The 142747-nt window shown below is 38.3% G+C and overlaps 11 protein-coding genes across 18 annotated transcripts; 8 read left to right on the plus strand and 3 right to left on the minus strand.

Annotated features, from left to right (window-relative positions):
• The first annotated feature begins 1708 nt into the window (after window positions 1–1708).
• jak2b (Janus kinase 2b) lies at window positions 1709–40278 on the plus strand. 4 transcript variants are annotated; one of them, XM_017452245.3, is made up of 26 exons: window positions 1709–2322; window positions 9448–9527; window positions 12526–12887; window positions 15849–16089; window positions 25365–25488; window positions 25779–25896; window positions 28089–28234; window positions 28618–28912; window positions 30310–30429; window positions 30738–30895; window positions 31088–31199; window positions 31957–32143; window positions 32353–32477; window positions 32836–32970; window positions 33099–33186; window positions 33367–33494; window positions 33579–33717; window positions 34174–34325; window positions 34482–34632; window positions 35163–35302; window positions 36365–36554; window positions 37555–37679; window positions 37834–38006; window positions 38117–38234; window positions 38574–38687; window positions 39680–40278. In XM_017452245.3, the coding sequence occupies exons 4-26, from the start codon at window positions 15897–15899 to the stop codon at window positions 39812–39814; spliced, it is 3366 nt and encodes a 1121-aa protein (XP_017307734.2). In that variant the 5' UTR covers window positions 1709–2322; window positions 9448–9527; window positions 12526–12887; window positions 15849–15896; the 3' UTR covers window positions 39815–40278. The 4 variants fall into 4 exon arrangements, with proteins under 4 accessions (XP_017307734.2, XP_017307732.2, XP_017307733.2 ...); XM_017452243.3 differs by lacking the exon at window positions 12526–12887 and having other exon boundaries at window positions 1709–1936; window positions 2082–2322; XM_017452244.3 differs by lacking the exon at window positions 12526–12887 and having other exon boundaries at window positions 9448–9536.
• Window positions 40279–40845: 567 nt separating this feature from the next.
• Window positions 40846–42029, plus strand: zgc:114041 (uncharacterized protein LOC574425 homolog; the record flags this gene model as incomplete). Its single annotated transcript, XM_047149763.2, is given in 4 exon segments — window positions 40846–40918; window positions 40921–41021; window positions 41024–41553; window positions 41555–42029. Coding segments are annotated over 4 exon segments (810 nt in total), but the record flags the coding sequence as incomplete, so codon positions are not given.
• A 4401-nt stretch (window positions 42030–46430) lies between these two features.
• mboat4 (membrane bound O-acyltransferase domain containing 4) lies at window positions 46431–49111 on the minus strand. Its single transcript, XM_017451397.3, has 3 exons — window positions 48777–49111; window positions 48459–48683; window positions 46431–48379 (listed from the first exon to the last, which is right to left on the minus strand). Exons 1-3 carry the CDS (start codon window positions 48902–48904, stop codon window positions 47455–47457), a joined length of 1278 nt encoding a protein of 425 aa, XP_017306886.2. The 5' UTR covers window positions 48905–49111; the 3' UTR covers window positions 46431–47454.
• Window positions 49112–52486: 3375 nt separating this feature from the next.
• On the plus strand, window positions 52487–72868 carry gldc (glycine dehydrogenase (decarboxylating)). The gene is made up of 25 exons (XM_017451773.3): window positions 52487–52909; window positions 53075–53153; window positions 55279–55414; window positions 55848–56012; window positions 56112–56189; window positions 56289–56436; window positions 56647–56843; window positions 57458–57554; window positions 58832–58937; window positions 59029–59168; window positions 59924–60004; window positions 60110–60207; window positions 61820–61904; window positions 61994–62035; window positions 62266–62408; window positions 64350–64425; window positions 65561–65686; window positions 70062–70211; window positions 70346–70458; window positions 71178–71316; window positions 71463–71574; window positions 71678–71773; window positions 71878–72050; window positions 72164–72244; window positions 72350–72868. Exons 1-25 carry the CDS (start codon window positions 52619–52621, stop codon window positions 72485–72487), a joined length of 3090 nt encoding a protein of 1029 aa, XP_017307262.2. The 5' UTR covers window positions 52487–52618; the 3' UTR covers window positions 72488–72868.
• coq2 (coenzyme Q2 4-hydroxybenzoate polyprenyltransferase) lies at window positions 72437–77098 on the minus strand. Its single transcript, XM_017451781.3, has 8 exons — window positions 77016–77098; window positions 76043–76394; window positions 75744–75910; window positions 74936–75057; window positions 74578–74663; window positions 73614–73747; window positions 73303–73491; window positions 72437–73155 (listed from the first exon to the last, which is right to left on the minus strand). The coding sequence occupies exons 2-8, from the start codon at window positions 76347–76349 to the stop codon at window positions 73003–73005; spliced, it is 1158 nt and encodes a 385-aa protein (XP_017307270.1). The 5' UTR covers window positions 76350–76394; window positions 77016–77098; the 3' UTR covers window positions 72437–73002.
• Window positions 77099–78586: 1488 nt separating this feature from the next.
• Window positions 78587–86190, plus strand: mfsd10 (major facilitator superfamily domain containing 10). 3 transcript variants are annotated; one of them, XM_017451777.3, is made up of 13 exons: window positions 78587–78740; window positions 79921–80149; window positions 80755–80851; window positions 80957–81060; window positions 81182–81340; window positions 81464–81643; window positions 81786–81894; window positions 82599–82710; window positions 83066–83174; window positions 83643–83733; window positions 83835–83882; window positions 84071–84160; window positions 84404–86190. In XM_017451777.3, exons 2-13 carry the CDS (start codon window positions 80003–80005, stop codon window positions 84505–84507), a joined length of 1350 nt encoding a protein of 449 aa, XP_017307266.1. In that variant the 5' UTR covers window positions 78587–78740; window positions 79921–80002; the 3' UTR covers window positions 84508–86190. The 3 variants fall into 3 exon arrangements, with proteins under 3 accessions (XP_017307266.1, XP_053530505.1, XP_017307267.1); XM_053674530.1 differs by having other exon boundaries at window positions 82599–82726; window positions 84404–84541; XM_017451778.3 differs by having other exon boundaries at window positions 78589–78740; window positions 79918–80149.
• A 250-nt stretch (window positions 86191–86440) lies between these two features.
• inpp5e (inositol polyphosphate-5-phosphatase E) lies at window positions 86441–93272 on the plus strand. Of its 2 annotated transcripts, none has more exons than XM_017451774.3 (11): window positions 86441–86706; window positions 88546–89414; window positions 90123–90246; window positions 90337–90434; window positions 90509–90633; window positions 90761–90880; window positions 90996–91103; window positions 91183–91344; window positions 91500–91615; window positions 91713–91849; window positions 92352–93272. In XM_017451774.3, the coding sequence occupies exons 2-11, from the start codon at window positions 88606–88608 to the stop codon at window positions 92482–92484; spliced, it is 1932 nt and encodes a 643-aa protein (XP_017307263.2). In that variant the 5' UTR covers window positions 86441–86706; window positions 88546–88605; the 3' UTR covers window positions 92485–93272. The 2 variants fall into 2 exon arrangements, with proteins under 2 accessions (XP_017307263.2, XP_017307264.2); XM_017451775.3 differs by lacking the exon at window positions 86441–86706 and adding an exon at window positions 86734–86853.
• A 277-nt stretch (window positions 93273–93549) lies between these two features.
• On the minus strand, window positions 93550–99717 carry pmpca (peptidase, mitochondrial processing subunit alpha). Of its 2 annotated transcripts, XM_017451776.2 has the most exons (13): window positions 99615–99717; window positions 98458–98660; window positions 97721–97800; window positions 97523–97605; window positions 97341–97435; window positions 97157–97257; window positions 96695–96958; window positions 96498–96590; window positions 96290–96408; window positions 95477–95567; window positions 95318–95380; window positions 95093–95237; window positions 93550–94867 (listed from the first exon to the last, which is right to left on the minus strand). In XM_017451776.2, the coding sequence occupies exons 1-13, from the start codon at window positions 99659–99661 to the stop codon at window positions 94698–94700; spliced, it is 1554 nt and encodes a 517-aa protein (XP_017307265.1). In that variant the 5' UTR covers window positions 99662–99717; the 3' UTR covers window positions 93550–94697. The 2 variants fall into 2 exon arrangements, with proteins under 2 accessions (XP_017307265.1, XP_053530504.1); XM_053674529.1 differs by lacking the exons at window positions 97341–97435; window positions 98458–98660; window positions 99615–99717 and having other exon boundaries at window positions 97721–97776.
• Window positions 99718–100450: 733 nt separating this feature from the next.
• Window positions 100451–106765, plus strand: LOC108255660 (arrestin domain-containing protein 3). The gene is made up of 7 exons (XM_017451772.3): window positions 100451–100840; window positions 102915–102953; window positions 103251–103311; window positions 103857–104004; window positions 104998–105094; window positions 105216–105472; window positions 105583–106765. The coding sequence occupies exons 1-7, from the start codon at window positions 100576–100578 to the stop codon at window positions 106054–106056; spliced, it is 1341 nt and encodes a 446-aa protein (XP_017307261.1). The 5' UTR covers window positions 100451–100575; the 3' UTR covers window positions 106057–106765.
• Window positions 106766–108399: 1634 nt separating this feature from the next.
• Window positions 108400–117892, plus strand: LOC108255998 (arrestin domain-containing protein 3). The gene is made up of 7 exons (XM_017452438.3): window positions 108400–108735; window positions 112074–112115; window positions 112785–112845; window positions 114358–114499; window positions 115445–115541; window positions 115647–115903; window positions 116499–117892. The coding sequence occupies exons 1-7, from the start codon at window positions 108477–108479 to the stop codon at window positions 117027–117029; spliced, it is 1389 nt and encodes a 462-aa protein (XP_017307927.1). The 5' UTR covers window positions 108400–108476; the 3' UTR covers window positions 117030–117892.
• Window positions 117893–122014: 4122 nt separating this feature from the next.
• arrdc3a (arrestin domain containing 3a) lies at window positions 122015–130237 on the plus strand. Its single transcript, XM_017452119.3, has 8 exons — window positions 122015–122495; window positions 124471–124552; window positions 124725–124872; window positions 125266–125368; window positions 125484–125740; window positions 126245–126407; window positions 126656–126798; window positions 127415–130237. The coding sequence occupies exons 1-8, from the start codon at window positions 122216–122218 to the stop codon at window positions 127481–127483; spliced, it is 1245 nt and encodes a 414-aa protein (XP_017307608.1). The 5' UTR covers window positions 122015–122215; the 3' UTR covers window positions 127484–130237.
• The last annotated feature ends 12510 nt before the right edge of the window (window positions 130238–142747 follow it).

The following is a 142747-nucleotide window of genomic DNA, read 5'->3' on the forward strand; positions in this document are numbered from 1 at the left end:
GATGACTTTGTCATCAAATTAATTTGTGCATTATGGACATACCGTCCCATCCATCCATCTTCTATACCGCTTATCCTTCAGGGTCACTGGGAACCTGGAGCCTATCCAAGGAGGCATGGAGCACAAGGTGGGGTACACCCTGAACAAGGTGCCAACCACTTTTTGCATATTATATTATATACAAATTATGCATTTCATATTATATAATTATATTATATACAAATTATGCAAAAACAAATTCATCATGGCATAAATTATTGGGTGGAAACTAAAGGAATTTGACTTAAGCCAAGGAATAAGAGGAAAAAATAATGGGCCGCAACATGGGCTGAATATGGGCCAATATACCTTGCACATAAACATAAACGCTTGCACTATAGCATTACCATTAGGCCAATTGCCAATTGGGTTCATCTCGCTTGCCTGTGTTTGGGCACACAATGCTACCTGTTCACCAAGTTTCCTGTCTGTAGGCCTTACAGTTTGGTACTGCACAATTAATTTCAGCTGAGCATCAGAAGAAGAAGAAGAAGAAGAAGAAGAAGAAGAATAACCAAAACAATAGCATTCCAGCATTATGTGCTTTCACAGCAAATTTTGTTTTTGACGTTTTTACATGTGAAAAAGGAAAAAAAAGGAATGTAATTTTGGTTTTAATGTGGCCGTTATATATATATATATATATATATATATATATATATATATATATATATATATATATATATATATATATATTCAAGCACAAGCACAAATGTGTGTGTGTATATATATATATATATATATATATATATATATATATATATATATATATATACACACACACACACATTTGTGCTTGGTTTGTGTTCTCTAAATGACTTTGTAAATGTAAAAATTAGGTAATATAATAATATAATCAAGACACTGTATTTTATTATTATTATTATTATTATTATTATTATTATTATTAGTAGTAGTAGTAGTAGTAGTAGTAGTAGTAGTGTTATAATCAAAAATAATAATAAAACAAATGAATTTATCTTCAGTAATCATTTTTATCCTGATCACGGTTGTGGTGGATCTGAGGGCTTATCCCGGGAATGCTGCGCATGAGGCAGACCAAGGATACACCCTGGATGGGATGCTAGTCCATCGCAGGACATCGTGCACACACACTTATTCACACTTAGGGACAATTTAGCATAGCCAGCATGTTTTTGGACAGAGGGAAGAGACACCGGTGGAAGGTACCCTGAGCTAAAAATTTAACTGGAGGTGTGAGATTGCAATGCTACTTACTGCACCACAATGCTGTCATTATTATTATTATTATTATTATTATTATTATTATTATTGGAGTTGTTGTTATTGTGTAATAATAATAATAATAATAATAATAATAATAATAATAATAATTATTATTATTATTATTATTAGTTGTAGTAGTAGTATACAGCATATTGTAATACAAATTTTCCACCAAAATTTTTGTACCATTCTACAGACTTTTACCTTTACCAAACAACTATACATAAATAATAGTTATATATAATATATGTCATAATATTTGCCTGTGTAAGATGCTCACCGTGGCATTATTTGATAATGTACTGGGTGATTTGGTGTATATTTGACAGGAGGACAGTGTGAGCAGTGTGATGTGCTGTGAGTGTAGTGTACAGCCTACAGGTGGTAGTGCAGTGTGTTATAGAGCCTCCCCCTGCCCCCCTCCCCCCTCTGCTGTTAACCTGCGCAGCTCTGAGGCGGAGACGGAAAACACTCCCGCACACTGCGTGTTGGAAATTAAATACCGGCCACACTTACACTTTTTTTTGTCGTTGAAGACATAATCGAAACTTCTTTGGAAAATTACTGTAGCGCTAAGAGAGTTCTGAAGTGTCGCTCTGAGTCACACAGTTAGCATGTTAGCTGGTTTGACGGACGCGTCTTCTTTTAGGTAGCTGACAGCGTTGAAGTTCATTTTTAGCCTGCTTTTGTGTATCAGTCACGCAGTTTATTTGGTTTTTGCTTCTGTCTTTTTTTTTTTTTTTTTGAATAACGTACAGTTTGGCCTATGTACATTTTGTTGTGGTGTGTTTCAGCGGTGAGATTTGCAGCGCGTAACGTTAAATGTCAAGACTGGCTCGGCTAGTAAGGGACTAGCTGCCGTCGCGTTTAGCAGCTCGGCTAACGGAGAACTTCAGATGTTACGAAAGTGGGAAAGACGAACACATTTGGACTACGACAAACCGACGTTATGGATTAAGTCTGGGATTTGGGGTTAAAGTTGCGCTGGCCAGCAGGTTAACCTTGCTAGCTAGTTTAGCGACAGCAAGCCACCAAGTAAGTTTTGCAGCTCTCCTTTCCTTTTGCCTTTGGTTAGTTTGCTTGCAGTTATTATCTTACTTTAGCATGGTTAGCTCGGTAATTAATAAAAACAAAGCGTGGAAAATGTTAATCCACCTGAGTGACGTGTTTGGCTAGCCAGCTTTTTTTCCTCTTTCCTTTTGTGTGAAAGTAATGCCAATTGATTAGCTGACTCGGTAAGATCATGTTTAAAAAAACAAACAAACAAACTGCCGAGCAAGTAAGATTAATCTATAAGGTTCTTAAAGGTTCTTATACGAGACAGTATATTCGGTAACAAACGTCCGTTATCACGCTGTTAACTCGTTTTACACCTTTTACATATGTTTAGATATGTACCATATAAATAAACCAATGTAACACACAGCTAAGTTTGTGGAAGCCTGCTAGCTGTCCATGTAAACTTCACATGACAAGAAGGCCTGCAGTTCCTGGAAGGTTAGTTCCTCAACAGATGATTCACTCGACCGTTTGATTTTAGAACAAACTTTACATTTGAGTGCAGTTTTAGCAGTAAGACCCGGTTTATACAGCAGAATGAACATGCAGACATGGAGAATTTTATGTGGGTTAGTTTGGTAAACTCCTTCTGCCGGAAGTGAGGCGTTTCCCTCGACTTGGCTACGTCCGAAACAGCACGCATGCCTACTAAAGCGTGTATAAACATATACAGCTCTGCGCCATGTTTATCACACTATAGTATGCTAGTAGGCAGATATGTATAGCGTTGAGCATTCAGTCTTTAGCCCAATTCAGACTGGATTAGTTTTACGTGGGGAGGACTGGTAATGTCATTATTGCTGGACTATCTCAGGTTTACTGGACTATCTCAGGGTGACTGGACTAGATCAGTGTGACTTTACTATCTCAGGATTGCTGGACTAGATCAGTATTGCTGGACTATCTCAAGGTGACTGGACTAGATTAGTATTGCTGAACTATCTTAGGGTGACTGACTATCTCAGGTTTACTGGACTATCTCAGGATTGCTGGACTATCTCAGGGTGACTGGACTATCTCAGGGTGACTGGACTATCTCAGGGTGACTGGACTATCTCAAGGTGACTGGACTATCTCAGGGTGACTGGACTATCTCAGGGTGACTGGACTATCTCAGGATTGCTGGACTATCTCAGGGTGACTGGACTATCTTGGGGACTGTGTGTACACCTGTCTGGAAAGATTACACCGCATTTTAACCTGAAAGTTATACTGTATTTTAAGGGTACTCTTCAGAAGGCATGTTTCCTGGTATATTATATCAGTCCATTCAGCATTTCATTGAGGGTTGTTTTTATATTTTTGGTTGATTGTTGTGGACAACACAACAATCTTCATTTTGCTCACACTTCCTCCACCATGCTTGACTGTAGGTATGATGTTCTTTTTATGGAGATCAGTGTTTGGTTTACGCCAGATGTAACGGGAAACCTGTCTTCCAAACAGTTCCACTTTCAACTCCTCAATCCACAGAACATTCTTCCAAAAGGTTTGAAGATCATCAAGGTGTGTTTTGGCAAAATTAAGATGAGCCTTAATGTTCTTGTGGGTTAGCAGTGGTTTTCGCCTCACCCAAAGACGTCAGCTGAACTGTTAGTCCTCCAGGGCTGAGTCCAGATTCTTCTCTATAAAAAAAAAAAAGTTTTAAAACGCACTTCTAAATAGCCTGCTTGGACAAAAAATTGGATTTATAATTAAAAAAAAACCTGCCTCGAGTGTTATCACTGTTTGCAGGATGAGCAGACAGACAAAATGTAAAACTTTTTTTAGCTGTTTAAAACGAGACCAGGCTAGTTTGGTGTCGCTAGCCAAGGGGAGGCACAACTAAGCTATCGATGTAAGCTTTTTAGCTGCTACATTGCCATGCAGAGTATGTTATCTGTCATTATGCTCTGCTCATACCATGTTCACGTAACTTGTACATATTCATGAACTCATATAGACATTTACAAACCTTGCTTTCCTGCTCAGGATGAGAGGATGTTAGTGTTTCGGTTTCAACCCATTTACTGGTTTAAAAAAAAAAGCCATATATTAATTTTTCTTCACACTAACTGTGAGCTAGCATTTGGCAGAATTGAGAGACTGTCAGCCAATAAGACACGAGTGTTTCCATGTAGTTTCCTGTAAACCCTGTCTGATTGGTCTCGCTTCCGTTCACTGAAGATATAAAATTACAACACCACCATCTTCTTTTACTGACGTTCAGTTACGTAGTGACAAACTGCTCCAAGTTGAGAACTATTTGGGGCTGAAGAAAAAAATCTTCACTTGTACAGCCCCGAATGCCCAGGCCAGGTTACACCCCTAGCCTCACCACTCTTCCATGGATGAGATTTTTTCCCAGTGTCTTTCTGATAGTGGAGTCATGAACAGTGACCTTTATTGATGCAGGAGAGGCTGTAGATCCTTTGATGATGTCCTTGGCTCCTTTGGGAAAAATGTAGTATGAGATATACACAAAAACAGAAGAAATCAGGCAAATACTTTTTCACAGCACTGTAATCAATTAAAACATATACCACAGACAACGTTCAGTACACACTTTTAATACTTTTCTGGCCTCAAGATCCATTGGGCTCTGTCATATATTATATATATATATATATATATATATATATATATATATATATATATATATATATATATATATATATATATATAATAAATGAAGGATACTGAAAATAAATGAAAAATTTAGTACCAAATAAAAATTGGTCAAATTCATTCACATAAAATGTAAAAACATGGCTTTCATTGTAAATTGTAGATTGTTTGTTTTACGTAGATTTATGTTCATCTGTACTCATTTGCAGTTTAACAGAACACAAGCTATTTGTCAATTTCACAGCATGCAAACAATGCATATAGTCGCTTCAGTCAGGATGATTTGCCTTGGCATTTGAGGCACAGCAGCCATTTTTCTATGCTTCGCAGAAGAAAAGTGATTTACTTGTTTTTCTTTTGCGTTCTACAACAATATTGCACAGTGTGCAAAACAGTTTTTCTTCACCTTTGCGTAAGTTTTGCATGGTCTTTCACACTGATGTTTGTTGGTAATTGAGCTGTACTCATGTTCGACGCACATGAATCAAAGAGGGCTTTGGCTGAATGTGCGTTGTGATGACGTCACATGACACGTCCTGGCCAAGATATGCAGAAAATCTGAGGTTATTTTTGAAAAATTGCAAAACTCTCCAGATATTGTGGAGTTTCACGTAATCACAAAATCTTGGCAGGGCTGATTAAGTGATTTTGCTGGAGGATGTCTGTAGTAATTCTAGTTGACTTGCACTGGATAAGTGATCACTGTATTTTATCTTCTATAAAATGACCAGTAGAAATAACTCCAGTTAACATGACCTGATCATCAAACCCATACGTGGTTTTTCCCCAAACTGCCACAAAGTTGGAAGCACAGAATTGTATAGACTGCCTTTTGTATGCTGTAGCATTACAATTTCCCTTCAGTGGGACTAAGACACCCAGATGTGGTCCAGCATGACCGTGCCCCTGTGCACAAAGCGAGCTCCATGAAGACACGGTTTGTCAAGGTTGGAGTGGAAGAACTTGAATGTCCTTCACAGAGCCCTGAACCTCAAACAAACTGAATACCTTTGGGAAGAACTAGAACGCCGACTGCACCCCAGTCCTCTTCACCCAACATCCATCCATGTCTGACATCACTTATGCTCTTGTGGCTAAATGAACACAAATCCCAACAGCCATGTGACAAAATCTAGTGGAAAGCCTTCCCAGAAGAGTGGAGATGGTTATAACAGCAAAGAGAGAATAAATCTCAATTAGGATGTTCAATAAGCACATATGGGTGTGATGGTCAAGTGTCCACATAATTCTGGCCATATAATGTATATACTGTCCACAGGCATGGTAAGGAATGGTAAGGGGGGGGTTGTGTGCTATTTCCTCGGTATAAAGACACTTGCGTGGCCACAAGCCCTACAGCATGTAAGACCTAAACAGTACGTTTGTGTTGAAATGAGTTATATGTAGTTCACATGGGGTTTTTGGTGTGACAATCTTGCACTTTTGCAATTTATACAGAGATCACATATCCTTATCATACTTACTACAGATGTCCTACATAACATCCTACCTAACAGTAAGAAGGACTCTAAATGTCCTGGAATACATGTTCAGAAGTCTAATCTAATCTGAACAGTTAGTACTGAAATAGTTTTTCAGTGATGAAATGGCAGAAACCTTCCTGTTGGTCAGTGTTGCGCAAATACATTATATTTTTTTCATTTAAACCTGGGCTTAGAGTAAGTTTGTGTTCCTTCATTTCACTTCCTCCAGTCTCATCAGTACTCTTGCTGTCTTCTGAAAAACACCTGTGAAGCAGAGGATTGCAGCTTGAGATGCTGTTTTGTAATTGTAGAGTAGTGCTTTACGCATATGCATCACTTGAGTAAATTGCGCTGGTCACAGAGTTACAGCACCCTAATGGACCTCACATTATAACTCGCATGCTCATCTGCGTATGTTTTAGTGGAAGATTCTCCATACTGGCAAACACTTCATGGATCAGTGTGAAGATGAATTATCACAACCCCCCCCCCCCCCCCCCCCCCCTACACACACACACACACACACACGCATAAGTGCAAGGGACAAAAGGATATTTGATAGTAGAAATGAACGCAAAATCATGCAGACTCCACAAGATTTGGAGGAACTTGGAATTTTTCAAAATTACTGCAGATTTTCCACAGATTTGAGCCAAGACGCGTCACGTGACGACATCACAACACACATTCAGCCAAAGCCCTGTTGGAGTCACGTGCATTGAAGATGAGTACAGCTAAAAGGTCTCATTTACTAACAAATATCACTGCTGAAAACACTTCTGCACAGTTTCACCAATTCAAGTAGATTTCCACAAAGAAAAAGCACAAAAAAAAACTCTGCACATTGATTTTTTTTGGTCACCTGAATCACTTGTGAAACTTTGCGAAATGCTGTATGGACCGAGTATAAAATCATGTAACAACAATAATATTATTATTATTTTATTGTTAAGGAGATATGTTGATAATCGACGTCCAAGTTCATCCCCTTTGCAGTCAAAAGATTTTTCAATCATGGAAAAGCAGCTGCCGAATTTCCTCTTGGATTATTTCTCTTGGCATCATTTACGGCAGTGTTCTGTTACTGTTCTTTGGCACTGGGTTCGATCATGTTAGTGTTTCTGAACAGCAGTGGGGTGAGATGAGGGGTGTGTCAATAAAATGACTGACAGGAGGGATGTAAACACAACAAGGAGTCCAGCACCAATCTATGTGTGTGTTTTGTTTTTGTTTTTTCTCTCTCTCTTTTCTCAGGAGTCCAGTACGCTTGCTTTGATTGCATTGTTTCATTGTTTCCCAGATATTTGCATGCCCAGTGCATAATTTCCTCATGCGTTTCCAACATTCTGCAGAGTTATTTTCAGTAAAACATGCAGGACAGTAAAGAGGAAGACCTATAGTGTGGTCTTGTACAAATGAGATAAGTCTGACTTCTTTTTTATTTACGCCAGTTAGCAGATTATCTTATCTAGAGCAACCTACAGAAGTGCTTTGTAGTTTCTATCAAAAAGCCGTCCTCAGGCTAGTTCCATCGGTCAGAGACTAAGAATACCATCTGTCTAGAAACCTGTCTGGGGAGGTTAAGTCTGCCGTGTATACATCTGAATAGACTTGTGCGGGGAGATATATATATATATATATATATATATATATATATATATATATATATATATATATATATATATATATATATATATAAATAAATAAAAAAACGAATAACACACGGCACTGTGCTTTTATACAAAAATAATGCACACCAGGGGGTGTGATGTGGCATGACACACTGTCTAGAGTGTGTTATTGTGCTTATACCATAGTGATTTGCCATCAGTTACAATGTTTAATTTCTGAATGTATGAAACGTTGCACATTCTACTGGTTTATAGCAAGATTTGATGTTTTGGAACATCTGTGAGTTAGTTAGTTCCTGTGTTCACTTATGTTATTGCTGAGATAAATAATCATTCCCTAACTAGCCTTATGTCTCTCTCTTTCTCTCATTCTCTCTCTCTCACTTGATCGGATCTCTCTCTCTTGCTCTTGCTCTCTCTCTCACCATGACTATTACAGAGCACTTACAGCCCAGACTTCTTCCTAAACGTAAAATAAAGCTCTCCTAACAAGTAACATAACAATAATAATAATACATTTTAACTTAAAATAAAAACACGTTTTTAAAAAAAATCCATTTATTATTCATCTTGGATCATGTAGAGCGTCTGAAATACAAATCCCTGTGTGCGAGCTGTTGCTATATAAACCTGTCGTTCACGTTTCACCCGGAACTACTTTCCGAGCCGTGGCGCTGCACAAAAATAATACACACCTTCTGACCAGTTAGATCCGAGCATTCAAACATGCTGCGGCATAAAAAGATTTAATCATCTGCCACAATATCCAGTGATGTTTGCTCAGTTTATATTATACTACCACACCTGCCAGCCTTTATGCATATTGCGTAGGAGCTCTGCAAATCGGTGTACACTAGTATGGGTTATTACTCAGAAATATGCTGAAGTCTTTTTTTTCCCCCTAGAATATAAAACAGGAGATAGTCGACATCAATCTGGAATGATTTGTGTAGGTGTTTTGCACTCTCTGATTTTAACTGAAAACTGGAAATACCCTTTACCCCTGTCTCCCGCGCTCTCGCTTTCTGTTGAAGTTAATAGAGAACGTTTTGAGTTCATTAATGTCAAATAAAATCTATCAATGTATTTTTGACTTAGCTAACATAATATCTACAGATATAATTACTTTATATACTAATTATAACTTCAGTTAGATGCATTTATTAGCGATGGCACCAAAAATATCAGTTGAAATATCTTATAAACAAATTTCAGCAAATAAGAATGAAAATTTTGGTGTAAAAATAAGTTAAATAGGCCTACTGTAACAACATGTCAGATTTAACACTTATGTAAATGTAACACTTAATGCTGTTAACCATGATGATATTTGCAAAGTAATTATTACACTGTTGTTTTTTTTTTTCTTTGCCATTCAGAACTCAGGCATTCAAACACTTTGAGCAGCAGCAGATGAACAGAGAAAATGGCCATGTGGACTGATCTGTAAAAGGATAAGGTAGAAAATGTAATGTCTCTCTCTTTTTTTTTTTTTTTTACTGTTTACTGTGCATTTATTTGTGATTTTTTCAGCCGAATATGCTTGTCTTTGCTGCGGCTGTTTTTCACTCGCAATTCAATTTGCGGAGCTTTTTGTGTTTTTGATTCATGGAAATCTACTTGAATTGGCGAAATTGCAATTTCACGAAGTTGTTTTGCACGGTCTTTTGCAGTGATGTTAGTTGGCAACTCGAGGGCTTTGGCTGAATGTGCTTGTGATGATGTCACATGACTCATTGTACACACACACACACACACACACACAGACAGACATCTATATTTAAAATATATAATATAATAGTATATATGCATTATTTTTTATGGATGCACAAAAAGCACTAAATTAAACTACAGTCCTATATTAATAATATATATTCTGGTGTGTGTCTGTGTGTATTGGGTTCTTTTCAGTCTTCTATAATTGGGCAATCAGTTTATATTTGTAACACTCAGTTTGTGGATTTTATTTTAAATAAACAAAAAAAATGCTTCTGACTGTTTGCCCCGCCCCCATCTGATTAATAAAAAATAATAATCGGCCAACTAATTGATTATGAAAATACTCGTTAGTTGCCGCCCTCTTCTGGACGAATAAATAATTTAACTTGGGTTATTTTTAAGCAGTAAATTGGGAATAGGGGAAAATAAATATCGCACGATTGTACATCTGAACAGTGCATTGTTGTGTGAACGAGCAGTCTGTGTGTTATGCAGGTTTGGCTGTAACCACTAGAAGGTGTTTGTTGTTAATTTGCTGCTAGTAAGTAAGATCTCACTGCAAAGCTAAGGTGAATGTTGAATTTATGTTCACTGGATTATTCTTTAATCTGAGTGGATTGAAGCCACGTCTTCACAAATGAGCTGATTGCTAACGACCTTATTTGATTCAGCTTCTCATTCTCTTGTTGTAATGCGTTTTACAAACCCAGATGATTTCTCACTCTCTCTCTCCCCCCCCCCCCCCCACTTCCTGTCTTTTTTCACTTTTCTGAAGATGACTTTTGTCCCATTTCGTAACTCCATTACGAGCAGTTGCTCAGTGGGAGCTCATGTTAGTCACGCTGTTCATTTTATAAACAGGATTGTTTCATCTTCCTTCCCAAAGGCCAAAGTAAGGTTTCAGTAAGTTTACAGCAGCAATGTAATGAGCTGACAATCCCCTTGGGCAGTGTCATGGGTTTGTGGTAAACAATATTGCCAAACACAGCATTCAAAAAAGCTTGCTCCATATTTATCTGCACTTAAAAGGTTATGATAAGATAATGAACTAGAAATTAGTGATTTAACCGTCTGAGCATTCACCAGATCATCGAGATCGAAGCTCAGTAATACCACAGCAGTTCAGGGCCAGGAGTTCAAAAGAACATAAAGCTGTCTGTCGTTTATTTGCTTACAGTAGCACTCATCTCCAAGCTGTTGATATGACCTTACTGGTTTTGTTTGTGTCTCGGATAAAGAATTTATCCTGTGCTTCTGTGAGCTCATGTACACTGCCTGGCCAAACAAAGGGTCGTGGTTTGGATTTAAATAAACAAATACTTAAGAGCCTATGATTAGATCATTATTGCAGTGATTAATATGTTTCAGCTGGCAACAATTCTTTTAACCCTAACTAATGGAGCAGGTAGCCTCTCATTTTATAACAACCGTGTCGGAAGATGTATCCCATGGTTACCGTGTTTCAGAAGGGGCATCAATCAAAGAAAACAACTAAGGAGATTACTGAAATCCCTGGAATTGGGTTAAGAACTGTCCAACGCATTATTAAAACCTGGAAGGATAGTGCTGAACTGTTAAATTTGCAGAATAAATGTGGTCAGATCATAAAAAAAATCAACAGTAGAATTTGTGGCTATGTTCAATAGTGAAGGTAAGAACATTTCCACACACAATGCAACGAGAACTTGCATGATTGGGACTAAAAATATGTGAGGCCAAAAGAAAGCCACGTCAGTGAGGCTAATCGGGGGAAAATGACTTCAATTTGCTAGGGAGCATAAAGATTGAACTGTGGAGCAATGGAAAAAGGTCATGTGGTCGGATGAATCCAGATTTACCCTGTTCCAAAGTGATTGGCGTGGCAGGGTAAGAAGGGAAGCGCAGGAAGTGGTGCACCTGTCATGCATAGTGCCTACTGTCCAAGCGTCTGGAGGCAGTGTTATGCTATGGAGTTGCTTCAGTTGGTCAGGTCTAGGCTCAGCAACATTATGCAGCAATAAATTGAAGTCCGCTGAGTACCCGAATGTACCGAGTCCTGACCTTAACCCCACTGAATGTCTTCGAGATGTGTGTGTGTGTGTGTGTGTGTGTGTGTGTGTGAGAAGACCTTACAGAGTGGTTCAGCTGTCCCATCCTCAATACAAGATGTCGGCCAAAAATTAATGCAACTCTTAACCGAAATAAATGTTGCTGCATAAGGATATCAAAATAATGCCATGACAAATGTTCGCTGTAATCAAAGCTAAAGGTGGTGCAACGAAATATTAGTGTTTGACTTTTTTTTGGCCAGGCAGTGTATATAAAGAAATGATATATCTTTCAGTGTCATTATACTTCTTTTTGCATCAAAGAACAAGCTGAGTGCTGTAGCAGCTAATAAACTAGGGCAGTGGTGGCTCAGTGGTTAAAGGCTCCGGGTTACTGATCAGAAGGTCAGGATTTCAAGCCCCAGCACTGCCAAGCTAACACTGTTGGGCCCTTGGGCAAGGCCCTTAATCCTCAGTAGCTAAGTTGTATAAATGAGATAAATGTAAGATGCGCTGGATGAGGGCGTCTGCTAAAATGCCATAAAAAACTGCCTACCATACTTTTTGCATTGGCTAGCTAAATATAACCAAAGCAGAGGGAGTCTGTAAAATGTTTCTTTTTTATTTATTTATTTATTTATTTTTTTAAAGATTTGAATAATATCATTTCTTCTTGTACTGCTGATTCCTTCCATGTTCCACAAAACTCAGCACTGACGCCACAGAGTCCTGCTCATTTCCCCGAGAAGACCTGCCAGACCCTGGTGTCCATTACTGCTTTCTCCGATGATGAGGACATTCTGGCAGCTTCCTCTGCTGTCCCAAGTGGACACAGATTTGGCATCTCAGCCGGATCACCTGTTCCTGTGGGTTTGCCCCCTTGGAATGAATTACCATCCAAGGACTGTGGCCCAGCAGCTCAAGAGCCCTTAGTGGACAGGTGCTGAAAGTCCTTGTAAAGGTGGAAGCTGAATGGTGTGCATTCTCAAAGGCCAGATCTGGTGCATTGCCCAAATCCCAAAATACTTTTCTCCAAGAACAGCTAGGCAATGACAAGACTATCTGTTCTAAAGGTTAGAGGTGCTTCAATACCGATATTTACTTGTACTTGTACAGTATTTATAAAAATGCTCTGATACGAACATCCAATATCATGTGGTCCTATGTCAGGGTTTTCCCTACTATAGAAAGGTGTTTTTGTAAAAAAACATCATGTAAAGGTGATGCATATTTCAATGGGTCCACCTATACTTTCATTAAATCTCAAACATGTTACTTGGTGAAGTGAATAGACTTTTACAAGTACAAAAAGTGTTCCTTCGATTAAGTAACCATTACGTAAACCTGTTAAAACGTAAACAGAGCTATGTTCCCTCACGCAATCTGCGATCGGTTAACTATCGACGCTTAGCAGTGCCTACTCAGCATGGCTCAAGGTCCCCTTCCAGAATCTTCAAACTAACAGTCCTTCAGTGGTGGAATGAACTTCCATCCTCAATCCGGACAGCAGAATCTGTCCCTATCTTCAAAAAACAACTAAAGTCCCACCTGTAAACAGCTAAAGAGCACGTAACTAACCCCTAAAATGCCAACCCCCACATTATTTAAAAATATATATATTTAAAAAAACAACGTGCTCTGGCTCTTGCACCTCTTCTCTGCGCACTTTGCTTCTCTACAACCCAATCTTGTATGGTAGCACTACTTGTATTGTTCTCTGCTTGACATATTGCTTTGCTTGTATTTCCTCATTTGTAAGTCGCTTTGGATAAAAGCGTCTGCTAAATGTATAAATGTAAATAACTTGACACCCGTATCGGTGTGGATGAGTACTAAAAAAACATCCCTAATTAAGACAAATACAACAGCTGCCTTTGAATTTTTTTTCACAAATGTGTTAGTCTTTTGTCCCATATAAGCAGTTACGCAATTGATTCCAGATCAACAAACAAAGCAAATGACTACACCGATTGAATTTGACGAATTGAGCACATGCACAACTGCTTGACCTACATCTGCATTCTAAGCTACAACCAAACAACACTTGCTGTTAAATACAGCTATATTATAATAATTGCTATGTTGTCTACTTTGTAACGCTACAATTTGAGACAAGAAGAAGAATCCTGCAAAACCGCTTAAGTAGCAATGCAAGCTTTTCATCAGCCTCCAAGATCTTAAAATCTTTCAGGTCTCTCCAGCTCTAAAAAGTTCAGGAACTTTTCAGGACAGGACTACTTTGGCAGCACTCATTTCCTTATGTGGTTATATTAGTATAAGCTGCTGTTGTTGGCCATGTTGGGAAGCAGAAATCTTGGTTAAACAGCAGCTTTAATGCCATTGCTTCCATAAGATAGGTCAGTAACTTTGCAGCAATCACCCACATATTTATAGCCTACCCTTGCATGAACTGCCTGTATAAACACAAAAATAATTGACAAGCAGGGAGAACCGCTTCCTTGTAGAAAAATATACTTATTGGTTAATATATCCAGATCGTGTTCATTTCTGGTTGCTGATTAGAGACCTTAAAATGATGGTTCTGTCTCAATTCTGTCTATTGAGCCATGAAGTTTTGACCTGCAATTAATGCCAAAGCAAACAAAACTTTTCGATTAGATTTTTATACGTTTGAAATATGTTGTAAAAATCTCACATGTATTCACCGGCATGTATTGTAAATAGCACATTTGTAAAGTAACATAAAAAGAAATCTGATAAAATATTATCATTCTGAGATCTCAGTTTATTGTTTTCCTATCATCTATTTTAGGGATAGCTGTCAGAGTGCCATTAAAAACCCACAGTAGATACAAGTCATCTCAGACAACCTTGGTTTCTGCAGCAGACAGTGTAACAGTGACTGCATGTATGAGCAGACTGGGTCAGACAAGTCGCTCAAGTCACTTGTACTTTGCCTCTTGTGGCGTAGAGCGAGCGCTGCTGTCGTCACCTGTGGGCATGTACCGTCTGTCCAGCTTCAATGAGAATGAGTCATGGCCAAAATGTAGCCTACAGCACACGATTTACCACAGTATACAATATATTTCTATTTAAAATGGTCTTAAAATGAACTGAAATATTTTAATAACTATTTCCCAATACATGATAGTACATCCAAGATAACTACTAAATACAAACACACACCAGAGACACCAATGTTCTTTACTTTTTGTATTTAAAGCTTTATTTTTCTCTGTAATGTCTATACACTTTTTAACGAGAGGATGTATATGACAAGATAAAATGAAACCACAGTTTTATGTTGCTTTGTCACTTTCTAGTGTGAATCACATGTGGATCACGTGTGTATCCCCTGTACTCTACGTGAGCGAATGCAGTGTAGCTAATGAATTTTTTTAAACTGTTGTTCGTTAGAGACGAAACTTAGTTACTTTAGTATTACAAAACTAAGTTGATCGTATTTAAGTAGACCTGAATGGAATTGTATCGGATCAGTGGTGAAGTGAAACACATTAAATCTTTACTTGTTTAATGGTATTGGGGTTTTATTTTGTATAGTATCATCTGAAAAAGGAGATTCACACTAGCTGCACTGCCCTTGCTTTTTGTACTGCTATTATTTGTTCCCCTGTTTACATTATAGAATGTAAAACATTTTCTTTTTAAATGTACCTGGATTGTGGCCCTTGCGAGTTTGATATTGCCCATGCTGATTAAAATAAGTGTCCTTAGTTTTGAAGAGTTCTCTCCAGGGAACAAACATAACAGAGGGCTTCCTGTATGCATTTTCATGTCTTAATTTCCTCGTACAGTTTATCTTCAGTGTATTTCCGTTATATTTATGGCACACCTGGCCAGTGGTGTAAAGTTCTGTACTATTGGGAACAGTCCTATGTTGGCAAGAGAGTTATTGTAAGGCTGTCAACATTTCAGCTGTTTGCTTGGATTGCATTCTGTCTCATGAAGTTGAGTTGCTTAGAGTAAAAAGCTCTGCTTTCATACACCCCTGGATTTATCTCAAATAAATTATCTATTTGATTTACTGTTGTCTCTGTCTCCACTCTTCCCAGGTGAATGTAGCCCCCTGATCCACACCCACGTGTGTGTCTGTAACGGACATGGCTGCTTGCCCCCCAACCCACCAGAATGGTGACGTTCATCGGCAAGAAAGAGTGCCAAAGCCACCTGTCACTGCACTGACACTTCATCTGTACCACAGCAGACGAGGTGAAGAGGACTGCACTCCACTCTGTTACCCACCAGGAGAGTACATCGCTGAACAGCTGGCCATCGAAGCAGCCAAGGAGTGTGGTGAGTCGACAGTAGAAGTGAATAAAGCAGTGATCTTTAGATGAGCTCCGTTGTTGGATCTTAAATTTGAAAAAAGAAAATGTGCTTGTACGTTAGGTGTGATGTTATGCAAGCTGGTGAGTGGTTAAACAGTGGCTGTTTTAAGTATCAGGCGATACTGATCCATTATATATCTTTTTTAACGACTAAGCTTGAGTAATACTCACTGTACATGACGAATGACACTGCTTTTTTTTTTTTAATTCAAATCTACTGTGCAAGGACAAGTAAAAGTTGTTTTAACTAGCCAGAAAACGAATTGCCCACAAAAAAGCAGTAGGTAATGTTCTACAACCCCAATTCCCAAAAAGTCTCTGATACCACATCAGTTTGCAATTCTAAATCTGTTTCAAATAGAAAAGAAAACTGGTTAAAGTGGACAGCAGATCATGCCTCAGCCAATGTGTGTAGTGCAGCAGGTGGTCCTGTTTGCACATAAAAAGGAAATTCGATTACACACTCAAACATTTGCATTAAAACAGTTCTAAAAAGAAGCTTGTACACAAACCAGATAAGTCTGTGAATATTGCTCACAATTGAAAATCCCTCCAGTTATAGAGAGTAAGGTAGAAATGAAGCATCCAGTATAATGTGCTGCCAGTGTTGAAGGGACTCGTCAGTCTACCTCTATTTATTGTTCGTCAATATAAACATGTAGCTTGTTAAACAGCAGCACTCTGATGGCATGTTTATGGGCAATTATGGTGATGAAAACACTACTGCACAACCACAGACACGCAATGCGAAGGGCTTTTATAACTAATGAAAGAGATTAATAATATTAGCTACACAGGAGTTAGCTAGCATTACATACATTTCTATGAAGGGGTTAATCTAAGGCATTACATGGCTCTGTAAGTGATTCATTGTAAAGCAGGCCATTCAAACAATTCAAAGCTATATACAGATTGGATTTGCATACCTGTCCAGGTGTGAAGATCTGTATTGGCTAAGCACTAGGGCTGCTCGATTATGGCAAAAATCATAATCACGATTAGTTTGGTCAATATGGAGATCACGATTACTTGAAATTTAAAAAAAAAAAGTTTAAACTAACTTTTTATTGTATTTTTCACGATGGATTTCCTAAAATATAACTCAACTGTTAAAAACAAACAAACAAACAAAAAAACAATTATTTTCATAATCGACTAGGTGGCCGATCATTTTTTCGATTAGGCGATCAATCAGATGGGGGGCGGGGCGAGCTTTCAGTACCATTTTTTTTGTTTATTTAAAATAAATTCCACAAACTGAGTGTTATAAATATAAACTTCACACTGAAACATTACAGAACTGTTTGTCCAAAACAGAAAAGAACCCAATACACACACACACACACACACACACACACCAGAATATATATTATTAATGTAGGACTGTAGTTTAATTGCTTTTTGTGCATCCATATAAATAATGCGTAAATACTATAAAATAAATTTTATATATATAATATGTGTGTGTGTGTATGTTTTTGCGTGTGTGTTTATTTATATTTGTTAGGGCTGAACAATTAATCGGATATCGATCGCGATTACGATTTTGACTGCCCACTATTAAATGAACATGATCGACTGTGATATTGACGTTTAAAGTTCGTCCTCTGCTCATAGAAAACTCTGCTGCAGATCAAATCAAGCGCTTCCTATATTACAGCCAATCACCATAGAGCGACGCTGGGATGACGTCATTTTGTAATGCCAAAACCTGGAAATGGGATTAGCATTTTAGCGCTCGAGCTGCCAGCTTCGCTGCGAGCTCCAGCACTTGTGTGAGGAGAAATCATGACATTGACATGATGCTAAATGGCACTACAGAGGTTGTCGGGGACATTAAACGTCATCACGCCGAACAAGAAAAAAGTTTGCAGGTAAACTCAGGGCTCTACAGTGTGACCATTTCACTCGCATTTGTGACTGAAAAGTACTTTGTGCGACTGTGAATAAATATTTATTTGCACCGGTGCGAGTGACCTGTTCGGAGTTGTATAATAAAATTGGGATTAAAAACTACAGGAAGTCCAAAATGCATCTACACCGCTCCAGTTACTTTCACACTGTTTTCATCACCTCAGTCAACCGAACAAGTGTGTAAATACTGCAGAGAAGCCATTATGATGAAGCGTAACACTGAACATCATCTGCTTCTCTCAACTTCCCAGTCTCACAAACCGCCATCTTTTATTGATCCCGCAAAATGACCTGAACTTTCACCTGCTTGTGTAGATACAGTGGTGTCAGGTGGAGTAAATTAATAATAATGCTAACGCTGTAAGGTGGGTTTAATTCAAACTTCTTTATTAAATAATTCCTCACCAATCATAATCAAGATTAGCAACTGTTCACAAGGAGTATGCTGCTGCTCTCCTTCACGCTCTTCACTAACTCAAATACATAGCGTATTCACTTCATTTAAACTTAAGGTTGCCAAATATCATCAGAAAAGTCAACTCCAGTTTCCATATTTTGATTTAATCCCCCAAAAAACAATATCAGCAGACATAACAACACTGTACTGGGAAACTGATATAAGAGGAACAACTGATAAACAAACAAACAGAAAACTAATAAAATGTAAAGACAGAAAATGTGCTTAGGTATAAATAAATAATTTAATATAAAAAATAGATATTAACTTCATAAAATGAGAAATGAAATAATGTGTAATTACTATGGGTTGCATTTAATATCAATTTGACATTAAGCTTAGTTCGGTATTTCCATAGAAGGCTATTAGCCTTTTTTTAAATATGGATCATGCTTGTATTAATCTACTTTTAATTAGGACTATTGTTTTTAAGATATTTAAAAATAAATATTTTATGCTTGTTTATTTATAAATTAACCAAGAGTATTTCTCATTGCTATTATTTTAACTCAATTAACAGTGACCATGAGCAGAGAGCTTACATTTAACCGTTTATAACAGACCTCCTGATTAAAGCTTAAACAAAAAAAGATTGGTATCTGGATCGGTTTCGGTCATAAAAATCCTAATCGGTGCATCCCTAATGCACACCATTAAACTAAAGCGCTTTGCATCTGACGGGTAAATGAACTCACCCAATCACATCCTATATGAGATTATTCAGATATGTGCACAATATACACAGAGCGGGTCGAGAACTGACTCCAGCCCAGGACCATGACAGTGGAAAATGTCTAATAGTGTAGCTTTAAATATATTTAAGAGGAGCAGACTTCAAACACTGAACATTGATGTTTATTGTATTTGTTTACAAGGTGGAACAGGTTAACAGTTGTTCTTTTTTGCATACAGCCTGTAAAATGAAATGAAAATATTAAATTTAGTTTATCATTAGGTAAATTAATTTGTCATGGCTCACACTATGTTCCTAACTTCTGTCATAATTGACCAGCACAAGTTTTCTCATGCCTACTTGTGTGTTATATTGTGGCACATTACTGTTACCATCTCTAAAAAAAAAAAATAATAATAATAATAATAAAATAAAATAAAAAACTCAACTTCAACTGTGCTCCTAAATTTTTGTAATTAGATTCACAAGTGCTCCTCAAAGAAACTGTCTAGCGTCTCTCCTCCTGTAAACACTGTTATTGCCTTTTCTACATAACCCTGAATTGTTTTCATTTGGTTGCGTATTGTTATATTCGATGCATATTTTCATTTGGTTGATGGTATTTTTATTTTTACTTATCCTATATTTTGGGTGCAATTTTATTTATATTTTGCTTCTACTAGATGATGCACTTTAAGGATCAGTCTAATTTGATGCAAATATTTGTACATTAGCAGGAATGTAGCACAACATGGAGGTGAAAGCAGTTATCTGTTTATTTAAATGTGAAAGTGCAATAAAAATATGTGGTCACTAAAATCAATGAATAATCGTGATAAATATTCGAGATCTCAATATTGATCAAAATAATCGGGATTATCATTTTGGCCATAATCGTGCAGCCTTAATATTTGTGCTGTCAATCGATTAAGAATTTTAATCGAGTTAATCACAGTCACAGGCAGACTAGCTTGTACACATTTTCAGATGATAGAGCTGACCTCTTCTTCTGCACAATGTGGCCTGCCAAAGAGAACAGTCTCTCACATAGCACTGTTGAGGCAGGTGTAGCCAAGTACCTTTTTGCAATATGGGCCAGCTTACCATATGTACCTGCTTGTGATGACCACCACGGTAGAGGACATGTTTCTATGCTGACACAAGGCTCTGCCTTGTACCTCTCTAGAGACTTATCTGTGGCCAGTACCTCTTCATCAGACAACGACTCTGATCCCATGAGTAGGAGGGCCATCTTCTTCTTTGGTGGCTCTGACTCCACTTTTTCTCCAGAGGTCTGTGGTGCAGGTTCTCTATCCTTCAGCATCTCGCTCAGCTCTTCCCTCTCTGCTCTGGGAAAGCAACTAAGGTTTTTGAACCTAGGATCTAGAGCGGTTGCCACCTTTAACCACCACAGTTTTGAGTTCTCTTTCGCCTGTTGAGGTCCTTTGTGAATGCAGCCTTGAAGCACGATATGTTGGCAGGGTCAACATCAGAGACCTCCATTGGACGCAGGAGATGATGTAGTGCGGGAAGCACCACGGAGCAGGATACATACTTTTCACCACCTAGGAGCTCAGTGATGTACCTCCAGTGCAAACAGACCACCACACAATTGACTTAATGACTACAGTTTTCATTCAGATCGCATCTATTTAGGGTAAAGTCCTTAAACTATGTCTAGATGACTTACAAATGACTTATTTTTATCAGTAAAATTGGAGACGACAGAGAACTCACGTTACCTGCAAGGCTCCAGCACCGTTTCCAGCTTTGCCAACCTGTCATATTCAGCTGAGGTTAGCATGGCGAAGTTGTGCTTCTGCTGTGCCAGCGTTGCTTTCAGTGTATCTTTGTTGTATTGAATCATTTCAAGAGTTGAATTCCAGCGTTTTGGCGAATCGCATCACCAGAAATGAACTTTAAATTTCCTTAGCCAATGAAATTCTGTCTCCTGGTTTCGATCAGCCTGTAGTTTCTGCGTGAGCTCTAGAAAGGAAATGACAGTATTTAAACCAAAGTCATCAGTCTAAGGTCACACAGACATTGTTCAAAATAAAAAAACAAAAACATTTACCATCACATCTGTGGATGCGGCTGCAGAAGTGGATAGTAGCTTTTCCTCAAACTCCACCAGGTCATGTAGTGTTGTTTCCCTCTTTCTTTCCCCTTCTGTGCAATCTGAACCAAGAAGAGTCGTTGAGTGAGTTGAAATATTGAATAGCTATCAGTATCATTGATTTCTTTTTTTTGTTTGAAAGGCCAAAGAGACTTCTGGCCTACCGACATTCACCGAGGCACTTGTAATTGTACTTTTAATAAGTGTACTCGGCATTCATCAATGGTTGCATGCGAGTACGTAGAAAATCAGAGGTACCAATACTTTTGTAAATCACATTTTGTAATGTGGCTTCTTACACAAACAATTACACACAGCTTTACTGAAAGACCGATGAATGAGGTCAAACCGAAAAAAAAAAACACTAAAATTACCGTTTTGTCATCTGTCCTTTTTCATGCACCTTTTCCTGGGGTTCTGCTTCCCTCTTGCTGTTCTGTGCAATCTGAACCGAAAAACGTGACAAGACATTTTAATCAATATCATGTATAAGCATGTCTGATTTGCTACTCCAAGTATTAATTTGCTGTACTCTACACACACAGTAAAGAAATGTTTAAATCTTATGCAGAGGGTTGGCATGTTTTGTTCAGAATAAAGCTGTTTTTTTTTTTCACTTCCGTCTTCATTCATCTTTTTTTCCGCTTCCTCTCTGGCTGTTCAGGCCAGGGCTCTTGACTGGTGTCCAACTTGTAGTAAGGAGCGAAGCTTTTCCGCGTTGGTGTGCTGAATTTTTCAGTATAATGTAACTGCTCATCCTCCATCAAGGAGGGACAGTTGAGCGCCTTCCACAGCCGCTGCTTGATCCTACGGCCCAGCGCCATGGAGTAGCGACGTGGCTTTCCAGTGGACGTCACCAGCATCGGATCCACCACTGAGTGGTAGATTTTTTGGTACTCTGGACTGCTTAGGCCGTGGATCGTAAGGGGTTGGTCCATCAGAGATTCTCTGATGCAGCTCGTCGCTGAGGCAGTGGCAGCAGAGGAGGCTGGTTGTGGATGAAATTCAGGAGGCACAGCAGCGATTACAATGTAACGCTCTTCCAGAGGTACCTCCGGCCCTTGCAGCTCTTCCACTTGTGCTGCTTCCCGTCTTCTCTTCTTTGCAATCTGAACCAAGAAACATAACAAGGAGTTTCGAGCAATATCATGTATAAGCATGTCTGATCTGCTACTCCAAGTGTTCATTTGCTGCGCTCTACACAAAGTAAAGAAAGAGAAATGTTTTGACCTGATGCAGAGGGTTGGTATGTTCTCTCTTACGATGGCTACGGAGGTTACGATCCTGAAATGACATTTCAGAGTCTTGCAGTAAACTTTCTAACGCTATCAAAGAAGGTAAAACAGTTTTGACGAGCAATCTCAGCACGTGTGATCGCTCAGTTTGTCTCCCTTTTAGAATTTTGGAAACGGCAGAGTGAGTGGGCCATCTGTGACCTCATAGAATACAGAATTCAGTCTGTTCATCAGTAGGCCATCGAGAAAAGGACAGGACAGAAAATTTGGAGATGATTTACGTCCATCGTTCACAAATTATCATAAAATAATAATAATAACACACACACACACACAAAAGCCAATCACATTTTATATGCAAGAATGAGCGGAATTAACAATTAATTATCTTGGATGAGGGAAAATATATACATATATATGAAATTTAAACAAAACTGATGAATAAGGTGTTTAAGATTAGTTTTTCCTAAAAACTTCCAAACTCATTTGATTAAAAAACCTTTTCAAAAGTATCAGCTGAATAATACAGTCTCCTCAGATGTGTAGAGGTATGACAGTCCAGTAAAATGTGTTTAACGGATCATGGGTTCTGATTAGATGAGCACTTTGGTGGATTTTCTGCTGATGGTAAACATTGGTGTGTCTTGTATCTGCTATCTGGCATCGTGACTTGATCCCAGCGATTATTAAAAGGGAACACGCATCTTGTCCCAACAATCTTATTTCCCGTCATTTGTTGTTTAGACGTTGATTCCACTCCGACTGCCATTTTTTTTTTATGTATGAATTCAGAGATGGTTTCAGATCTGTGGAAGGTACAGGACATTTTACTGGTTCAGTAGCTAGTGCTTCTCTGGCAGCTCTGTCTGCTTGCTCATTACCAGAGATTCCTGAGTGGCCAGGTACCCAGCAGAAAATAATATTAAAACTCTTTGCTTCAAGAGATGACTGTTAGATTTAAAATCTTCACGATTGTTGGGTGATCAGTTTTAGTAGCTTCCAGTGCTTCAAGACAGGATTTTGAATCAGTAGTTATTAAAAAGTCCAGGGTCCAGTTGCAGACGGAGGTGTTTAAACCAAGCAGGCTCAGCTTTGTTGTCCGTTGTTGTGGGGTAATTGTGTCAAATGCTAAACTGAAGTCTATGAATAGCATCCTTACGTAATTGCCCTTTTTTATCTAGATGGGTCAGAGACCGATGAATGGTAGCAGATATGCTGTCCTCTGTTGAGCGGTTGGGACGATATGCATACCGAAATGGGTTCAGTGTGGTGGGAAGTAGGGCTGCACGATTATGGTCAAAATGATAATCATGATTATTTTGATCAATATTGAGATCACGATTATTTATCACGATTATTCATTGATTTTAGGGACAACATATTTTTACTGCACTTTCACATTTAAATAAACAACTCACTGCTTTCACCTCCATGTTGTGCTACATTCCTGCTAATGTACAAATCTTTGCATGAAATTAGACTGGTCCTTAAAGTGCATCATCTCGTAGAAGCAAAATATAAATAAAATTGTACCCAAAATATAGGATAAGTAAAAATACCATCAACCAAATGAAAATATGCATCAAATATAACAATATGCAACCAAATGAAAACAATTTAGGCGTATGCAGAATAGGAAATAACAGTGTTTACAGGAGGAGAGACGCAGCCAAATCACCCAATAGAGAGGTGCATGTCATTTTGTACCGGAACCCGGACATTTATCATCACACCGGTTCCCTCGAAAAAAAAAAACCCAATAGAATTTTCACATAGACTTTTGGATTATTGTAAAAAATAAGATCTGTGATCAACAAAAGTTTACAACACTAACACGTTTTGTCCATCAAGATAATTTTCACAAATGAACACAACTTTTATGTAGTTTGAAACCTAAATACAATTGCCAGAAATAAACAGCTAACCGTACACTATAAATGAACTACACCACAGTTGCTCGACTTCAACGTCACCATCACCAAACTTCCGACGAACTTTTCCAAACTTGATTTAAAAACATTTTCCATAATACAGATTTACTCTGTGGATGTATCTTCATCCATATTTTTTGGAGGGGAATTGTGCACAGCACACCTGAACTAGTTTATCTGCAAAGACTTTTCCTGTTCGGGGTGGTTAAGTTTAATGTCCCCGACAACCTCTGTGATGCCATTTAGCAACATTTTAGTGTCATGATTTCCCCTCGCACAGAGCACTAGAGCACGACGCGAAGCTGGCAGCGGGATGCTAACTCATTTCCGGGTTTTAGCGTTACAAAATGACGTCATCCCTGCGCCGCTCTATGGTGACTGGCTGTAAGTTTTGGAAGCGCATGATTTGATCTGCAGTGGAGTTTTCTATTAGCAGAGGATGAACTTTAAACTTCAATATCGCAATCGATGTTCGATTAATTGTGCAGCCCTAATAAGCACTACCAGTTTTTAAAATTACTACTCTTAAAAGTATCTGTTTATTTCCAAACAGGGTGAGATAGGGGAGGAATGAAGGCATTCTATAAGTTTCTATAAGAACAGACCGATGTAAACACAACCAAGACCTACGGGCAGTAACGCAGTTTTAGAAATGGGTTTCCTCTACTACATAATACATGTGCTGAGGCCATGACTTAAACTTTTTTTTTTTTTTTTATCATGTTCTACATATTTTCAAATTTAACCTTTGCACTACAAGGTTCTTTGCACTACCTTTGAATGTGAAACGAGAATAACATCTTCACCTTTTAAGCTTGAGTAGGCACAAGGTCTTTTTAGTAATGAAAGTAAAATGGTTGTGTGATTAGCCCTCTGTTTGACCCTTGCTTTCTTTTCTTTTTCCTCTTGCACAGGGGTGTCACCAGTTTACTTCAGCCTATTCGGCCTTTATAGAGAACGTGACAGAGTCTGGTTATCACCCAACCACCTTCTTCACTTGGATGAATCAACTAAAGAGAGTTTGATCTTCAGAATTAGGTAATAGAATTTAGAGCTGGAAACTATTATTTTTGTGAAGGTCAGTTAAACTGATGTTAGGTGCCTAATTTGTCGATAAAACATGATGCTCAACAGTGCATTTTGTTATGGAAATAAATCAAGAATTTTTTTTAGGTAAGGGCAGTGGAATTTTCTCTGTATGTCTTGCTTTAGTGAATAATCTTTGTGAGAAATGAAAGATATGGCTCAGTCAGATACGGTACAGTGTACTTTACCTGCAAAACACACATGCTTTATTTATGTATTCATATATTCATTCATTTTTACAGGTATTACTTTCCTGGGTGGTATAGCTGTGGAGCCTCTCGAGCTTACAGATGTGGCGTTGCCAAGGGATCTGAGAGTCCAATCCTTGATGATCATGTTATGGCTTATCTTTTTGCTCAGGTAGGTTGCTTTGCAGCATAGACTTCTTGTTTTGTCATATTTCTTAACACAATTGCAGCCTCATTTATAGGGCATGTTTCTAGACAGGAAGTCGCAAGACCCCTAACACTAAGCAATGAATAGTTGCATGCTAGAGTGGGGCATCTCTCATCGTCCCCCTGCTGTGTTCAGGAGCTCAGCAATACTATCAATGTATTTGTTTGTGCTACACACCAAAGACATTTGGGCTTGAGATCAAAAGATGGACTGACTTAACATGTTTTGTATCAGACCACCAATTTTTAGGTGAGCAAAAGTATAGTAAGTTAAAGTAAATAACACTTAATATTTGGTTACATATCACTTGCCTGCAATCATCAAGCCTGTGAATCATTGACACAACCAGATTGCTGGTTTGTTCTTTTGTGATGATTTTCCAGGCTTTTACTTCAACCTCTTTCAGTTGTTGTTTGTTTTGGGGGGCTTCTGCTCTTCAGTCTCCTCTTCGGGAGGTGACACGCATGCTCAATTGGGTTAAGTGCTGGTGATTGACTTGGACAGTCACTGTCCCCCTAATAAAGTCCTTTGTTGAGTTTGCAGTGTGTTTTGGATCATTGTCTTGCTGCACGGTGAAGTTCCTCATGATTAATTTGAAGGCATTGCTCTGTGAATTGGCAGACATGTTCCTGTAAATTCCTGAATTCATTCTGCTGCAACCATCATGAGTTACATTATCAATAAAGATTAGTGAGCCTGTTCCAGAAGCAGCCATGCAATCCCAACCCATGACACTACCACCACCATGTTTCACAGATGAGCGTGTATGTTTTGGATCATGAGCAGATTCTTTCTTTCTCCACACTTTGGCCTTTCTTTCACTTTGGTAGAGATTAATTTTGAGATTAATTAATACCTTCACCCCTGTCCTGTGGAGATTGTTGGTGATGTCACTGACTGTTGTTCTTGGGTTTTTCTTCACAGCTCTCACAATGTTTCTCTCATCATCTGTTGTTGTTTTCCTTGGCCAACCCATTCAGTGTCTGTTGCTCAGCACGCCAGTGATTTCTTTCTTTTTTTCAGGACATTCCAAATTGTTGTATTAGCTATGCCCAGTGTTTGTGCAATGATTGATTTTCCCTCTTTTCTCAGCTTCAAAATGGCTTGCTTTTCTCCCATCATTATGTTGGCTTATCCTTTTTAACAATGAATGCAGTCTTCACAGGTGAAACTGAAGCCTAAAACCAAGAGTGGATGTTCAGTGTTATTCATTGTCATATCATAGTGAGAAAAAGTCCTGGCAATGTTTTACATATAGGGCTAAACATTTAATACACTTCCTTTTTTTTTTTTTTTTTAACACAACATTTTTTCTGTTGTATAAATGTTAATTCGTTTTATATTGTGTAGGAATTATTAAAATTATTAGGCTTCTGGCCACAGAGGTAACTCTCTTTTAAATAAATACTTGACAGTTTTGTTTTCAGATTATACAGTGGGTAAAAATAATTCAGGTGTATCATGGATATAAGCCCTTATTTACCAAACAAATGCCAAATATAGGAAACTTGTACTGGGTACTTCCAGCAAGAGGGTTGTCTCCAGTTTTTGCCAATATTTTGGTTTGTTCTGTTTACCATAAGCTGAGGTAGCTTGATATTGAGCTCCCGACATTGACTTTACTGTGGAAATACAGTTTAACCCATTAAAGAGGAAAAACTAGTGTGTACAAATCTTGCAAGGGCTAGTCCATTGGTTAAGGTTCAGTATTGGCTAAACTTTTCTATGTTTTCAATCATTGTTCAGTCAGGTTTAGGCACCAGTTCTTGTATTTATGGTTTATAGTCATTGGTGGAGGCTTAAGTGTTAGAAATAAGCTTCATTGTGCAAGGAGCAGGACTCCATTCATGCGTTAGACAATTCATGCATTAGGTGGACTTGCATACTGGGAAATAGCCAGACATAAATAGCAAAATATTTTTGCCTTGTCAGTCCGGCTTTTCCTGTGTAATGGAGGAAACCTGCAGGTAAAGCACATTTGATGAAAACGTCAGAAAATATAGCACTTATGAGAGTTTATATTCTTCCCAAATCTCTAACTTGTTTCATATACAAGGATGTATACAACCACATACTGTATGTGTGACATCTGCATTTCTGTGACTTTTTTTAAAGCCACATTTGAATAAACCTTTTATTCCCTAATTCAATTTCAGTGGAGGAGTGACTTTGTGAATGGCTGGGTGAAGCTGTCTACCAGCCACGAGACCCAAGAAGAGTGCCTTGGTATGGCTGTCTTAGATATGATGAGGATAGCCAAAGAAAAGCAGTGCTCTCCGCTTGATATTTACAATGCCATAAGGTAAGAATTATTGAGAACCAGGTAAATCATGCAGTGTGCAGCAGGTGCTGATGTCTCTGCCGTTGTGATGACCTAATTTGCTTTTTATATCTGAAATGATTCAGTTCAATTCAATTTTATTTGTGTAGTGCTTTTAACAAATGACATTGTCATAAAGCAGCACCCACAGTGGTGCCTGACCTAATTTCAGTGCTCAATATCCTGTTTGGTTTTGATCTGTGTCTCCTCTTTGCAACCATACATGTCTTAAAGAGTCAGAATAATTTTGCTCTCTTCTTTGCTTTTATCTTGGTTAAGAATATAAGATATGCTAGAAAAAAAAAAACAGGTGTATGTATTGAGACTTGGATTGAGACACCCATCTATATGCTTTCTGTCCACAGCTATAAGTCCTTCCTTCCCAAAGACATGAGGCTGAAGATCCAGGACTACCACTTTGTAACGCGGAAGCGGATCCGCTATCGCTTCCGTAAGGTAGTGCAACAGTTCAGTCAGTGCCGGGCCACACCACGTGATCTCAAGCTCAAATACCTGATCAACCTAGAGGCACTTGACTCTGGCTTCTACACAGAATGCTTCCAGGTCAAAGAGGCCTCAGCAGGACAGGTCACCATAATCGTCTCTGCCGATCAAGGCATTCAGTGGTGCCGTGAAAAGCAAAAGGACACCCAGTTAGAGGTTAGCAAACCAGATTAGTTTCCTGGTACTTATTGTTGGCTGTGTGAAATTATATATTAATCATGGGTTTCAGGACCGTGTGGAAATATGGATTCTCTGTAACTGTGTGTTGCATCTTCGATTTTCTGATTTCTGGTGTGTTGAAATCTTTGCATGACCAGAGCAAAGTCAACTGGAAACTAAGACTAGCTTGCTGCTGATTTCAAATAAAGGTGGTTGTTTGAAATGATGACAGCAAGGGCTATTTTGCCCCCATTAAAAGGCATTTGGAGTGCTTGGTGCCTAATTATTATTACTTCCAACCGCCTTATGCATAGATGCATAAACCATTTCATCGTTAGGAGCCACGAGAAAACACAGAATTTGCATCAGAGTGGGGCGACCAAACTCTCTTGGTCATTTGCTTCATATTTGCTGCGACAAAGTCAGTAGTGAACAAAATATTGAAGGTATTTCAACCAAAGAACTGTTAACTGTTCCTGTGTCCTAAATATTTTTCTATGGGGTCATCATCTGTTTTGTTTGTTGCTGGAACCCTTGTTAAAGATGAGTAAAAAAAAAAAAAAGGTTATGAAAAAAATGCCTGAATGCTTAATTGGCTTGCGCAGGACAGAAATGCACTTCAGCCTTTAATTGAAGTAAATATATTCTAAGGAAAAATAAATACATTTATCACAAATATTTATTAAGAAAACCATGTCACAAATATAGGCACCCCACCATCTACCACATTACCTGTGCAAATTCCCTTTACCAACATAACAGCACTGAGTGCACTGGAACACAGTATTGAATTCTCATTAAATGTGTATGGACTTCACAGACATCAGCACAGAGGAGAAGGGCACAGTGCACTCCATGTTACGAAATGTTCTTCCAGAAGTAGTTTGCAATAGCATTTTTCTAACAGAGAGGGCGAGATTTCAAAATCTTACAACTTTTAGTCATGTGCTTCATGCAGTTGTAGTGGAATTGGACAGCTCGTTGTCATGTTATCTAATGAATAAACAGATAAAGTCTGATGTTTTTCACAGATCTTCAGTATATCATTTTTACTGACTGTATTTTTTTGGTCTAGATTTATTTACATGGCCTACTTGAGTAACAACATAAGTATACTGAACTGCTTTTCAGCTGTCTACTGTCAAAAAAAATCTCCAGTTATGAGTTTCTGTAGATGGAAACATATTATTGCACTGTAATGGATAAGCTGAGTACCTTAGTAATGTTTATCAGGATGAATTAAATTTATAGTGTAAGGCCAGTTGCCAACACTGAAATATTAAGTCATCTAACATGCCGTATTTATCACATTTGTTTTCAAATATTTGAGGACATACAGGGCAAAGCAACATTTTACCTATTCACCCCCCAATGACGCTGTATTTCCTGTGCAGGACCTGCAGCCGTATTGTGATTTCCCTCATGTGGTTGATATCAGTATCAGACAAGCCACCAAAGAGGGAGCCCACAAGAGCCGGGTCGTCTCCATCAACAAGCAGGATGGCAAAACTCTGGTAAGATTATCAATCAACATGATTAGCTCAAAATTACAAACACTGCTAACAATATGTGAAAATTTCTAGTGGCCTATAACCTTACGGACTTGCACTCATGCTATCAGCCAGCAGCTTTTAAACAAAGGTATCTAAAATGATTTCCTGCCTGTTATAAACGGTTAATTTAGCTGCTGATTAGGAAATATAATGCTTTGATTATAAATTATAGTGTTATGTTGGTTGTACATCAAGCTTCTTGCTCAATTGTCGTGACCCTTTATTAAGTGCATGCTCTCTGGTGGAAATGTCTGTGTGTTTTTCAATAGGAGCTGGAGTTCTCCTCTCTAGCCGAGGCTCTGTCCTTCGTGTCTTTGATAGATGGCTACTACAGGTTGACCACCGATGCACATCACTACCTCTGTAAAGATGTTGCACCACCTCGATTACTCGAGGCTATCGAAAACTACTGCCATGGGCCAATATCGTAAGCTTCATAATATTCTATAACAGGGGTCATCCATTCAGATAAACTTCCTTGGTTGTACATGTTAAATTTGTTGGGCAACTCAATGTAAAATAGTATAGTTGGAGATCATTCATTTGTTCGTTTATTCGTTCATTTATGGTCTATAATTGTGCTGTACTGACCATCTTGTGTTGTATGTTTGGAAAACAGAATGGAGTTTGCTATCTGTAAACTGCGCAAGGCTGGAAACCAGCGAGGTCTTTTTGTGCTACGCTGCAGCCCCAAAGATTATAACAAATACTTCCTGACATTTGCTATCGGGGTATGTTTGCGTTTTGATATTGAGAAGCGTCCCACTTCAGAATAGACCTAAGATGCCCAGACACCATATTTTACAACTTGTTCAGCATCATTATTATAATAATAATTGAAATCAAGATTATTTATCACAGTTATTCACCCAGTTAGTTGTATTAAATCAAAATGATATGTCCACTGTGACCTTAATTGATTGTATTTTTAAATAGTGAATATGAACAAAGACGAGACTATATAAGCATGCAGTTGTGGCAGTGATAGGATCCCGGATGTTTGTACCTGAATAAGAATGTCTCAGTCTGTAGTCTCAGTGTGATTGGAAAGCAAATAATTGAAAGTTGTCATTGCGATATGATTCTTCAGACCGTGATGTGATTTGTCAGATTTGGTCAAACCCTATGAATGTGAACCTTGTGATTTAATGCACTTAAGGATCTAATATCCAGCATGAGTCAGTTGTCCTTGCACTGGATTGTGATTACAGTCAAAATGCGATTAATATAGCGTAGGTGTTTTATTTAAATTAAGTGGGGTAGTGTTGCGTGTACATACTGTATCAGTTCTCAATTAATTAATTGTTCTTTATAGTCAGTTCACATCCATTTATGGAGTTGTGATTGCTGTAAACTGCTTAGCTTATGACACACTGTCTACTGATATGAGTACGAACATTTTAAACAATTAAATCTTTGAAAAAAGTAGATTTACGTGCAGTTACGATTGAATGAAGTTAAGATTTTGATCTGATATTTTTCTTTTAGATGGGTACTGAAGTGGAATACAAGCATTGCCTGATCAGTAGGTCAGACGGTGGCGATTATGTTCTGAGTGGGACTAAGAGGACATTCAGAAGCATGCATGAGCTGCTCAAGTGTTACCAAGTAGAGACCGTCAGATCAGATGGCATTGCCTTTCAGTTCAGCAAATGCTGCCCTCCCAAGGCCAAAGGTCAGTAATGCACCAGACGTTTCCAGCTTAATAGACAGATGTACAGTACAAGAATAGATTGCGGGGGGGGGGGGGGTTAGGTACATAGACTTAAATTTGAGTATACATGTTATTTGAATTTGAAAGTAATTTGACATTATGTGACACTATTTATAAATCAAATAATTATGGGCTTTTAATACTCTTGATCTGTCTTTGGTCTGTTGCAGAAAAGTCAAATCTTCTGGTTTGTCGGAGTAACAAAGGCTCAGAGGTTCTCCGCTCACCCTCGCTGCAGAGACAGAACATCAGTCAGATGGTTTTCCACAAAATTCGGAAAGAGGACCTGGAGTTTGTGAGCATGCTTTCTTTCACTCAGTCTCCATAAATAATTTTTTTTTAAAAACATGAAAGTTCAAAAATCTATTTCTGTTATAATTCTGTATCGGCACTTATAGAGAGGCCTGACCCATGTCTTACTGTCATGTCTATTCCTTATTCAAGACTACCAAAAAGGATTGAAACTCTTGGCAAGATAGAAATAGTCAATTATTGGCATTATTCAAACATTTCATAATTAAATGCCCACGTCTGTAAAATAAAATTTGGAGCTAATATATGATGTCTGTGAGCTGTTATTTGCTGCAAGTAATTCAAACTAATGGTGTATATAAAGTGTCTGTGTACTTATCTACCTAATCTCTCTGTCTCAGGGAGAGAACCAAGGCCAGGGTACTTTTACGAAGATCTTTAAGGGGGTTCGGAAAGAGATGGGAGACTATGGAGAAATGCACCAGACAGACGTCATCATTAAAGTCCTCGATAAAGCGCACAGAAGATATTCAGAGGTGTGTAACGTCACATTGGCTACAATTTATGGCTCTTAGTTTTCTTGGTTTGTAATATTTTTGGTACTTTTTCCAACAAAGGCAATATTGAACTGTTGGCACTGTATTTGTATTTTTTGTATCTACAGTCCTTTTTTGAGGCAGCCAGTATGATGAGCCAGCTCTCCCACAAGCATCTGACATTCACCTATGGCATCTGTGTGTGTGGCGAGGAGAGTAAGTGTGTGTCATGTTTCTCCTAAGCCTATTATACTTGAAATTTAAGCTCATGCCCTCTACTCGCCCTTCTTGATTACCCCTTAAGCACCATATGTCTGCTGACAAGCTTTTATTTGTGTTCTTCCTCTCTGGGTCAGTAATGGCAGGAGCTTAACTTGTGTGTAATCGCTGTTACAGACATAATGGTGCAGGAATATGTGAAGTTTGGTTCCTTGGACATCTACTTGAAGAAAAACAAGAACAGTATCAGTATTCTCTGGAAGCTAGAAGTGGCTAAGCAGCTTGCGTGGGCTATGCACTTTCTGGTAAGGAAGTGTAAGAAAGTATGTTTCAAAGTCCTTCAAAGCAAAAGACACAAATTATATATTCATCCCACTTGCTTCTGACAGGAGGAGAAGAACCTAGCTCATGGGAATGTATGTGCCAAAAATGTCCTTCTAATCCGCGAGGAGGACAGGAAGACGGGCAACCCTCCCTTTATCAAACTCAGCGACCCAGGCATCAGCATCACAGTGCTGCCCAGAGAGAGTGAGTGACCATCATGCTATGTAGTGTTATCTCAGTGAAGTGCAGTATACCGCTATGATTTTTAAATTTTATTTTATTAATTAATTATAGTTTACATGACTGTTAAAAACCAGTCTCATGAACCAGTCCCTATTCAGTGATGCGTATCTGTTTGTTTATAGAAAAGCACCTCAACCTTCAGACATAATGTAAATATGACAAATGTAATTTATCCCTAAGTTAGCTAAAATGATCAAGTCACAATGTATTGGAGGGTTTAGTCACCAGTAGAAGACATCCAGTTCAAGTGTAATACAGGGTTTACATGATAAGAATCAAATTGGGAATCAAAATTTTGTTGTGGTTTTTTTTTTGTTTTTTTTTAAATAAAGTTTAGGAGTCTGTTTATTTGTGCCTTTTTATGTTTATCTGTGCTACTTGGATATGGGAGCTCAGTCCAAGCCTCTGTTCTTGCAGTTTTACTGGAGAGAATCCCATGGGTTGCTCCTGAATGTATCGTGGACCCCAAGAATGTAAGCCTTGCTACAGATAAGTGGAGCTTTGGCACGACACTCTGGGAGATTTGCAGCGGAGGCGAGAAGCCACTTGCCAACATGGATAACTCCAAGGTAAGGTAATCTCACCAGACTGTTCATATATCATTCAAGGACTGCAAAACATGTGCGCTGACCATCATGTATTGAAAAATGTTTTTGCATCATAACGAGGACAACATAAAATATTTGTAAACTTACAAATAGTTTGTTTTGAACGTTTCCCTTCAGAAACACTTGTTCTATGAAAAGCACCATCAGCTGCCTGTCCCCAAGTGGACTGAACTGGCCAACCTGATTAACAGCTGCATGGACTATGAGCCAGCATTCAGGTCATCCTTCAGAGCAATTATCCGTGACCTCAACACACTCTCTTGCCCAGGTTTGTGGTTTCCACACACACACACACACACACACACACACACACACACACACACACACACACACACACATACACACATGCGCACTGTTGTGGGAATATGGCTGGTGAGGCAGAAACAGGCCAGATCTGTTTTTTCTACTTTTAGTAGAGAAGGGCAAGTTGTTTTTTATCAGTGCCACAAAGTACCAAAGCACAAAATCGGTAATCTTTGAATTTGTTGTTCATGTTGCAGGCTTCTGTAATATCAGTGTAGCTGATGTTTTGTAAACAGTTAATAGTGCAGCCTAACCAGTGACTGCATTGGGCTGTTAGTTCATGTTCAACCATATCTGGAGTGTTGGATAACACTGACATTGTATCAACATTGTTCTGCCAAATTACAGAGTTGTATAATCTTGACCTGTTCATATGCGCGTATATATATATGTTTTGTTTTGAAGAAAAAGAGCGGATTTGTGTCGATGTTCATTTGTGCAGATCAGCGAAGATCAAGAAAGAATTTTCCCTGAAATATAAAATCTTTTCCACAGACTATGAAACGGTGATGATGGAGAGTGACTTGGTGCCCATTAGAACCGGAGGCCTTGTGCTCGTCACAGGAACGTTTGAGGACCAGGAGCCAGTGCAGTTTGAGGAAAGGCATCTGATTTTCCTACAGCAACTTGGCAAGGTAGTGCACTTCAAATGTTCTTTATCACCTTCCAGTCATTTCAATTTCAAAAGGAAGTCCATGGTGTCCAGGTGTCCACATATCCTATGCATAAGAAGGCCCACTGACCACATCTGTCTGTTCTAATAGGGTAGAGACCACCTTTAGGGTTAACCTGTTCGCAACCTTATAAATGGAAGCCAGTGTAAGGTCATGCATGAAGAAGTGTCCAGATCAAATATAACATTCATTTATGCAGGTATTCAGAAAGCTAGTTTCTGTACGTTCAGTATGCAAATTAGTGAAGCTCTGTGCTCTAATGTATTTTTTTTTTAAAAAAGAATCTGTCTGTAATTGACTTATCAGAAAAATATGTGCCAGTAAATAAATGGTAAAATAGGGCACTGTATCTGAATTAAACAGATAAAGGGTAAACTAAGGGACCATATCTGCACTAGTGCTGTAAGGTTGGTTTATACTTCTTCTGTGCCAAAACAGAAAGAGGGGGTTTATGGGTAAGTGTAGTGGGCAGAGGTACACAGTTGAGCTGACCTCCACACCTCAGTCTGCAATGCTTCATGCTTATTCATAATGCTGTTTGTCAGGCAAGTGCTGATTGGCTGAGTACCGGGCATTCATTTAAAAGAGACATCAAAAAATTTCCCGGTTGTTCTGTACCTGCAAGTAGTGACCCTGAGTGTTATTGCATCTCCGTTCTTTCTGCAGGTGAAGTGAGGCTTTCATTCATTTTTTTGGGGGGGTCCCATAGTGGACACATAGTGGACAGTTTGGTGAGAGAAGGGTGGGCTTAAACTTGTCAGTGGGCATAGCAGAGGAGCATGCACAATGAGCGTGCCTTTTTTTTTTTTTTTTTTTTTTTTTTTTTTAATACCTAATTGCACAAAGCCATAGCCAGTCACCTGTGGCCAACATCATCATCATTACCTTAGGAGGAAAAAGAAAACACATACAAACCACCAAAACAAACTAATGAACAAGTTTGCACTACATTACCTTTTAATAAATTGGTACTTAGTTATTTATGAATTATTGGTGATGATAATGAACTATTTTGTGCTGCAGGGGAACTTTGGCAGTGTAGAGATGTGCCGATATGACCCCCTGCAGGACGGTACAGGCGAGGTGGTGGCAGTGAAAAAGCTCCAACACAGCACAACTGAACACATGCGCGACTTTGAGAGGGAGATTGAGATCCTTAAGTCTCTCCAACATGAGAACATTGTGAAGTACAAAGGAGTGTGCTATGGTGCAGGTGAGATGGCCTGTTGTGTATATTAAAATATCCTCCAACCTTCCTCTAGAATCATATGTTCATATGTAGACTCCTTTGTTTTGAGTCCATATAAATATTGCACTTTTTCCCCTTACCACAGATATAGTTGATAAGACATAATCAAGACATGTTTGTTGTCCAAAGTTTGGTACTTTGCTAATAACTGTGTATAGCTTACAAAAATCCATAAAAGGTCAAACTCACAAAGGGCTGGAAACATGAAATGACAGCTAAACAGTCATGGTTATTTTGACCAACTTCTGTGTTATTAAAAATATTTTGCACCTGAGAAGGTCAAAGTCTAGAGACAAATTACAGAAAACAAGAAAATGGCGTGACGTGAAAATGGGGGAGAGAAAAAAAATACACACTGTACGCAGGTGATCGTGCACCTATTTTTAAAATTGCTGTGTGCCCCGGCCGACGTGCTGAAAGTGTTGCACAGTGCTAAAAGGAGATGTTTCAAATGGAACTGATTTATAAGCCAACTTTCATCCTCTGGGAAAATCAAACTGGTCTTAAAACATCCTTTCTCTCAAAAGCGTGACTCTCATCTGTTAGCTGAGGTATTTGTTTACAGCTTACAGCTGTGCACAGACAGAACAGCCTGTCCTCCTTTTATATGGCAGCATTTAGTTTGTTTTAATAATAATAATAATAATAATAATAATAATAATAATAATAATAATTCCTTAGATTTATATAGGGCTTTTCTAGGTACTTGAAGCGCTTGACATTGTGTAGCATCCGTCTGGATGATGCGATGGCATCCATAGTGCTCCAGAATGCCCACCACACACCAGTTATTGGTGCCTACACAAACATGTCTTGGCTGATTGAACATTTGTACATTTGATTGACAAGGAAGAACTGTTTCTGGAATAATTAACGTTTGTTCCTAATGTTATTCTAAATTTTTGTGTTCATTTGTCTGGATCAAACACATAACCAAACACAATTTGCTGGTCTTTTCTTTCAGGCCGTCGAAACCTTCGGCTTGTAATGGAGTACCTGCCATATGGCAGTCTGAGAGATTATCTCAGCAAGAACCGAGCCAGGATTGATCACAAGAAGCTTGTACATTACGCCTCTCAAATATGCAAGGTATTAGAGTAATGCATGCCGATATCTGTGCCTGCATCATGTGTGTATTATTAAATGGTTGCTACTTTTCTTATAAATATATTCATTGGCCTCTAGGCTAGAGGATTTTTTTGAGTAGAAGCGGTGTATACATTAATGGCTTGTGTTGATCCAGGGCATGGAGTACCTTGCATACAAACGGTACATTCATCGAGATCTGGCTACTCGAAACATCTTGGTGGAGAGTGAGTCTCAGGTAAAAATTGGTGACTTTGGCTTGACTAAGGTTTTGCCTCAGGACAAAGAATACTACAAGGTCAAAGAGCCAGGAGAAAGTCCAATATTCTGGTAAGATTTTGTATTTTGATTTGTTTAGATGTGTTTATTAGTTTTGGATTGATTTTATTCTGTATTTCGTGAAAGACAAAACCCTTAAAACATGGTCCATTTGTTTTCAGGTATGCCCCCGAATCCTTAACAGAAAGCAAGTTTTCCGTGGCATCAGACGTCTGGAGTTACGGTGTTGTTCTGTATGAACTCTTCACACACAGTGACAAGCTCTGTAGCCCCCCTACAGTATGTATAACTCATTCCATTGCGCGGTCGGTGTTTTCTCATTAACGCTTGTTCTCGCTTTTTATTCGTTTTGTCCTAAGAATAATGAACAGCGTGTAAGCAATGGCCTTTCAAAATCTTAGAATCACTGTACTGCTCACACTGTGTCCACAAAGGAGAAACAGAGTTTAAAATGGTTAAGGTTGTGGTTTATAGTGTGCACATACCATAATCGTACCAAGCAAATAGAATTCGTCCACCATCACGCTGTCCAAGTTTGTTGATTTTGCATGACATGTTATGTAAAAAGAGTAAAAGACAACATTATTAGCTAAGCTGCTGCACTCTATTCCTGTTTAGGTGTTTATGAGCATGATGGGAGGAGACAAGCATGGCCAGACAATAGTGTATCATCTCATTGAACTGCTGAAAAAAGGGAACCGCTTACCTCAGCCAGTGGGTTGCCCCTCAGAGGTAAGTGGCCAATAAGTGCAAATAATTCTAAATGAGCAATCCAGACTAAACAAAACCGACTAAACAGAGACAGCAACTGAAGTAGACATCATGTGCTTTCACTGCAATTTCTGCTTATAAATTCTCCTTTTGAAAGACTGACTTTAAGTGACATATAATGGCATTGAATTAATTAATTATATAAAGGACTTTTTAGGGAGGACAAGTCTTGGCCTGTTAGTACTTAGAGTTTTGTTGAATTTTGTTCCTGTTGTGTTTCTTACATTATACATTTAGCAGACGCTTTTATCCAACGTGACTTACAAATGAGGAAATACAAGCAAAGCGATAGGTCAAGCAGAGAACAATACAAGTAGTGTTACAATACAAGATCTTTAATTGAGTTCTAGAAGAAGCAAAGTACGTAGAATAGAGGTGTAAGAGCCAGAGTAATTTATATATAAATATATTTTTTAAATAATGTGGGGTTAGCATTTCAGGGGTTAGTTAAGTGATCACGGAAGAGGTGGGTCTTTAGCTGTTTTTTAAAGATAGAGACAGATTCTGTGGTCCGGATTGAGGAATTTCATCCCACCACTGAGGGACGATTAGTGTGAAGGTTCTGGAAAGGGACCTTGAGCCATGCTGAGTAGGTACTACTGAGCGTCAGTCATGGATCAATCACAGATTGCGTGAGGGAACATAAACCTTCAAGAGAGTGTTGCGGCAGGGGGGTGCTGTTCTAGAAAAGGTCTTGTACTTGAGCATCAAGGCCTTGATTCTTCTTTTAAAAAACAAAACACTGTTTTATTTAAATATGTAATTCCAAATTTCAAGCATAGGTGCTGCACCAGGAAAGAATATAATATTTTATGTTGACATTAAGTATACCTGAAAAGCATCATTTTAATCTGATGATTAGATCAGATTTCCTTAGGGAATATTTTTATACACACAGTACTGTATATCTACATTTAAGATTATTAACTGCCTTATCTTTTTAATTCTAATAGATGTATGAGATAATGCAGGAATGTTGGGATAACGATGCGACCTTTCGTCCAGCCTTTAAGGAGCTTGCTCTGCGCGTCGACTTGTTTCGAGACAGCAGTGATTCAGACCTATACACCCAAGTGCCTCCATTTTAAGAGAGAAACACTTTGCTTTGTTCTAATAACTGCCTTGAAGATCATCAGCACCATGTCGTTAATCAGGACCTCCATCATCACTCTCCTTGCTTTTCAGTGTGCCATCTTGGCAAACCTCATTAAGGACTTGGAACTTCTACCAGCCTTTAAGCAACTATGTTTTGGTTTGCTTTTTCCCCCTCTTAACACCCCGTTGCTAGCAGTGCTAGCATATTTCCTTACCATGAAGAACTGTGAAAGGAAGAATGCACACGCAATTGCGTTCTTTTTATATATGTTTTTATGTACATATAATAAATAAAGATTTTTATAATTTTATAAAAATGAAAGATGAATGCAATTCTGACTATATTTGGACTATTAATTATTAGCAGTGAAATATGAAATGAAGAAAGATATATAATGTTTATAGCTTTCCATCGTCATGCAGGTGGCTGTCTAATTAAAATCATATATTAAATATATGTGTGGACAAAGTCATTATAAAATGTAGTTTTTTTGGTCTCTTTAGTTTTATCTGATACACAACAGCTCTTTAAAAATGTGGTGTTTTTTTTTATTAATTTACTGCACATTGCAGTTTATTTCAAAAGGTCTAAGGTAAGGACTAAGGATCAGAAATGTGAATTTAAGATACACAAAGATAAAAGATGAACAATTCAAGGTTAGGCTCAGGTCTTTTTGATAAATTGTGACAATTACTGATGTATTTAAATGTATTTATGGCACAGTCTCAATCCTGAGAAGTACACAATACTGTAGCACCACCACCGGGATCTGAGACTGGTCACTCTTCGGTATTATGTCTACAGCCACTTTTGGAAGATTCTTCCAGGCTGATAATGACCTTTCAGTTGAGCTGCCATGTTCAACTCCAGTCTCAGCAGTGTCCAAAGAAGGGTGTGGGTCAGGTCATGCTAGCATGTAGGGGCTGCTGACCGGCTCTAAACTTGCCATGGCAACCAGTCTAAAGATGGTCGTAGCCCAAGTAGGGCTGAGTGATGCAATGCAACCCACAAAACAAAACATAACTTGGTGTATCCTACTGCTGGATGCCAGCTAACATCATGGTCAGATATTACTTCAAACACTGCTGTCCTATTGCCTTTCCATCTCAGGCGAGTGCATGTATGTTGTGGCCTTCAGCCCTTTTTTCCAGTGGCTCGTTGAGACATACTCATGGCAAGGAGCTCTGTGTATCATTGGTGCTCAATTCAGCTCAATCTTTTGGTGTGTGGAGCTCTGATGAGACCCCTTAAACCTAAGGCATTTTCCCAAACTGCTTCCCTCTTGGTGGACCCAACATCCAAGAAAGCTCCTTTCCAGTGCTCAATGATCCAGAGGCCTGAGCTGCTGCTATACATTGCCTTTGCCATCTTGGCTGCCTCTGGTTTTTTCATCCCACCTCTATTTCTGGTGCTATATGCCAATCACAAAGGCACAGATCAATACTGGGCTGCCTTCCTCCTCTCCGTTTTGTCCTTGGCTGATCTGCTGGGCAGGCTGGCCTGTGGTTGGCTGGCTAATTTGCGGGTGTTGAGGAACCACCAGGTATCAGCGATGGTGTCCATCTTACTGGGAGTGGTGGTACTGGGAGTGGTGGTGCTGTTCCTGCCCATCACGCATGCCTACTGGCCAGTCATGGCTTTCACAACACTCTATGGCTTCCTGTCTGGCTGCTTTGTGGCTGTCCACATCATAAGTATAGTGGAAATTGTAGAGCTGGCGGACTTTGACAGTGGTACTGCGAACCTCTGGGGCATTCGTCGTGCCACCTGCTGCAGGTCAGTGTGTCCTAATTTGTATCTCCTGTGTTACAACCATCTTTTCCATACATTTACTCTAAATGATTTCTCTACGTGCTTTTTAGTAAATGCAATGCTTCAACCCAGGTCTCCAAAACATTCCCTACTGTGAGAGTAAACATATTGTGATCATAAATGTGTGACAACATAAACAATGAATGCTGTCCGTGCCAGGAGACTTGGGAGTAAGTGAACCTTTCAACAACATAAGTGACGATGGGGTCCCCAGATGGGATCCAGTAATGGTTAGTTCAGTCAGTTCAGTCTCCTGTTTTGAACCCTATTTAACCCGGTGGCCTAAATTGGATTCACCAAATATTAACTATGGAATTATACAAATAATGATGAAACAAGAAACGCACAACATACTATGCTTTAGCTCATCAAACCATTCATTACATGTTATCCATTTTTCATGGTAGTTTCACGAAGGGTGCGGATAAGTCTGGAGTTGACTGTGTATATTGACGTTTGTGGTTGTATTTAGCCTTACTCGGGGTTAATGTACCATAGAATTTCAAAACAAATGCCAGGTTACAACCAGCTGCAAAGCAGGTGTGTACATAGTCTCAGTCTCTGTTGTCTTAGCCCGCTACTGTTGTGGAGCTGAGTTCTTGTAGGTTTGTTTTTTTTTTTGTTTTGTTTTGGTTTTTTTTGGAATCCTTCATCTGTCATTTTCCATGCTGGCTGCCAAGTCAAGTCAAGTGGCTTTTATTGTCATTTCAACCATATACAGCTGGTACAGTATACAGTGAAACGAAACAACGTTCCTCCAGGACCATGGTGCTACATAAAACAAAACACAGACTAAAAAAGACCTACAGTCTACATTAAGTGTATGTGCAAATGTGTACCAACAATACAAGACAGTACAGTGCTATTAAAGCAGGACAAGGGGCACAGTAAGTGTGAAAGTGTCAGATATAACAGGTAGTGCAAAAAGATTCCAATAACATGTTGATAGTTTGTCTTACTGACCTCGTATTATTAATAGCAGCTTAGGATGCAGAAGTGTTTGACAATAATAGTGATGTTTTACAGGTCCTTTTGTGTGTGTCTGAATATGACAGGCTGGCTGGTGGACTGGCCCGGTGAATTCAGTGCTGTATTTTATCTGGCAGGCCCTATTTTTGTAGTGATGGTCAACAGGCTGGTGGAGAAGAAGCATATCGATTTGGTAAAAGTTGCAGATGCTGCAGCTGACACTGAAACTTGCCAAATAAATGGAAAGGATCATTTAGAAGTGGAAAGACACTAACCTCAGTATCATATCATTGTAAACTAGATAATTTTGTGGGGTTTTTTGTGTCATGAATAGTAAAAATGTATGATTTCCAAATGCCATGTAAACTAGGGCCGGGTGATATGACAATATTTTATTTAGTTTTCATAAATTCACAACACACTTTTCAGAAAATTTAAATGTTTGGCGTGGTTGAGCTTCCAAAATGTAAGTGTTGTCCTTCCAAATCAGTTACATTGATTTATTAGAGAGAGAGAGAGAGAGATTTTACATTTAATAATTGGGACACTGTGTCTTTAACATTATTGTTCAGTAATGTCTGGGACCATATGCACATTAACCAGTGTATTCTCTCTCTCACCTCTCAGAAATAGTCACTGCGTTACTTATGAGCTGTAGCAGAGCAGAACATTTGAGTTTCCTAGGGGTTTTTTTTGTTGTTGTTTGGAGTGTGTTATCATATTATTTTAAGGTATTTATACTTTGCTTTATTATTATTGAAATTGAATGATTGTACTCTTGTGCTCCTTACCAATTTAAATGTCTTATCATCTCTCAACTAGCCAGTGACTGTAGACTACATATCAATCGAATGGGATCAGTTTAGCATCTAGTCAAGTTCATCAGTGTAAAGACAAACAGAAATCATACTAATGTGATATCTGCATCATATGCTACACAAGAAAGGTATAGTATAGTAGTTAGTGCTGGAGATATCCATATTCGGACGCATATGGATAAGCAACTGGACTGCAGTGTGGAACTTGAGGATGAGCACCCTGGCATTACCTCAGTAAAATGTTTAAATATGCTGGAGAATACGGAAGCCCCAAGAGGCCCTGTATTTATTATATTTTTTCCTTTCTTGTTTTCTCATGATCTCCACATAACAAACAGTTCCACATTAGTGTCTGACGCTAGGAGAAGGAGGCTGTCAGGTCTACAACTTCATTGTCGAAGACCATACAGTGACCCTGGTTTTCCTCTGGGGCACCTCTCTCTTAATGTGAAGAACGTCCATCTGTACAGCGGGATATTATTAAATTTATGATGGCAATTGTTGAGATGCCAATGTGCATGCAACACCAGTCCCATTCACAAGGTGTGCTTGTCATGTCAAGATCACGAGAAAACAACTTTTGTCGTGCCGAGATTATGCGAAAACAAGTTTTGTTATGTCGAGATCACAAGAAAACAACCTTTTGTTCTGTTAAGATCACAAGAAAAGTCGTGGTCACGAGAAAACAAGAAAGGAAATAAATAATAATGCATGGCCTCTTAGGGCTTCCATTGGAGAAAGCAACAACTTTGCCTCCATAGACAGTATGAACCCCATTTAATTAAAAGTAAAGAAATAAAAAAAGCGTGTTGAGGTTTGTTATTTTGCTAACTGACTATATTAAGGTTAGCACATTCGCCTCACACCTCGATTCCTGATTCGATTCGATTCCCATCCCTGTTCTGTGTGTGGGAAATTTGCATGTTCTCACCGTGCTGCGGGGGTTTCCTCCAGGTACTTCTTCGGTTTCCTCCCCCAGTCCAAAGACATGCATGGTAGGCTGATTGGTATGTCCGGAGTGTATGAATGGGTGTGTGAATGTGTATGTGATTGTGCAATGGATTGGCACCCTGTCCAGGGTGTACTCCGCCTTGTGCCCCATGCGCCATGGGATAGGCTCCAGGTTTCCCATGACCCACTAGGATAAGCGGTATAGAAAATGAATGGATGTATGGACTATATTAACATGAATATATTAGTATTATTTCCAGTAGCTAACATAATTGGCTCAGCAGCAAGTCAAAATCTAGCTGATGGTAAATATTGCAAGGTCAAACATCAAAATGGCATAGTTTATTTAAAATTAAACTCATCTTCTAATGGTTTTAGATGAATAATAAAAGTTAATTTTCAGTTGAAAACATCACATTAAATACATTTAAACATAAATTTCATCAGTTAAAGACATTTAACAGACTTTTTAATACTGTATATTTAAAAGTAGAAACCTTTTCTACTTTCATTTAAGTATTTTCTTTAGCTACTTTTACTTGATTAAGATTCTGAAACATTATCTATACTTCCACTTAAGTGTAATTTCTCAGTATATTGTATTTGATCACCCCTGGTCACAAGCAATACTACCAGCATTCTGAGTTCAGTGTCCCTGAAGTCAAAAACTTTTTTTTTTTTTTTTTTTTTTTTAATGTGGCTTAACTCGCTGGATGGCTGTTTCTGATTATAGCCTACAGATTAGTATTTGGGTCAAACTTGATAATACAATGCCTCTAACTTACCATGCAGGTTCTGTAACAGGTTATGTATTTGCATTATCACACCTACTAGATTTGTTAGGTCTATTTTATAAAGTGACAAGGGTTAGGGAGACAGAGCTCATATGCAACGCAAACTCTTTGAATCAGTTTGTACAGTTTGGTATTGCTACTATTTCAATCTCTTGCTTCAACTGTACTATTTCGTATTCAAAATTGTTTCACATACTTGATGAAATACTGTACAGTGCCTTGCACAAGCATTCCCACCCCAACCTTCAAGTGTTCTGCATTGTGTAGTCTTTCGAGTTGGAATTCAAATATTTTATATTTTTACCTTTTGATTTATGTCTAACATTTGAATGTGCAAAATATTGTATTATGACACAAAGACTAATTAAACATTTTCACTTTTAAAAATGATAGATTTAACACCCACATCAGTATTATGGGCTATTATGTGTAGATTCAGGATTTATCATTCCAAATAAGTCTGTTTCAGGTCCATGTTGTAATGCTATAAAATGTGGAAAAGATATAGATATAGATATAAACACTATCCCACTGTTGCTGTTAATCCCATTCCAGTAATTTAGCATTTAACAATCCAACTATGTGTTATATGTCCAGGGTCACCAGTATGGACTTAGGACCCCTGATAGGTTAATGAACTATAGCCTCCATCCAACACAATTTTCCTTCTCATGGAACCTTCCCTCACTGTGAATGACTTATCATTTACAATTCGGCATATACCATGTCTCAGTATAAAGATACCAGGTTAGGCTAGATACCATCATGTACACTGCAGGGACAAGGACTTCTTACCTACATTAAATATTATCTAGATTGTTCTTTCTGGATTGTTAGATTTTGTTTTTAAGTTGTGTTCTTTAAAGTATTGTTCATAACCACAAGATGGCAGTGTCACGCCAATCGCTGAACAACAAACCCGTGGGGTTGGAGTCATCCTGGAAGAGACCAATTTGATCAGAATAGAAATATCACATTCTGGATTAGGTGATCAGTCAGAATAACTTTGAATTGATTTGCAGTGAAAAATTTGTTTAAAAATATAAAGCCATGATTTTCAGGATAAAAATTGACTCGACAACAGTACAAAAAAAAATAAGATGAAAAGATAACATTTAAATGATTGGCCTATTTGAAAGATTTTTAAAATAAATTAATTGTACATGTGTAATTTCACAAATAGAAGTTACCTTTATACAAGTGATCATTATCGTGCTCACTTGGGAAATAGTGGAATGACACTACTAGCAGGCAAATCGGCCGCCATATGTTAACACACACCAACAGACACACTTATGTAGACATATTCTCATACACACACACACACACACACACACAGACACGAAACATTTCCATAAGTGCATTTGTTTATTTCCTCAAATGATCTCAAATATACACCTACAACAGACACACACACTTACACAGACATATCTGTATATATCTACACATTGCACAAATCACAATTGTTTATTCCCCATCACTTATTAATCATTACTAATTGTCGACTGCCTTGATATTGCTTTTTTTGTGTAATAAAATGGGGAAAAAAGATAATTGAACATCATAAGCTTTTTACACTCACTGGCCACTTTAATTGGAATATCATAAGGGCATAGTAAATCAAATAAGTACTATTTACAACCATGGAGAGCAGAAAAATATCTCAGAATGCACAACATGTTGAACCTTGAGCCAGATGGGCTACAACAGCAGACGACCACATCAGGTTCCAGTTTTATCAGCCATAAATGGGAATCTGAGGGTAAAGTGAGCACAGGCTCACCGAAACTGGACAGGTGAAAATCAGAAAAAGACCAGGCAATGTTTTTTCTGATTGTCAACTGTACAGTTTCAATGTGGTCTTCTGCTGTTGTAGTTCATCCAACTTAAGGATTCAGCTTTTCACCATGGTTGTAAAGAGAGTTTATTTGAGTTATTTGTTAGGAGTTATGAGCTTAAACCAACCATTCCATTCTTCTCTGACCCCTAACATCTGCAAGGTGTTTCTGCCCATAGTGGACTACTGCTCACTGGATGTAAATTCTAGAGACTGTTGAAATAGTAATCTGTAATACTCAAACCAGCCTGTCTGGCACCAGCAACCATGCCACAGTCACTGAGATCACATTTTTCCACAGTCTGATGTTTGATATGAGCATTAATTGAAGCTCTTGACCTGTATCTGCATGATCTTGTGCATTTTGCTGCTGCCTCATGATTGACTGATTGGATAATTGCAGGTGTACAGGGGTTTCTGTTAAAGTGACCGGTGAGTGTATACTGAAGTCTTATAAAATGAACAGTATTAAAATGCTTGCAAGTGGAAATAGAGCAATGTGTGTTGTACAAAACAGCATGAGTGCCTCCAAACTTTGAAGTTCAGTTGTGACCACAACACAAGCGATGACAACCTGAGTGTAGAGCCAGCTTAGACAAGTAAACAAGCCTTTCCTCCAAGCTGTGGTGAGCCTTGGAGAAAGGTGTTTGTGTAGCTTGTGGTCTCCTAACACAGCTACAGCCCATCCAAGGAAACCTGCCACTTGACCTGGGTACAAGCCATGCCACAAAGCCGAGAAGCAGAAAGTCATAAGCACCGGCATCTTGCTGCTCCTATGAAACACTAATCTGCGTAACCAGGCAGCTGTTGTCCTGTTCCAGAGGCGAGCAAAGGCTGAAATATTACTTGAGGTTTCAATCTCAAATGCATCACCATCAGAAAGTCCATTCCACAATGCACCTCCGGTTGTACTGTAGCCACTGAAACCTAATCCTGCTGCATTGTTAACACATTCACTTATTTTCCAGTGAACATAATAAGTCAATCTGAGCACCAGGGAGAAGATCCAGATCCATAATATACTTGGAGAGCTACTTAGGCTGAATATGCTTGATTGTAGAACACCTGTAAGGAGAAATTTGAGAACTAGCAGAAGTAAAACCTGCAACATCTTCCAAGGCAGAATGGTAAGAGGAGAAGGTGGTCTATTGACACTTATCTGCTCCACGAAGTTCACATAAGTGTTGAATGGACAAAGCGGTCCTCCAATAAGGGCAGGAAAATACAAAGTGTAGCTCATGAAAGGAGCGAGGCAAACAACTTGGCTCTGGAAGCTTCCTCGGAAATTCCTGATGACTTTTCCTTCCTGGAGATCCATTGATACTGACGTAACTCTCTGACTGAGAAGCATTAAAGCAGACATGGCCAGGACAAACCTGAGGGGGGAAAAAAACCCAAAATATTAAAAACGTTTAAAATGCTGTAGTCTGTGAAAGTGGATTTTTTTTTTTTTACCTGGAATCTGGAGGTTCCTGCAGCCAGTAGTGTTGGTACTGCATATAGAAGTGCCACAATGTTTGCCAACACATCTGCAGCCCAAAAATCCAGTAGTGAATATGAACTGGTTCCATGAAGCGCACCAGTAACACAAATGTGATAAAGGTGATAAACAGCAGCGTGCTGTATGGACCCATAGTCAGAATGGCAACGATGAATCCTCCCAACGCCAGACAGATATGCCTTACCAAAACAAATTTACTGAAATCATTTTTCTGAATTAATGAAGAATGTTTGGCAGTATAATATTACAATTTTAAAAACATTCCTGCTTACCTGTTAAACAGAGTGAGATATCCTTGTGTAGCCAAGCTGTAAAACAAAAAAGCCAAGGGTATAGTGAACAACTGGTATGCCAGCTGAGGATTTTGATTAAAAATCATCCACAAAAGATCCATTCTCATATGATTAGTATATGTCCTGATTTGTGCTTTGCTCTGTCTGTGGCTTCTTATTGTGAGTGAACATATGAGTTTATTAGTAACACCTTGGAGAGTGTATGATTGCTATGGAGCCTCCAACATTTATATTAAACAAGCAATCTAAATTCCAGACGTACATGGATAGATAGATGTGCAGTGAGTTAGGCCTGTCTACATATTCAGTAAATGAAGCTCTAAAAGGCAGCAACACTGTCATGAGTACACATTTGTTAAGCAGATGCTTCAACGTTGACAAATAATACTCATGCTTTCGCTTTTAGGTATGCTGCTGCTTCAAGTCATAGTTTATTTATTTATTTCATTTAAATATGGCTGTAAGTAAAATAATTTAATATGGATTACTTTTCATAGATGCAACTGAATTTATTACCTCAACTGATTTACAGTATACTGTTTGCAACATTTGAAACTCTTTGGTCTAAAGTAAACATTAAGTGAAGTGACCATACTTAAATAGCTTCTCTTTTTTCTTTTTTTTTCTTTTCTTTTCTTTTTCTTTTTTTTTTTTTTTTACAGCAAATTAACCACCCACACAAGCCATTCCAGAGATATTTCCAACTCAGGCAATTGCTAAACATTGCTTATTTGTCTCTGTGTTTGGGCTGTAACAGAATACAAGTGACTGCTTTATGGAATACAAAACTGAAGTACTTATAATATGTTTAATATTTTTTGAAAGGGTACTATGTATGTTTTTTGTTTTGTTTTGTTTTGGGGGTTTTTTCCTGGAAAATCTTTTTCAGTATTTTCAGTGGAAACATATTTTCCACTGAAAATACTGGAAGGGATTTTCTGGGGGAAAAAAAAAGCCCATACATGTTCTGCCCATTCTAATTAATCATTAAATATTTGAAAGTATTATGTTTCGTTGCTTGTAACATCTACTCAGGTGGCTGAATCTGACGCCACTATTCCTTGGAACGGTTTAAGCAGTAACCAAGAGAACCCAACTCGATGGGACAAAGTATGTGCAAAACCGAAGCTAATCCTGTCATCCACCCCTGGAGTGCCTCAGAGGAAGCCTTGGTCTGTCACATGGGGGAAGAGAAAGGTGAATAAAAAGAACCAACAACTCATTAACAGCCTCTCGTACTTCAAAACTGGTTTGAAGTACTATCAGAATCAGCTATGGAGAAACTATAAGTGGCTTCCTCCACACCACACTCTACCTCACCCAGGGACTGTGCTTCTGCACTGCCGGAATCATCTCAGTCCAGCTGTCAAAACCAGGCTGTTCCGCCAGAGGAAACAACACCACAGCCTTGGGTAAGCACATTGCACCATCATCATCACAACTACAGAGGCTTAACCCCTCTGTGGGTCACTGGCACCGCACTCACCACCATGCCAACTCACCTGTAGGACACTCAGCACTTGATGCTCACTCCATGCAGAAAGAATGCACCAAACCAAAATAATTGTACATGCGGGTTCAAATGACATTTCTAAACAATAGTCAGAAGATTTAAAACAAAATTTTATTCACCTTCTGGACTCTGTGAACTCCTCCTCAGTCAAAATGCATATATCAGGCCCGATACAAACAATTGGGCGGGGGTTCAGCCACTTTAGTAGGCTGCTGGGGCTAAACACCTGGTTGGCCTCTACATGCGCTGCCCAAGGGGTGCATTTCACTAACAACTTTAATCTGTTCTGGGAGCGAAGAACAGATTAAAGATCCTGTTTAAGGCAGACGGATTCCATCTGAACATCACTGGGACTCGAATGCTCACTTCCATCCACTCTTGACAGCCTTCAGGAGCAATAAAAACAACAACAGCAATGCTACCCACAACCCCACAAAGCGGATAGCATTGCCACAGTCACCCCTCAGATTAGTCGTCACCAAACTGAGAAATATGACTGAAGAAATGGATGAAATGCGTGGGCTTCTAACTAAGCTCAGTCAGCATCGCACCCTGTGTTGCTGTCTATACCGTCATACTTTTTGTTGCAAACAGATTTCTGGGGAAATTTGAAGCATTTGAGTACCTTGGAGTGCATCTCAAGGGTGATCAATCCGTTATTTTATTAGTTATCTATCACCCTTCTAGACTTAACAAAGGTTTCTTGATGATTTCGGGGAACTGCTTTCTAGGATATTAACTGACTATGAATATGTGTTAATTACCAGTGATTTCAACATCCATATGGATGTAATCTCTGATCCATCGACTGTCAGCTTCACAGGGTTACTAAACTCTTTTGGCCTTATGCAGCATGTATCTGGACCCACACACAAACATAACCATACACTGGATCTGGTGATCTCATATGTTTTAGCTATTAATGAACCAAAGATAGTAGACATTGTCATTTCTAACCACTCTGGGATAATTAAAGGCTGCCCCTTGGAGAAATAGTATCTCCATTGTAAGACTAAAAAGAGACTGCAGAAGAGCAGAAAGGCAGTGGAAGCACGCAAAGCTATTGGTTCATCAAGCTATCTATAAGTTTTTTTTTTTTTTTTTTTTTTTTTTAATGAATTTAAGAAAAAAAAGTTGACTATGGTCAGTGTGGAATTAAATAAGAGAAGAACAACATATTCTGATATATTCACCTGTAGACTCTGGGGCATATTTAAGCCTTTAAAATAAATTTTTGATATACATAGTGTCGACCATTTGTCTGCGTACACTAGCTAAGCATCACTTCGAATCAATACTAAGTTCTTCTGACTGATCACCTTTATCCTATGATGAAACATTTCTATCCTAAAGGGAGTGGTCACTGCCTGCATGTCCCCGCCCCTATCCACAGGGTACAAGGACTTAATGAATTGTTTGATGAGTAAAGAATGATGGGAAGTATGTGCTTTAGCTTTGGCAGTCATCAGAACTCAACCCAACTGAACAGCTGGAGGTTTCTGGAGCGAGGTGTTAGACAGCACTCTCCACCACAATCGTCAAAATACTAACTGAGAGAATATCTTTTGGAAGAGAATGGCACTTACTGTATCTCCAGTACAGATTCAACAGAGACCTGCTTAGTCTTAGCCAAGGTGAATTGGAGCTATTGTCTTGTGTTGGCACACCTTACCAGCACACTTTATTTCCTTTTACTTGTCACCTGTTTGGATCACCCTCCAAACCAGCAGTAACCAGGCTTACCCAGAAACCGAGAAATATAGCAATAACAGTTTTAAGCTGGTCATTGCTTAAAAAGATTTATATTCAAAACAATAAAACAGTTTTAAGCTGGTCATAGATTAAACAAATATATAATTATATATATATATAGCAATAAAACAGTTTTAAGCTAGTTATAGATTAAAAAGATGTATATTCATAGCAATAAAACAGTTTTAAGCTGGTCACTTTGATTTAACATAAATCCAAAAGTCACATTCTGTATTTATATATTTATATTTATTGATGACCAAATAAGTACTGTCCATCATCAGACCACAACAGTTTAAAGTTAAGTGCACGCGGTCACGTGAGGGGTTTAGGGGGCGGGGCTTTTGCGCGGGGTTTGCCATGCGTTATGGCGCATCTGCTTACTGATTGGCTGCTCGCTGTATAACAAGGAGGCGTACAACCCAGATACTTTTAAATCAGTTCACCAGAAACTTCGCATCAGTAGCTAAATCATCAGTAGATTGCACAGAGTGGCGTGTGACTGAACAATTATCAGGTTTCTCAAATTTTATTTTTTTTTAAAGCTGGAAATAAAATGCAGAGCTGCGTGAGATCCTGGTCGGTTCTGACCCGCAGAGTGGTGAGCACTCGCGTGCAGTACAAAACCTACAAAACCGCCTGTGGGAAGAGGATTGCATTCCTGAAAACACAAGCAAAAACAAAACTTTCAAACGAGTCAACAAATTCACGCGAGCTGAGAACCTGCGCGGTTTTAGGCTCGAGAATGATTGACAGGATTCTGCCGAGACATGATGATTTTGCCGAAAGACACATTGGACCTGGTGACAAAGAGAAGACCGAGATGCTCAGCACTCTGGGACTTGGGGTGAGTTGAGAAAATACCGTCATCCCCTTGTAACAGTCTCGAATTAATTTACTCACTTTCCATCTGTACTAGTTACAGTTTGCAGCTCTGTAAAGTTATGAATTCCAGCCTGATATGTGATGCATGTGTAATGATGCATTTACATTTTTATCCGTTTGGTTTCAGTCCATGTCAGAGCTAATAGAAAACACAATCCCATCATCTATTCGCCTGGAAAGAAATCTGAAAATGGACGACCCAGTGTGTAAGTTTTCCACCGTTACGTGTTTGTACTCCAGCAGTGGCTCGTGCGTGAGGCAGGAACGCACGTGCGGTTTGTTATTGTAATTTAATCACTGAATCCTAGACTTGGTAAGAGATTAAGACTAAACGGGTGTGTGGTGCATGTATTGTTTTGCATGCACATAATAAGTTTGACACGTACGAAGTTTGGAGATGATTTGAAGCTCACACGCACAAAAGAGTAAGAGTTTCTACTCTGGTCAGAGGCGTGAACGTGGGATGTTTCTGACGAACCGGATCTGAACAAACAGCAGTGTCTGTGGTGGAATGTAGGCTGCACGCTCGCTGTGTGCCAATAGCCAGGCTGGCTGTTTACCACTCTGAAGTCTTCCTTTGCACATATTTGGAGTTGGGATTTTTTTATTTTTTATTTGCAAGGAGCACGAACTTGCCAGTAGGATAGCAAGCCAAAGTTCAGCCTGAGTTGCTGGAGCACAAGGCCAGTTTGAGCTGGTTAGAGTCAGCTTTACATTACATCACATACAGCACTGACTGTGGCACTGAATCTCTTTGTTCCTATTCGTTCAACTTTATGGTCTCTTTTCTGTAGAAAATAAAAATAAAGGTTGAATATGTATTGTTCAGCCCACAATTTATATAAATATATATATATTATATATATATATATAATATGTGTGTTACACACACCCTTGGAGAGACCTTCTTGGTATGAACCAGACTGTAAATTCTATCTTGTCGAAGAGAGTGTTTAGGGTTGTTTGGATTAAAAGATAATGGGGGGGAGGGTAAACGTAGATGTTAATCATATTATGCAGGCGACCTTTGTGTCATATCAGTAAAAAATAAATAAAAATCATTTCATGATTTTGGTCTTTGTTAAGTAACTGAGTGAGTTCAGTGAGTACCCAGATGTCAGTTCCGTGAGTGTGTATTGTAGTGATAAAGCAAGCCATGCTGAAGAGCTCCATGGGGGATTTTGAATGCCCCCCATACTGGATTTTGCTGGTTCAACTGCCCAAAGCTTGCTTTCCAATCCAGTAAGAGATTTGCACATGAACAGCAGATGTAACCTTTTGTACAGGAGGGGAACAATTCAAGTTATTTAAAAACGGCTACCCAGATCTCCCAATTTAGAACAAAAAGCACTCCAATTTAGCCAACTGTGGTATCAAATGTATTTATCCCAGGTCAATAAAATAGGGTTAAAATTTTATTATCCTGTTTGATTTATATCTGTAAGAAATCACCTGGCAGAATGTTTGTTGTTTCGGTGTGATTTTTGATGGTAAGACGAGAACATTTCAGCACAGCAGACACGCTGCATGGCGTGATACTGCATAGTTAAAACAAGTGGGAACAAATCTGATGTGCGTGTCAATCCAAACCCTGAGATTAGCAGATTTTGTTGCATGGGTATGTGCGTTCAATGTGTGTGCTTCAGTCTGTACTACCGTATTGTCCACGCTGTGCCAAGTTGCTGTGTTACTAAGCTGCCTCACAATGTGTGGGAATTCCAGCATGCGCCATTGCATCCGAGCAACAAGAATTAAACTAGTTCCAAAAGACTCCAAGAAACAGCCCACATGTGCCCATCATCCTCTCCCTACTTGATCAATAACTGGTTCCACAGCATTACATGTAAATATTGACATGCAAATAAAAAAACAGTAATCCTGCGGAACACTTCACAACATGTTACTGGAAATAAGCTTTGGGCAGTAACCTATTGCATAACCCCATTATACTTATTTTAATAGTTAGACTTAACACATCCAACTAGATCTGAGGCATTATCATGTTAAACAAATGTTATGCATAATTTGTTTCATTCGTGTGCTGCACCTCAAGGGTTTTTCCCCTTTGTGTGAAAGTCTTCTTGTCCCAGAGGCCTTATTCATGCATTTTCCTGAATGTCAAGTTGAGTTATGTTCATGGTTAGCTATTTGTGGCCCCAGTGGAGTCACGTGGAAGAATGGCCCTTGTTCAACAAAGCATGATAACAAACCCTTCCTTGTGTGAATCCACGTTTTATTTTGTTTTGTTTTTTTCAAATGTCCTGCTGAACCAGAAAAAAATGGTTTTATTTAAAACGTTAAGGTTGAAATGATTATGTTGACTCTTCACAGGTGAGAATGAAATTCTCGAGTCCCTCCAAAAGATTGCTTCCAAGAACAAGATTTGGCGGTCCTACATTGGAATGGGTTATTACAACTGCTCAGTGCCCCCGGCCATACAGAGAAATCTTCTGGAAAATTCTGGATGGTGTGTCCTGCTAATCCCTTTTATGCCTGTTATTCAACAGCAAGCCGAAGTGCAGTGAAAGAGATTTTATTAGTAAAGAAATGCAGAGATATGCAGATTGCATGCAGAATCTGGCACACTAGTTGGAGTGATGATTTCCACATGGGTTTTCAGGAGCCAGTCCAAGTACAAGCTAACTCTTATAAAACCTCTGTGTCCTGTGAATAGCATGCTCGAGTTAAATCCTGTGACTCAAACACAAGATCCTGGGTTAAGGCTTTTCTCTCATTAAAATCTCATGATCAAATTATGCAAGTTTTTGCAAAAAACTTTTACACTGTAATGCACATCTACTGTTTTACTCATCTGTTAATTATGCATATTAGGGCCGCAATACAATTTCTAACTGCCATTTTAGGTCATACATTTCTGTTTAAAACTTTTCTCTTCACAGGGTGACCCAGTACACTCCGTACCAGCCGGAAGTCGCGCAGGGTCGTCTGGAGAGTCTGCTCAATTACCAGACCATGGTGTGTGACATCACTGGTATGGCAGTGGCCAATGCGTCTCTGCTGGATGAAGGCACTGCTGCTGCGGAGGCCATGCAGCTCTGCAACAGGTTAGAAGACTTGGAGAATTAACAGCCTCCAAATGTGTCTGGAATACTGCATTTAATTTGGCTTGGCTATGAGGCTCATTGACTGCTTTATATCTGTAGGCAAAACAAGAGAAGGATCTTCTACATTGATCCCCGTTGTCATCCACAGACCATTGCAGTGGTGCAGACCAGAGCCCAGTACATCACCTTGATTGAGCTTCACTATTGAGTTAAACCATATAGTCTGCGCATATAAAAAGCTGCTTATAGTCATTTGTGACCTTTTGTCATTTGTAGCTACATCGGGGTGAAGACTATGCTGAAGTTGCCACATGAGATGGACTTCAGTGGAAAGGATGTTTGTGGGGTGCTCTTCCAGTACCCTGACACTGAAGGCAGGGTGGAAGACTTCTCTGAACTTGTGGATCGGGCCCATAAGGGTGGGGTATGTATTGCACAATAGGACTGTAGAATGTACTGACAGTTTCTATAACTTTGTTAAAAAAAAATAACTAAAAAATTAGGAAACCAGAGGATATGATTATTTTTTGCCATTTTGATACATTTTACACTGATAATTATTTTTTAAATTCCCTCCATTTGACTGTCTGCTATAACAATTGTTCTTTTGCATCATATTCTATTTCAATTCAAGGCTCTGGCTTGCTGCGCTACCGATTTGCTGGCACTTTGTGTCTTGCGTCCGCCTGGTGAATTCGGGGTGGACGTCGCTCTGGGTAGCTCCCAGCGCTTTGGCGTTCCTCTCTGCTATGGCGGACCTCATGCTGCTTTCTTCTCAGTCAAGGAGAACTTGGTCAGAATGATGCCAGGAAGGATGGTTGGAGTCACAAGGTGAACTTTTGTTTGTTTGACTAGAAGACTTTTTTGACTTATGCACTCAAAATTGTGATTTGTAAACACTTCCTGGCTGAATTCACTGATATAATTTGGTAATATTGACAAAGCTTTTAACAGTGCTAAATTTAATTATTCTTCATTTACAACACATGTATAAACAGTGAAGTTAATCAGTACCAATTGTTCATAGCTGTCCTACACATTTGTCACTGTGCATTGAAATGTGGACACGCCCACAATTAACCCTATATAGTACGGTTACCTAAAAAGAACTATATTTTGTTAGTGCCGTTGCCTTCAATTTAACGCAATTGGTTTTCTGATGGCATTCTTTACAAATGACATGGTGTGCAGCTTCCTTCAGTGAAGTCAGATTAGTCAAAATCTTTAATACACTGCCCATTTGTATTTATCAGTCTGTTATTTTCCACAGCTGGGTGCTTTGTGTAAGTGTGGTTAAAGCTGAGTTTAAATGTACTCACAAATCTAAGAAACCGTTTGTTTCAGTAAATCGACCATTTTGTGTTTTAAATATGTGCATACAATTTGCAGACATATCTGTGCGTACATATTGTGTGTGCCTACATCTCTTTCCTTCTCGTTCACAGGGATGCTGCTGGAAAAGATGTATATCGTTTAGCTCTGCAGACCAGAGAGCAGCACATCCGCCGAGACAAAGCCACAAGCAACATTTGCACAGCTCAGGTGCAAAACTGTAACTGTAGTATAAATAATCTGTATAAATACAGATATATACAGTTGCAATCAATATTATTCAACCCCCATTGCAGGTTTATTGTCAAAATTTACAGACTTTCAGCTGTTTGCAATGAACAAATCAAACCAAAGATTTGAAATAGTTCAACACAACAAATGCTTCAAGTGGTTTCCCCAAATTCAACTGAAAATGCAACTTATAATGATTTCTCCAGTTTCAAAATTATTCAACCCCCTGAATAGAATCCTTCAGAACAGCACAAAAATGCAAAACAGGTGTTGTCTCAAACATACCTGATGCAATTAATCAGGGGCTACATCAGTTGCACCAGGTGTGCTTGAGCTGGAACACATGAAATACCTGAACTGGCTAGGGGCAGAAAATAAATGAAATACCTGGACGGGGCAGAAAAGGAAGCTATGAATGGCTACAACCAGATTTCTGAGAAGTCAGGTTGTGAAAAAATGTCGAGTGACTGCAAAAGACCTGCAGCAAGACTTGGTGGCAACAGGGACTGAGATTTCAGTGAGCACAGTATGGCACGTACTAAGTCAGCTCAAAATTGTATAAATAAGCCATTTGGGATTTGTGTTCTGTGGAGCGATGAAACAAAACGGGAACTTTTCGGCACGATGGATCAGCAGTGTGTCTGGAGGAAGAAGAATGAAGAAAAAACACTCTGTCCACAGTCAAGCATGGTGGTGGCTCAGTGATGCTCTGGGGCTGCTTTGCATCCTCTGGCACCGGAAACCTGCAGCATGTGGAAGGTAAGATTGACATCCTGGATATCATGCCGTCTGTGAGGAAGCTGAAGCTTGGGTGTCATTGTACCTTCCAACAGGTCGATGATCCCAAGCATACCTCAAATTCCACCAAGACTTGGTTGCAGAAGAAGTCCTGGAAGTTTCTACAAGGCCATCACAGTAACCTGACTTGAACCCCATCGAAAATCTCTGGTAGGATTTGAAGAAGGTGGTTGCAGCACGCAAACCCAAGAATATTACTGACCTGGAGGCCATTGCTCATGAGGAATGGTATAAGATTCCTCAGGAACGCTGCCAGAAGTTGCATTTTCAGTTGAATTTGGGGCAGCTGTTTGAAGCATTCGTTCTACTGAACTATTTCGATTGCTTTTGTTTGATTTGTTCATTGCAAACGGCTGAAAATCTGTAAATTTGGACATGAAACATGATTTGCAATGGGGGTTGAATCATTTTAATTGCAACTGTAAAGTGAGTGACTCATCTGTTTAATATTTTCGCAGGCTCTCTTGGCAAACATGGCTGCAATGTACGCACTGTATCATGGCCCACAAGGCCTGAGGCACATTGCTGAAAGGACTCACAAAGCAACATTGATTCTTGCTGAGGGTTTGTCATCAGTCATTCGCATTCTTTGATACTCAAATCAAAGTTTGTCATTAATGTCTCTAATTTATCAGTCATGTTCCTCCCATCACAGGACTTATCAGAGCTGGACACAAGCTCCAGAATGAAACCTTTTTTGACACACTGAAGATTCACTGTGGTGTTGCTGCCAAAGACATTCTGGAGAAGGCTGCACAGCGCAAGATCAATCTACGAATCTATGGTGAAGGAATGGTACGTCCTTTCCAGCAGTGTTTATGAGGAGCACTTGCACTGAATTGTTACAGTAATGCTTGAAACTTTGCGAACCCTTTAGAATTTTCTATATATCTGCATAAATATGACCTAAAACATCATCAGATTTTCACACAAGTCCTACTAGTAGACAAAGAGAAACCAATTAAATAGAGACAAAAATATTATTTACTGAGGAAAACGATCCATTATTACATAACTGTGAGTGGCAAAAGTGTATGTGAACCTCTAGGATTAGCAGTTTCATTTTAATGTTAAATTAGTCAGGTGATTTTCAATCAGTGGGATGAAATCAGGTGTGATTGAGCACCCTGTTCTTATTTAAAACAGTCAGTTATTTATTGAGGAAAATTACCCAATATTACATCTGTGAGTATGTGAATGAATGCAAGATGTAAAAAAAATTAACAGGCAGGATGAGGTGTGTGTGTGTGTGTGTGTGTGTGTGTGTGTGTGTGTGTGTGTGTGTGTGTGTGTGCGCCACTCACAGATATGTAATAATGGATCATTATCCTCAATAAATAAATGACCAAGTATAATATTTTTGTCTCATTTGTTTAATTGGGTTCTCTTTGTCTACCTTGAGGACTTCTGAGAGGTCTGATGTTTTAGGACATATTTATTCATTATTATAGAAAATTCACAAACTTTCAAGCATCACTGTATATGACTCCATTCATTCCTATTAAAGGTCTCTTTGAACATTTAAAATATTTTTCTTTGAATGGTTTCAGCTTGGAGTGTCTCTGGATGAAACCATTACAGAGAGAGAGTTAGATGATCTGCTCTGGGTGTTTGGATGTGAATCTTCTGCTGTGAGTACCCAGAGAAGCCTAACATGAGCTACATGATGATAATTTGCATTTGGTACTTGGTAAACAATACCTTCTTACTATTACTTGTGTTGATTTCTGTTTCAGGAACTTATTGCTGAAAAAATGAGTGAGAGAACCAAAGGCCTGCTTGCAAGTCCTTTCAAGAGGACCAGCAAGTTCCTCACCCACCCAGTGTTCAACAGGTCTGTGATGAGGTCTTATATTATTCCTAAAGCGCTAATTTAATATTTACTCATGCAAAGTATTAAGACCTTCTCTTTCAGTGGGGAAGGCTTTACATTCACATTAGGAATTGAATCATGGCAGAATAGCTAATAACTAATAAATCTGAATTATTTGGGATAATACATTAGTGTCAAAGGCACTCTAAATGATGACCTCAGCAGAGAGAATCTGCAAAAATAATTTTACTGTTACTTAATATGTTTTGCAAGTTTTGTACAGCATGGAAATTCAGGATAACATCTGGGATTGCAAAACACAATGGCAAGGCTGTTTGTGATTAGGACAGAATGTGACTGAATAAAACATAGCTATAAACCACACAACCCAATATTACAGTGCATGTTATGCATGTGGTATAACATCCAAAAGCCTGTCTGGAAAAACTACATAGCTGACTGACTTCCCTACTTTCACAGGTAATCATAGACAGCTAGTTAATTAGAATGGGTCACATCCAAACATGACCATTCTTTTCCCTAAAATTATAAAACTGCAAAACATTGTTTTTGCATATTATCTAATCTTGGCCAGAGGGCTTTGTTGGTTTAGTTAAATTATTTACACTGATAAGCGATAACATTAAAACCCCTGACAGGTGAAGTGAATAATATTGATTATGGTGTCACCTGTCAAGGGGTGGGATATATTAGGCAGCAATTGAACAGTCAGTCCTCGAAGTTGATGTGTTGGAAGCAGGAAAAATGGGCAAGCATAAAGATCTGAGTGACTTTGACAAGGGCTAAATTGTGATGGCTAGACGACTGGGTCAGAGCATCTCCAAAATGGCAGGTCTTGTGGAATGTTCCTGGTATGCAGTGGTTAGTACATATCAAAAGTAGTCCAAGGAAGGACAACTGGTGATTGGGTAATGGGTGCCCAAAGCTCATTGATGTGCGTGGGGAATGAAGGTTAGCAACCTGGTCTAATCCCACAGAAGAGCTGCTGCACTATGGGAAGAAGGCGAGCCGGCAAAGGCAGTGTTATGCTCTGGGCAATGTTCTGCTGGGAAACCTTGGGTCCTGGCATTCATGTGGATGTTACTTTGACACGTACCACTTACCTCTACATTGTTGCAGACCAAGTACACCCCTTCTTCGCATTATCCTGCTTCTTTCAGCAGGATAATGCACCCTTACACTGCAAAAATTGTTCAGGAATGGTTTGAGGAACATGACAAAGAATTCAAGGTGTTGACTTGGCTTCGAAATTCCCCAGATCTCAATCTGATCGAGCATCTGTTGGCATGTGTTGAACAAACTAGTCCGATCTATGGAGGCCCCACCTTGAAACCTGCAGGACTGAAAGGATCTGCTGCTAGTCTTGGTGTCAGATACCACAGCACACCTTCAAAGGTCTTGTGGCGTCCATGCCTCCAAGCTATTTTGGCGGCACAAGATTGATCAACATTAGGCAGGTGGTTTTAATGTTATGGCTGACTGGCGTATAATGCTGTTTACCACACTGGAGAACGAGCCAGACTAGTTTTCCCATTAGGTTTCAGTATATTCTGTTCAGCTTAGCTTTTCTTCATATGCACAAAATTAACTAGTTAATGTTTTGCACTTTCAGTTATCACTCAGAGACCAACATTGTGCGCTATATGAAAAGATTGGAGAATAAAGATATTTCTCTTGTACACAGTATGATTCCTTTGGTAAGTCAGGCAGAAGCCGATTTGAATACGTATTATATTATCTCATTATGCCTATGTGAACATACCATTGAAACTGTCTTCAAATGCAGGGATCCTGTACAATGAAGCTGAACAGCTCGTCTGAACTCATGGTGAGTCATGCTTATTCTGGCTTACGCAGGACAATCACTGATTGCCTTGGTGCCATTGTCAGGCTCAAATACAACAACGTGTACTGTCACCAAGACCATGTTTCCTACATGCTTTGGAATGTGTAGGCCATTGCTTTGCTGTTTGCTCGTTCCAGTTAATTGACCCTCACTAAGCCAGCTCATTCATGAAAATGCGCTTTTTTTTTCTTCTTTTTTTTACTCATTGACAGCCTATCACCTGGCAGGAGTTTGCTAACATCCACCCCTTTGTGCCGCTGGATCAAGCAGAGGGTTATCAGCAGCTCTTCCAACAACTGGAAAAAGATCTTTGTGAGATCACAGGATATGACAAGATCTCCTTTCAACCAAACAGGTACAGCAAGCACTGCATCTGCTGAAATGATTTGCCAATTGCTGCTAAATGATTTGCCAATTGCTGCTATCTTCATTTTATTGAAGAACGACACATCATATTTTTTATCTAATTGTAGTTTACAGATTTACCATTGTGGAACATCCAGTAGTTAGAGAAGTTAGAGTAGCTGGTTCTTGTTTTGACTTGCATTAGAGGAGCTATAAACAGTCATTCCCTTACCAGCCTTTCTTTATGTTTTTTTCCTTTTCGCTCACACATGTTAGTGAAAAACCAGGAAGTCCTCTGTCCTGGAAACTCGTTCATTACTAATACAAAGTGCTGATACTGGTGACTCTTTTCATAAATGTCTCCTTAGAGATAACTTGATCAAACCAAAAATGATATGTTTTCTTTGTTAATGAACAAGACATTTTTTAATCTGTTTATTATTAGGCTTAGGTTATGAGGACTGTCTGCTATACGAGTCCCTATGAATGAGTTGTTACTATAGAAATCATAATGTAGAGTTGCAAACTCCCATTGCAAATCAGGTTTATTCTCAAAATGTACAGACTTTTCAGCCAACAAATCAAACAAAAGCGATTGAAATAGTTCAACACAATGAATGCTTCAAGTGGTTTCCCCAAATTCAACTGAAAATGCAATTTATAATGATTTCTCCAGTCTCAAAATTATTCACCCTCTCCATGACAAGCATCTTTAGTACTTAGTAGACACCCTTTTGCTGATATGACCTGCTGCAAACAAGATGCAGAGCTTCTGGCAGCGCTCCTGAGGAATCTTAGCCATTCCTCATGAGCAATGGCCTCCAGTTCAGTAATATTCTTGGGTTTGTGTGCTGCAACCACCTTCTTCAAATCTCGCCAGAGATTTTCTATGGGGTTCAAGTCAGGTGACTGTGATGGCCATGTAGAAACTTCCAGGACTTCTTCTGCAACCAAGCCTTGGTGGAATTTGAGGTATGGTTGTATGCCACAGACGGCATGACGTTTTCTCCTAGGATTTCCTGATACTTCAATGAATCCATTGAAGTATCACACGCTGCAGGTTTCCAGTGCCAGAGGATGCAAAGCAGCCCCAGAGCATCACTGAGCCACCACAGAAATAGTGTTCTTTCTTCATTCTTCTTATTCCACACATACCACTGATCCATCTTGCCGAAAAGTTCAAGTTTTATTTCATCGCTCCACAGAACAGAATCCCAAAACTTCTGTAGCTTATTTATGATTTTGAGCCAACTTTTCTTGTGCCTTTGGGTCAGTAGTAGTGTATGTCTGGATTTCTGGCATGGAAACTTCTGCATTTTTTATGGGCCTTACTGTGCTCACTGAAACTGAAAGTGCCTATTGCCACCAAGTCTTGCTGCAGGTCTTTTTCAACCTGCCTTCTCAGAAATCTGGTTGCAGCCGTTGATGGCTTCCTTTTTCTGCCCCGTCCAGGTAGCGTACACTCAACAAACCCCTCGCCAGTTCAGATATTTCATGTGTTCCAGCTCTAGCACACCTGGTGCAACTAATGAACCCCTTGATTAGTTGCATCAGGTGTGCGTGAGACAACACCTGTTTTGCATATTTGTGCTGTTGTGAAGGATTCTATTCAGGGGTTTGAATAATTTTGAAACTGTAGAAATCATTATAAGTCGCATTTTTCAGTTGAATTCGGGGAAACCACTTGAAGCATTCATTGTGTTGAACTATTTCAATTGCTTTTGTTTGATTTGTTCATTGCAAACAATTAATTGATTTAAACGGCACTGTGATATGAGGGCTGTTAATGTTTGGTGAATCTTCAGACAACCCAAGCACAGGTTGATTAACACCTAATACAGTCATGCTGCACTTTATCCTCAGTGAGATATTGTCCTTAAGAACTTTGAACTGTGATCTGCTGAGTCAGAGTTGCATGCCAGCCTGAATCTTGTGTTGCTTTTCCATACAGTGGTGCTCAGGGAGAGTATGCTGGCCTGGCTGCTATCAAAGCCTATCTGAATTCCAAAGGAGAATCCCACAGAAGTGTGAGTGTCTATGTACATGTAGTCAATGGGTAACTAATCTAAAACAGAACCCACATAAATTGATCAAGCCACAGAACAAAAGGAAGACCATGACCAGCTGGGAACAGATAAAACCTTTACAGATGATTGTCCCTCTTTGAATTATCTGAATGCCTGTTTGTACCGGTACACAGTGGGAAAGAGATAAGGACAGGCGTATTACATAACAGCCAATTTAGTTTGGTTATGCCTGACAAACCCACAAATAGATTAAACTTGTAACCGTCATGGAATTGTTCATTTTTGGCAGTTCAGCACTTTGCATATATTGTAACTTAAGAACTGCAATCTACTGTGCTTGTTCTGAACTGAATGGTCAGACAATGATAAAAATGACAGGGCTGAATACTTGCACAAGCAGACGATGGTAGCGTGAGACAGAGGAAGAAACACTGTTCAAGATAATCCCTATCACTTGTTCCATTGTTTTGTATTATAGGTTTTAACACTCACTTGAAATCATATCTTAGATAGTGGACAGTACATCTGAAACAGCCAAGGTCCAAACTGCCATGGTTGAGCAAATAAAATGTACGACAACCAGCACATTGCAGGAGCTTGCAGTATTTTTGCTTCCATGCAAAATTCCATATTTGGTGTTTTTTTTTGTTTGTTTTTTTCCCCCCCACATTAATAACCTGAGGGGCATTGACTGTTTAGTTTGCCTTTCGTGATCATGAAGTATAAAAAGGATTCTGTGGAGCAGTATCCTTGTACAGTTAAATAGTTTTAATTTGTTTTGTAGTTGAAAATCACATTTGAAGTCTTATTAAGAATGTTTTTTATTGATGTCCACATATCACTGATAGGTTTGATTTCGATGTAATCAGAGCTCTGATAGATTTGATAATTCAAGTTAGACTCCGGCTATTGTACAAGTTGTATACAAATTGTCTTTTTTTAGCACCGGTTATAAAAATAAGATTTATTTAGCACAGTAACACTGTTGATGAGTCCTGACCCATTCTAATTTGAGCCTTTTACTGTACATCTATTAGATTTTGTCTGTCAAATGCCATAAAAAATTTTAAACATAAGTGTCATGTCCACACAGCTCAAAAAATGTTTTGGCTTATTGTCTGTGTTTAAATCTCAGGTGTGCCTGATTCCCAAGTCTGCTCATGGAACGAACCCTGCCAGTGCTCAAATGGCTGGTATGAAAGTCCAGGTTGTGGAGGTGGACAAAGATGGCAGCATTGATGTGGCTCACCTGAAGGCATTGGTACAGGATTATACTATATAAGAATCTTGTTTTTCTGTCTTGTTCCACCTGAGTACAATGATGTTTGGCTGCCTCTTCATCACTGACTACTATATTAACATATAGGGCATATAGTGCTTCTGTAAGGCTTAATATATAATGTGTACTTGGTTATTTATTTTTGTAGCTGCCATTTTTGTGCTACTTGTATTAATAAGGAAAATGTTATGCAAAACAAGTTCACACATACAGTGCATCCGGAAAATATTCACAGCGCTTCACTTTTTCCACATTTTGTTATGTTACAGCCTTATTCCAAAATGGATTAAATTCATAATTTTCCTCAAAATTCTACAAACAATACCCCATAATGACAACATGAAAGAAGTTTGTTTGAAATCTTTGCAAATTTATTAAAAATAAAAAACAAAAAAAAGCACATGTACATAAGTATTCACCTTTGCACAATACTTTGTTGAAGCACCTTTAGCACCAATTAAAGCCTCAAGTCTTTTTGAGTATGATGTTACAAGCTTGGCACACCTATTTTTGGGCAGTTTCTCCCATTCTTCTTTGCAGGACCTCTCAAGCTCCATCAGGTTGGATGGGGAGCGTCGGGGCACAGCCATTTTCAGATCTCTCCAGAGATGTTCAGTTGGCTCTGGTTGGGCCACTCAAGCACATTCACAGAGCTGTCCTGTAGCCACTCCTTTATCTTGGCTGTGTGCTCAGGGTCATTGTCCTTTTGGAAGATGAACCTTTGCCCCAGTCTGAGGTCCAGAGCGCTCTGGAGCAGGTTTTCATCAAGGATGTCTCTGTACATTGCTGCATTGATCTTTCCCTCGATCCTGACTAGTCTCCCAGTTCCTGCTGCTGAAAAACATCCCCACCGCATGTTGCTGCCACCACCATGCTTCACTGTAGGGATGGTATTGGCCAGGTGATGAGTGGTGCCTGGTTTCCTCCAGACATGATGCTTGCCATTCAGGCCAAAGAGTTCAATCTTTGTCTTGGTCTTGGTCTGGTCAACAATGTTTCGCTTCTTTAACCCCGGAACATCTCCTGGAGGTGGGCGCAGTGCAACCCCCTGCAATTAGACCTTGGGTTAGGTGTTACTACCCCAACACTACCCTTTCTCCCCACCCAGAGCCAAAAGCTGCTTTTCTAGGCCTCTTCAGCCAGGTCTTTCAGGGCCTTCTGCTGGTTTGCTCCAGTAACTCCCATATTCCTCAGGAGGCGAACAGTTGATGCTCCAACAAACCCGGGTAGATGCTGGTTCTCCAGCCAGCCTCCTTATACTCAGCGGCAAGTTCGGAGTGTTTCAGCCTCTTCCTCTCAAAGGCAGCTTCTATTCCTTCCTTCCAAGGGACCGTTAGCTTGAAGAGGAGCCCAGTCTTGGTGCCAATGGACCACATCACTATGATCTCACCTGCCAAGTTCGACTCTCATTCTCCAGTCCTGGGTGAAAAGGAACTTTCCTTGAAGGAACTCTTGGCATGACGCTTATGTTGCCCCCTTCTTCTCTGACAAATTGGATGTGCTGACACCCTGATGAAAGATGACCACTGCTGATGACCTGTCTAAGCTTCTCCAGCATCTCAGCCAATCTGCTCAGGACTTGATCATGTCGCCACCTAGATCACATAGATCTTATAATGCTTGTCTTCCATCTTTGTCATCTCAGACACTACCAGTTCTTTCCTCTCTTTGCTCCTGACCTTGGACCATACCCGCAGAGCTTCTCTCCACCCAAGACATGTCCTTCCTGTGTGGACTCTGACAATGATCTGTGTTGCAGCCTGCCAATTGCCAGATCGACTTCAGCATGGGCTTTCCATTTGTGGCCCTTGTGGACCTGGACATTTATACTCCGTACTGCCTGGTCATTAGACTCTCTCAGCTGTAACACTAGCCTGGTCTTCTCCTGCTTGTAGCCCATGCTGATGGTTTGCAGCGGCAGCTGTTAGATGTTCTTCCCAAAGAGACCAGTTTCAGATCATGGCAAGCACATCCACTTTCAGATGAAAGAGTTGGCTTTCCCGTCCATCTTGCTTACTGTGGATAACACAATTTTAATGGCCACATTATTCTGATTCAGTGTGGTGTGGTAGCACCACACCTTGTACTTTCCTGGAAGCTAGCTTTGTCAATCCTTGCCAGACTGTCAGAAAGCTGTTTCAGCACACTCTTCCCCTGGTGCTTAACAGAGAGCTCGGCCATGTATTGTATCCCAAGGCTTTTGATGAACTGTTCAGCCAGCAGTGGGATTTTCTCACCGCCCACGACAAAGATGGTGTTATCGTTCCTAACCCCTATCCTGACCAAGAGACTTTGAGACTTGGCGTGCTTTATCTTCATCCATGCCCAGGACATCAGTTCATCAATCCTTTTTAGCACCCTAGCTTTGCATGGTGCTGTTGGCAGGAGGCCAGTAACATCATCCATGTAGCTTCTCAGGGGGGCAGTTTCTGTCCCGATGGCAATCTGACTCATCCCACCAACTGTCTTGCTCCAATGAGTATAACCTCAAAGGCAATACAAACAATATGGGGGAGATTGAGCATCCCATGGCAATTTCTACCTCCAGCTGCCACCATCCGGTAGTGAAGTCTTGGAGGGCAAAGCTCATCTGCAGGTCCTTGAAGTAATTGGAGACCAGGCTCCTGATGTCAGGCATGTGGAAGAACTCGGTAGCATGCTTGATTAGCTGATGTGGCACTGATCCATACGCATTCTCAAGGCCATGCCAAACAATGTGCAGATCTGCTCCCAAATCACAGACGAGTGCTCCACACATTCTGGAAAACCTGGGACCCCCGTCTTCTGGCAGCTGGAATCAACATGACCATTCTCTGTGACGTAGCTAGTTGTTCTCTGTGCCAAAATGGAGAAGAACTTTCCTTCAACGTTGAGCAAGGCAATGCTCCTGAATTGGCTGATCACTCTAAAGTCCTTTTCCTTGGGGATGAATATAGCCACTGCTCTTAGCCACTCCGATGGGATGCAATGCTTTTTCCAGATGGTTTGCATGAGGCTCCACAGCGGCTTCAGCACTGCAGGGCAGTTTTTATATAGCTTTTAGGGTATCCTATTGGGGCCTGGAGCTGCTGATGATCTGGCCTTTCTTATGACCTCTTTGACTTCACTGAGCTTGGGGGACAAGATGTTAAACTGGGACACGGGTAGTGCTGGACGAGGCACGTACCCTGGTGAACCAAATGGCTCATACCTTGCTGGGCCACTGTACTGCCTTCTGATGTATTCTTCCAGCTCCTCCCTGCTCGTTTCTAGCTTCCCACTCGTTGCTTCCTCCAACAGCTGCTTGGCATGCTTGAAGGGATTCATGTAGAAGTTGGCTGTTTCTTTCTCCTTCCTCTTCCTGCCCTCCTCAGGCTGGCAAGCCTCTGCTTGTTGTCCTTCCACAGTGCTTTGAGAACTTCTTTTTGGCCTGGTGTTGCCTTTCTCCAGTTCCTTCCGAGTTGTCCTCGCTGATTCACCAGTTGCTCAGTCTTTCTCTTGCTTCCCTTTTTGTCTTGCAGCAGTGATTTTTCTTAGTGGGAATTATGCCGAACCTGACATTACACTCCTGGTAGAGAATTTCTCCAAACAGTTTTTCCATTATTCCACTCAGGTCTGTATCCAGTCTTTGCCATGCGATTGCCTCACTGGTATTTGGCCACTTCGGTTTGTCCTTCCTAGCTGGTGCCTGGTCTTCTCTCTGCTCTTTCGTTCCACTACAGGGTCTTCCTCCTCACCTACCTGCCTTCCCTCGGCAATGGTGGGTCCGTTGGCACTGTGGTTTTAGACCTGGCTTTTGGTCACTCATGTCTAATAGGACGTTGCAGTGTAAAGTTATTCTTGGCCTTTCCCTCTGCACTTTGCTCTTCCCTGGTGGATTCACAGTCCCCTAAATGTGGCCATCTTTTTCCACCTGCACCCGTATATCCGCAGGCTCCTCTTGTTATCCATATTCATTCACGTTGTTTCCATATGATCCATCCGATAAGGCCCATCTTTCATCCCACCTCTTGGAAAGGCCTATGGGTTGTCTTCTCTATGTTGACTTTATAGTAAATATGGCGTTTCTGTCTTGGAGACTACTGGGTTGTTACCAGATGCCCATTCCCAATGTGGTCTTTCCTGGCTGTCCTCCAGTCTTCCCTGTACTCCAGCTGCCCTATTCACAGTAGTCACCGGGTTTCCAGCTATGAATACAAGTGTGAATGATGCTAAGGTTGAATATTATCTGTTAAGGTATGCAGATAAGGCCCAGATTTGCAATGTTACATGTTATGAAGTCTGAAACAAATCTATAACAAGTACTTACTTTATACCATGGAGTTGCCTTTCTTACTGGACATTTTATTATAGATTCCTTCAACTTTTCCATCAACAGGTTGATAAACACAAAGCAAACCTGGCTGCCATAATGATCACATATCCCTCAACTAATGGTGTGTTTGAGGAGAATGTTAGTGAAGTGTGTGAGCTCATTCACCAGAATGGCGGACAGGTCTATCTGGATGGAGCTAACATGAATGCACAGGTGAGGAAAAACATCCCTTAACAAAACTGTTTGAACTTGCCTTGGTGGGACTTGAAACGATTCCAATTTACGCTAACATATTTACATAATTATGAGCATAATTTGTATGCTCATGTTCTGACATGTTCTAATAGGTGGGATTATGTCGGCCAGGTGATTATGGCTCAGATGTTTCTCACCTGAATCTTCATAAAACCTTTTGTATTCCTCATGGAGGTGGAGGCCCCGGTATGGGTCCAATTGGAGTGTAAGTTCAAGTTTCTCTTTCTAATATTATTGAGTCATTTTTGACATTCTAGTGAGGTTTATATCTGTGCAACTGCACTGTTCACAAAAGATATGTTAAAAATATACTGTGGGTGTATATTGCAGCAAGACAGCAATCTGAAATGTTCAGATGCATCAAAATGGATAAAGAATCATTTTATAATCAACAGGGGGGGAAAGAAATTTGGGGAGAACTTGACTTGTCATGAGTTTTTGTTCAAAGTTTTCAAACCTGATTTAAAGAAGTGTATGAATTTCGTTAATTTAGAACAGATACAGGGTGTCTTAAGTCCATAATCACAGGTGGAAATTGAAGGGGAAAAAATTTCAAAACGAAAGCTTTCATTTACAGAACTTCCTCAATATAATGTTTGATGTCCTTTGACTCAAATTATTTGGAGTCATTCTTTCTTGCTCAGATGCATCATGGTCTTTAAAAATATAAAAATACACATTAGCCCTATGATGTTTGACTTATGGGACACCCTGTATACTAATAAATATTAACAAATGTAACTTGTAATGTAACTTTTTTTTCCTTCAGTTTTTGTAATTTTTTGTTGTGATAATGACGGAACACACACACACTAAATGTCTTGTTGCTATTTATTTATTTGTTTGTCTGTCCTGTTCAAATGTGTGCACTCAAAGTCATAGCCAAAGTGAAGTATGTGTTTATAAACTTTTGACAATTTTCAGGAAGGAGCATCTTGCCCCATTCCTGCCAAGCCACCCAGTGGTCAACATGCAGTGCAGCAACACAAGTTCACTAGGCACCATCAGTGCTGCCCCCTGGGGTTCTAGTGCCATCCTGCCCATCTCCTGGGCCTACATAAAGGTAATGTGACTCTGTCAGCCTGGGGGGGCGGCTATTAGCAGAACATGATGATAAATTAGTGTGGCTTTTAAGATGATGATGATGATGATAATAATAATAATAATAATAATAATAATAATAATAAACTTTGTTTATTGTTTTTGTAGATGATGGGTGCTAATGGCCTAAGGCATGCAACAGAGGTGGCAATCCTTAATGCCAACTATATGGCAAAGAGACTAGAAAGCCATTACAAGGTCCTCTTCAGGGGCTCTAAAGGTGAATACCAGTTTTGATGGATAGTGTCATTATACTTGCTGGTAGTTTAGAGTTTTGTTTTTTAATAGAGATTTTTCTAAAAAAACAAATGCTTTCTTTACAGGTTTCGTTGCTCATGAATTTATTTTGGATGTTCGACCGTTCAAGAAGACTGCCAACATCGAGGCAGTGGATATTGCCAAAAGATTACAGGATTATGGTACAGGATTATCAACTTTTTAAGAACTCAGCTTTTCCTCTGAAATTAATCGTGTACAAGTATTAATTATTAGTAATGTACTAAATTTCTGAAACATTTACTAGGTTTCCATGCTCCTACAATGTCATGGCCTGTGACTGGAACACTAATGATTGAACCCACTGAGTCGGAGGACAAGGCCGAGCTGGACCGTTTCTGCGACTCTCTGCTGGCCATTCGACAGGAAATTGCGGACATCGAGTCAGGCAGGATGGATTCTAGAGTTAACTCATTAAAGGTACACAATCACTGTATAGTTGAGCTAATTGCTTTTAAGTATTCTGCAATAAATGAACACTGAACAATGCAATGGTTGGCCATAAAGACTCAACACAGTGATGTTGTACACAGATGGCTCCTCATTCTCTGGCATGCATTGCTTCCAGCACATGGGACAGACCCTACTCTAGGGAGTCTGCTGCTTTCCCAATGGTATGTATCTTATTCCTTTTGAATATACAGGAAAAACTTATTATATAATCTATACAAAAAATATTTACTTTACAACTGGAACCAACATTTATTGTCTTATTGCAGCCTTTTGTGAGACCTGAAACCAAGTTTTGGCCTACAATTTCGAGGATTGATGACATCTATGGTGACCAGCATCTCGTGTGCACCTGCCCCCCGATGGACAGCTATGAATCTCCGTATGAGGAGTGCGCATCCTCGTGACCACCTCCCAACAAACATTCTTCACTCACTTTCACCAAATAATACAGTTTCAGCACATACAACACATCTGTCCTTTTGAATTCTGTGTTTAATTTCATCTGGTGCCTTGTTTTTGTTCTGCATATAATATACTGCTCTCTTTAGGTCTACTAAAACAACTTACTCCTTGACTAAACTTCATTCCCTTGAATCAACTTATATACTTGATTTAGTGATCAGCTTGCACAGGTTTGTTATATTTTATTCCATGTATAAACAAAAAACTCTTTTAAATGTGTAAGGATTTTCTTTTGAGTGTATGTAGATGTAACCTGATGTCTCTGTTCTCAATGTCCACATTGATTTTATTGTTTTTAATAAATGTAACAATTACAAAACAAATTAAGTATCATGTCCCTGTTTATTAAAATTTACTAAATGTTTTAAATCAATGATTATGACTAAGCATAATTCGTATTTACATAATTTTAAAAAACAAGTTTTGGGTTTTTTTTGTTTTTTGTTTTTTTTTTAGACTAGCCTGGGGGGTTAATTGTTTCATATTGACTATCCTTTCTCTTCCACAAATTGCCAAGAACTATTCCTAAGAATAACAAAAGTCCTAAATTACGATTGGAGGCGAACTTCTTCCAGCAATCCTCAGGACTGTTGATGTCCAAAGAATAAATCTGTAAGTCACACCATTTGGAAGGGAAGAAAATGGTTAGACACTACTTTATAACATTACTGCATCTTAATATAACAATTGTGTGGTTTCATTTCTTAAAATTAATGGAAAAATAAAAATAAGTTTCAAAATTTTGAACCATACTAACCTGTCGTGCTAGATGAAGAGAAACTGCAGACACGGCTACATAGTACGGGACGGTCTGGTTTGCATTAGTGCCTACCAGTATTAATCCAGACAGCATGGCCACAGTGAAGGCACTCAGCCAGGGCTTGGTGTGTTCCTGAAATCTCAGGGCTGTGGACTTCACACCCAACTTAACATCATCCTCTTTGTCCTGTTCAGTACAGAATATTGAGTTTAGAAATCCCAAATTCATGCAACACAAACCAGGTTCCCTGCTATTCAAACCATGCTACAAAGCATCATCACTTTACAATACAATAAACTAGAAAGTACCTGATGGGCATAGATGGTATCGTATATCAGCGTCCACATCACGCCAGAGAAATACAGAGGCAGACACACTGACCAGTCACATGATCCCATCACGGCTGACCAGCCAAGCAAAGCTCCCCAGTTAAAGGTAAGACCTAGCAAGAAAAGTGTCTTAAGACTTTGCACTAATCTAATTTACACAGTAAAGGAAATGTCCTCCCTGAAACACATTAAATTATTTTTATATTGAAATATTTGTGATGCGATTAGTGATTTTTTTTTTGGTGCTAATTTTTTGGTTGGGGCTTTATTTTCATTAATCCTGTGAAACGTTAGAGGTTATGTGTCGCAACGATGTCACAGGGAACAGTGTTAATGCCGTTACAATGGCGTTTAACAGAAGAACAAATCTCACACATAAGGGATAATGGTCAGGTTTAGCGGTTAGCTGCTAATAAAAGAGCAAGAACTTCTCATTCACCATTTTCCAGTTATGTTCAAGGTAATATTAATGAGAACTTAATGCTCCAGAATGCAATGCAGTTGCACTGAGTGACGGCAAAGACTCGACTCGGCTAGTTAGTGATCTACAAGATGAGAAGCGTGATACAATTAACAGTGGTATTAACATGCAAGTTGAAGCTTTGGAAGCTGATCTGTTTGGGGCAGAGTGTACAGATGAGGAGTTGAGAAAGCTGGACAGATTAAAGTACTAAAGCGCTGCTGCATCGCTCTCTTTAGGTAAAGCTGAAACAATGGTTAAATCCCACTGACACCACTATCAGCAGGTAGTCAAATGGCATTGTGCATAATGTAGTAAAAACATACCAACATGCTGATGGAAGGAGAAGAACTAAAAAGTAAACTCCGAATTTGACACTGAATATCACGTGCTATAAACTATAAAGATTAAGAAGCAAGTCATTCAGGGTGGACTTTTCCTTTAAATTAGTGTATGTTGTAATGTGAGTGTTGTAGAAGATACCCAAGAAGAGCTGAGGCCAGTATGTTATTCTCTTCATTAGAGGGTAGGTGACAACTAGCGATAACGAGGCGGCACCAAGGGCTATGCTGAAACAGACCAATTGAAATGTTATACAGTGCTTGCACTGTACTGCACTGTATTGCATTGACATCATCGACTGAGTAAGTGACAGGTGACACTAATGTAAAACTAAAGTGAATAAAATGTTACTGGAATGAAAGAACTAGAAAGCCATTAGAGTGGCTGAAAACACTAAAAACCATCCATCCATCTTCACACAGGGTCGCAGGGATTCGAATCCCCAACTAAAAACCACTCAAATTAAAATAATAGGTACAATATAAGATAAGTGAAGTACCTGTAATTGTTGAGACACAGCAGGACCCCCAGAGCTAAGCTCAACTGGCCTCCCAGGAAGACCAGCGCCTGGAACTGAGAGATCTGTCCTGCAGCTATGGGCCGCGTGGCCGTCCGGGACACCTGAAGAGTAGAAAGTAGTACAAGACCTTGCACAACATCAGATGACTTACAATCAATACTTATACACTTTTACCCATCACTACCAAAACATGATTTGATATTGTGAAAATGAGCCATGTAAAAGAATTACAGAAGCTATACAAACTCTTATCAATTGAGAAGAGTAAAGCTTAGAGTGGCCTAAAACAGACTGTTGAACCAGTGATAGAAAGGAGAAGAAAAAAAAAGACATTTACAGCAGCTTGAAAAGCCCTGATGTTGCTTCTGTGAAGTAGTAAGACTACAGTGGTATGGCCACATAAATTACAAAGAGTTTAAGACATAATAAAAGAGAATTATAGACCGTATGAAGGTATAGGGAAGAATAAAAAAAAAAAGAATATGCAAAAGTGAATACAGAAAGAACTGGCTTTGGTCTGATACTTAACTTTTAGTAAATGCGTCACTAAAGTATTGAACTGAAAGTGGACTTTTAAACAGGATATTGATAACAAGCACACTAACAAATCCACCATGGAATAGCTCAAAAAGAGCAATGGAGGGTTATGGAATGGCCTAGTTAAAACACCAGATTTGACTCCTATTGAATTGTTGTGGGGGGGGACATGCAAGGAAGGGTTAAACATACAATCAGGCTGAATTAAACTGAATAACAGCTGCATTCCAGCGGCACATGAAAAGAATACCTTCTTGTCGAAGTCTCTGTCCCACATGTCATTAATGCTACAGCCCGCTCCTCTCATCAGCAGAGCTCCAGTCCCAAACAGTGCAAGCATGTGTAGGTCAGGCAGGCAGCCCGGGTCCGCCGCCAGCCCAATGCTCCATGTACACGGCAGATACAGCAGCCATGTCCCTACCAACACAAACCACATAAAACAGGCAGTGACACATGTATAATATTGCTGAGGTGATGTGAGGTCCTGTGATGTCTGGACTGTTTTGATAACAATGTACTCAGACATGTGTTTGCTTCACATAAGCTCACCAATCGGTTTGTCCAATCTCATTAAGCGGAGGTATGGCTGAACAAACACTGGAGATGCATCTACTATCCCTGCAGGACTCAGGCTGAAAGATCTTTTGTTGTTAAGACCATAGCGAAGTATGTCTGACAAACTCCTTCTCTGTTTCTGAAAGTCTGTCTTAATAAAACAGGATCCTGATGCAAGTGAAACAGTACTGTAATCTCTCCTGTCCTTCTGGAGAGTCGTAAAACAAGTGAAACACGTCTGTGATGGAAGTCTGCGTAATGGGTGTGAGCTAAGCAGTGTCAGTATCTTAGCACACATCATCTTGAATACTGTGACAATGACAGCTGCCTACATGTCAATGAACACCTGAAACAGAACAAAAAACAAAACAAAAAAACATGGGGAATTTCTTTATTCAAATGCTTTTCAGTCTGTTTATTATTTAGTATCTTAGTGTGTTTCCTTTTCCACAACTGTAAAGTGACCTTGGGATTGGGAAAGGTGCTATATAAATTAAACATATTATATTACTATTATTTTTATTATTATGTGCTGTTTTTACTGTTATATACTACTATGTGATGCCGAAGCCACCAGGTGACTTTTACAGGTCCGTATTTTAATTATGGAAGTAAGTTAAATCAATCAATCAATCAATCAATCAATCAATCAATCCACAGCAAACTAAATAACACTATCATTCTTTTGGATGATTTTCTGTTTGAAACTTATTTATTACTTATAAGAGCAAGTGTAACTCATTCACCATACTGAGATTTCATTATCAACCGTCGCCTTTACTGTTTACATTCTTTCCACTGTGTAACAGCTAACGAGCTGAATGAACAGCTAATGAACATTTGCTAAACAGCTACAAGTTAACATGCTATGTCACAATGATGGACTGAAGCCACTTTAAATATACAACATCAACACAGTTCTAAAAATACTTTAATTACTGTCTGATGTACGTATTTTCCGACTTACATTAATGTTGTGATATGTAGGTAACGTGAAGGATTTGTGTGCTGTAGGTAAATTGTCCCGTCGGAAACATCGAATTGCTACTAGGTTCCGCTGAGGAAAAAATGCTTACAATTATAATTTAAATATTTAATTAGAATATAAACTTCTCTAATTTTATGCTATTATTTATATTATGTTTACAACATTAACACTGTTCTTCATGCATCCCGTTTTAATGTTTAATAACATTTTAATTTTGATGTTTCTTTTATTTTCATAGTACATGTTGAAAATGTAGCCTAAAATAAAATCTGAATTATTCTGCGACACCTTAAATGATTTAGCTGACTTCCTGAATCCAGATTTGAATTTAACTTTAAAGTAACTACTGTAGTAAACAGCTCGTCACCATGAGCTACACCGCAAGATTGTTTTCAGCGCCCTCACGTGGTCATGTGTATACATTACAGTAAATATTGCGTAGAACTTTACAGTTTACAGTGGAAAATATCTTCTTTCTTTCTTTCTTTCTTTCTTTCTTTCTTTCTTTCTTTCTTTCTTTCTTTCTTTTTCTTAAATCCGTTATTAACATATTGCCCTCACGCCTTTTTTATTTTTAGTTGAATAAAGCAAAGATCAACAAAACGAGGATATCATATAGGCCTACTTATAGACATTAATGTACACAATATAATATAATATAAAGTATAAATGAGATAAATGTAACTCGCTCTGAATAAGCGCGTCTGCCAAATGCCGTAAATGTAAATGTAAAGTAAGTAAGAAAGTAAGTACATTTTATTCATAGAGCACATTTAAAACACCGTCCTTTGACCAAAATGCTGTACGAAGTGCTATATATACAATATAAATAAATCAACACCAGGGGTAGTTTATAAACAAACAAACAAACAAACAAACAAATAAATAAAATATAATAAAATAAAATAATTGACTTCTAGACTATTTATTTATCCATCCATTTTCTGTACCGCTCATCCTATACAGGGTCGCAGGGCCTGTAGCCTATCCCAGGGAGCTCGGGGCACAAGGTGGGGGACACCTTTAGTGGGGTGCCAATTCATTGCAGGGCACAATCACACACATTTTCACACACTACGGACAATTTGGAAATCAGCCTACAGTGCATGTCTTTGGACTGGGGGAGGAAACTGGATTACCCGGAGGAAACCCCTGAAGCACAGGGAGATGGAAACTCTGTGCACACAGGATGGAGGTTGATATGAACCCCCAACCCAGAGGTGCGAAGCAAACGTGCCCCCTCCATTTATTTATTTGTTTGTTCGTCTGTTTGTTGTGTTCGACATCTAGAAGACAGAGTCCATGATTTAAACAGTATTCCTGTTGCACGAGGTATAGCCTACACATAGTTAACTACAGTATTCTAATAATAGTTTCTCTTTTTTTTTTTCCAAATAGCAGATAGAAAAAAAAATGGATGTAATATTTATCACTTCACATATGAAACTCTGTCCTTTCTGTTTCTCCTTTTCCAAACTTCCTTTTTACGTCTCAAATATTTTTTGAAACCGGACACGACTTCCTGGTTGCTGAAACGAGGCTACATTCCAGACTGAGTACTGAATTACACCGCGTTACTGCGCACTATTCCGCCTTACTGTTTAGTGCGGAAGTGCTGTAGAGCTGGACTACTGACTGTGTCAGTACATGTCACGAGTGCTTTCATTCAAACGCACAGGACTGAGGGACAGACAGCAGCTGAAGGTAATCGTCTGCTTCTTTAAACAACCTGCAGTATTTTATTTTTTAAATACTGCGGCTAAAGCAAACAGTGCGACTCAGGCAACTGTCTTCAGTAACGGTTTGTCTTCATGCTACACTGTTTCGAGCAGTAGTCCCGTTTATATCCAGTATTAATGTCCAGAATAATATATACAGTGTAATATATCCAGTATTAATATCTAGTAATCTAGTATAATGTATCTCGTGTATGTCCAGTATCTCCACGTGTGTTTACTTCACTTCCCTACCTTGAGAAATAGGGACTTGAAGAGGGTCCGAAACCCCCATTATATATTTCCAGTTTTCAAAACTATTAAAGTTATATATATATATATATATATATATATATATATATATATATATATATATATATATATATATATATGCATAATATGCATAATAACTATGCATAAAAATCAATAGTTACTAATCGATGCATATTACAACCTTGCTGAAAATACCCCCCAATAGAACCCACATCATAGAATTTAAAATGGTTATAAAAGAGGTTGTGTTGGTTTTAATGGAAACTGTAATGGTCCCTGTGGTTCTTTACTGGTAGTTTGTTGCCTTTTGTTGGTGGCACGTTATGTGTACTGGATACAATTAATGACCAGTTATGGTAATGGTTTTAATGGTTAATGGTTTGTAATTGTACTTATAGTGGAAACCATTAGAATTTCTGTGATGGTTTCAATTGCTTTTTTGATGGGGGGGGAGTGGCTAATTCCAGCAGAGTAGCGAAATAAATGTTAATGAAATATGTTATTTATATTACTAGAATCAGCCCAGAAATGAAATGTCCCACTTTGATAGTATCAAAAACAAGTAGAGTATGTGAATTATTCAAACGTGCTTTTCTTTACCTTCTAAATAAGTAAAACATTTATGTGAGCAGTGAGTACACAGAATCAGTCAAATATGGATTAGTATTGTACCTCTAACTGATTGAGATCAATTTTATGAAAGTGGAAAAGTCCCTGAACAATAAAAAAGTAACAATGATAACTTTGTTGACATTTGAGCATCATCCAGTGTTTCCTGGTAGAGCTATAAGGACTTACTTCCTTATTAATACCAAGAACTGATTGGCAGTACTTGCCAATTTTGCAGGTTTATTATTGCACTTATTTATTATTTCACTTATTGTCATTGAAAGCAGTGTCATCTCAGTGACCCCAGGAGATGCTTTGAGGATCCTCCAAGGTTGTTCACTTTTGAAGAGCCCAGTGAAGGGAAGAGTGATGGCAGGAGAGAAGAGTTCTCCAGATGACAGACACTCTTCCAGAGTCATTCGGGTGGTGTTTCTGGCTCTTCTACTGGACCTACTGGGGTTCACAGTAATCCTCCCCCTTCTCCCCTCCATCTTAGATCACTACAGTGAAACAGGGGTAAGATTTGTCATAGGTTATAGTTAAAAAGTAGTTAAAACATTTTTAAAGAGATTTTGCCCATCATCATCTGATGCCAAAACTGACTACTTGCATTAAGTGTATATGCTAGCATGAGTCAGTTGTGGGTTTGTGCTTGCACAAGTGTAGAGGAAGTCTGCTTGAGCCGAGAGCAGTTTACTAATGTTTACAAATACTTCCTTAATCTATACACGTCATGAGAAACGCACCAGACTTTATGCACCAGATGGTGTAAGATGTGATGTGGTTTGTAGCATTGTTCAGCTTCTAACAGCATCAAAGTGTACCTTTTCTTTTTTTAAATAAAATCAGGTGAAAAGATTTTTTGATCAAATATTAGATAAAAGCTTTAATAGATATTAAAGTTGGATTTTTTTTTTTTGTACCAAGCCAGATTCAGAATCTAATGTTGTACGCTACAATGATTTTTTGTTTTGTTGTTATGTCAGGATAATAAAGCATATGTTTTTAGTGTAAACTGCCACTTAATGTAAATATTTAAGGGAACAAAAAATTCTCATATTGACATTTTACCTCAGACCTTTTTTTTCTTTTCTTTTTTTCCCTTTTAATTATTGAAACAGGATAATGTGTATCTGTCACTACAAAGCATTGTGGACTGGTTCCAGGGCACTGTCGGAGTTCCTTTGGACAGAAAATACACCAATGTACTTTTTGGAGGTAATATTTACACATATTTCAGTTTCTGGATCTGTATCTCCAAAGCAGCTTGTGTTCCATAGTGAATGAATAATTTCTTTCTTCTTTTTTTTTTTTACTTCTTAGGACTGATTGGCTCAGTCTACTCTTTATTGCAGTTCATTTTCTCTCCTGTGATGGGAGCTGCATCTGATCAGCATGGCAGAAGACCGCTGCTACTTTTAACTACTGTGAGAAGATTAGACTTTAATATGAAGCTGATCTAAAGTCAGAGTGATTGTCAATAGGCTTTGCGTGTAATCTTTGCTCAGACTGACCTTCTGAAAATTAATTATTCTCTGTGTTGCCTAGGCAGGGCTGATTTTCTCCTACATTCTGTGGGCTGTTTCTCACAACTTCAGTGTTTTTCTCTTGTCTCGTGTGGTGGGAGGAATCTGTAAGGGCAACGTCAGCCTCTGCACTGCTGTTGTTGCAGACCTGCCTTGCCCTAAAGCGAGAAACAGAGGAATGGTGAGTCATTGGTTTAATTACAACTGTGTCTGTGTTTCAGGAGGAGATCTAAAAGCCCTTGTAGATGTTTATGTGGTAATTGTGATGACTGACCTGTTCCTTTTTGTGCTGTTTTCACATTAGGCAATGATTGGTGTTGCTTTCTCTTTGGGCTTCACTCTGGGTCCATTAATGGGCGCCTACTTTGCACTGAGGCCAGTGGACGCTGAGTTGTTTTATCAAGGCCCTGCTCTACTGGCAGTTCTGTTCTCTGTAGCAGACCTGCTGTTCATTTTTCTCATGCTTCCAGAGACTTTGCACAAGGCAAGAAAAAAAATAAGAAACATTATATGATTTGTAATTATCCCATGCACTAATATGATAATTACTCATAATTTTGGTGGATAAATAATACTTCATCTATGAGTCATTTTTACAAAAATCCTTTTTGTTTGTTTTAACATAGGGCACCTCAGAGCCCACAGGTGTTCAGGAGATAGGAGACCTGCTCAACCCAGTGGCCCTTTTCAACTTCTCTGCGGTCACAAGAACAAAGGAGCCACCCTCCGTACAACGTAGGCTCATACAGTATACTGTAAATTTAAATCCCACATCAGTAGCTTCTTAGTGTTGTCTAATAGCTTCTGTGTTGAACTTAGTCTTGATTACAAAAATGCCCTATTCCACCTTCAGATCTCAAACCAATTATAAACTCTTATGTTTTCAAAAAATGGCAAACCATTTGGGATCAATGTAGTACAAATAAACTTCACAAAATAAGCCCTGTTGTTGGTAGAAAAGGTTGTTTCTACTTGGATAATTGCTAGGACCGTATCATCTACACCTGTTACCGAATACGTCACTCAAGACTCACTCACAAATTTCTGTTAATAGGTAAAGATCCTCCTTTATGCCCCATATGCCAAAGTCCAATATCTCTGAGGAATATTTTAATGGACTGTGATGGTTTAAGCTGTTTCCGATCATGAAAATAGCCATGTTAGCGCGTATGGAATTAAACTAAAAACAAACAAACAAAGAGTTTGTAAAAATAAGAATGGTATTCAGCATAGTTCTGAGATTATTGAATGACCTCTTTCTGCAACATTCCTTTGGGTGGTTTGACTTAAGTAGGTGTAAGTATTGCACACACTTTATGAAATAGACTGTTACAGAAATGCTGCAAGCCAGTGTGGTTTTACTTTCATACTCAACCATCACAGTGTGTTCCTTACACTGACTTTCTGTTTTTTTCTTCATCTTGTTATTGCTACATTAGGGATGCACAACCTTAAGGTACTAGGCTGGGTGTATTTTGCATACCTCTTCCTTTTCTCTGGTCTTGAGTTCACACTGAGCTTCTTAACTCATCAACGCTTCCAGTTCTCCAGGTATGCTCTACTCAAGGTAAAACTCTCCCAAATATCCCCAAACTGAGGCCATTTTGGGATATTAAGATGGCCCACCATTAATTTATTTTTAAGATCATTCTGGTCCTAGTTGTCTGTACAGTTAACCTTGCTTTTGTACTGTGCATCTTGCACAATATTCCTGCTCTAACACACCTATACAAACATCATGCCTTGACAGACACTCAGTATTGTTCTTGTCTGAATCCCAACACATTTCATTTACATTATAACTGACAATATTTTATTTCGAAAGTCAAATTTATAATGCTTGATAACGGTCAGCTGACTTCATTTGAATTGAAAAAATGTCAAGATGAGCATTTCTTTCTCCCAGCATGCAACAGGGGAAGATGTTTTTCTTCATTGGTATCACCATGGCAACATTCCAGGGAGGATACGCACGCAGGATCCAACCAGGTCAGCAGATCCGGACAGTCCGCATGGTAAGTTTCTTAGTGCAACACCATACCTTTTCTGTTATACACAGTTAGTCATTCACAGGTGCATGAGCATAAAATTATACACAGTTCAAGAACAACAGTTGTGTGTTACTTTATTTCATGGCAAAGCCAGTGAAGATAAATCCATTTAGCATTTTATATTCTCTCTAGCATTTTATACAAAGAACTCCCTAGTGGTAGGAGTATTATGTAAGAGTCATAGAAGTAGTAGAAGTTCAAGAAGTACTGTATAATTGATGTGGCCTGTTCATCTTGATCCCTCAATGTTTGAAAAACTGTTTTTCCATTTTTTTCTTATCTAAATATGCATGAGTAACACCATTGAGATATACTTAAAGAGAAGAATAGACTAAAAGACAGTATTTATCATATTTACTGTGGGCTTTAAGGAATAAGCATTGTCCTGTCAATGATGTGTGCTCTTTCTAAGTCAGATCTTTGTGTTTTCAGGCAATATTATTACTCATTCCAGCCTTCATCCTCATTGGAATAGCATGGAATTTAATAGTGCTCTACATCAGCCTGTTTTTGTATTCCTTTGGTAAGCATTAGCTATTGTTATATTTTCTTTTTGAGAACTGACATTTTACTGGAAAAGAAATAGCTTATTTGACCAACTGCATTCGTTGTGCTTTTCTCCAGCTGCTGCCATTGTTGTGCCGTGTCTTTCAGCACAAGTATCTGGACACGGTGAGTTTCACATCTACAGATAAATGTATTCCCAATATTCATCCTGTTAATTAAATACTTAATAATAATAATAAAGGAAAATTTATTAAATTTAAAAAAGTAACAGTATTTATACTCAGTGTTTGTTGCCTACATTTCGTTTCGTAGCTGAATGAGTAACAGTTTTTCTCATATCTTGATTGCATTAGGCACAGTGAGTCAGAAGGGTACAGTGATGGGGATCCTGCGTAGTCTTGGCGCACTGGCCCGAGCACTGGGTCCAGTTCTGGCTTCCTCAGGTGACTAATCACATATCATTTTGCATGTGGTTAAACAGAGTAAGGAGAAGCCTTTTCTCATATTACTATAGCCTACAGTACAGTACTACTAGCACTCCAGGAATTATCTAACCAACATACATCTGTTACTAAGAGTATATATCATGTTTAGCCTTTTTAGTTGACCATTTCCTGGTCTAGATAATTTAAAAAGAGGCATGTGTAATTCTTTATATTTAGGCAGTTGTTATATTTCCTTTGCAGTGTACTGGCTTGCTGGAGCTGAGATGTGCTTCTTCATCAGTTCGGCTTTATTTATTGTCCCTTTATTCTTACTGAGCCAACTGGAGCAACACAAAGAGGACTAAGAACACTCATGCAGCTTTTACTGGAAATACCTTTTCAATCTCTTTATATATGGCGTACATATATTTTCTACTTTCCTTTTTATATACATTTTTACACAAGAAAACACTGATAGTGCAATATGATTTGAAAAGACTGCAATGCAGTATAACAATGACCTGGTATTGTTACACTATAGGGCTGCATTAGATATTCATTCACTTTTATTGCTAAAATTAAAAACTGTTGTAACTCTATAACATCATGTGGACAGTATTTTCTATAGTGGTGTGAACAATGTAGCTATAACGCACTCGGTTGCATTTATTTTGCAACTACCAGTGTAAGAAAAATAGCTGGAAGTTGTGAAAAGTTGATGAGAGAATTTTTTATTCTCGCAGGATGAACTGTTCACATGTAAAACTACAGACGTTAAAAGTTGACATACATACAAACTTGACATTGTCAAGAAGTTCGTAGTGGAAATTCCGCCTCTTTTCAGTGTGTCAGATCATTTGATTTATTAAATTTAAAAAAGTAACAGTATTTATACTCAGTGTTTGTTGCCTACATTTCGTTTCGTAGCTGAATGAGTAACAGTTTTTCTCATATCTTGATTGCATTAGGCACAGTGAGTCAGAAGGGTACAGTGATGGGGATCCTGCGTCACTGTACAAGTGAACTGTACTGCGTCACTTACCAACAAGACCAATAAGAGCAGCTTCCAAACAGTTCATTGCAATTTTTGTTCTCCAGTGAGAATCATTTTATTTCGAATAACGTGTTGTGTGCATGGTGCCCTGCAATGGACTGGCGTACCATCCAGGGTGTATTTCCTGAGTGTTCCTGAGAAATGCTCAATCCACCACCCTGACCAAGATATAGCACTTACTGAAGATGAATAAATGCACACTAACAAACAGTTTAGATGTTGACACAAGGAAGTCATTTCGAAATTACACTGCAAGAGTAAAGGCATTGGTTACATCTACAAAAAAGAAGAAAATGCAGCTCAAATATGTGAGCTGGCACTCTATGTTCAGTTAAATATACCAGAAACTGAATCAGGATTCACAACAGTCTACTAGTTTCACTTCCAAACTTGTAAATGGAAGAATAAGAAGAAAATGCAGGTATATCGAATTACCTCCTCTTGGCAAAATAGTTATTTTACCCTTATAAAATTGAGTATATTCCTGAAGGTGCCAAAGGAATTGTATTTTCAAGGAGTGAAAATAATGTAAGACTATATATCTGTCATTTCCTAGATCTCCTTAAGGAAAAGAAGTACAAGGTTGAAATTAAATTTAGACTGCAATAACCGTTATTATAATTAAATTGAAAGCACAATTCATGCATTCAACTGTAATCATATTCAACCATTCTGCTGTTCTCTAAACACAAAAATATATTATTATACCACCATTTTCCACAGATAATATGTGATGCACAATGTGAACAAGAAGAATAGTTTTAGATATCTTATTGATATTAGCCAAATATTTTAATCATAAAGGTGATTTTATGAATCAACATCAAACATTTCTTTTAAAAAAAATAATTGACCTTGTTTTACGTTTTGTTCAAATTGATGGAAAGTAAACAAATCCAGAAATTGTGTAATCTATTCCCTCTCTATCATTTTATATGAACCCCTTACATTTCGTTTGTTTTTGTTTATTCTTACATTTTGTTATTTGTTCATTTTTTAAAATTAAAAACAGTTGTACCAAATGTACAGTTTGTATTTTGCGATCTTTATACTTGTCTAGACCGCAGTATGCAGTATAGTTGTGTTGAGATGCTTTGAAGCAAATAAATGCTGTGTTTAATCTGAACACTTGCGGCGCTGTCGCGAGATTTCTTATACCATCTCAGGATGGTCTTTGCCAAGGTTGCCATGTTGTTGGTTTATCCTTCTATATTTTCTTGTGGATTACAGCTAATCCTGTAGGCATTACTTCACTTCCTTTTCTATATACATTAACACATACTGTCCTAGTCTCTATATTCAGTCCATTTGTACTCTTCTTTGCTGTATTTGGTGTTCCTCAGGTTTGTGTTGATTCATTCACACCTAGATTTATGTTTTCGAATATATCTGGCAACCCTGGTCTCTGCTCGCTTGCTGTATAATGGCGGCTTCAGCGAGTTGTAGGTTCTCTGCTGTTGCTAAGGAAGTAAAAAAAAAAGTTTGCTGTCATGCGAGGAGCTGCCTAGAGGTAACGGGATGCACTTTGTTATTACTGGTTTTATTTTCCAACACAAGCGGATAAAACATGGATTTTTTTACTCTAATTCCTTTATTTCAAGCTGTAACCGAGCTACAGAGCTGTGATTGAGACTCCACATACAGACCCAGCACTGAGGTTAGCGTGTTATGCTAGTTACAGCGAGGGTATCCGTAATGAAAGTAGATTATTAGGGGTTTGTATTTTATTATATATATAAACACACAACGAGTTAAGAACCCAGCCAATAATATGAACAAGTCAGGTATTAATGACATTTTGTGCTTGTGGCTGATTTTGGAGAAAGGTTAAAGCCCCTCCAGGTAATTTAGCAACTGCAGCATTTTTACACAGGCCCTTATTCAGATTATTAAACCGCCTTTATTAGTTTAAAGTTCCCCAGAAATCAAACCTACCTTCCCTTTAGTGTTATAGGCACCAGTACAATGAGTATATCTTGAAAAAAGTTATGCAAAATTGTTTTGGAGATGTTCTCGTTTCTTCAGTGTTACTGTTTGTCAGGTCTGGGACATGATAAAGTTTTTTGATGACTAAGTCTGTACTAATCTTGTGTTCGTCCAATTAAATGCTCTCTAAAATGTATATGCCCTCCTTAGGGGCGGTCCTTGTGCTACAGTTGTAGCTCCTTAGCAGCAAACATGGTTTGTTGTTGTTTTGCTGTGTCTTCCTACCCTCTATTCCTTTATCTAACCATCCCTTGGTTGAGGAAAAAATGGTTGGAATTGATTCATTTTGAATCAACATGAATGACTGATTAAGAATGCAATTTTTACACAAAACGGTCTTTTTACACTGACTGTTTACATGCATGTCAAATTCCGTGTAAGATCTGTTTTCGGGTTTCAGCCGTATTCTGAATACGATGTTTATGTGTACAGGCATCACAATATTCCATGGCTGTAGTAAGTATGTCTGCATTGCCATTCCTAAATACCGAGCCTACAGATAAGCATCATTTAGCACCCATAATGCCTTGTGGACTGAACATGCGCATATATTCTCCCTTCAGTGGATTTTATGAATAAGGTGTTTACATGCCACAAATTTCCAATTAAAACAGGGATATTCCAGGGGTGGGAATCATAATTTGGGGACTCAGAATATTGTCTTAATCTGAATTTACGCAATCGGATTGTGGCATTTATGTGACCCAATACTATACTAATACTGTACTAATTAGAATATTGCTAAATTCAGATATCAGAGTATTGATGTGCCTGTAAACGTATTCACTGTTGGGGCTTCTCCATCAGAGACCTGAAGCGTCAAGATACGTGTCCCAGTGATGAACCTGCGGCTCTCTGTCACTGTCAGCACCGCTGATGATCGACTGCGGCTCAAACGTACAAAAAAACACGGCATATAGTAATTTAGTATATCATCTTTATTGAAGTCAAGTGAGAAGTCCTTCACAGTTGAAAAACGGCTCTCGTTAAACTCTTCGCTGTGCTCCACGTTTATCTAGTATACTAAGCTACTGTCTGGTTTGTTCGATTTTGACAGGGGTGTGGGGTATCTCGTATGATATAGGCCTTACCAGCTTATTAATTTGGTAAATTATTAGTGTTTCTGACAACTGAACGTAGCTGAAGATATCTGTTCTCATTACAGATATCATACATTATTTTCTGTCTAGCTAACTGAAATAATTATCCACATGTATAGTGTGTGCAATGGTCTCAAACACCTGAATTTCAACACATTCTGTATTACTGAACATTTATACTTGTAACTCGATAAGTAAGCAAAAAAAAAAAAATCTGGGCTTTTGTAATGTCGTTCAATCATTTTTATTTTCTGTATTTTCAGAATGTGAGCGTATAAGGATAATGGCACTTGTTTGTGTCTGAAAACAAGTGGGAGAGTAGGATGAATGAGAATGAAGACCTCATCGTCCCATTCCAACCTCAGTCAGAAGAAGCACTCTGCAGGAATGATGCAGCTAACTTCAGCATAGCAGTGGCAAATGACAGAAGCAGTAAAGAACAGCTCAGTAGTAAGAAGTCATCTAACGAAGTGCTCCAAACCCCTCAAGATGAGCAAAGGGAGCAAGACAAACCTGGTACCTACATTCCTCGTCCACCTTTGCTTCCCAAGCCTCTTGGCATGGCGAAAGGAAGTAGGAACATGTCGTTTGAGGAAAAGAAAAAGGGAAGACGAATGAGGAGCAGTCAAGAGAGCCTCACCGATCCAGCCGAGATGACCTCTTCAACTGACTCCCTTAGGGAAGTCTCCAATTTTTCTGCACCTAGTAGCCATATGGTTTTAAAGAATGGCCAGGACGCTGGAGTAAGTAATTTTGATCAAGTGGCCTGGCAATCCCCACCATTCTGGGATCGATGTAACAGCTTCCCTGAGGACGACAGATGTCTTTCTGGCCAAGGCCATTTTTCTGGGCAGCATCCTAAACCTTCCAAAATTATTCTTTCCCCGCTGCAGCCTGCAGGAACTTTTCCTCCACTGGAGTACAGCATCGCCGCCATGTCCTTAAGGACCGCTAATCAGATTGACAGGGATTGCTTGGATTATAGGAATGGGAGCCTGCAAGAGAAGTTGCAAAAGAACCTCAGTGACAGCCAGCTTTGGGACACCATGGTGTCGGACAGAACCTCAGTCAATTCCATGAAGTCAGCCTTCAGTGTGCTCAACCCAATCCGGCCCAAGGATGTGAGGAACAGGTATAATCCTTTTATTTGTTTGTGTTGTGAATGTAGACTAAGCCACATACTTCTACTACTTTCACTTCCAGATTGTTCACTCATACAGCTCACTGCAAGGATGCCTTGGTCATATTTGAATGCTTTATGTTTATGCACAGGTCGCCTGCTGTCACTGTAAAACTATGAAGTTTGTCTGGTTTTTGATGCATGTGCATTTCTGTTCATTATTGTGCCTGGTGTTTTGTCTAACCCTGTTTTTAAAATGCACACAATCATCTGGATTATCACTTTATTTAGTACATCAAACTATTTCGTAGATTAATAAGTACATTTCACAAATGTACCAGAGTTTGCAAGTCGAGAAAGAATAAAGAAGCTGTAAATGGGGGGGGGGGGGGGGGGGGGGGGGGGGGTCAGTGCTTACTTTCTGTGATAAATTGCTTTAATTTGTGAATTAATTTAGGTCCAGTATGTTCGAGTGCAATGTAAGGGAAAGAGAACTGAAATGTGAAGTGGGGTGAAGGTAAGGGGATTAGGGCTGGATCAGTGAAACACTTGCTCAGTACGCATTCATCATGAAGAATGGAATTTTGTAGTGGACTGGTTATTGCCAGGTCTTGGCTTGCTTTGTTTTGGGAGTTTGTACTTGACTCAATTCTAATCTGTCAAAATAGATGTGAAACCTTTCTGTTAAACATGTACTTAACATACACATGCGGTTTACAGGAGCTTTTTGGAGGGCAGTGTGATGGGCAACGGAGCCTTACTCGGAGCTGAAGAACTGGACCGGTACTTTCCGAGCAGGCAAATTGGGATTTATGTTGCCACTTGGAATATGCAGGGAGAGAAGGTGAGTTCGAGCTTAAGTGCTGTGACACAAAGACTCAATATCATTGACATGCACAAAATATTTTATATTAATGGTGAATATTGCATGCAGGGGCTTCCAAACAACCTAGATGACCTGTTGCTCCCAACAGACACCGATTTTGCACAAGACTTCTATATCATTGGGGTTCAAGAAGGATGCCCTGATAGGTAAGAAGTTTGCTGTCTGTCTGCCTGTCTTTGTTCATCTCGGACCCTTCACTCAGCATTTTGTGTATTTACAGGAAGGAGTGGGAGATCCGTCTGCAGGAAACTCTGGGACCGTACTATGTGATGCTGTATGCCGCTGCGCATGGAGTGCTTTATCTCACCATCTTCATACGCAGGGACCTCATATGGTTCTGTTCCGGTTGGTCTTTCACCTTGTAGCATTGTAATTTTCCTACAGTACTGGCTCACACAGCATTGCTTGGCAGATTTGTGTACTTCTCACTTCAGACTGATTGAACAACCATTGTGTTGGCTTCTTTTTGTAGAGGTGGAGCATGCTACCGTCACCACACGGATCATTTCGCAGATTAAGACCAAAGGGGCAGTGGGCATTGGCTTCACTTTCTTTGGGACATCCTTCCTCTTCATCACATCTCATTTTACTTGTATGTAATAAGTTTTAAGTCTCCTAATGGAAATGTACATTCACAGTATACTTGCCATTGCGAATTTATTGCTAATAGGCAACCATATAACGCTTGGGTATAATTTCTGTTTCAGCGGGAGATTCGAAGGTCTATGAAAGGATACTGGACTACAATAAGATAATAGAAGCTTTAGCTCTTCCCAGGTGCCTTCCTGACACCAACCCTTACCGTTCAGTTGCCTGTGAGTTTCCTTTTAATTAACCATCAGCTTAGGCATCACACATTCATCATAATGAATTACTCAACGACTTTATTCTCAGCGGATGTGACCACCCGATTTGATGAAGTCTTCTGGTTTGGGGATTTTAACTTCCGCCTTAGTCAAGACCGGGGAAGAGTGGAGGATATTTTAAACCAACTAACCGTGAAAAACATGGACGCCCTCCTACAGCATGATCAGCTGTGCAAAGAAATGAAAGATGGTTAGTCTTAAAGTTAATGACTGAATGAGTCTTAATAAGCATTCGTTACATTCATACTTTGAGTATATGCATTGTAGTATTATTTAAAAATAAATGTAAGCTTGAGTCCCAATGGCTCAAGAAGAATATGTGTAACCATTAATTCCTCCTTATAGGTTCCATCTTTAAAGGATTTCAGGAAGCCCCAATCCACTTCACTCCCACGTACAAGTTTGACATTGGCTGTGACGTTTATGACACAACACCCAAGCAGAGAACTCCATCATATACAGTGAGAAAATCTTCATCTTCAGCTCCTTTTAAAGTATGTGAATACAGTTTATAATGTTGTGTGCCCATTGCTAGACATTTTTATCTTTATATTGCAGGATCGAATCCTTTTTAGGAGCAGACAAGTAGATGACATCAAGGTGGTTAAGTATACATCCTGCTCATCTATCAAGACCTCAGATCACCGGCCAGTCATTGGCATGTTCCAGGTCAAGCTCCGGCCTGGTAGAGACAAGTAAGCAGCAATTCAGTCAATGGATTGTGAGCCTCTGATGTATAAGGAGCAGTTTGTAATGTTTATAGATCTATAATAATCGTGTAATGATTTCAGATAAACCTGATATTTCAATATAATCAAAAACCGATTGATGTTGATCGACCTTACAATGGAGTGGACTTCTTCTCTATTTTATTCATTCCAGACTGTTCTTTATATTTTTCTGCATAGAAAATAGTTTCAGAACAAGCTCCTCAGCTCTGCCACTTTACTTAAAGGGGCAAATATATTTTCACTGTAAGGCTTGAGAGGAAATTAGTCAGTGTTTTCATTGTATTTGTGTGCACTTTACAAATTACACACTGCTTCTTTAAATTTGAGAGCTTCATGGAACTTTAGAAGGGAACTTATAGGATTATGTGAACAAGCTTGTGCTATAAATTCTTCACCACTGTTAGGAGGTTGTTATTATTTCCAGTTTGTAAGATTGAGTGCTAATTCACGAGTACCTCCCCTCTAGCATTCCGTTGGGAGCGGGCTTGTTTGACCGAGCCGTGTACCTGGAAGGCATCAAGAGGAGGATTACGAGAGAACTGAAGAGGAGGGAAGCAATGAAGAACCAGAGCAACAGCACTGTCTGTTCTATCTCCTGATCCAGGGTCAGCAGGCGTCAGACCATATCTTCCATATTCTGAGCTACTGACTCAGGAAGCTGGACTTTCAGGACCAAAGGGAAGCTCAGAACTGAGGGAGATGTAGCGTTTGACTCCCCATCCAGGAACATACACTCACTTGAGCTTGAAAAGAGGCTGTGCCTTATCGTTCAAGGTCTTGGGTTTGAGCTGTAAATGTCCATGAGAACACTACACGTTCTGTAGAAAGTGATGAACATATATGGCTGAGAATGAAAGGAATGTAAAAATGACCTCTTTATATCTTGTGCACTACATTTTACCTAACGTCTTTGAGTTTTTATATTAATGTGTCAGCTTATATTTAAGATCAAATGAAAGATTTGTCATACAACTCACATTTTTCAAACTAATACAGTGTTCAATGGCCTTACATGGATAAATCAGCAGCTCAACTAACAGACACAGATTTGCTACAAATACTAAATTATTATTTTTAAAATATTTATTTTACAGATTTAGTGTAAATTTGGCCAAAATGTAGTTGGTATCTGTAACAGTGGAAATGTGACCTAGAGAAACCACCTTGCGTTTCTTTAGCCAGAAATTGTCTTCTTGCAGCAGTGTGGATGGGAAAATCCAAGTCAAAGTCTCATCTAGGACTCACGTCCATTGCCTTAACTTCTTATACAAAATAATTCAGCCTTTTACTTGATGTCAGCTGGCTATTTATAAAGGACTAAGAACTGATTTTGACTAAGTAACTATATTCCTCTTGCATGGGCCACAAATAAATACGTAACCCTAAATCATGCTTTTGTATTACATTCCTCACTGTTGATGGAAATGCCTGAAATCCTGTTTATGATTCCTTTTGTTGCTTTTCTAGAACATTGTTTCAACCTAAACAAGCATATTTTTAATGTTTACAGAGTTATTTAAGTAACATGACGCTATGACTGAATCTACACTCATCTAAATGTTTTTTTCTTTCTTTCCTGGGTTAGTACAGCTATGAAAATATAGTTTTCCCAATATTTAAAACAGACCAAAGAAATATAAATAAACAAATGAATAACCAAGTAATAAATGTAAACCACATTTATGAACAAAAACAGACACGAAGAAGCAGATGGAATTGCACATTACAATGTCAGAGCATTATTAGAATTTGTAAAATGTGAGAAGAAGGTTGTGTGTACATGAGGCAGTCATTTATAATGAACAAACTAAGATTTAGATGAAAATGACATGTAGCGTATGCAGTCATAGGTTTGTCTGCCAATAAATATACATCACACAACCAACGACGAGAGAAGCGCTTTCAACCGTACAAAGGCATTAATGCTCAGAAAACCTTTTGAAAAACTGTTTCCAGTCTCTGCCCAGGCTTCTGACTCTCAGAACAGAACAGGGTAGTTTTGGGTTGAAATGTTGCTGCAGGCCTGGCTGTTTTATATTTCTTATAATGGGCTTCTTTCGTAACCAATCTCATTAACCCTAAGCAGATTTTAACATTGCCACTATTTTTACGAGTGTTTTCACAGAACCCAGGTTTTAATGATACACCAATAATCTGGCATTAGTTTAATAATAATTTTTAATAAAACAGCTTGTACTCCTGGGTACACTAATGTATATTTTTTTGTTAGAAATTTAGTAACATAATGCCAGTGCCTCATATCTACAAAAACCTAGGCTTGATTATTATCACCTGAATATTAGGTTGTTGAAATTATACATTACAGTTCTTTTGAACAATTTGAACATAATCAGCATCTCTCAGAACAACATTTTAAATAAAAAAATAAAATCATTTAATTTGGATTGGACTCAAATGATCAACCTTTATTAATACTTAGTGCTAAATTAGAAATTATTACTTCTAATGATTTCTTAGCACATCAGCAAACTTCACATGAAACTGACGTCTTGCATTACTATGTGGTAACAGGGCCCTTCAAGTTTTCAATTGCCTAAAGCCAGTCTGCTGGACATGTTACTGCAAAACTGTCCACATTTATTTACTCTGAACAGGATACGAAAACACATCCACGCAATATAAGAATTAACGAGCCCTCTGAAGGCGAAGTTCAATTTCCATGAAGTACTTTGACTACCAATGTCACTCAGCACTTCTCCAGAACAGTTCAATAAAAGAGTTCCATAAAAAGTTACACTGTAGGTTGGTCACTGGTGTACGCAACTTTATAATCACTACATGTGATGATGTTCTACCGGAAGAGGCGATACATGCGAGGCAGACGGCCATCTTTGCTGGATAAAGCAGCCTGGATATGCTCATAGGAGGGCAGCTCAGTCAGATCTCCTAAAGCAGCCACAGCTGGTTTGCTGCGCAGCATCCTCGTGCTGACTCTTTTGATGTCACTGGCTGTAACATTACCTTAAATTAGAAACAAGATCCAATGTTAATTTTTATAATCAATATTATATATAATCTGATTCAGTCTATGTATGCAAGAAAGGGGAAACCAACAGAGCAGACAAAAAAGCAGCCTTCTCATTTTCTCCTTTGTGAGTGTATGTTTACATGTTTAACTAGATTCACTTAGGAAAAATATGATCTCAGATCACCAGTGAAATGGACTGAAATGCAATTTGGACTTACTGACGAGAGTGCACAGCTCATGAGGCAACTTCCTGTGGCCTGTGGACAGAACTTGCCGACCGACATCCTCAAAGATGACTGGCCTGGACTCTAAATTCATCATCAGCATGGATTTCAGCTGAGTCTTTGCTCTTTCCAGTTCCATCTGCAAGTAAGCAAATCATTTTGGTATAAAAAATATGCTCAGGTCTCAACTTGAAGTCATCTGTAAATATAGAACTGTACCTCTCCTGCTGTAGCAGCCATCTGTATAAATTCCCTAGTGATTATCTCCACCATTTCCCGCACCTAAAAGGAAAAAATATATTTACAAATATTAACACTCTACTAAATGTGTCCTTTTTATTTATTTATTTTTAAATATATACCATTTTGCATTTGTACCTGTCTTGGGTCTGCGCTAGCATGAATGCAGAGCAGGCCACTGTCTTCATAGCTGTGGTGGTACGACGTAGCATTGTACATCCAATGATGTCTGAAAAACAACATAATTCAAACCAGACATTACTTAAAGTTATATTTTTAGTATGGAATATGCCATCAATAAATAATAAAAAGGAAGACTGGACCAATAGAATACTGGCACTTGGTTTAACACATTAATAGCAACTACGATATGGACAAATGTAGCATATTGTTAATACTCTGTTACACAATGCAATTTGAACAGAGTATTGTATATTTAAACAAAATTGGTGGACCTGCAAAAATTCTATTTGTTAACCCATTCAGTCTCCATAAACTCTTTTATGGCTTTTGATCATGTTTACATGTCTTGGTAAATCCAAAGAGCTTTTATAACTAAAGATACAGATGGTTGTTGGCCTAAAAAAATTGATATTTAAAAATACATCATCAGTTAAAACATGCACAAGCAGGACCATAATGAAAAGTAAAAAAAAAAAATCTTAGGCAGAAAGACAATACATGAGCCTCCAAGTCTGCACAGGGAGAGGTGAATAGATCTGGAAACCATAATTTGCAGAATTTATTTAGCAGTGCAACAAATGGTTCAATAAATATTGTACAAAAATAAAACCATACATCTCTGTAGGTTTAAACGTAAAATGAGTTTTCATTGTGATCAAGGGTGCCAATTATTCTGGACTTATAACAAGCAGCCCTATGAGCAACATTACAATTTCTGTGATGAAGTATTCTCAAATGTATCCCTGACAGTGGGAGAAGGTGCTGTACCTGTTGAGAACATTCAGGTAGAGGCGGGTAAACATGCCTTTTCCTGGGCCGCCTGCCGAGAACGAGCCTCCTCCCCCCATCACCATGTTGAGGACAGCGAAGGGGATGAAGTCTTCCTCCTGTCAGTGGTTCAAAAGAAATCGCAAGTTCTCTGTCAGCAGTGTATTCGATGAAAAATGTATCCCTGCTGACGGTTTTGCAAACTCACCAAGAAGGAGCAGCTCTCTAAACCAATCATAATGTGAGTGAGTTCTGGGATGGGTGTGGGTCCAAGGCTCACATCAGACATGTCCTTCTCCATCTGTACACACACGTGGGAATGAGCATAGATCAATACAAATAGAATAGAACAGAGTACAATGGAATCCTATTATGGTGTAGGTATGTTACTGACACTAAACTCACTTTAACAATGCCTCCTGTGTACTGGGCCATGGAGCGATCCACATTCTCTGGTGTGCTTGTGCCCCAAACTGGCTTCACATCCAGCAGATACTTCCTGGCACACTCCACCAGCTGCTCATGCTCGACCCCCACACCTGCCAACACCATGCGCTCTGGCGTGTAGTAGCTGCGCATATATTTATGCAGCAACGTCCTGTCGATCTTGTCCACGTTCTCCACTGGGCAGAAACGGGGCAGGCCTACGGTGTTGTCTCGGAATGCTGCCTGCAAACAAAAAGAATGAAACTAATGTCAGAGGGTGGGTAAATGAGCTGTGGTCGGATAGGGAGGAAGCTCGGTCTTAGAATAAGACGGGACTAGAAAGGAGTAAATTAATCAAGCATTAACCATAATGTGTGTCCAGAAAACATGATTTGCAAATAAATAAATAAATAAATAAATAAGCAAGCAGGTCTCACTCACAGCATGAATCATTTCTGTTAACAGAGGCTCAGGATCAGGTCTCATGTTTAAATCTTCCAACTCAAACCTTACTGTCATTCGGGTCATCTCGAGCTCATCGTCTGTGGAAAACACAATGCTTAGAAAATACTCAAGAATACATCACAGCTGTAGACTCTTCCTAACAAGTGTGGCATGACCTTACCTAATAAACGCGGCTGCAGAACAGCATCAGCCAACAGGCTAACCACAGTATCCAGACCCTTGACTTCAGCAGACACCGCATACATTGTTGTATCCCTGAAAATAACAATAAAAGCTACGTTAAGAACAACTTTTAGAAAAAGACTAAACAAGGAAGATTTCAGTGCTAAAAAATAACAAAACCTGGATGTTTGGCAGTCACAGATTCCACCATGTTTTTCCAGTGAGAGAAGAATTTCATCTTTACTTCCATACTGCGATGTAGACTAAACAATACAAGAAAACAAAACATGAACAAAACTTACTGGTGACTTATCACCATCCTTTATTTTTTAAAATGCGGTATAGTAAACATGAAGAAGAAGAAAAAAAAAAACTTACAGAAAATGCAAGCTTTTCCAAAAAGTGTGAAATCCCACTAGGATATTTGGCTTCATAGCGGGAACCTGAATTTACCAAAACTGAAAACAAGACACAGCAGAATGTGAGCTTTAAAAACCTTATCTAACCATACTATGTGAATAAAAACAATAATTCTGGAGTAATAACAAAAACTGAGTACAAACAGTCTAATCTTGATTCAGGGTGAAGAATATATTCTTTATCATAATAATACTGACTTTTACAAAAATTACATCACAGACGCATACTATATACAAATGAGCCCAACCAACCACAATGATCTACATGGTCCTGTGAGCATTCAAACCAATCTCAGGGACTATAAATACAGTCGGTTCTATATGTATTTTCATAATTTTGCATCTGTACAATACCACAATGGATTTGAAATGAATCAGTCAGGATGTAATTGGAGTGTAGACTTTCAGTTTTAATTCAAGGGGTTTAACAAAAAAAATGCGTTAACTGTTTAGGAATTTGAATGTTTGGTGGTTGAATATAGCATTCAGTCTGGTCGAAATACTTATGGAGCAGAATATATGCTATATTTAACCATGAAACATTACAGGTTCACTATTTTGTACAAGTATTGCAAGGCATATCAGAATCACAATGTCCATCAATATACTCACAATATACCATATTTGTCACACATATACAACAAAACACACGAAATTATCAAAATTATATACTGTTGAAATGAGTCACATACATACCTCCAACTGTGCAAAACTGGCCAAACTTATTTTGCGATGCAACTTTAAGGCCGTTCTCTAAAGTGGTTATTTTGGTTTCATATTGTTCATGACCATCAACTGAAGCGAACACAGGCTTGGGAATGCCAGGTAAAGGTGTAGACAGTGAAATATTAGGATATCCACTTGCACTGCTGTATTGTCTACATGCAGCAATGCCAAACCTACAACAAAAGAGCAACACTGTTGGCCAATCAAGATATTGTAATTAGGAGTGTTCAAAAGTCATTGTGGAAGTGGCACATTTAAAAAGCAGTAAACACTACTTGCATACAACATTTTTTCCCCACCAATCATAAACAGTTCATAAACAGACGTTAATAAACAAGATCTAAAAGTCTTTAAAATAAAACACACTACTTTAAAAAAAAAAAAATAGAACATCACTTTCTTACGTTAATTACAAAGTCATCACAGACACACAAGATTACAAGGTCAACAATCTTTTGCAAGTGTTTCTGCCATCATAAAATGAGAATATCTTTATGTAGTGTTTAATTTCCTCCACCTCAAGTTGTAAGAAGTTTACCATATTCACTCGGCAACATCTCGGATCTGTAACGTGTTATTGCTGGTGCTAAACACTCTTTAGACTGTTTCCTAAACTTCACCAAGGCAGGATTCTTTTTGACATTTTTAAAAAGCTTCAAGCTCACAACAACAATAACCATATATCATTTTAGTTACTTCCCAGCTCCCAACACACCTGATTTAACTGATCCGATAATCAAGACCCATTCCTGAATTAAAGTGGGTGTGATGGAGCAAGAAACTCTAAAAATGTGCAGGACCGGGGGTTTTCCAACCAAGGAACCTGTGGTGTAGCTGATTCCTGAACTAGACGACTCGACTCATCGATTCATCGATCATTCTGATCTAGCTATAATCACCACAATATAAACCGTGTCAACTACTTGACTTTAACTACTAGGTTAATCCATAATACAGTAGTAAGTATGAGAAGCTAAAGGTAAATTAGCCAGGGACGTTCATTTAGCTCACTGCACAAATTAACAAGACAGTGATATTACACTGAACTTATTCTCCTAACATTTATACGTATTACTGACGAACGTTGTCCATTATTGATAAATAACGACAAGCAAATAAACCCCCACCTCTGTATACGGCCCCAACACCCGAATCTCGACATGTGAGACGCCATGTTGGATTTTTTGTGACCATGAGCAGTCCCCGGATGTGATTCAAGATCACTTCCTCTAGTCGCTGTAGCTTAAAATAACATTAAAATTTGCGAAAGATGGTGGTGATGATTCATATACATTGCGTGAAAACATAATTACTTTCACAAACCACAGTGAATTTATAAATATAATGCCATTTAAGATTAATAGAAAAATAAATAAATAAATAAAATACAAAATAATATATAAATCCTTAAAATGTGCCACAGAAAGTGTACTGTAATTATTAAGTCGTCCTATGTTATGTTTATAAATTGACCTTTTAAGGAATCTTAATTAATCTTAGGAAGATTATAGATTATGTTATAAATTATACTTCATATCTCTTTGAAATGTGACATTTTAATTCTCGGTTTTTACACATTATAAGAAAGAAGAGTCGGGTGTGTGGGTTTTTTTTTTTTTTTTTTTTTTTAAACCTAATTAATCTTATTTTGTCCTTAGCTAAATATTTTATATACAAGTGTAAATTTAGTAAGAGTACGCCTCTGTTGAACTTTTTTTTTCTTGTGGACTTAAAAGTTTACATAGATTTCATTTCTGATTCTTCTAACAAGAAAGCTGTGAAACCACGGAATCTTTTTTAAAGGTTACAACCTCTTCTAGCCCCTGGTACATAACGTGTTGTCATTCTGTATTTTCCTGTGTTATTTAGGATTTTTTTTAAAAAGAGGGAGAATTAAGAATTTCGTCACTGCACCTTTTACTCCACAGTCATCTGACTAGCAAGTTCACACCTCTGACGGGAAATTCCAGTCCAACCACTATCACTATCAATACCACTACATTTCTCCATATCAGTGTTGTTGAACCCGGAGACACAGCACAGTCCAATGTACTTAGCTCTTACAGACAGCAGCCTCGAGTCGGAGCAATGTCTGGAAGTATAAAAGCCTTCTCAATAAACTACAACCCGGTTAACGAAAGTAACACGTTTACAAATGGCGATATTCTTCAGGGGACAATTGTTCTGCAAGTCAGCAAAGAGGTCAAAATTGACAAACTTTTTGTAAAGTGTAAAGGGGACGCGAATGTTCACTGGACCGAATCAAACGGCACCGATAACGACGACTCCTACAACGCTCATGAGAGATACTTCAAACTCAAACAGATCTTAATTTGGGACAACTCTAAGATGGGTAAGGATGATTAACACGTGTCTGGGTATTTAACATAACGGGTGCGCTTTATTTGGCTCTTGTCATTTGTTGTAAACGACTTGCTAGCCCTGTGTATTACTAGTCCGCTCACAGACACTTCTCAGATCAAGTGTTCACGGTTTCCACATGATGAAAAACAACAAGTCCATCCAGTTTTAAAGGTCAAAGTAACCCTGTTTAATAGTTATCCCCAAACCCCCAGTGAAACGCAGGTATCCTGTTTGTTTGTTTACTGAAAGGATTAAATGAAACTGTACCATGTCCTGTCTCTGTGGTGATACCATCAAGAGTAGAGATGCATTGATACCAGATTTATAAGGCCAAGTACTGATACTTTTGCGATAGTACTCACCGATACCAGTATTTTTAGTTACATAGCAGTGCAGTGAGACAGATTATGCTTTAATTTGTGTCGTGAATCTTGAAGTACCTCCAAGCCACAGACATTTTATGCTGCTGTTTCTTTGTGCTGCAATGTCTGCTCAACAAGTGCCGTACGTACACTACATTGTGTAGTGTGTACAAGTATGCGTGCAAGTTCATGAGCACTGTATCAGACCAATACCGATACCGGATGCATCCCTAATCAAGAGTGTTGTTTTTTTATTATTTTTTTAGCTTTAGTATGTATTTCTTACCTAGAAAGGTTTATACTCTTTTTATAGCTGTACACAAAAGTTAATTATGTACCTGAACTCATTTTAAAGGTACACTATATCCACATTTCTAGGTGACAGATACAAATTAAAGGGTACAAAAGAGAAGTGTACCACCCCAGATAATATGCAACGTACAATTTAGTATATTTTTTCCTCCCTGAGAATGTAGCGAGTGATCAGAAAGGGTGTAGCTTATACTGAAATATTAGGACACGTGTATACAAACACTATGCACTACTTTTTTTGAATTTCACCTGCAGGAATAAATTGTTCAAAAGTAGTACATATGACTGTCTAATCGAAGAGCTGAGGCTTTGTAGATGTTATTAACTCTTGAATAATGTAATTTATGGAGTCAACCGACTTAAGGTATATTTAGTAAATCATGATTCAGTTTTGTACTCTATTTAGATCAAACTAGAGCTTTGGATTTTTCTAGTATGTTACTTGCTTTATAATGTACCTGTCAAAGTTGCAGTAACAGGTGGTTTTAGAATTTAATTTGTTCACGTTCGCCACACCAAGCAATTCTGTGGCTTAATGTGCATAACATTTATTAAAGTTATGCTTTAATAAAAGTTTTTGTACATTATTCATTTGGAGACAGCAGTGATTTGATGACCTATGAACAATTTATGTATGCACTAAAATTTTATATACCTTTGTTATCAGAGCATTTCGTTAAGGCGTAGTACACTTGTTTTCAACAAACCTAAGCTTCAATGTTCAGTCCTGTTCGCTATCAGTGTGCTGGTGAAAGAAATTTGATAACAAATGTGTGAGTCAGTTAATATATAGCAGATACTACTATTTCTTTTCACAAACGAACATTTTATTTGAACAACAGACCAAAGAGATTCATTTAAAATTTTTACCCAGGTAATTCACATCAAGCTTTAGAGATCTATGTATTCTGTGCAATTTCAGTATTGCAAAAGTTAATCTGATTACTGATAACAGATAATAAATGATATACAGCCTACTTTCCAGTTATTAAGAATAGAATGGAAATTTATTGTATGAAATGAACATTACACACAATGATCTTCCACTAAAAAGTCTCATAAGAATCACAAAAATTATTAAATACCATTAAGAACAATCAGGACTACAACACAAAAAAGTTCTTGGATTCATGAACTACAATAATCAATTATTACAGTCATTATCAACTATTAGATGTTTAATTATTGTTATACTTCCATAAAAACAAGATGTGTGAAAGAGTTCGTGAAAACAACTCAGAAAATGCAGCACCTGAACTTCAGCAATTTCATTAGCATTTTCATTAGTGCTATCATTAGGGTAAATGTGATAAACAAATATAATCATTAAATAAGAATAAATGAGGTGAGGTCAAAACAGTTGCTCAATTTCCAGTGTTGTCTTTACAGAACAAAATGGAGACATACTTGTAAGACATGGGGAGACATGTAAGTGTTTTCTGTTATTTTATTTTATTTTATTTTATTTTATTTTATTTATTTATTTATTTATTTATTTATTTATTTATTTATTTATGCTGTCAGAGTTTACTTGGCACCATAAATGATAATAGTAAAAAATATTTCAGTAATAGTCTTCTCATAATAAATTATGGGTTTTTTTTGTTTTTTTTGCATGTACAGTCACGTTAAAATAAAAATTACTTTTGTATTTTATTAGTTTTTGATTTACCTTCAGTTACCTCAAACTCACAAACATAATTTTTCTGCATTTTGAATTTACAGACAAGAATTTGGTTATGCCAGGACACCATGCCTTTCCGTTTTCATTTCAGCTTCCTCGTGGGTAAATAATTCTGGAGATAATGGAAATTTGCTTCTTATAATTTTTTAATATTATAGTAGCTGTTAACAGATTTTATTGCTTGACTCTATGTGTGCACTTTAATAGAAAATTTCATAGAAAATAAGATGTCCTAGATCCATGGTATAATGTCAGTGTATATACAGTATATACTGTATAAAGAAACTTAGTCCAGTCCAGCATAAATTTTGTACATTGGTTAATCTGTGAGGGACAATTGAATCATTCCCTTAAACTTGTAAAACCAGAAACTTTTCACTCAAACCAAGTGTCATACCAAGTGATATTTTAGAAATATGACCATGAATGTGGCTACATTCAAGTTGGTGAGCTTGAAACAAAATGGATTTTGCAAACAAGTAACTGTACAATTCATTGTAACTCAGCGTAGGGTCTAGAGAGCCATGTTTCTCGAAGCGGTGTCTAAAATGGTTATCAGTGATCCGACAGTAGTATGCCACTTCACTTCACTAAAATGCAGAGGTTAAATGAGTTGTAGACATTAAAGAAGTTGATTTCTTTTGTAGGAACACACCATCATCTTTTAAAGGATCCCACGGATCAATTACATATGCTCTTCAGGCCAGACTGAGTAGATCATGGAAGATCCCTCAAACTGTAACGAAGGAATTCACCTTTGTGTCAACCTTTCATGGAAATGGTGCTCATTTAATGGTATGTGCTCATATTGTTTAATGTGTAATTATATTATATTGAACCAAAGCAGCGGGTAGGTTTTTTGCCTCACAGCTTTGTGGTCCTCGGTTCGATCCCAAACTCAGGTTATATGCTGTATTGAAATTCACGTTTCCCAGTTAGTGTTAATTTCATTCACAAAAACTATGATGAAAAATGTTCATCGACGACCTTTTTTTCCATGACTAAGATGAGACGAATATGAGATGACACCGACGTCATTAAACACTCACTGGGACTATATCAACATGCAATATTGTTGATGAAAAAAGACAAGACTAAAATGTAGTTTTAAAAAATTAATACTTTACCAAAAATTTCTCTTTATTTTCGTTGGCAAAAAATATTATAGACTGTTTTTTTTTTTTTTTTTTATTACAATCCAAACTTCTGATGACATGAGCGGCAGTAGAGTAGCTTTCAAGCTAATGTTTGTTAAATAATGACAGCAACAGTTGGAATTGGGAGAAAGAGAAGGTTGTTTTTTTAAGCTATATTAAGACAACTAGAAAGGCGGTGGTAATAATAATAATAATCTTATGGCCAAAAATGTCTACCATTTTCAATGACTAAATTGTCAGCATGTTTCATTGACTATAACTAGACTAAAATACTTACAGTTTTCTTTGACACTAAATTGCCCAGACTTTTAGTCAACTAAAATTTGACTAAAAAACAGGATAAGGTTGACTAAAAATTATTTTAAAAAAAAACAAACTATCAAGGACATTTGACACAGCACTAAGACTAATACTAAATTAAGAAAAAATAGCTGACAGAATTAACACTACTCCCAGTGTGCTTCTGTGGGTTTTACCTGGGTTCCTCTGAGACCACCATGACCCTAACCAGGATAATTCAGTTACTGAACATGAATGAATGAATTAAAATACAAATAACAAGTTATGAAAACAGACTACAGTGTTCCATGTGCTGTCTTTAAATACAAATTTCTTACCATTCTATACATAGAGACCACTTTCTGGGTCCGTAGACAAAAAGCTGAAACTTTTCACCTCTGGAAGTGTCTCAATCAGAGCAACTACTGACAAAGAGGGCTACATGCAAGGTAATTGTACATTACATAATGCATGTCCTCAGCTATAGGCAAGAGATAATTTAAGAAGCTGTTAAAACCCACTGTATAAATTCTTGTTATCTAGTATTTCTCAGTTCTTTTTTTTTTTCAGGTGAGAGAATCAAGGTTGAAACCCTTATTGAAAACTCTTCATCTCGTGCTCTGAAGCTAAAATTTAAACTTGAACAAAACCAGACGTTCATCGCCAAATCTCGACATAAACATGCAGCAAAAGTTATTTTCAAAGCTGTGGAAGATCCCATTCCACCTAGATCTAAGAAAACATTCACCAGTAGGCTGAAGATCCCTTCGAACTTGGACCAAACAATCACAGACTGTAACATTATTAAAGTGGAGTACATGCTCAAGGTAGTGATGTTTTACTTGATTTTCTTAATGGTACCAGTATCCTCAAGAATGTGCTTTCTCATTTCATGCATGTCATGCATTGTCATGCATTTCTCTTATTTTTTTTAAAGGTGTATTTGGATGTTCCTTATGCTAGAGATCCAGAAATTATATTTCCAGTGGTGATTATCCCAGCAGGCCAATACAGCTTTCCACAGCCAAACCAAGTAGATTCCTATGCCAGTCAGAACAGACGGGAATCAATAGGCACAGGTTCTGCATTCCAGCCAGCATTTGTTGCCTTCCCCCCTGTTCCTGCTGCTACTGCCTTTGGACCAGCTCCTAATGTATACCCAAGTGTATACACTCAGCCAGCCAATCCAGTGGAACCACCACCTTCTTATACAGACATCTTTCCAGACTCAAATCCATCAGCATCAGGATTCAACCCATCTCTATTACCCTTCAGTCCGCCACCATACACCACTATGGGTTCTTCACCTGCCCCTCACCACCATACACCAGAGTGTCCAACACCAGAGTGTCCAGGCGCTGCAGGATACTGGCAAAGTCCAGCAAATCCAGATTTTTATCCTACTAAATAGACTGAATAATCAGAACAGCGTTCACCACAATCACCATTTTCAGTGCAATACAAAATGATATTGAACCAAATTGTCATGGTTGATATGTCAGTGCTTTTTTTTTTTGGTTAGGGGAAAATGTTTACTACTGTTGACATTTACTTTCTTTATATTTTTCATGCAGAGAACTATATTTTTTCTACATTTTGTTTGATTTTATAAACCAAAATCAAGTATATTCATAGAGTTCAATCATATATACGTGTGTGAGTGTGTGAGTGTGTGTATACCAAAATAAAAGCAGATGAAAATAACAGTGAGAAAAAAAAAATAATAGCCTAAACTAATAATATACAGTCTGTTGGGGGATAAATAACGCTGCAACCAGTCACTCTTTATACACATGTAATAATAGGTTACCTTAAATATACAATCAATCAGATTCTCTATCTATATTGATTAATGTTTAAGATCAATTATGGTTTTACATGTCTGATCCCAATGTTAAATTATTGTGATTATAGCCTTGTTCAAGATGGGCAATATCTATTAATTAGGATAACCACAGATGTTTTGGCAGACTTTTAGGTGGGAACCCTGAGCAAACTATAGCTTTCTTTGCCGCTGTAAACCCTGATATTGGAAGCTTTCTTTGGTATAGTTGTAATGGAATTATAGAGTGATCATTAAATAGAAATAAAGATGGGTTAGCCTCCACTGTTAAACCCAACATATGTGTTCAATCTTTAGAGACATGTATCCAAACACTGGTAATAACTGGACATTCACAAAATATGTGTATGTAGTTACCCACTTCTCCATTATGGCATCTATCACATATGGATGTGTGGTGATAAGCTTCATTTTAAATAGTCTTAAAGGAGTGCAATATATTCTGAGAATCAGTTTATTATTTATCATTTGATGGGCTGGGTTCTGGAACTTGCGATGGTGTTTGCCCAAATTATATCCTGGTCTGATTGAAAACCTACTTTCTCCATTTCATGATTCCACACCACAGTAATACCAAGGGAACCATATGGGGTACTGTATGAGTTGTGGTGTTACTGTTCCACTCCATGGGACCCCATAAGCTTTTAGTGAGAATCGAAGCTACAAATACAAAAAACATGAGAAACCAGGAAGGGCAAATGAATTAGCTATTATAGGACTATTTTTTACGAGATGTGATTAGTGTGTCTTCTGTTAATCTCCAAGGCGTATCATGTGGAGCCTGAATATCTATCTGTAAAGTAAAGATATAATTTGTAATCTTCAAGTGACAACCCACCCAAAGATTTAGGATATTACAAAGTCTTCAATCGAAGTGGTGTTGTTGTTAGCACGGTGGCTTAGTGGTTAGCACTTAGTGGTTAACACCTCCAGGGTCCGGGGTTCGATGGACTGGCACCCTGTCCAGGGTGTACCCCGCCTTGTGCCCAATGCTCCCTGGGATAGGCTTCAGGATCCCCCGCGACCCTGAAGAAGGAGTAAATGGTAGAAGTTGGATGGATGGATGGATCTTAAAGACTGAGGAATATCTTAAAAGGATATAGTGATATTTAATGTTGTGTGTTATTTATTATTATAGGTGATAATAAGTGATCCTGCTTAGTTCTCTGACCTGGAGGTTCTAAGGATAATGCAAACAGAATTACTGATGGAGATCATCCTTGACAGCACCCTCATTTTATGTAGAAATAGTTCTGAAATTATATTGCTAGTTTTTTCGAATAGAATATAAGGCTTTAATCATTTGGATCCAAAGCCAAATTGGTTAAGTAATGCCCGCAAATAGTTCCATTCAAGCGTATCAAAGGCCTTCTCAGGATCTGAGCGAAAAAGTGCAGTTGCAGTGTGAGAATACTCTGAAATATCAAATGTCTGTTGGGTTTTTTTTGCCCCAGCTCACTCTGGTTAACCAACAGAATAACATGATAGGCACATGTTTACTTAAAGACTATCTGTTCCTATACTATTGCTCACCTACAAATTGGGCGGTCTGCTACCAAAGTTGCCATGTTCTAAGTTACTTAACAAATCTAGATGAAATATATCAGGAAATGAGTGCTGAAATTCTGATCTATTGTCTCATATTCATCTTTTGATCTCAAACCCAAATATCTAAACCAAAGAATTGGCCTTGCCACTCCAGTACATTTGGATGGGACTGTATATCATAGCGATTTGACAACAATAAAATGTTACTCTTGTATCTTTCACCACTGAGAGATACATTTAATGTCATTTATTATTTATAGCAGCTATTTTACAACCCTTAGTACAGACTTGAATTTCTCTAGAAAGCCTTTGGACTCGTTGGCCCCTTTGGCCTTCCACACTCATGGAGCTCTTGGGGAAGATTTGAAGGAAGTTTACAGTTCACTATACACGGACCGAGAGTTTATGTGGAGACCTCGCTAGCGCCTTAGGCTTCTAAAATGCCAACGATCAAACAGCTCTCCTTAACTTACGAAGCTGTTAATAACAGTAATACATTCACTAATGGCGATGTTATTAATGGGCGAGTCGTTTTCGAAGTGACTAAAGAAGTTAAGATAGAAAGCCTTTATGTTAAGTGTAAAGGGGAAGCAAAAGTGAGTTGGAGCGAGAGGCACAATGATAGAGATCACCATTACAGTGCTACTGAGAGATACTTTAAGCTCAAACAATGCTTCATGCAGGACCCCTCAAAGAAAGGTAAGGCCTTGCTGTTGTTTCTGTTTACGCTTACAATACATATAAAGATATTCAACTGTTTATTGAATTGTTGTCGGTGTGGGAAAACCCGCTGAATTTTTACTGTGGCGGATCTCTGACCGTTAAAACCGACGTTTTTCTGCCTCGGTCATCCCAACTCTCCCGGAAGTCCCGGAGTCTCCCTGACGACCGCAAATTATATACAATATCCCGGAAATATTTTATTTATTTATTTATTTATTTTCGAGCGAGAGTTCAGTTGTCATTTCTCGCTTTCCCTGGGTGGGAGAAATGATTGTAAAAGACACGTTGAGGAGTTTAAATATGTGTCATTCGTCCATTAGCATAGCTAACGTTATTTTAACTAGCTGCTATAAGGATATTGAGGTCTAGGTGATGAGGCCAAACTCCCTGTAGACATGTGTCAAGTAGTTATTGAATAATAAAAAAATGACTCCTTGAGTTGAATAATACAGTAATATACAATAATACAGTAATATAGTATGGTATTATACAAAATAACAAAGTATGTATGTAACCCATTACATAAGACTATAATAAGGATACACCAAAATGCTCAAATCTGCCAAACAAGCTGCTGCACAGTACAGTAAAAGTTTGTAAAACAAGTTGAAAAGTTATTTGGATGTAAATAGTGTGTGCAAATAGTGGCAATATGTTGTTAAATAAATAGTTGTGTTCTGTCATAATAAACTGTTATGTCCTTGTTCATAGACATTTGGTGTGTGTGTAAGTGATGGGGGGGAGGGGGGAGTTTTTGCAGGTTGGGATGTCTGTTGTTCATAAAATATGTTGACATGTAAAAAAAACCTATAAATTTGCTTTCTAACCTTACCTTGGCTTTCTACACAGACCAGTTTGAGTAAGCGCTCGTAAGGCTCGTATTACTGCTCGAGATTTTTATCTGGAGCATTTTGTTCGAGATAAACAATCTCTTTATATATTATAGACTTATTATGTCAGAATTCTGTTTTATATCAGTTCTGACATTTTAAATAATCTGACTTGTTTTCTTGTAGTCATTATAAGATTACATAAAATTATGTTGAATTTTTGACGTGGTATTCTGAAATAATGATTTATTACGTTGAATTCTTAGGTGTTCCTAAGTGCCAAATAATTATGTCAAGAAAGTATTTGTGATTGGTTAATAGGGGTTATCCCCTGACATATCTACAGTACGTTAGCTATGCATCTATACAGCTAGTTGCATACCTACAAAAATAGCTAATTGGGTTATTCTGCAAAACAGCGTTGACCTATGCACTAGGTAATAAAATAAGATAAATAAGAGTTTCACTACTTGCATATCGTATATCAAAATGTTGAATTAAGTCAAATTTTTAAGATTATAAATAAAGACGTTGTGGTAATAAGTAAAAAAAAAAAAAGTCTAGCCTTTAAGATAGGTCAGAATTTTGACATGGTACTGCCAAAAAAAGAAAAGAAAATATATGTTATGATTTTTTTTTTCTTTTCTACCTGACAGAAATCAGCTACCATAGAGACTGGTTTAGATGATACTGATGATCAACGTGATTAGACCTAGCAACATATCAGTTGCTTTTATACAGTTGGTGTGTTTGTGCGTCTCAGTGGAATTGAACTGGACTCTTTAAATGCAGTTTTCTCACTGTTCACGTTTTGCAGTAACCAGACTTTAAAATGCTAGAACCTTATTACTGGTTGAGATCCATGCATTGGCTATAATAAAAGTGTGAATGTGTGTGCATGGTGCTCTGCGATGGGCTGACATCCCATCCAGGATGTGTTCCTGCCTCATGCCCAGTGTTTCCAGGATTGGCTTCTCATTCAGAGTGAGTAAAATTGAGAGGAAGATCAGTGCAAAAGAGACACATACACTCACCGAGCACTTTATTAAGAACTCCTGTACACCTACACTTTCATCCAATTATCTAATCAGCCAATCGTGTGGCAGCAGTTCAATGCATAAAATCATGCAGGTACGGGCCAGCAGCTTCGTGTAATGTTCACATCAACCATCAGAATGGGGAAAAAATGTGATCTCGCTTATTTTGACCGTGGCATGATTGTTGGAGCCAGACAGGCTGGTTTGAGTATTTCTATAACTGCTGATCTCCTGGGAGTTTCATGCACAACTCTCTATAGTTTACTCAGAATGGTGCACTAAAGAAAAAACATCCAGTGAGCAGCAGTTTGTCAGACTGTAATGCCTTGTTGATAAGAAAGGTCAGTGGAGAATGGCCAGACTAGTTTGAGGTGAACAGTTTACAATTTTCAAGACTGGAAAAGTACAGCATGGTCTGATGAATCTCGGTTTCTGCTGAAGCACACAGATTGTAGGGTCAGAATTTGGCACCAACAGCATGCATCCATGGACTCAACAGTCCAGGCTGGTGGAGGTGGTGTAATGGTGTGGGGAATGTTTTCTTTGCACATTTTGGGCCCCTTAATTCCAGTCAATCATCGCTTAAATGCCACAGCCTATATCAGTATTGTTGCTGACCATGTGCATCACTTCATTGCCACATTTACTCATCTTCTAATGGCCAGGTCATAAAGCAAAAGTCGTCTCAAACTGGTTTCATGAACATGACAATGAGTTCAGTGTTCTCCGGTGGCCTTCCCAGTTATCGGATAGAAATTCAATAGAACACCACTGGAATAAGAGAATTGCAGCATGAACGTGCAAATGGAAAAATTAGCAGGAATTGTGTAATGCAATCTTGTCAACATGAACCAGAATCACAGAGGAATGTTTCCAACATCTTGTGGAATCCATGTGGCACAAAGAATTGAGTCTGTTTTGAGAGCAAAGGGAAAGCCCCACCCAGTATTAGTATAGTGTTGTTAATAAAGTGCTCTGTGAGAGTATTTCAGTTCCAACCCGTTATCAAAACATTTTTGGAAATTTTACAATTCCACCATGTGAAGTGTTTTCCCAGGCTGCCACCCTTAACCATCAACTGCTCAATTTGATCTTGTCTCGACTGTAAGTCACTTTGGACGAAAGCATTAGCCAAATGAGGTAAAATCCGATCCCATACCAGAAGAGCTTTTTAATACATTTTAGTCTTTAACATTAGCACTTGGGTACACTATTTAAATTTTTGTTATAGTGTGAAACTTTTCTACTAGTTTTTCAGCATGTTCATCTGTTCTCATTTTTCTTTCAATCCAAAATGAAATGATTCCGATTTCAGGAATCGTTTCATTTAATAGGATGCACACATCTTTATCTTGACCATCCAGTAAATACATACAGTGCATAAAGTATTACGCTTTAAAACAAGTGCTTAAAATGTGTTGTTTGTTTTTTGCTTTGTGTTTTACAGGAAAAGAAGATCCCGGTGTTATATTAATAAGCGGAGAGATCTGTCAGTGTTTTCTTATTATTATTCCTCACATTACCAAATTAGAGTCAGCTACAGAATTATTGGCACCCTTTATAAAGAACAGAACAAATTAATATATATAACATGCAGTGAGTTATATGAGCTTAAACATCATTCAGGTCAAATTAATAACAGAATGTAATGTCTAGCAAGACACTTATAAAGGAACAAGTGCTAGCTTACTGTTTTTTCTCCTGTGGTGAAGCCAACAGATTTCACGTGTGGGTTTGGGAATATTGAGACAAATTTGAAATATAAATAAAAATTGCTACATGGGGTTTTGGGAGAAATGGGGCTGTTATTTAAAACTATTATGAATGTATAAATTATTTTATTTAATATACTAATATTGAGTTCTTAAAAATACCCTAATTAGAGGTACTTTAGATTACAAAATAGATAATTGGGTAAATTATTTAATTAAAGGGAGTTTCTCCACTTGTTTGAGTGGATTATTTGAATATGTGAATATTTATTTGAAACAATTTCTGTTCATCTTTCTTAAAGGGCATTAATAATTCTGACGTTGACTGTATTTTTATAACTTTCTGCATGTCCTATTCAGTTGTCACATTAGCTACTTTATTTTGTCTTCCATTACACAAAACTGATTTTCTCTCTCTTTTTTTTGCCTTGTTTTTTCACTTCCAGACAACAATGTGGTTAAGCCTGGAAGCCATGTTTATCCATTTAGCTTACAACTGCCGCATGGGTGAGTATGGTGATTCTCAATTAGCTTTTAACAGCATTTCATGCCTTTTAGAGATGCTTTGTGTTATAGGACTGCAAAAACCCTTTATACAAATACATAATTGTAAGAAATGCTTCACTGAAGTAGTAGTAATACAAATATTCTAGTTCACTAATGCTGAAATTTAGATCATTGTAATTGTGAAATCATGACTGCAGTTTCCAGGTGGGTCAGCAGATATTTAGACAGTACTCATAACATACACAATGCTAGTAGCTTTGCAGAATTATTGCCAAAACTGAGAACCTGCCAAAAGAATTTTAACCCTGCTGATTTTAGAAAGGAGCATCATGATGCTACAGCAGGTAGCATTGCCGCCTCACAGCTTCTGAGTCCCAGGCTTGATCCTGAGCTCGGGTTATTGGGCTTCATTTATCAATCTTTTAGTAAAGTTGTATGTAAATGTTTGCATAAGCCAAACTGAACTAAAATTTTCCACTAGGTTTACAAAGGTTTCAGAAAAGCTGACTTTCTTTGTACTTGCATGCGTATCATGACTTTCTTAGTACTTAGTACTTGCATATGGCTTATGGCTGTGTGCAGGCAGGACAGACTATTCTCCATTTATAGAGTGCAATTTTTATAGTCATATATATTTTTTTCTTTTTAAATAATCTTTTTTTATGTATGTCATTTTATAAAATTAATGCCAATAATATAATTTTTCCATGGTATTCTTAGTCCCTGACCTAGTGGACTAGCATGAGGATGTGTTTTTGATCGAGACGCCAAAGCACTTCTGTAAATCGCTCGGCATAAGGGCATCTGGTAAATGCTGTAACTGTAATAAAAAATAAGCAATTTAAACTCGACAGTATATTCCATATATAAAAGTAATCCATACAAATTATATGATTTGAAAATCACGTGGAGATTTACATTGGTTAGTCTTCTTATGCCTAAATATACACACACTCGAGCAGGAGTAGGATATGAATGCTTTCAGATCCATCGCAACCCTGATGGGGATAAAGCAGTTACAGAAGATGAATATGAACTCATGACGAGATGTGCTATTCACATATTACACAGACCGTTGAATGGAACCTTTGTTTTGTCAGGGAGGATGCATATAGCATATGCATATAGCAAAGGGAGTGGAGTGACCTAAGGGGTAAATTAACAAAGAACACAATGGTAGTGTGTAAAGACCTTAGAAACTGTAACGCTTTGATTTGTGCTTTTCACATGATACATACCACCAATTGAACCTGTAACCCTCTGCACTGCCAAAACCCTCTACACTGCCTTACACAATCAGAAAAGTCGGTTTCAAAGAAGTTTAAAAGTTTGACTTGGATTTATGTAGGGCGTATATTGTAACTAAAAGATTAGCTACATGTAAACATTGCAACATGGAGTATTTGTATGCAGAATTGATCAAAAACCAAAATATGAAAAGAGTTCAGCTTTAAATATTTTTGAGAATTTTACCATTAAGGATGCATACAAATAATATATTCTCAACTGTAGAAATTTTCCAGCATCTTTTGACGGATACCATGGCTCAGTAAAGTACATTCTTGAAGTCACACTGGACCGGTCATGGAAAATGGACCGCACTGAAAAAAAAGAAATCATCTTTATTCCAAGGCTTAGTGGCGTTAATTTAATGGTAAGTGCAGGTAAAAAAAAAATCCTATATGTGTTCCTCTTGACTTGTTTACTGATCCTTAGTTTAGGCTTATTAATAATGTGTTAAATAAAATGATCTGTGAAATTCAGCATAGTAATGTGGCTGGCAAATTCAACAATATACATTGTTATTCAGATTTTGTGTAGTACCTAACCAAACATACCACACATACCAAAGAGTGAATGCTTTGTACTGCAAAAGTAGAGAGCACTGAAATGTATTCTAAATTACACAACTTACTTCTGTTTGCTTATTTGTGGGATGTTTTTTTTTTATAACTATCTATCTACAATCTATTTACTACAGTCATGTCCATAAATATTTGGACACTGACACAATATTCATAATTCTGCCTCTGTACACCACCAGAATGGATTTTAAATGAAACAAGAAGTGTAGGCTTTAAGCTTTAATTTAAGGGGGTTGACAAAAATATTGCATTAACGGTTTAGGAATTACAGCCATTTTTTTACAGAGTGCCCCCATTTTCACAGGCTCAAAAGTAATTGGATAATTGACTGTTAAGCAGTTTCATTGCCAGGTATGGCCTGTTTCCTTGTTATTTCTTGCCAAATTTCTTGCCAAATTAAGAAGATAAAAGGTCTGGAGTTCCTAAAAAATGTCTGTAACCTGAATGGTTAATGCAATATTTTTATTGAATCAAATGAATTAAGCTGAAAGTATAGACGTCAATCAAATCTAGATTGCTTCATTTCAAATCCATTATAGTGGCGTACAAGGAAAAATTATGAATATCATGTCACTGTCCAAATACTTATGGATCTGACTGTATATTTATTTCAATTTGATCCAGGCATGTATACTATTAATTATGTGGACTACTTTAAAATTTGTCTAGTTTTACATGTAAAATATAGTCATTTAGTTATATTTCAATAGTGTATTTTGTTGTTTTACACTCAGAACCCACAGATTGGATCTATCGACAAAAAGATGAAACTTTTCACCTCTGGAAGCACCTCAGTGAAAGCAACAATTGACAAAATGGGTTATATGAAAGGTCAGTTAATGTCCTTACAAAATCAAGTGCCATGAAACTCACAAGAAAAGTCACAAACGTATGCAGTAGTTAACGTCGTATTTCTTTATTCGTACTTTTTCAAAGGTGAGGTCATCAAGGTTTCCACTGACATTGATAACTCTTCGTCTCGTGATCTCAAGCTGAAGTACAGTCTCGAGCAAACACAGGCCTTCTATGCACAGGGTCACTCCAAGTATTCGTCCCGTACTATTTTAAAAGTTGCTGGGGATCGGGTACCATCTGGATCAAAGCAAACCGTCATCACAAACCTGACGCTTCCACAAAATCTGGAACTGAGCGTTACAAACTGTAAAATTCTGAAAGTGGAATACATATTTAAGGTATTACTGTTTTGTTATTATTTCTACATACAGCCAGCATCTTTAGCATATAACTCCAAAAACAAGTGTATTTAGCTGAAGCTATATTTCATTGTTGGCTAAAACTTTTTGGGTTGGATTTGCAATTAAGACCTTTATCTTTAAGTGTTTTCTAGCTTGTACAACAACTCTTTTTGAGTGATACATATAAATATAAACACATATATAAATACATATATATATATATATATATATATATATATATATATATATATATATATATATATATATATATATATATATATAAATACATATTTATATATATATATATATATATATATATATATATATATATATATATATATATATATATATATAATATATACACATACATACATACATACATACATACATACATAAAAACATCATAAAGTTCCTTATTATGTTGCTGGGCCACCATGAGCTGCCAGAACAACTTCAGCAAAACGTCTCATTAATTTTGATTATTAATGACCGTGAAATGCCTCCAACAGCATAACAGACCCACTGGCTTTTCTTGTCATTAGTCACTTGTCTGCATATATATTTTATGGTAATGACAGGGTTTTTTTCACAGGTTTATTTGGATGTGCCCTTGGCTAGTGACCCAGAGATCAAATTCCCCGTGATCATTCTCCCTGCAGGCCAGATTTTTGCTCCAGGGCAAAACCAACCAGCTTTTCAACCTTATGGGAACCCAGATGGACCAGGATGGAACCAACCTCCACCCCAGCTGGAATTTGGGCCCAGTCCCCCAGGTGCTACCTTTGGACCAGATCCAGGGTTTTACCCTGGTCCATACCCTTTACCTATGTGTCCAAATCCAGAAGCTCCTCCTCCTTCCTATGCAGACCTCTATCCAAATCCAAACTCAACAGCTGGATTCAATCCAGCTCTGCCAGCTCCACCCTTTAATCCTCAGTACGTTCCTATGGGTTATCCAAATCCACCTGTCCCTCAGCAACATCCAGTACCGAGTGCTCCACAGTTATGTCCAGGGCCTGCTGGCCCAGGTTATGTTCCAGCAGGACCCCCCCCAGGATACTGCCCAAATCCAACCACACAACCAGAATCTTATCCAACTAAATCCCCTGAGAAACATGAATAATCTGAAAGTGTGATGACATAAGAAATTAAGATATGGATGACACTGTGGTGCAAAGACTCAGGAGGGTTTTGGGTTTGCAACATATATACAATGTGTGCATATTATTATTAAATTATTATTGCATTTACATTATTATTATTATTATTATTATTAATGTATTTTTTAGCCATTGCAATTGCTGCAGCACCCCACTACTGGGTCCTTGTTGTGGTGCCAGTTGCATCATGCAGATGATCAGAATCAAATTTTTATGATTGTCGCATATGGCATAACGTTTTGAGTTCACCCCAGTACATTCTTGTTAGTAACAAATAATTGTAGTTAATTTTGTAACTCATTTAAGCAATTAAGCAGGATGTATGAAAGTATATTTTTAATAAATTTCTTATATATATATATATATTTTTGCATGTGCATGTAAAAGTGGGTGGGTTTTATATTGGATTAAATGGTTGCTAGAAAATGGTGCTGTGCATGTTAATTTCATGGCCTATATGAACAGTCAGTAAATATTAAGCCAATACAAAGCGTTTGGAGATTAACAACAACCATGAGCTTGCAAGGCTGATCCAATGCACTCACTTGCTTTTACAGTTTTCAAAAATTAACACTAATATTATTCCAATTAATCTTTTTTTCAAACACAAATCCAAAAACATAAACTCAGTTCACAAAAATCCATCCATGTCAGGCAAATGCAACAATTCACTCACAAACATGTTCACTTTTCTCATAATAAACCTTTGCCTTTAAAACACACAAACCAATCAAAACGCACATGCAGAGAGCAAATAGACACTAGGGAAAAATTAAATCACAAATAAATTGATACCAAACATGCATGTAAAAAACAAAAAACAAAACTGTAATATCTGATTGAACTGGAAAAAAAACTTTGAAAAAATATCTACTTGTTAACTTCATTTGCACAAATGAGATTTGTGCCATTAGCCAGCTCCTTTTCTATTCTGTAAACATAGAATATGTTTGGCTTTAACAAAGTATTCAAATATTTTTTTATATTCTTTTGCTTTGATTTCCATTTCACCGAACATACAACTGCAAAATTCAGCTTCATGCCCTCAAATCAGCTTCATGCCCTCCAAAGTCATTATATAACCCATGGCAAAAATTATGGACTCTCCACACTTAGATGTTCACCTGGCTTTTTGACTTCGTAGCAAATAAACAAATCAGAGATAGCATTTTTGTTTAATAGCTGAACATTCTGGCTTCATGAAACATACCTCAACAAGTTAAATTAAATTATTTTAATTAATTGCATATTATTTTCCAGATCAAGTAGAGGAAAAATTATGGAATTATATTATTGTGTCACTGCAATTTCAAGTGGCGAAGTGGGAAACGTTCTGGTAAAGTCCATCATACATCTAAGCACATACACAGATTTCCCTTATCACTTCTCTTACATTTCTTGAGTGGTGGCAGGATGGCACATCCACCTCCAGAGTGCCTGTTATAATGATCTACTGCTGATATTATCAAAGAACATATATGTATTCAAATAGTTTAATAACTTTATATATATATATATATATATATATATATATATATATATATATATATATATATATATGTATGTATGTATGTATGTATGTATGTATGTATGTATGAATATGTGTATGTATATATGTGGTTTTTTTTTTTTTTTTTTTTTTTCATGTATTCAAATAATTGTGTAAAAATAAATATGATGACTGGATTTTTTGTTGGGTTAACTTATTCATGATCAGTACCATCACAGCAAGTAAAAAAGAAAGCAGTGATATTTTTGTATAATATTTTTTGTATAATACAATTATACAATTTTATAATACAATTATATTATGCATATTATACCAATGAGTTATGAACAAAATGAGCTTGGTAGGCTGCTTGTTGACATAATCAACAAATGAACAGTTTTGCAATTAGAGATAAAAGCCAGATATGGATTACACTGTCAACAAAAGATGATTCATGATAATTGTACTGTGCACCACTCCCTCTGTAAACATGACTGAAGTCACAAAATAGTGACTAGTTAACATTTGTTGGTTACACAGCATTCATAATGCATCTTGGTCACGGAAGTGACCTTAATGTAGGACCTGATTGTGTTCCATAAATCCTCATTTAACCTGGGAGAAATCTGATTGTGTGAGCTCTTCTACTCATAAACTCCTCATCAGTACAGGAAAACAGTTCAATCTTGGCCTGCATTTCCAGCTGTCCACACCCAACAGTACACCAAGAGGATATAACAGTGAAGGCTGGGTGTGATATTAGATGGGAGGGCTAAAAGCCTAATATCTAGCAATAGCTCGACAACATAAGTATTAGGTTGGACCAATCCATTATATCACAATCTACAGCATGATATGAATGATGCATACACACTTAAAGGCAGATAGAAAGCTGCATTCTTGATTGCTGTTTTAAGTGTTTCAAGTCTGTAATGGTGTACTGGGTTCTGTTTCCTCCGAATACCAAACATGGTAAACAGAAAAGTTGTAACCCTTTCGTTCAAAAAATAAAATGCACCAACCCCCCAATTTTAGGGTTCCATCATCTGCTCTTTTATGTTATTTTTTACTTGATAAAATGTATGCTTAGTCGATCTATTTTTAGTTTCTCCTCCAAAGACTGTGTGTGAGAATAATGCTTGTGATATACAGTACTGTGCAAAAGTCTTATTCACATGCAAAGACGTTGTAAAGCAAAGACGCCTTCAAAAATAATTTAATTAAATGTTTCTACATAATAAAATACTATAAAGAACAGTAAACAGAAATAAATGAAACAAAGTCGATATTTGGAGTGATGACCCTTTGCTTTAAAATTTTTTTTATCAATAGTCTCAGGTAGAATTAATGCAGTTTTATAAGGAAATTAGCTGTAAGTTTTACTGCGCATCTTGCAGAACCAGACACGGTTCTTCTGGAGACTCTGACTTTCAGACTTGCATCTTATCCATCCTTCCATCCGTCTTCTATACCGCTTATCCTTCCTTCAGGGTCACAAAGGGAAATCTGGAGCCTATCCCAGGGAGCATCGGGCACAAGGTGGGGTACACCCTGGAAAGGGTGCAAATACTTGCATCTTATTTTTGAAGCAAAAATAAGATGTCTGAAGATGTTTTTGTCTGAAAAGTGGTCTCTTACATAATATGCTGCTTTCTTTTCTGACATACAAACATTTTTCTGTAACATTTAATTTTGTGCTGAAAAACTAATGTTTGTATTAAAAAAAAATAAGGTGCTTAAGACTTTTGCACAAAGCTAAAAATATCTGAATAGAATATTTCCTCTAAGAATCTCAAAAGGAAAACCATGCTAACCATGAAAGCTTCACAGTTGAACTACAAGAGTTACTTAAATTTTAGGTAATAGTATGAATCTAAAAACATCTACTTATAAAATATTATTTATTGAAACTGCTGTTTGGTTGAAGATGAAATGAGTTTGTGCTACATCATGCTATCTTGCATTCAGTTAGCTCATATGAGCTAATTCTTGTTGTGACTTTCTGCACAGTCTACAAACACATAATATAAATATTGGATTGGGAAGCACAGTTTACAGTTTTAGATCTTAGTCACAAATCTCCTCATATAAAAACATCTTTGTTTCCAACAAAGTTCAAATCAGGTTTCAAATGAGTGAATTTATCCACTAGGGGGCGATAGCTGTTCAGGGTTTTATCAACATCAAGCACTTGAAGTAATTTAAAACACATTCGGCTTATTAAAATGTTCCGACCTGTTTACTAAGCGAAATACTCTAGAATTTCGTGGGTATAATATGTATAAAACATCATCTGCCACAAACTGTTATGATTAGAAATGTTGTCATCTAGTTTGTCTAACTAATGTCATGGCAGCTATGAGATGGACCTGATGCTGGGTTGATTATACTGTGGAATTTCAACACTGTACAAAATACCCTTGATGTTATTTACCTCAGATGAGTCTGAGTACTAAAGAGTGTACAGTACAGAAGTTATGACTAAATTACATGCAACAGGTGTTTATAAAAATTCTCAACAATAAGAGCGTCAGGTATTAGTATAACCACAAGGTGGCGTATTGAGGTCTAATATACACTCAGCTACAAGTATACCTGCAAGTCAACACTAAACTGTATGACATGGACAACATCAGTAATATTGCAATAACTGCAGTATTTTACGTAAACAGCTGTTGCATATAACTGAGCATGACTTTTTTTTATTTCTCCTCAATACAACCATGACCACCATCATCATCACCACCATTACCATCATCACGAGGAGCCATTTTGCTTTGTTTAAACGTCATTATCTGTGGCCGGCGTAACATAAAACTTTTAATATAGTGTATATAATACACCCACGTAACTTAAAGGATTAACTTCTAATGCTGAAAATTCATCTAAGACTTACCAACTACCAGTTTGCTGACTATGTCAAGCTGTTAAGACTATATTTTCCCAGCTGGTTGCCTGAGCTGTTTCCCAGCTTCATTATTTCTGACTAAATTATCCAATAAATGTTTGAAACATCCTAATCGTCTTACTGTTGTGTAAATTTTATGTTGTATAACTTTGTAGCAGTGCAGCATTAGTAGATGTACTTTAGAAACTTCCTTCCTACCAGCACTTAACAGCTGGCCAACAGATGGTCCACCAGTCTCATAGACTCTGCCTGTGTTTTGATAGCTGGTCAGACTAAACTAGATTTTTCAGCAAGACTGTTTTTTCCCCAAAGCCTCTTAGTTTGTAACTTCTCTGCTAAATCAACAAGGTGAAAATATTGTTTGAATGATGTCTTTTTCGCATTGCTCATCTGTTCGTTGTAGTGTGTTAGTGTAGAGTTGGACAGGGAATGTCCCCCCTCCCCTTCCTTCCCTCGAGTCGGGGGTGGGGAGAAAAGTTTCGCGCATGCGCAGTGACTTGTTTTTCTCCAAAACCGTCGCTTAAAGTGAGCAGGGCGACGAAACTCGGCTGTCTTTCATAGCGGACCACCGAACCTGTGTCGAGTCTCGATAACAGCATCTTCTGCTGTTATTCAGCTCTGGCACATCAATGACACTAAACAGTGTTCAAACGTGCTTTTTTCATACGAGAATATTTTCATAGACTTTTCTTTGTTGTTGTTTTTTTCTACAGAATTTTGTACATCTTTTTTTGTTTCCTTTTCTTGTCGCCATGGTGCTTGGAAAAGTGAAGAGCTTCGTTGTAAGCTACGACTGTCACAATGACAGCAATGTCCCCGTTTTCTCCAGCGGGGACTGCGTCTCAGGAAGAGTCCTCATCGAAGTGACCGGAGAAATTCGCGTCAAGTCTCTTAAAATCCACGCCAAGGGGTTCGCAAAAGTGCGTTGGACTGAATCGAGAAATGCTGGATCCAACACTGCCTACACTCAAAATTACACAGAAGAAGTGGAGTATCTAAATCACAAAGACATCCTTATTGGCCATGGAAGAGGTAAGAATACGATCTCAATATGTTATATATTTATATATATATGATATATTGTGTGGATGCAGTGGGATGCTCAGACTTGTTTACAAGTAGAGCGGTTGCAGACTACAACTGTTTAATTGTGCATTTTGCATCACTGGATGATCGCGTTTATTCATAATCAAACGCAAAATACATTTTAAAAACCTTTCCAGATCGAAATTGACCTTGTATTCAGACTGTTGTATCATTCCTCTGCTTTAACTCAACTGTCAGGAGGAAGTAGGTAGAATGAATGGGCGAGCAACCAACACAAGGCTTCTTGTTGGTTAAGTCAGGGTTTTTCCCCTTTTATTAAAGAAAAGTTTCGTAAACACACGGTAAATCTGTTAGAGCAGAAAGCTAATTTGCTATTTTTACCTGAAAACCCGCAAAAACAAGATGTTTAATTGGTGTTTTATCACAATTTCGCCTTTAGTTTCCACCCATTGTTAAAAGCGGTTCAATCCTGTTCTGATGCAGTACCTGCTCGCGCTCGCTCCTGATAGGCTCAGGCAAAACGTGTTTTCGATGACATCACGCTTCTGCAGAAAGTGTTACATAGCTGCAACTTTATATATATATATATATATATATATATATATATATAAAGTACATATATGTGTATATATATGCATTTTCCGTGTTTTTATCTGTCTTTGACCAAATGCATAAGAGATATGCTAATATTTCTCATGCAAGCGTTGACATTGCGGATATTATTATTATTATTATTATTATTATTATTATTATCATTATTTAAACGAAATGTTTATATTCAAGTGCACTGTGTACTAAACTGCTGCAGCCTTGCAAATATGTTGCAAACATACAAGCTGTGGGACAATCGCACGCGATGGATATTGTAGCCTAAACCTATGGCCATGTCACAGCAGTCTGAAGACCCGATATCTGTATTCATGTCATTCTTTGTATGGATGTAGACCAGCGCATGTAGAGGGTTTTTCCCCCCCCTTCTTCTTCCAGTGTTAATGGGATACTGGGACGAATAAATGTGAACTTGCATGTTTAATTTCTGTACACAGTAGCTTTAATTTTGTAATTGCTTTACCTTTTCATATATACTGTCACTGATTGTTTTTTTCTGTCTTGAACATTTCTTCTGTAATCTTGCTATTTGTATATTTCAATCAATGCACCGATTGTATCGTTTGTAACGTTGAAATACTAACAATAAAAGTGAAGTTTAGAAATATGGTCGGTATTCTGTCTCGTCATTGGCGCTGCCTGTCTCGTTCTGTTTATTCTTGAGTGTAAATTAAACTGGGGGAACATTTGGTGAGTGCAGGGCGCAGTGAATAAAGCTAAACAAGTCTGAGCTGCAGCTCTTGGTGAACGCTGCACGGCTGTGAATGCGTAATGCGCGAGGCGGCGCGCGCTGAGGCAGCCAGCTCCGGTTTAGGCCGGTCTTCTCTTGTTCGGCTCTGCTTTTGATTGACAGCTGTGCGCGTGCACGCGGCTTCGGCTGAGCTGGCGGTGAGGAAGTGTGTGTTTAACCCAAAATCTAAAACTAGATTGTTTCTTTTAACTTAAGGTTTATTATTTCTTTTTTTAAACTCGAATATATTATGTACTTCAACTAGATTTATTTTTAATTCTGTATTGTGGATGTACGCTGCCCTTTATGAGTGACTCCCATGTTAAATCAAATAAAACACAGACACACACAATTATTATTTATAATTACAACCCAAGAGCAAAATATGTGTGATGTATTTTATTAAAGTACAAAGTGTCCATATAAATAATCTAATTAAAGATGTTTTTAAAATTTATGATCCTTCTGTTGTCTTTTGAATGTCATCATTGTTGTAACTCAAGACAATTAAATGAGATCAAGCTCTTTCTCCTGTTGTTGTTGTTGTTGTTGTTGTTGTTATATAGTACTGTCTCAGGTAAGGTATACATGTATTTGGAATATTGTTCTCTTCTCTTTCAGATGATGATAACTCTGAGGAAGGTCTCACCACAATTCATTCAGGAAGACACGAGTATGCATTTAGCTTTGAGCTTCCGCAAATGTGAGTGCGTTCTTAACATTTCCCAGCTTAACATGAAAGTGAAACCATTTACAAAGAGGTTACAAACATGTAGGCTTTTCTTTTTAATGTCCTTCATGAGAGATTGATAAGACGTCTGATCATGTAATAGCTTTCAGTTTGTTCATGCCACCTTTCTGTTCTCTGTGTGCAGACCATTGGCTACCTCTTTCGAAGGGAAGCATGGCAGCGTGCGCTACTGGGTCAAAGCAGAGCTGCACAGACCATGGCTTCTGCCCATGAAGACCAAGAAAGAGTTCACCGTTTTCGAACACATTGACATCAACACTCCCCTCCTGCTGGTAAGTGGTGTCTGCCTCACATCACAGGATACCTCTGTTACGCTCTGCGTTTTGTTAGCACGTCTCTATTCTTACTTTCTTCTTTTGATGATTTGGGTTTCTTCTACAGTACCAGGACTTTCAAATTGGTCCTCAGGGCCTCCCAGGCCACATATTTGTTCTTTCCCAGCTCAAAACACACCTGTTCCAAGTACTTTGTTTTCTCGATACCTTGTTTTTGGTGTGTTTAGAGCTTTCGATGTTGCAAGAGAGAGAATTTGTGGACTGACTGGGAGTCCTTGAGGACCATGGTATCAACCACTGCTCAACAGGGTATATTTGAAGTATTCTAAAGCTAACAAGTCTCAGGACACTAAAATTGTCTTGTTATTGTTTTTCCTCTGCTTTTTACAGTCTCCACAGGCAGGCACGAAAGACAAGACACTATGCTGCTGGTTCTGCACCTCAGGTCCAATCTCCCTAAGTGCCAAAATTGAAAGGAAGGGTTACACCCCAGGTAACATAATGTTCCCAAGTATGATTTGTATCTCATTATTCATAAAGCGTTTGGTATTATTGTAGTTTACTGTCAGAATAGTCATGTCAACTCAGTCCTGTGTTGCTGTTTGCAGGAGAATCGATTCAGATCTTCGCAGAGATTGAGAACTGCTCCTCGCGCATGGTCGTGCCAAAGGCTGCCATTTACCAAACTCAGACCTTTTATGCCAAAGGGAAGATGAAGGAGATCAAGCAGCTAGTGGCCAACATCCGTGGGGAGTCACTGTCTTCTGGCAAGACAGAGACATGGAACGGGAAGTTGCTGAAGATCCCTCCCGTGTCTCCGTCCATCCTGGACTGCAGCATCATTCGAGTGGAGTATTCACTCATGGTGAGTTAGGAGCCTTCATCACTTACTCACAGGCTTTACAATTTGTAGGTAAAGCCTTATTGTGATCAGTTTGATGAAGCACAACACATTTCCAAAACTTAACACGCGTAACACATTATTACGCAGCAAGCCTATAATACACTGAGCTTAACTTCTTGCTTCTCTGCTTGATCTTTGAATAATTAGCTAAACCTATGACTTATATCTGTGCTTTAAAAAATGTTTTCCATAAAACACTGCATTCCCTAAAACCATGGCTTGAAAGCAGTTTACATTTGTTCGAATATTTTTAAAGGCAAGAGTTCAATGAAAGCTAATCGCACTTAGACTTCCATCAACCACTGACCTACTGCATGCTAATGACCTCATAACCCTGTGAAACAGTTGCATCCTGTTCTTGCATAATCACACAATGTCATAAAACTGACCTTTCTATCAGGATCATTACATCAGACATCTGAAGGTATATGTGACTGACCTGTTGCCACTGCTTGTTTCCTCTAGGTCTATGTGGACATTCCAGGATCTATGAACTTGTCCCTCAACCTGCCTCTGGTGATCGGCACTATCCCCCTGCACCCTTTTGGCAGCCGCACATCCTCTGTCAGCAGCCAGTGTAGCATGACCATGAACTGGCTAGGCATGAGTCTCCCAGAGAGACCTGAAGGTGAGTACTGGGGTTACTTGTCGTACAACGTTATACTCCTTTTATATTTGTACTTATTTTGCTCATATATAGATGTAGATAGGCTGTGGGATTATACATTGCCCTATACATGTGGTGCAATAAATATTCAAAGATTTGTTATGCATAACCACCTAACAATTAACACAACCAGACAAGGAGGTGGGAAGGTAATGGTTAACAGAAATGGTACACAAATAGAACATGGTTTTCTGTTCATCTTTTTGTAGCACCCCCAGCTTATGCAGAGGTAGTCACAGAGGAACAGAGACAAAGCTGCTTGGAAGTGTCCTCGGGCCGTGAAGACCTCGATGGCCCACTGTTTGCCTACATCCAAGAGTTCCGCTTCCAGCCTCCTCCTCCATATTCTGAGGTAAATACTACCAATAAATGACAAATTGTGACTAGATTTGCAGGTGATAGACTTGAGCACTAACTGCTGAGAACTAAATGTGTCATTAAAGGCTATAAGCTGAACAGCTTAGTGAAACACATAGAGATATGTTCACATCATTTTGAAATGACAGTATTTATGAGCTTCCAACTTGTAAGAACTGTTTAGAGACTACTTGGAACCTATAATTACCAGGAAGGAGCTCTGAATTTCCTGAAAGCTCTGACTTGACACTGTGTGAAGTCATGTTATAAACAAACACGACCAAAAAAATAAAAATTCTGTGTCTTCCACAGTTTAAGGCAGCGAGGAGTGTAATGTTCTAGTTTAATTCCTATGATACTTGAGTTTCTAGTATGGGATACTTAATAAATAAGGTGTTGTGTGTTTCCACCTGAGTCCAAGGAGAGGAACAGCTTTGAGTAGTATTCCTGAGCAGTCATCTCATAATTATTGTAATTACAACACGACGTCAACACACTGTAACAGTGTGTCAGTCAATTTTAGGGTGACTCCATGGTGTCTGATTTTCATGTTTACCTTTCTGACATTTATGTCCTAACTTTAGCTGTGTTGCTCTATCCTCTCCCTCTAGATTGATCCAAATCCAGATCAAACCAGACAGCCAGAGGAGCAGAGGCCTGAAACATGTCCATCACGCTGAAAAGCTCATAGCACCAGCTCAGAGCAGTCGTGCCCTTCAAACTTTCGACTTTCAGTTTTTTTCCCGGAGACAGCGAGTGCACTTGCGCCGCTGTTGATGCCGAGAGAAAACGAACACGCAGGAAGAAGGACAGTAAAGTGCAGGAAGTTGCTGCCGTGTCAGTTCATTCCTGCCACAGGGAAGTGTGACCACTTTGCTCATCTGTGTTGATCCCTGTGGACAGATGCACCTGGTTGGACTGTGATGCCAGGTTTTAATCAGCCTAGTTTCTGTTGTCCTCATGCTTCTTTCTGTAACCATGGCACAAAGTAAGGTTCTGTAGCACAGAGCTACCTGGAGACAGACAAATATGCAGAGGATACACTATAGCCACCACCTGCAGTACAAAGGAGAGAAGACTAGAATCTCTTACTTCTGTTGTGGATTTTTGCACATCTTATATTTAGCTTGAGTTATAAGGCTCAGTTTGAAAATCACTAATTGTTTCGTTTTTCCACTGTCTTGGTCTAATATGACTAAATGATCGCAGGCTTGTTTCGCTTCATCCGTGCAGCTTGCCGAGAATAGATTCAGAGACAAAAATCCGACTGAGATTCAGAGACTCAATTCCTGCTCTGATCTAGTTTCAGCTGTTCTTAGGTGGTTTTGTTTTTCCTTAATTGCGTTCCCTCTTAAGGACATGCAGATGACAAACTGTGCTTAGTGACATACACCACCTGAAAGGCTCTTCAGACTTGGCATTGTTGCCTGTATGTTTGTAATAGCAGTGTGACTTTTTTCTGTTTTCTCCTCCTGTTCACATGGACACCATGTACAAGTTCTAAACATAGTATGCCTTCAAGCCAATCTCCATTTCTTTTGGGGATTATGCTCCTAGCGCATGTTTTGTGGTAGAGAACAGAAGACCATTTGCCACTTGCATGTGTAGGCAGGGAGGAGAGATAAAACAGGGTGGAACCCAGCAGTTTGCCTGCAAACGGCCTGAACAGTTCGTTGCCTTTCTATTTGTAGTGTAACGCAGTGCAGTCTTCTATATAATGCTGCCTAAAAAAGCACTCAGTCTCAGGAGAACTTCTCACTTGCCAAAAGGTTGGAAACAAACAAACAAACAAAAAAAAAATATATATATATATATTGAAAAAGACATGTTTCATGTTTCAATTGCACTGTTTGAAAGCAAAAAAAAAGGATGTAGGTGAGACAAAAAAAGTAGATTAGATTAACAGAAGAACAGAGAAGACAATGCACAAGGCAGCTTTCTAAGACGAAAGACATTCCCTTTTTGTCCTGTTTTACTTCGAGACTTCTTTTGTCCTAGCATTCCTCCAGGCCAGTGATGGCAGATATGATTTGGAGCAAAACGTGAGAGAACAATGACTGAGATTCTGAAAGGACCCATGAAGAAATTTGATACAGCCAAACTGTGGCTTGAACTATGTTGAAATGAGGCATACATTAGTTTTCAGGACTCATTCAACAACTACGTTAACGCTCTGCTTCCGTGCAGTAATAATGTAGCACCTGTGGGGTTTTGTGTGTGTGTGATTTTTATTTTTTTTATTTTTTAAATTTTTTTTTAAATATATATATATATATATATATATATATATATATATATATATATATATATATATATATATATATATATATATATATATACTCAAACATTACTCATATCTCACAGAGGTCTGGAGGAAGTTTGGTATTCAGTCATTTCCCAGTGAAAATGGTTTAAGCAATGTTTGATACATCGCTTAAATTCATAACTTTTGAAAGGACACTATGGATGATCATAGTCAAGTAGCTGATGTGTGCGTGTATGTGACATTTGTGGTTTCTCTAAGGGGTGTGTAGAACTCAGTAAGTTTTGGATTTCTGCTTCAAACATACACAGACTCATTAAAGTGGTCTTATCATGGTGGCCTTGAAGAACTGACCTGGTTCATCACTCACATTTATTACAACTCAAAACCTTCTGACTGTCTCTGTGTCGTCTGAAGCGTGTTTATGTTTAAAAGGACAAAAAGGGAAAAACCAAATAGTCCTTCAAAGCGAGCACTGATCCCCAAACATGCCACTCTGATTTGCTATGGCTTAAATCATGTTTTGTGATGACTAGCTTTGATTACCATTACGGGCATTTAAGGCTTGCTTCCTGGTCAGACGATCTGGAGCGGTTCTGTTTCTCTCACATGGATTTATTTTGGGAACAATAGTTGTGGTCTAGCACACCTTCAGAGAATTGGGTTGCTAGTGGACAGTTCATTTTCGTTTATGGTAATCCACACATGGTAAACTCGCAACTGGAAAGTGATTTTAGGCAAAAACAATAAGCTTAAAAAAAGAAAGAAAACTTAATGATTTTTTCCTTTCATGGTTGGTTAGTTATTGTGCTTGGCCTTCCATGTAGTCCAGTGTTAAAGCTAAACTCTTTTTTTTTTTTTTTTTTTTTTGTTTTTTTTTTTTGTTTTGATTTGTTTTGTGTTTTCTCTCTCTCTCTCTCTCTCTCTCTCTCTCTCTCTCTCTCTCTCTCTCTCTCTCTCTGAGGAATGAATGAAGTAGAAGTTGTTGTTCGATTTGTTTTTTAGAACCAAAGTGCAATACCCCCCCCACCCCAACAATGGTATAACTTTTTTTGTGTGTTTTATTCCGTGATAATCAACACTAAATAACCGACAAATTTCTGTTCTGAATGGTTTTGAACTTGTCTTTGTTCTTCCTTGGAGCTGAATAAATTTTTTCCAACCAATAAAACATTAGTGATATTTCATTTGTACTTGTTTGTAAAATGTTTATATTGTCTTTAACTTCCTTTCCTGACTAATGAGGGATATGTTGCTATTTCCCACACTATCAACATTTCTCATCTACTCTTTCAGGAATTCACATACAGAAGTGCTAATTATGGTTAAATGAACCTCTGAGCAAACACTTACACTCAGTCTTCCCACTCTCATGATCTTAATATTAAGCTTTATTGATTCCCATATAGTTATAGAAAACTAACATACTAGGTAGGTTAATGGATAAGTCTTATTAGGCTTGTTATATTAGCACTAAAAATCTTTGAGATGTCATTAACAATGTGTAGTAATAATAATAATAATAATAATAATAATAATAATAATAATAATAATAATAATAATAATAGTGTAGAAATATCTAATAGCCCCTGAAATGCAGTTCTCCTTGCTGGCTGTTTTGGCTGAAACCTGGTGCAGTAGTGCTCCTAGAGGCGAACCAGACAATTGCACTAATTTCCAGTCACCGCTTGGAAATGTTCCAGAGAGAAACAAATCAAGTGACATGTTTATCTGCAAACTGTCCAAGTTACTCTAGGCAGTGAGAAAGAAAATATAGACATTCATTTGCTAAATGGGCTTTCTGCAGTGGCTCTTCTCTGACTTTTAATGCAACTATATTAAAAATGGTTGACTTGCAGAATAACCTTTTCCTGCTTGCTTGTTTCAGAGAAAATATAACATATCTGCAGTATTCACTAAAACAGCATTTTAGTTTTCACTTGGGCTGAACACAAAACTAAGACTGCATTGAAAAGTCGGACACAAAGACGGCAGGACCGTTTATAGGAGTTCACCCCATGACCTCATCTCATCAGGGACACTTTGTCCACAGTTCAAGAGTAGCCTTAGGAAAGGTTGTAAATGCTTGGCAGTAAGGGCCTGACAAAAGTGGATATACAGCCTCGAAGACACTATTGTCCTGTCTAATATCCATAGAACAGCTGTAATTTATATCCTATTCAGGGAGATATAAGGTGGTATAAAATCAGGACAGAAAAAAACCCTCATTTGATACCCTAGCACCACAAAGCTCTGCCTTCTAGCTTTTATTTCAGTTAATTAAATGAATTAATTCTACTGAATAAAATTTTTAAAATGTCTTTAGAAAATTTCATTTTCACATAGATTTGTTTTCTTACACATTGAATGGCACACTGATTAATACCATGTTTAAAAAAATCCATCAAATTACGTCATGGTTGGCAATCAATGATTGGACTGAGGAAAGCATGGACTGGCACGCGAAGGGCTGAAAGAGGTCCTGAGAGGTTCATTTAAAGCCAGAGATACAGCTACACAACAAATCTGTGCTGAGCTTAGCAGGGCCCCTGGTTGCATCTCCAAAGCAAGTACACAAACAGCCTGAATGGTAATTGAAAAAGACTGAGCTATGATGCTATGGTGTATTCACCAACATCTTGTTTTATTCGAAAGGCAGCCTAAAGGCCGATTCTCACTAATTTAGCATAAGGTAATACTTTACTGACTGGGTGAAAGTGTAATCTTGGCCATTTTTTTGTTAGAAAACCTTCATCTTTATACATCTAAAAGACATCTCCGTAGGTAATTTGTGAGGGGGGACCTTACCTTATACTTCCCAAGCTTTTGACATGGTTTGGAACAAATTTGGTAAGGTTGCACTAAACATTCTGTCCTTAGAGTTGAGACAAAAGTGTGAAACTTTCGTTAGACATCGTCTCTCAAACTGTATGCAGAACATGGGCTGGTCAGCAACTCATCAACAAAGTAACCATCCAAGTATACAATGGTATTGTTAAATCTGCATTCTGCCAGGTTTAGGTCCAGTTCAGCTCTGATGAGTCAGCCTTGTCCTAGCACGTTGCACTCTTCTTGTGGCCACCTCTGTCACTGACTCACACATGTCAGGGCCTTTGTGGTAATCTGACCTCGTGCTAGTGGCATAATGGAGGGTGGGATTAGTGGGTAGTGCCGGCTCCTGATTAGCCCCTGTTTATGCCACACAGGTCTCAAACCTTTCCTGGCTAATCCTAGAGCCGACCATAATCACAGATATGGCTGCAGGATAGTAAAGCGTTCTAAACGGTCCCATACTCCTCATGTCTGGGAAATCATGTGCTTGTGGAATGCAGATCTAGGTTTCCGTAATAGACAGAATTTATTTCTTGCTAAAAAAAAAACAGAACAGATTAAAAACAAAATGGATATCACAGTTTGTTTAAACCTTGACTTAACAGGTGCATGGAAATGTACCCACTATTTCTGATAAATTTCTTACTTAAATTTCTTAATTAACATTGTGGTTATCAGTTTTGGTACACAATGTGGTTCCTGAAATCTGTCTAAATAAATAGTGATTTAAAGCACTGGTTTTGTAAGCAGTCTGTGGTATGTCCTTGGAAATCCTTTGTATGCTGAGAATTGTGTAAGCTTTCACTCAGATTGAAGCATGATGTGTATAATCATCAGCCTTTGCGTTAATCTACCTGAGAAATTCAGTCAACGATATAAAATAAGACATTATGATAGCTTTTAGCATTTTTTTATGGATTAGATTATATGATTTGAGATTTGTTGTTTAAATTTTAATATGCCCTTTGACTAATATAACTAATATACTAATATAGTTATAACACTTTAAGTCAACTGTGTCTATCTCCTAAATTAGATTTTAAAAATCTATTTCTTTATTTATATATGCTCATATATGCTCATTAATGCTCATGTATATCGTTTAATATTTACATCAGAATTAAAACTGTGTGCTATGTAACTGTAACTGCTATATCTACACAGAGAAGTTTGGTGGTAAATAGTATTATTTGCAAAGATTTTATAAGTCGTATACATGCCTGGCAGTAAAGCAATCTATAGTACAAGAACTGTAATTGATCTACTATACTGGGAGAAATAAGCTGGTATTAAAAGAAAAAAAAAATTTGAGAAAAACTTGAGCTGCTATCTTTGCACTGCAAAGGTGGTCTTTAATTTTAATGAGCAGCAAATAAGTTCACTTCCTTCTTTATTGTCATCTTCATTTATGTTTATGATAACTACAGAGGGTAAGTGCATTTCTGCGTTAAAATCTGTTCCTTGTTGTCCCCTCCTCCTCTTGTTTGGCAAGTGGCCACGTGTGTGGCACGCCTGTATGTGTTATGCACTGAAGGGAAGTTAGGTTGTGAGGGGAAGTCGTTGAGGACATGTTAAAAAGTATTGAAATGTGTCAAGAGGCACACAGCATTGCTTGCTATTAAAAGGTTTACAATAGTGTTATAGTTATAACTATAGATATTTCTCCAAAGGACAGTTTGGTAGATAGCACTGTCATAAAATACAATACTTAAGAGAAAAGTAATTAGTGGACCACCTCAATCTTTTTCAATTTCCAGCTTTTTAGTTTTAAAGATATGAAGAAGGGATTTCATGCTTTTTTAGAAGTAATTCCTTTGCCGTATTGCAATAACACAGCCAATAACACCCACCATCTTTGCAATGTCTGTCACAACCTGTCTAGAAAAACATCTATACAAAGCACCTCAGTATCCTTAAAAGTACATTTTTAAAACACCCTTAAAAATGAAACTTTATTCTTTTACCACTAACATATTGCATCTTTAGTAGCGGCTTTCTTTGCTGACAGAGTCGCAGAAGCATGAGAAAGTAAAGGTTGAATTTTTTCAGCATAGAATTAAAAAATACAGCAACCGTGCTGTTGAAAATACAGCATCCATTACTTGGATTTTATTTTTTTAATTAATTACTTTATTACCAATATCAATATGTTATTGACAATAAAGAAAAAAAAGAATGAGAGACTTTCTTCTTCCAATGATCTTCAGGAAATTCACAAAAATTTCCTGTTGATTTTGTCATTTCCTCATTTGTAAATCACTTTGGGTAAAATCGACTGCTAAATGAATAAATGTAAATGTGACTTGTGGAATATTCCAAATAATCCATAGTGGTGAATGTGTTCAGGTAACAGGGTTGAGTGAGTGAACTAAAATGTACATTTTCCATAGCCTATAATGGTGACTCATGCAACAGTGTGTTTCAAGCATGAGAGCTAAATGGAGTCACACATTAAGTATGATCATATTTAAACAGAACGTGTCATTGTAGTGGTCAGGGGCTGGCAAAATTCTATTTTTCTGTGTTGCTGTAGGTTTTATTACATTTCATTTGAAACATGCACGTAGGTTGTTGTGAAGGACACTTTAACTATGTTTAGCATGTATTTTACATTACATACATATTTTTAAATACAATATCAGTGGGACACAAATGGCATCCCCATCATGGAATCTGAGCAGTACACACACAACACAAACCCAGATCCAAAATGCTTGCGTAGCCATGGTAGACAAGGAAAACAGTACAGTGAAGAGGCCAGCTGCAGACTGTTATGGCTATTGACATGTAAAACCAGTTGCCATGCTGCCCCCACAGTCTGTGTACTTCTTGAGCCAATGGAAGAAAGAAACAGGAAATCCAGTAACCCAGACATTACTGTTCCCAGGCTTAGGTTCCAGGACTTGTTGCAAGTCCCAGGATAGTCTACATAGCTGGTATGTGAAAAGGGGTATGTTGAGGCACGACCTCTACTCAGGTATGAGTGGAGCCAGAATTCAAGTTCTTACCAAGTTAGAGAATGCAGATTCATGATTAGCCTGGCCAGAACTGTTTGTTGTCCTCATGAATGGAGGTAATGTGAGGAGAGTGGGACAGCTTGTCACCTGTAATATGGGTTTGGGAGATGTTTGGTTGTGCATTAAAAAAAAAAAGAAGTCCTGTCAAATATCTCAGTACATGTCCACATCCTTTCCAGAATGCAGTGCAATGCAGAGTCTCAGTGCATTCAGCATGCATGCAAAAGATGGGTTTGTTTGATGTTCATGTTTACAGATTAAACTCGAGCTGGCATGGAAGTACAGCTATCCAATTCTGCCTACAGCTGGTAAACAAATGTCTTTGGTGGGACCACTTAATCCCTGTTGCATTCTGTTCAAGAGGAGGTGTTTACAAGTCACTAGAAGTTCACATCTGACATATATGGGTTGTGCACTGTCACATTTATTTTCGGCTTTGCATTCATTCTCCTTCAGCAGTATCAACTTTCAAATTTTATCCAAATGGAGTTCATAGCACAGTGGCTCCCTGATATCAATGCATGTATATACAGTTGCAATAGAAAATTATTCAACCCCCATTGCAAGTCAGATTTATTGTCAAAATTTACAGACTTTCAACTGTTTGCAATGAGTTTCCAAATTCGACTGAAAATGCAACTTATAATGATTTCTCCAGTCTCAAAATTATTCAACCCCATCATATTAAGCATCTTTACTACTTAGTAGAGCACCCTTGTGCTGTTATGACCTGCTGCAAATGAGATGCATGGCTTCTGGCAGCGTTCCTGAGGAATCATAGCCCATTCCTCATGAGCAATGGCCTCCAGTTCAGTAATATTCTTGGGTTTGCAGACTACAACCGCCTTCTTCAAATCCCACCAGAGATTTTCTATGGGGTTCAAGTCAGGTGACTGTGATGGCCCTGTAGAAACTTCCAAGTCTTCTTCTGCAACCAAGCCTTGGTGGAATTTGAGGTATGCTTGGGATCATTGTCCTGTTGGAAGGTACAATGAAACCCAAGCTTCAGCTTCCTCACAGATGGCATGACGTTTTCTCCTAGGATTTCCTGATACTTCAATGAATCCATCTTACCTTCCACGCGCTGCAGGATTCCAGTGCCAGAGGATACAAAGCAGCCCCAGAGCATCACCGAGCCTCCACCGTGCTTGACTATGGACAGAGTGTTCTTCCTTCATTCTTCTTTCTCTAGACATACCACTGATCCAGTGTGCTGAAATGTTCCAGTTTTGTTTCATTGCACCACAGAACAGAATCTCAAAACTTCTGTGGCTTATTTATATGATTTTCAGCTGACTTTTCTTGTCCTTTTGGGTCAGTAGTGGTGTACGTCTTGGAGTTCTGGCATGGAAACCTTCTGCATTTAGTACACACCTTACTGTGCTCACTGAAACCTCACTGCTTGTTGCCACCAAGTCTTGCTGCAGGTCTTTTGCAGTCACCATGACCTCCATTGCTGACCAGATAAAAAAGAAACAGGATCTCACACAATTAACTCTTGACGGGACTCAACTTGAAAAAGTACTGTGCTGGCCTGCAGTGCTCCAGAAATACAATCATGCTCAAAAGTTTGATTGAGGATTTTCTATATATCTGCATAAATATAACCTAAAACATCATTCGATTTTCACACAAGTCCTAAATGACGATAAAGAGAACCCAGTAAAACAATTGAGACAAAAATATTATACTTGGTCATTTATTTATTGAGGAAAATGATTCACTATTACATAGAACATTCACAAACTTTGAAGCACCACTGTAGCTAGCCTAATTTCTAACCTTTTATAAAATGAAGAGTAAAGCAAACCCTGTTACCCTGTTATTTAGTGTAGTACCTTGTCCTTTCTATTAGTGGGAAAAAAAACAAATAATGCACATTGGTCCAAATAGGGAATAGGTCATTGGTCTGGATAACTCTCTCTCTCTCTCTCTCTCTCTCTCTCTCTCTCTCTCTCTCTCTCTCTCTCTCTCTCTCTCTCTCTCACACTCTCTCTCTCTCTCTCTCTCTCTCTCTCTCTCGGTGGGACCCCTTCTATGTGGGATATTTTCTGACTACATCCAGACAGCTTCCTTTTTTAGATGGCTGGACTCATTCATGCTGCCCTCTGTATCTCGGTTTCTCCCGAGTCATGGCGAACCTTGACCTCCACAACCCCAGACATGAGAGGAGGGCGGTGTTAGCGGTGACATGTTCCCACTAACCGAGTCCTTTCTGGCTATTTTTAGCATTGTGGCCAGTATTTCATGCTAGCACCTGTTTCAGTAAGTGTAATTTAACATTAATGATCAATAATGCTGAATGCATGCTGCATTTCGAAAATTTCTACAAACCCAAATTAGCATTTGGTCAGTCTTTGCTCCTCAACCCATATAAGCGTCTCTCTGTGTTTATTGTTCAACACTATCACTAAGATGGGCTGCAGTATTTTTACAGCTGGAAAATGTACAATTAATTGTGAGCAACATCCTGTAATGTTCATCTCAATATATGTATGATGTAGCCTAAAGCCTGGCAAGATGTTTAAATAGTGTTGAATAATAAGTGCTTTGTTAGTTTGTCATTTGTTGTCATTTGTTAATAAGTGATGTCATTTGTTAATAAGTGATAAACTAAGTATAATTTATAAACGGTACCTTCTTGATGCCAAATTGACACTAACATGGCAATTTATACATTAATCTGTGTTACAAACAAGTGCAAGCTTGCCAACAAATACTGGTGAAAGTCTGCATGAATTGTTCTTTTAAACAGACAAAAGTAGACTCTGAGGCCAAAATCCAACAGATTTAATAGTTTTAGATTTTTACTCATTGGTAAACATCTACTGAAGCTCTGTAGATTTTTGCACACAGCTCTTATCTGTAATGTTTTGAGCCTGGGCCAAGTAGAGTGACTGGTATAGAAATATACCCATTATACCATGCAGAGAGTAACACAGGAACTACATAGTGGACAGAATTGAAAAAGTCCTTGATGATGTCTTACATAAAGGCAACTGAAAGCAGAGGTTCTGCTAATAACAGGAACAAGTCTTTGTTAATGTGAATAAAAACAAGACACAGGTTTGGAGAAGTTAGGTTTGGGTGGAGTTAAGTATAAGCATAGGTATATTTGCATGAAAATTCATCCCTGAACAAATATCGGCCTATAATGTAGACTCTCCATTGTTCTACCTCTCCGTTTTATGAGCACAACACAAGAAACTTCCATCACCATTTTTAGACCCGTTTCTATAACAGCCCATAACCATAATGAGGCCTGCTTAGATGAGTCTCTGTTTTTCCGTAACATTAGATACTGTCAGAAAGCCCTTGCCTCACTGGAAAATTCATTTGTGTCCCACAAGTCACACAAGGAGGTCACAGTCTTAGGAATCTCAGTATACAGCCTGTAACCTAATTTGACTTGTTATTAAAAGGTACCAAAACTGCAACAACACTGCAGTATTCCAGTGGATAGTATTTTAATAGGTGACTGTGTGGAATGGACACAATCATGTACTTTTCTTTGAGGATCTCAGGCTTGTTGTGTGGTCTGGAACAGGAGCCAGGTCAAGAGTTACACTGAGGCTGTCTATGACAACAGTGTGTGGTTAGGTGATGTTTGTGCTTTGGGGATTGCAATTGTTTTCACCCTTTTCACCCAGCTCAAGTTTCAGTGGCAGCCACTTTATGATTCCACGCAGCTCTCTTCCCAGAAAGAGTAACAGAGACTCTATTTCTATTTTTGTTCAAAGATGCAAACCATGAGAACAATATGTATACATGTAATTTATGTGTGTATGAGTGTGCTTGTATGTGTGTGTTTGAGAGAGAGAGATAGAGAGAGAGAGAGAGAGAGAGAGAGAGAGCAAACCTCAGTTGTTGAGTGCACATTGGCATTTGTAGCAGCAAAAACACAAACATCATTCACTATGTGCAGTGTGCACAAAATTGTATGACGCACATTTTATTTTTTTATTTGAATTGCAATTTTCTGTAGAATAAACATTTCATTTAATTTCGTTATTCTCCTACTTCCCTCTTCCTTCTCTGCTTGAGACTCCAAATTGTACATGATTCAGAAGTTCATCATTAAAAACTGCCTGCACAAATTCCAAAGTTCAGCCACTTCAGAAGGTACAACACATACTGAATGCCAAACCCCCTCTATGTGAGCTATGGTGCATCAGATACCGATGACTTAGCACTGTGGTATTTTTGTGGTACCGAGAGGTTATGTGCATGTGTGAAACTACTAATTGTGCATTTTTATATGGGCTTAATAGTTTAACAAGTGACTTATGACTGATTCAGGACATTCTGTCATATTCACATCTGTAATTATGCTGCACTTCATACATTCTGTAAATAAACATGATTTACAACATTCAAAGTTGTCTACTATATGTAGAGCTGGCAAATATTCCATTGAGAAACAACCATTTGATTAATTACACACTGCATTCTGAATATGTGAATATTCTTGGAAACCAATGAAATGGAAACCACAAGACCAAATCCAATTAGATATATTTTTCATTAGAGCTTTGACAAATAACTTTTCTCACTCAATTCTTACCATTGTACTCATGTAAAGCAGTAAAGATGAAAAGTTAAGACAGAACATGCATTTACATAGTAATCTTCTTTTTCTCTGATTTCTCTAATTCATCTCATTCTCATCTCTCTACTAATTATTCCTAGTTTCTTTTCTCTTCCTGTTTATTTTCATTCATACACTTTCATTCTGTCTCTTTATATTCATGGGCACACCACACTACTTTTTCCTACTCGTCATTTGTTTTTGCCAAGTATCTGTCCAGCTCAGCTGTACACTGTCCCATTCCAACAGGGTGAGTTAGGGACAAGAGCACTTCCCTGACTCAGTTCTCAATTCCAAAACCAACGTAAATCACTGAGTCTCTCTGTCTAACCTACACTGTAGAAGAAGGCCAACGTCACCGAGCAGTTGCTCCAAGTTGAGTCAGCATGGTGAGCGGCACAGTAGGAATGTGTTACGCGTATGGCCGTAATGCTACCACAGCTCACACAACGGACTTCCCCAAACATGCCAGCAAACACATCCTGCCAACAGGCTAGAGCACTATATATTTGAACGCTGAGGAATCAGAGCTATTTCTTTCTACCAGAGTGCAACGATGGGTAACGTTTCACTGTAAATCATTTGTACTATTCATTTAAACACATTAGATTTTGACTGATTACATAAGACTGGGTAGTTAGCAGACACTTAAGCCTCCATGTAATGTGTACTCACACTGAATGTATACCAATGTGTTTTCACAAAAAAAAAAAAAATCCTGTTTTTACAGCATTTTAATATTATTCAGATGTCTACAATAATATATAAACTGATCTCAATACGTATTTTGAATTGCACCAAGTGTGGGTTCAAAATAGTCTTACTTTTATTTTCTTAGGGGTTTAACATGCCAAAATAAATGTATCATAAACTTGTTACTTGTCAAATAGCTAGTGTTACGGTCTCACAAGCTTCAATCCTAGTGTCCCTACATAAAAGATGTTGGAAGTGTGATAAGGGATGAATTTTGACATGAAGGCAGAACATTTATGACATTATTTAAAACATCACCTGGTCTTTTTCTAATCTTCAACTGCCCGGTTTGGGTGAACCTTTGGCCTGTGTAGCCTCCAATTCCTTTTATTCCATTTTGTTGTCACCTTCCTGTTAGCTCTAACCGGTTATCATTCTCAACAAGATTTTTTTTCTTTCTTTCCACCCGCACCATTCTGTGTAAACTGTGTAAGACTGGTCTGTATGAAATCCCAGAAAAGCAGTTTCTAAAATACTCAAACAAACCACTATGTCAAAAACAACCATAAAGTCATGGCGTTCACATTTTTTACCCCCATTCTGATATTTGATGTAAACATTGACTGAAGCTCTTGTCCTGAATCTTCATGATTTTATATGTTGTTCTGCTGCCATAATTGGCTGATTGCATAACTGCATGAATGAGCAGGTGTACATGTGATCCAATAAAGTGGTCAGTGAGTGTATTATAGTGTATATATATTATAGTGACATACTTGTGAAAAATAATGATGTGAGAACTGTTAAGTCTGGGCAACACATTACTACCGACATTCCAAAAAATAAGGAGTCCAAGCTGTTTGATAAGATTATCCTTTAGTTCTTTAATATATTTAGATGCATTGTGTACTGGAAGCATATTATTGCTATTTAGTATACTACTTCATGGGTTGCAAATTGATATTGATATTGATATTACTGTAGAATGATATTTCACAAAAGCACCAGCTTTGTATTATAAGAAGGTACAGAAAGAGTGAGTGCTTGAGTTATTATCTCTGTTCTTATCTTTCTTTGTTCTACATACCCACAGTTGTGGTTTGCTCTGTAGGGATGTGTGCAACAGGTGCTGTCAGGTTTGTGGCTTGACCTAGTTGGTATGCAGTGTAAAAGATGTTCTTGGGACAGGGTTTCATGGGACATTCTCTTTTAATAACTGTGTATACTATTTTGTTTTAATGACATAAGAGATAATAACATATGTATAACATATGACATAACATGTTTAAAGGCATTCTTCTTGAGCAAAAATATAAGCTGATAATATAATAAATACATAATGTAAATCATTGTGTGCGATTTCTCTCTCTCTCTCTCTCTCTCTCTCTCTCTCTCTCTCTCTCTCTCTCTCTCTCTCTCTCTCTCCCTCGAAGTCGGAATCAGATTTGGTTAAGTAACCTGATTGAATTTGACCAGATATAACATTTTAATTCAAATTTATCCCTAATGAGAAAGCCTGAGGTGACAGTGGCAAGAAAAAAACTCCCTGAGGTGACAAGTACTACTATTGTGAGTAATTAATAATAAAAAATACTATATCATCTTCAGAAAAGCTCTTAGGCTTTCGATCAGCAAAAGATGAGCATCTGGTTCCATCTTTTGTTTGTTGCACACATTAGCTGTATGGAGCAAACAGTAGCTCCCTGTTCCCCACTTGTTCCTGTTGCTCACTTTGTCCCTGCTGCGTCTCAGCTGCATAGTTTTGGGACAATATTCTGTCATAAATCCATCTACAAACCTTTTTGTCAGATTAACTGGAAAGGGAGCCTTCTCATAATGACTTCATGAACAGCATGGTATTCAATCAGTCTCATTCTAAATATGAGACAGAAATCTTCTCATAGTTTTTCTAGACATGCTACTGTCATACATATTTATGACCTTTCACCTTTTCATATGGACTTGTTTTCTCAGACACCCACTTCCTCTCACCCTCCAATTTCTAGTTCAGCAGGCTCTTATATAGAAACCTGATGCACCCATTTAAACCCTTGGGGCTCTACTTGAAGCAGGACTAAGACTTCATGGGTATTAACTGTTTTCCCTAGTGAGCATGTGAGCAACACATGAGTCACACAAGTGCTACAAAAGTGGAAAACACTAACTAAAACTGGTTTAGACCGGCTGGCTGATTCAAAGGGAGAGGAGAAGGTTGAAGATAGAGAGTGAGACGTACAGACAGTAAGTGTGTAATGGAGAGATAGAGGCTACTCTGTTTCCACTATGCATGCCTGCTGGCTTGGTGCCATGATGGTGGGAATGTCTTATCACAGCCAGTGCGTGTCTTCTGCCATGTCTGCATTGCTACCACACACAAAGTGCTACATAGAGGCCAAATGAACGGAGATTATTATGTATGTTATTTTCAGACTAAGAGGAGACGTGGGTTTTTCCTCGTTTCCTTCCATCACCAATTGATACATTGCAGCCTGCTTGAGATTATTGTGCACATGAAGGATTCTGATCTCAAGGGCTTCTTTGTCTGGCCACT

The sequence above is a fragment of the Ictalurus punctatus genome, chromosome 22 (genome assembly GCF_001660625.3).
Source record: "Ictalurus punctatus breed USDA103 chromosome 22, Coco_2.0, whole genome shotgun sequence".
NCBI classification, from domain to species: Eukaryota; Metazoa; Chordata; class Actinopteri; order Siluriformes; family Ictaluridae; genus Ictalurus; species Ictalurus punctatus.

Bases quoted from the DNA above. Each gene is read 5' to 3' on its own strand.
- jak2b (XM_017452244.3), top strand. From the start codon at position 15,897: ATGGCTGCTTGCCCCCCAACCCACCAGAATGGTGACGTTCATCGGCAA. The intron at 25,489-25,778 runs GTAATAGAATTT...TCATTTTTACAG, and splicing joins AGTTTGATCTTCAGAATTAG to GTATTACTTTCCTGGGTGGT. The intron at 30,430-30,737 runs GTAAGATTATCA...GTTTTTCAATAG, and splicing joins AGCAGGATGGCAAAACTCTG to GAGCTGGAGTTCTCCTCTCT.
- mboat4 (XM_017451397.3), bottom strand. From the start codon at position 48,904: ATGAGAATGGATCTTTTGTGGATGATTTTTAATCAAAATCCTCAGCTG. The intron at 48,684-48,776 runs GTAAGCAGGAAT...TGTTTTGGTAAG, and splicing joins TATCTCACTCTGTTTAACAG to GCATATCTGTCTGGCGTTGG. The intron at 48,380-48,458 runs GTAAAAAAAAAA...TTCCCCCCTCAG, and splicing joins CAGGAACCTCCAGATTCCAG to GTTTGTCCTGGCCATGTCTG.
- gldc (XM_017451773.3), top strand. From the start codon at position 52,619: ATGCAGAGCTGCGTGAGATCCTGGTCGGTTCTGACCCGCAGAGTGGTG. The intron at 61,905-61,993 runs GTAAGTCAGGCA...CTTCAAATGCAG, and splicing joins TACACAGTATGATTCCTTTG to GGATCCTGTACAATGAAGCT. The intron at 70,212-70,345 runs GTGAGGAAAAAC...ATGTTCTAATAG, and splicing joins GAGCTAACATGAATGCACAG to GTGGGATTATGTCGGCCAGG.
- coq2 (XM_017451781.3), bottom strand. From the start codon at position 76,349: ATGATGTGTGCTAAGATACTGACACTGCTTAGCTCACACCCATTACGC. The intron at 75,911-76,042 runs GTGAGCTTATGT...TTGTGTTGGTAG, and splicing joins GAGATTGGACAAACCGATTG to GGACATGGCTGCTGTATCTG. The intron at 73,156-73,302 runs GTTAGTATGGTT...TGTGACTTACAG, and splicing joins CTCTTCATCTAGCACGACAG to ATTTATTCTTTGGACATCAA.
- mfsd10 (XM_017451777.3), top strand. From the start codon at position 80,003: ATGGCAGGAGAGAAGAGTTCTCCAGATGACAGACACTCTTCCAGAGTC. The intron at 81,061-81,181 runs GTGAGAAGATTA...TGTGTTGCCTAG, and splicing joins CGCTGCTACTTTTAACTACT to GCAGGGCTGATTTTCTCCTA. The intron at 81,341-81,463 runs GTGAGTCATTGG...TTTTCACATTAG, and splicing joins AAGCGAGAAACAGAGGAATG to GCAATGATTGGTGTTGCTTT.
- inpp5e (XM_017451774.3), top strand. From the start codon at position 88,606: ATGAATGAGAATGAAGACCTCATCGTCCCATTCCAACCTCAGTCAGAA. The intron at 90,435-90,508 runs GTAAGAAGTTTG...GTGTATTTACAG, and splicing joins CAAGAAGGATGCCCTGATAG to GAAGGAGTGGGAGATCCGTC. The intron at 91,104-91,182 runs GTGAGTTTCCTT...CTTTATTCTCAG, and splicing joins CCCTTACCGTTCAGTTGCCT to CGGATGTGACCACCCGATTT.
- pmpca (XM_017451776.2), bottom strand. From the start codon at position 99,661: ATGGCGTCTCACATGTCGAGATTCGGGTGTTGGGGCCGTATACAGAG. The intron at 97,606-97,720 runs GTAAGTTTTTTT...TGTATTGTTTAG, and splicing joins TGGAAAAGCTTGCATTTTCT to TCTACATCGCAGTATGGAAG. The intron at 95,381-95,476 runs GTACAAATGCAA...TTTTCCTTTTAG, and splicing joins CTAGCGCAGACCCAAGACAG to GTGCGGGAAATGGTGGAGAT.
- LOC108255660 (XM_017451772.3), top strand. From the start codon at position 100,576: ATGTCTGGAAGTATAAAAGCCTTCTCAATAAACTACAACCCGGTTAAC. The intron at 100,841-102,914 runs GTAAGGATGATT...TTGTCTTTACAG, and splicing joins TTGGGACAACTCTAAGATGG to AACAAAATGGAGACATACTT. The intron at 103,312-103,856 runs GTAAATAATTCT...TTTCTTTTGTAG, and splicing joins TCATTTCAGCTTCCTCGTGG to GAACACACCATCATCTTTTA.
- LOC108255998 (XM_017452438.3), top strand. From the start codon at position 108,477: ATGCCAACGATCAAACAGCTCTCCTTAACTTACGAAGCTGTTAATAAC. The intron at 112,116-112,784 runs GTCAGTGTTTTC...TTTCACTTCCAG, and splicing joins ATTAATAAGCGGAGAGATCT to ACAACAATGTGGTTAAGCCT. The intron at 115,542-115,646 runs GTCAGTTAATGT...ACTTTTTCAAAG, and splicing joins CAAAATGGGTTATATGAAAG to GTGAGGTCATCAAGGTTTCC.
- arrdc3a (XM_017452119.3), top strand. From the start codon at position 122,216: ATGGTGCTTGGAAAAGTGAAGAGCTTCGTTGTAAGCTACGACTGTCAC. The intron at 122,496-124,470 runs GTAAGAATACGA...CTTCTCTTTCAG, and splicing joins CCTTATTGGCCATGGAAGAG to ATGATGATAACTCTGAGGAA. The intron at 124,553-124,724 runs GTGAGTGCGTTC...CTCTGTGTGCAG, and splicing joins AGCTTTGAGCTTCCGCAAAT to ACCATTGGCTACCTCTTTCG.